This window comes from Schistocerca gregaria, chromosome 4 (genome assembly GCF_023897955.1).
Source record: "Schistocerca gregaria isolate iqSchGreg1 chromosome 4, iqSchGreg1.2, whole genome shotgun sequence".
Taxonomy (NCBI): Eukaryota; Metazoa; Arthropoda; class Insecta; order Orthoptera; family Acrididae; genus Schistocerca; species Schistocerca gregaria.
In genome coordinates, this window is record NC_064923.1 from 567,471,288 (window position 1) to 567,603,447 (window position 132,160).

The window sequence follows — 132,160 nt, forward strand, 5'->3', positions numbered from 1 at the left end:
TAGTTCTTCAATAAGTGGCTTCTTATGATTATTCTTACAGTTAATTGGTTCATTAACCTCCACTTGACTTAAAGCTACTATCTCTGTCTGTTTTACGTTATCCTCCCTAAATTTTGTAGCAACAACATTTATGTTAGGTGGTCGTTCAGGCTGCTTTCTTATGAATGGTTTTGCCAGCGGATTTAACTTTAAACGCTGTTGCCTACGATCGCCAGCACACTCGTAGACAATTAATGGTTTTCCGAGCGCGGTGCGTCATCACTATGCCTCCAGCTGACCGCCTCACCTACTGACATCTGTCGGCCGCTGTCATACTGCTCGCGTTCATTGAACCTGTTAACATATGTTCTTCCTCTACCACGTGAACTGCCACGGTATCCGCCGCCTCTCTGAACACCCATCCTATTAATGTTTACATCCGCGCGATTGTCATTCTGCCTAGCAGGCGGGCGATGCTCCCTCCTCATGTTTTCTTCTTCTTTTTGGACGGATTCAACCCTTTCTAAATACTGTACGAACTTGTCAATGTTATCTCGGGGCGCAGATATGATCTTAGTTTTCCAGTTCCACGGTAGCTTATTTTCTACCCCTAATATGATCTGTTCTGTTTCTAACTTATTACTAAGGTAGGACAGAGTTGTTACCCACCTTTGAACAAATCGTTTGATGCCCTCTCTCTTGGGGTCATACTTCTCTCCCGACCAGAACCGATTAAGAACATCCATCTGCTTTCTCTTTCCCCAGTATTCCTCAAAGAACGCTAATTTAAATTCTGACAATTTCGCGTATTTTTCAGAGGCTAAATTCCCCCATACTCTGGCCTCTCCCATCAAATTTGAAGTGATAAAGCCTATCTTTTGTTTATCGCTCCATACTTTCGGCAAAACGTCTTCAAAATCGTTCCAAAATTCTCTGGGGTGCATGTTCTTACTTGGGTCAAATTTTAAAAACTGTCTGTGGGTAACATACGCAACCTCGGTAGATTCAATTATTCCACTGGAAATTATACTACCACTATGGTTAGAAACACACTGTTCTACTTTGGTTAGTCTGCATTCATGCCCACAAAGTTGCTCATTCACACTTTCACTGAAATGGCTTATGTGAGTCTCTAAATTATTGACCTTATTTACAACTTGCTCTCCAAGTTTCTCACACCGAATTTTGGTATCATTTACTTTACATTCTAAGGCGGCATGATTAATTTCATTGGAATTCTCTACCACTTTTATGTGCTCACATACTTTATCTAATTCTGCATCAACATGGGATTTAAATTGCTGTTGATCCTCAGTAACCTGTTCGATTCGTGTCGTCAATTCACTTTGCACTTGAACAATATTTTCTGTACATTCTAGTTTAACCTGCTGTATTTCAACATTTACTTTACTACTGAGCACTGCTAAATCTTGCTTCCAACAGTCTCTGAGATCGGATATTTTGGAATCTAAATCAGCGCCCATTTTAGTCATCTCATTACTTAAATCAGATCCTAATTTAGACATTTTTGAATCCATTTTACTTGACATATTAGTTTCCAATTTTGACATACTGGAATCCATCTTACTTGACATATTGGAATCCAACACGTTCATCTTAGTTAATAGATTCATCAGCATACTGGCGACATTATCCTTCGCCCCCTCATTTGCTGATACAATGTCCCTATTAACATTAACTACCGGCATGGGTAACTGTAACTCACTGGGCACTGACATATTTGGATCTGACTCCAAACTATAATTAACATAGGATGAATCAGTCAAACTACTACTGAAATTGGGTTGAGACACGTCTAAACTAAAATTCATGGGGTCATTTTCCCCTGTCTCCATCCCACTATCACAACTTAGTTCCGCCTTTTTGTCACTTGGTTGAAACTCAGCCATTTTTCTCAGTTTGACTCCACAAACACACAAAGTTTTCAAAAGCACTGTACTTAACTTTGCGCTTCGGCGTGCTGCGTTGCTGCTAGATGAAACTGCGGGTCCGTTCACCATACACTGCAATGCTGTACCAGTTTCCGGGCCCCCGCTCGAATCAGCGCTGCCAACTGCCACTGCTGTCGTCGCCTCTGCGTAGTCTCCGTAGCTCGTCGTCTGCCAGACGCCGTCGTAGACTGCTATTCCAATCGGCGCGTAGTCACCGAAAAATTCTTCCGTTCCGTACAACACATTACAGTTCACGGACACTTTCACTGTCCTTCCTATTCACGTGGCGATATCAATTTGTACGCTACACAGTTCCTACACATAGCGAGCACTTCTGTATTGTCCGGTAATTGTCACTACTGCTTTTTTTGAAATTCACTGGAATTTACTATTTTTATTTCCCGGCCGATGCACCACTTGCGACGGGTCAGGCTCTTATCGCGCAGTTTCCTTTCCCTGAAAGAAAATCCACCTACCTCGTTTCTTAGGTAGTTGCTGCACTCGCCTCTCCTGATAGCAGCTACTGGAAAAATTGCAGAAAAGCAGTGTTGAAGAAACTGCAATTTAATAGCCGCTCACCGGAGGCCGCGATACATGTTTGCTGAAATACAATCTATGAGCAATCTTCCTAAATAAATTGAGTTATTGGAATGGTAGTAATTGTTTACTCAAACGAGAACGCGAAGTTGGTAATTCTATTTAAGCTCTTTATTGTCTTTAAACCTGATCATCAGCCCGCTAATCTACGTTTGAAGAAAGTTCAGTTCACAATTCTATCCACACTCAAACCCCGCCAGAATTAGCTTTCAAAGTTACGGAATTTACTTAACTGCAACACAGACGATTTTCTAACATACACGTTTGCAGTCGATGTTCAATAATAGTTCGTTTTTTAACGTTAATGCTCGCCATAAGCACTTAGTAAAAGTTTACGAAGTACCGCCACGCTTTTAATTATTAAAGTTACTCGCGTCTTTCGCGGAACGAAAAGTCACAACTCGCTCAAACTCACACTACGCGTTACTGGACTCTTCCAGTCTCAAATCGCACAGTACCGAACCGATGAAGCCGTTTTATGACTTCATTTTACACATTATTCGCGAGGACACATCAAGCATGTCTCTTCTCGATCACAGTTCCTTCGCGACTCCTCCTCCACTCGCGACTCACTCTCCTAGTCTGCTAACCGTCCTCGCATCTCATTGGCTCACACATCACACAGCCAATCAGAATTAACTCTTTGGGTGCGCCTCGCGCCAAAATCTAGCACGCACCAGTCATGACTTCTGAATCATTTACGTCATGATTTCTTGTTACACAAAATTTACTGTATAATTTAACAAACCGAAAGGAAAACTAGACTTTACTTTATTTCCAGAAATTATTTAAATACTCGCGAACGTTCTGGCTGCTTGTACAATACCATACACTCTTGGACATCCGACATTCACTAAGATGGGGAACCACTGGCGACTCTGTTCCCACGGTTACATCGTCTGAACACTTGCGAGTTCCAACCTAGATTTTATACACTTGCAAAGAATGGCGAATGTCCCTCTTTCATTCACTCAGGCACACTCATTCACTCTCACCTACTCATATAAAATAACTGTTCACAAAAATTCAAAACATTTATGGTTTTAACAAAGTTATAGGTGAATTTCTAAAAGTAAAATTCTCAAAATAAATACAAAAGCACGGAAGGTGATTTTGTTTCATAGTTGGATGGTCACTGAAGGTGATCTATACATAATGGTATTTATTTAGACTCGAAAATTGTAGAAATTTGCGTTTTCTGTAAGATTTTTCTAATTTCCAAAATATGCAGGTTTCAAAGCTCAAATTTGGATGACTTATTTTTATTCATAACAGAAACTAGTATATTAACTTTTAATTTCCTCAGGTTCCTCAGTTAGAAGTTATTAAAGATGAAAGTTCCACGTTATACACGCGGCTAGTTAGCGCACAGGTCTTACATTCTCACGGTACAGACATGCCATATGGTCGTGACGTCAGACGAACGGACACCGGTAATCTGCCCGCTACAGCACATATGCTAATCTGATGGCTACTTTACAGTCTGTCTACATTTCACAGTAAATATTTGATAGAAAACTGTGCGCTCGCACTAGTTGCGACGCCACACCGTGAATTCATTGTCCCAGGAAGGGGAAACTTTATTGACACATTCCTGGGGTCAAATACATCACATAATCACACTGACAGAATCACAGGCACATAGACACAGGCAACAGAGCATGCACAATGTCGGCACTAGTACAGTGTATATCCACCTTTCGCAGCAATGCAGGCTGCCATTCTCCCATGGAGACGATCGTAGAGATGCTGTATGTAGTCCTGTGGAACGGCTTGCCATGCCATTTCCACCTGGCGCCTCAGTTGGACCAGCGTTCGTGCTGAGCGTGCAGACCGCGTGAGACGACGCTTCATCCAGTCCCAAACATGATCAATGGGGGACAGATCAGGAGATCTTGCTGGCCAGGGTAGTTGACTTACACCTTCTAGAGCACGTTGGGTGGCACGGGATACATGCGGAAGTGCATTGTCCTGTTGGAACAACAAGTTCCCTTGCCGGTCTAGGAATGGTAGAACGATGGGTTCGATGACGGTTTGGATGTACCGTGCACTATTCAGTGTCCCCTCCACGATCACCAGAGGTGTACGGCCAGTGTAGGAGATCGCTCCCCACACCATGATGCCCGTGTGCCTCGGTCGTATGCAGTACTGATTGTGGCGCTCACCTGCACGGCGCCAAACACGCATACGACCATCATTGGCACCAAGGCAGAAGCGACTCTCATCGCTGAAGACGACACGTCTCCATTCGTCCCTCCATTCACGCCAGTCGCGACACCACTGGAGGCGGGCTGCACGATGTTGGGGCGTGAGCGGAAGACGGCCTAACGGTGTGCGGGACCGTAGCCCAGCTTCATGTAGACGGTTGCGAATGGTCCTCGCCGATACCCCAGGAGCAACAGTGTCCCTAATTTGCTGGGAAGTGGCGGTGCGGTCCCCTACGGCACTGCGTAGGATCCTACGGTCTTGGCGTGCATCCGTGCGTCGCTGCGGTCCGGCCCCAGGTCGACGGGCACGTGCACCTTCCGCCGACCACTGGCGACAACATCGATGTACTGTGGAGACCTCACGCCCCACGTGTTGAGCAATTCGGCGGTACGTCCACCCGGCCTCCTGCATGCCCACTATCCGCCCTAGCTCAAAGTCCGTCAACTGCACATAAGGTTCACGTCTACGCTGTCGCGGCATGCTACCAGTGTTAAAGATTGCGATGGAGCTCCGTATGCCACGGCAAACTGGCTGAACTGACGGTGGCGGTGCACAAATGCTGCGCAGCTAGCGCCATTCGACGGCCAACACCGCGGTTCCTGGTGTGTCCGCTGTGCCGTGCGTGTGATCATTGCTTGTACAGCCCTCTCGCAGTGTCCGGAGCAAGTGTGGTGGATCTGACAGATCGCTGTCAATGTGTTCTTTTTTCCATTTCCAGGAGTGTATGTTTAGAACTCTTATGCTCATTAATTAAGATCCATAGTGATAGTGAAGGGTGATGATACTTTAATACTCATGGGTGACTGGAATTCGGTAGTAGGAAAAGGCAGAGAAGGAAACGTAGTAGGTAAATATGGATTGTGGAAAAGAAATGAAAGAGGAAGCTGCCTGGTAGAATTTTGCACAGAGCACAACTTAATCATAGCTAACACTTGGTTCAAGAATAATAAAAGAAGGCTGTATACATGGAAGAAGTCTGCAGATATTGACAGGTTTCAGATAGATTATATAATGATAAGACAGAGATTTAGGAACCAGGCTTTAAATTGTAAGTCATTTCCAGGGGCAGATGTGGACTCTGACCACAATCTATTGGTTATGACCTGTAGATTAAAACTAAAGAAACTGCAAAAAGGTGGGAATTTAAGGAGATGGGACCTGGATAAACTGAAAGAACCAGAGGTTGTACAGAGTTTCAGGGAGAGCATAAGGGAACAATTAACAGGAATGGGGGAAAGAAATACAGTAGAAGAAGAATGGTAGCTTCGAGGGATTAAGTAGTGAAGGAAGCAGAGGATCAAGTAGGTAAAAAGACGAGGGCTAGTAGCAATCCTTGGGTAACAGAAGAAATATTGAATTTAATTGATGAAAGGAGAAAATATAAAAATGCAGTAAATGAAGCAGGCAAAAGGGAATACACACGTATCAAAAATGAGATCGACAGGAAGTGCAAAATGGCTAAGGAGGGATGGCTAGAGGACAAATGTAAGGATGTAGAGGCTTATCTCACTAGGGGTAAGATAGATACTGCCTACAGGTAAATTAAAGAGACCTTTGGAGATAAGAGAACCACTTCAATGAACATCAAGAGCTCAGATGGAAACCCAGTTCTAAGCAAAGAAGGGAAAGCAGAAAGGTGGAAGGAGTATATAGAGGTTCTATACAAGGGCGATGTACTTGAGGAGAATATTATGGAAATGGAAGAGGATGTAGGTGAAGATGAAATGGGATATACGATACTGCGTGAAGAGTTTGACAGAGCACTGAGAGACCTGAGTCGAAACAAAGCCCCGGGAGTAGACAACATTCCATTGGAACTACTGACAGCCTTGGGAGAGCCAGTTCTGAGAAAACTCTACCTCCTGGTGAGCAAGATGTATGAGACAGGCGAAATTCCCTCAGACTTCAAGAAGAATATAATAATTCCAAACCCACAGAAAACAGGTGTTGACAGATGTGAAAATTACCGAACTATCAGTTTAATAAGTCACAGCTGCAATATACTAACGCGAATTCTTTACAGACGAATGGAAAAACTAGTAGAAGCCGACCTTGGGGAAGATCAGTTTGGATTCTGTAGAAATGTTGGAACACGTGAGGCAATACTGACAATAAGACTTATCTTAGAAGCTAGATTAAGGAAGGGCAAACATACGTTTCTAGCATTTGTAGACTTAGAGTAAGCTTTTGACAACGTTGACTGGAATACTCTCTTTCAAACTCTAAAGATGGCAGAGGTAAAATACAGAGAGCGAAAAGCTATTTACAATTTGTACAGAAACCAGATGGCAGTTGTAAGAGTCGAGGGAGATGAAAGGGAAGCAGTGGTTGGGAAGGGAGTGAGACAGGGTTGTAGTCTCTCCCCGATTTTATTCAATCTGTATAATGAGCAAGCAGTGAAGGAAACAAAAGATAAGTTCGGAGTAGGTATTAAAATCCATGGAGAAGAAATAAAAACTTTAAGGTTTGCCACTGACATGTTAATTCTGTCAGAGACAGCAAAGGACTTGGAAGAGCAGTTGAACGGAATGGATAGTGTCTTGAAAGGAGGGTATAAGATGAACATCAACAAAAGGAAACGATGATAATGGAATGTAGACGAATTAAGTCTAGTGATGCTGAGGGAATTAGATTAGGAAATGAGACACTTAAAGTAGTAAAGGACTTTTGCTATTTGGGGAGCAAAATAACTGATGGTGCTCGAAGTAGAGAGGATATAAAATGTAGACTGACAATGGCAAGGAAAGCGTTTCTGAAGAAGAGAAATTTGTTAACATCGAGCATATTTTTAAGTGTCAGGAAGTCGTTTCTGAAAGTATTTGTATGGAGTGTAGCCACGTATGGAAGTGAAACTTGGACGATAAATAGCTTGGACAAGAAGAGAATAGAAGCTTTCGAAATGTGGTGGCACAGAAGAATGCTGAAGATTAGTTGGGTGGATCACATAACTAATGAGGAAGTATTGAATAGGATTGTGGAGAGGAGAAGTTTGTGGCACAACGTGACCAGAAGAAGGGATCGGTTGGTAGGACATGATCTGAGGCATCAAGGGATCACCAATTTTGCATTGGAGGGCAGCGTGAAGGGTAAAAATCGTAGAGGGAGACCAAGAGACGAATACACTAAGCAGATTCAGAAGGATGTAGGTTGCAGTAGGTACTGGGAGATGAAGAAGCTTGCACAGGATAGAGTAGCATGGAGAGCTACATCAAACCAGTCTCAGGACTGAAGACCACAACATCAACAACAGTAAAAACATTATTACTGAAATAGAGTGCCATGTAAAAGCAAAGTAACGAGTTTCATTTAAGAGAAAGTATTACTTTATTTGAAAGTCCTTGTCAAAATTAAGCTCCCTCATGATTCAGTGACACAGAAATGTAAATATTCAATTTTAATTTATGAAAATCCAGTAAACAACAATAGATAACCACAGTTTTAGTTACTCTGAACTTACAAACTTTTTGGAAGCTATCGACTTTCATTTTGTGGAAAATTATGAAATGTACGAGATCTATGTTTGCCACTGTGGGGAAAGGTATTGCAGAGTAGTTAGTACAAGATAAAACTCAAAAAATCAAGCGAGTTTCGTTTAAATTTCGCGTACTGGAGCGTAATTTGAGATTCAGCTACTGACTTTTAGTGAATAACTGTATACTTGTAATTAGTATCATGAATTATGTCAAAATTTAATGATGATCATCATCAACTTTGACAATAGAGCTAGGTCATGATCATAGCTCTGCTTATTATTGATAATTACTGTGCAAACTTAATTCTTTCTGATATTAATTGTTTGGAAGAACAGTGTGATGAGTAACTAGTACTGAGTTAATTAATTACTTGCCACACATTGCTAATTGTGCTTAATCAGTCATTGTCAGGTTACTGTACTCAAACGATATTACAGGACATCAGTGCGATATGTAGCTATCCACGATATTGATGATGACCAGTTACAACAAAGCATGTCTCAGGAGAGAATACAGCGGCGCTATGACGTCCTGCCCAACCGAACCAGTGCTTGCATTCACACCAGAATGGTGCAATGTCATACTAATAAGTGAGATCATACTGCCAAGATCTTTATAAATTTGACTTGACTTTGCAAACATTGTAATAACGTCGCATACGTCTGTAGCCGCAAAGTTTCATTTATTTCCTTTTCTCCTTTTGAGCATCCTACCTTCCCTTGCCTGGCCATATACATACGAAAATATTTGCACAAGCAAGAATAAGTACATGTGGACCAACTCAGTAATATTTATGGTAAAAATTAAATGTATTAGTGAAAATAGAGTAATGTTTAGACACAGCTACATTTACATGTTTATACTGAATTATCGTCGTCTAATAGCATCCCCATACAAAAGGAAAAACCTTAGATTGTTCGTAAATGGACACAAATTTCTTAATTATAAAAGTAAAAGCAATGAATACCATGTATATGTAGATAAACCCACACACGATGTGTTTAGAGGAAGAAGCCTCTAAAAGTAGACTATGAGATGAGGACGACGAACCCACATCACACGTAATCTTCTAATGTGGAGCTTTGCATGGCAAAAGGTACAGAATACTCAGGTCATCAAGTCTTACAGAAATCGTGTCAAATAAGGAGCTAGCATAGGGTCTCCCACTTAAGGTCACGGGTTGGATTTACTAGAATTGTAGGGAGCGAAACCGCGGTAGTGGGCTAAGACATCTGTTGTTTTGTCTCCTTGTGTTAATCAGGTCAAATCAAATCAACGTAGAGGAAATGTAAATACGTCAGATACCGGTTGGTCAAACGTATATCTGATGACGTTTTTTTTTAATGAATGATCACTAAAAAAACTGCTAAGCATACTTACCTCAATATACAGAGCGGTCAAACGCTTATAAGGGTGTTGCAGTGGAAGTGGTGCTTGTTAAGAACAAAATTCGATAGGTTACGCCATTTACGAATTACTTAACATTGGATTTATCCAGTCTGGTCGTTCCATGCTCAAATTCAAGCACCTGCACACGCTAAAATGCGGTAATGCACAGACATCTGTGAGTATGTAAGTTACCACTTGTTAAAATGTTAATTACCAGTTACACTGTGCGTTTTTAGAAATTTAAGCTAGGTGACAAAAAGCTACGTTTTTCTGGACTGAGGAAATCAAGGGAAGAATACGTTTGGTAACAATGCCTCTGCCAGGCTGCTTGAGTTTTCATGTTTGACACCCTTCAATACTAAATAACTAGGAAACGACGCCACGTACCAATTTTTTTTTTCTTAACAATTATTTCTCAGCACAGTCTCCCGTGCAACACCCTTACAAGCTTCTCAAACTATCTCTAGCCACCCAGTAGATCTTGTATTCTAAAATAATATTATAGTAACACACACAGTTTAACGATTGTTTGAAAACTATTACGTGAGAAAAAAGTTAACAAATGTGCAACATATAACGTCCGTCTAAAAATTTCCGAGACTGATTTTATTCCTGGCGTGTATGCTACGTCAGCACGATAACTATGGTGGCAGTTTGAACTAAAAAACAACAAAAGGGCACTAGTGCAGCCAGTTTTGAGCAGGCTATGCTGCGTAGTGACGTACATTGATAGAGAGTCAAGTTTGTTATGTCAGAAATCACAACGGAGCAACATCTTTAAATTAAGTGTTCAAGATATGCTCTATATACTTTTGAAGGATAAAGACGTGTATGCAAAGTTAGTCCTGCCACCTTGACTCGTTGACGCGCGGTCACCTGCCATGTTGATTTAATGACTAAATACGGAGAATTCTTTTCTAGAAAAAATCGTCACAGGGGAGGAGATTTCGTGTTATTAATATGGACCTACCATAAAACGACGAAGTATAGAAATTCACACTAAGGGCCACAGTTTCACATAGTTGCATGAGTATTTTGCGTATTTTACTTAAGTGTGGGAAACTATTTAAAACACCTGAAGCATCAAAATAATATTAGAATAAGCCTCGAAAAATTTATGAATGACAGTAGTTTACCTTCTACTTACACAATAACATACAGATCTGCATAACTTGATTGGTCTATTCACGAATATGTGACTGAAGTAATAATAGCAACATATCTTGAAACACTGGTGGAAGACGCACTACACTGTACAGTCCTAAAGTTCTCTACCTTTAACAATCTGCATATATGTTCAGCCTCACTCTACACGCAATTACACAGTTTCTTGAAGCAGTGGGCTGTGACTTCGATACCGCTGGGGACAAAGGACATTACTGTTAGGTAGCGGGAGCGTGAGGCGCATGACAGCCTACGAGGTCTGGAAATATAGTAGCGTCGTATTGCTCTACCAACACATACAGTCGCCACATTCTGGTAAATTTGTTATAAGCTGCGACAGCAGCGCGCCAAGCGGCCAGTGAGTCATTTAATTTTTCAGTCCAGTTTCTTGTCCTTTTTCCCGCTGTGAGGACAGAATAGACTTCCCAACTCACGCATTAATCTGATTAGTTTGATGATGCCCTAAAAGTAGATGTGAATACGAATTTCCTGTTAATATCAGTCGCTGATAAGCAACCCCCCCCCCTCCCACCCCACCGGCCATGTAGGGAGAGGGGGATAAAACGGCACTAAAAAAATGTAGCTGAAATGCTTTTATAAATATATTAAAGAATGTTGGCGGAATGACGGGCAGCTATTTCACCCCGGTACTGGAGAGACGCCACCTCTGTGTTGCCGTCTTCTGGAGACGGCTTCCCGCTGTGTCGGACAGCGCCGGCTGCCGCTCCGGCCTGGGACGCGCAATCACGGCTACGCCCCAGTTTGCCGTCCACTCGTTTCGGCGCCACCCCGTGCCTCACCCCTTAGCTGGGCCGGAACAGAAACGCGGGGGGAGGGGGGGGGGGGAGGGGCTCGACTCCGCGCGATCGCACAGTGGAGAGGCGGAAATGAAGAAGCTGGCAGCGAGCTGTCCAATTCTGAAGCTACAAACGACATGGAACCAACAGCAATAGAATATCTGACTGAGAACCACAGACAACTCTTTATTCGAAAGTACCTTGCAAGTCACCGAATGGAAGGTGGCGAAGGGTGCGTAGGGTAAAATTTAAAGCTGCTTCTGGCAAGTGTGTTGGAAGGAAGATTGCCATTACACTCCATATGAGCCGAATTCCTTTCATTTTATCCCGCTTGTCATTACTTGAGAAGTGTCCTGGAGAAGGCAGTGTTACTTGACTTTTACTTACGTTTGATTAAGGTATTTAAAATTACGCAGAGAAATTTAAATAATCCCATTACAAGGAACAATGTTCCGTAGTTGCGTCTACCATAGACCATCTCCACGTCCTAATCAAAATGACCTGGAAATAGTCAGTTTATAGGCTATCTATATATGATTTGTTGATTTGTTGGTGTATGTGACTATATGCTGCAAATTTGCACGATGTTAAACAGTACACTTGTTTTACTTTAGTAAAATTATATTACTTTTTATTACTTACTCATACTACCAGATTTCAGTTCTAAATTCGTCTATGGGAGACAACAAGTATTCCACAAGAAATTATTTAATGCTTGCTTTACACTACTGTTTGCTACCTATATTATGTGATAAAAAGTATCCGGAAAGGTATACGGACACTCCCAAAAACATACGTTTCTCATATTAAGTGCGTTGCACTGCCACCTACTGCCAGGTACTCCATATCAGCGACCTCTGTAGTCATTAGAGATCGAGAGAGAGAAATCACGGACTTCTTTCGTGATCAGGTGATTGGGTATCACTTGTGTCACACGTCCGTAGGTGGGATTTCCACACTCCGAAACATCCGTAGGTCCACTGTTTCCGAAGTTATAGTGAAGAGGAAACATGAAAGGACACGTACAGCACAGAAGAAGTACAGGTCGACCTCGTCTGTTGGCTGACAAGACCACCGACCTCATCTGTTGACTGACAAGACCACCGACAGTTGAAAAGGGTCGTAATGTGTAATAGTCAGACATCTATCTAGGCCATCACACAGGAATTCCAAACTGCATCAGGATCCACTGCAAGTACTATGACAGTTAGGCGGGAGGTGAGAAAACTTGGATTTCATGTTGGAGCGGCTGGTCATAAGCCACACATCACGCCGGTAGATACCAAACGACGCCCTGCTTGTTGTAAGGAGAGTAAACGTTGGACGATTGAACAGTGGAAAAACGTTGTGTGGAGTGACGAATCACGGTACACAATGTGGCGATCCGATTTCAGGGTGTGGGTACGGCGAGTGCCCGGTGATCGTCATCTGGCAGCGTGTGTAGTGCCAAAAGTAAAATTCCCCCTTGTGGTTTTGCGTGGCACTATCACAGCACAGGCCTCCATTGAAGTTTTTAAGCACCTTCTTGCTTCCCACTGTTGAAGAGCTGTTCGGAGACGGCTATTGCATCTTTCAATACGATCGAGCACCTGTTCATAATGCACGGCCTGTGACGGAGTGGTTACACGACTATAAAACCCTTGTAATGGGCTGGCCTGCACAGAGTTCTGACCTGAATCTTACAGAACACCTCTTGCATGTTTTGGAACGCCGACTTAGTCCCAGGCCTCACCGACCGACATCGATACCTCTCCTCAGTGCAGCACTCCGTGAAGAATGGGCAGCCATTCCCCAAGAAACCTCCCAGCACCTGATTGAACGTATGCCTATGAAAGTGGAAGCTGTCATCAAGGCTAAGGGTGGGCCAACACCATACTGAATTCCAGCATTACCGACGGAGGGCGCCACGAACTTGTAAGTCATTTTCAGCCAGGTGTCCATATACTTCGGATCACATAGTGTACCAGACATTTTATTTCACTGTGTAACTGAACAAATCCGAGCCAGCCATAGCTTTAGTGTTCCTCTAACTCGTGATACACATTTTCTCTGATGTGTTTTCAGATACGCACAGTTTCGTTTTTGCGTTGTGCAGCTGGAGTTATGCGTAACAAATACTGTTAATCAAAATGGTTTCAAGCCCTTCTGAACAGTATAGGACCCAACTTCTGAGGTCATCAGTCCCCTAGAACTAAGAACTACTTAAACCTAACTAACCTAAGGACATCACACACATCCATGCCCGAGGCAGGATTTGACCCTGCGACCGTAGCGGTCTTGCGGTTCCAGACTGTAGCGCCTAGAACCGCAAGGCCACTCCAGCCGGCCCTGTTAATCATGTCTTTCATTTGACACCCAGTGTTGACGGAAAGCATAGGTTTCTTTCCCTAACGAACAAAATTGGTTTTAAAGCGGAATTTTAGAGGTCCATTCAAGAGTGGTTCCAGAATACACTCCTGGAAATTGAAATAAGAACACCGTGAATTCATTGTCCCAGGAAGGGGAAACTTTATTGACACATTCCTGGGGTCAGATACATCACATGATCACACTGACAGAACCACAGGCACATAGACAGAGGCAACAGAGCATGCACAATGTCGGCACTAGTACAGTGTATATCCACCTTTCGCAGCAATGCAGGCTGTTATTCTCCCATGGAGACGATCGTAGATATGCTGGATGTAGTCCTGTGGAACGGCTTGCAATGCCATTTCCACCTGGCGCCTCAGTTGGACCAGCGTTCGTGCTGGACGTGCAGACCGCGTGAGACGACGATTCATCCAGTCCCAAACATGCTCAATGGGGGACAGATCCGGAGATCTTGCTGGCCAGGGTAGTTGACTTACACCTTCTAGAGCACGTTGGGTGGCACGGGATACATGCGGACGTGGATTGTCCTGTTGGAACAGCAAGTTTCCTTGCCGGTCTAGGAATGGTAGAACGATGGGTTCGATGACGGTTTGGATGTACCGTGCACTATTCAGTGTCCCCTCGACGATCACCAGAGGTGTCCGGCCAGTGTAGGAGATCGTCCCCACACCATGATGCCGGGTGTTGGCCCTGTGTGCCTCGGTCGTATGCAGTCCTGATTGTGGCGCTCACCTGCACGGCGCCAAACACGCATACGACCATCATTGGCACCAAGGCAGAAGCGACTCTCATCGCTGAAGACGACACGTCTCCATTCGTCCCTCCATTCACGCCTGTCGCGACACCACTGGAGGCGGGCTGCACGATGTTGGGGCGTGAGCGGAAGACGGCCTAACGGTGTGCGGGTCCTTAGCCCAGCTTCATGGAGACGGTTGCGAATGGTCCTCGCCGATACCCCAGGAGGAATAGTGTCCCTAATTTGCTGGGAAGTGGCGGTGCGGTCCCCTACGGCACTGCGTAGGATCCTACGGTCTTGGCGTACATCCGTGCGTCGCTGCGGTCCGGTCCCAGGTCGACGGGCACGTGCACCTTCCGCCGACCACTGGCGACAACATCGATGTACTGTGGAGACCTCACGCCCCACGTGTTGAGCAATTTGGCGGTTCGTCCACCCGGCCTCCCGCATGCCCACTATACGCCCTCGCCCAAAGTCCGTCAACTGCACATACGATTCACGTCCACGCAGTCGCGGCATGCTACCAGTGTTAAAGACTGCGATGGAGCTCCGTATGCCACGGCAAACTGGCTGACACTGACGGTGGCGGTGCACAAATGCTGCGCAGCTAGCGCCATTCGACGGCCAACACCGCGGTTCCTTGTGTGTCCGCTGTGCCGTGCGTGTGATCATTGCTTGTACAGCCCTCTCGCAGTGTCCGGAGCAAGTATGGTGGGTCTGACACACCGGTGTCAATGTGTTCTTTTTTCCATTTCCAGGAGTGTAGTACGATATTGGTTTTATCGACATAGGTACCACGGACAGCAAATACGAAGACTAACCAGTACTGTACTCCAGTGACGACAGCATGGCCCTGGCCCCCACTGGCTGTTGTCACCATGCGGCAGCGCTCTTCAGTCGCTGATGGAGTACTGGTTATTCTTTGTGTTTTAATACCCGAGATAACACTTGTCTATACATCAAATATCGCACTAGACTAATTTAGGACCGGTTTGCAGAAGAGTAACGTAAAATTACTATTTAAAAATCATTGTTCGTAACGGGAAACAAACAACACTTTACGGTGGCATTAGGCGTCTCATTAAAGCCGTGAAGAGTATTACTCGTTTGGGGGCACTCCAGGTGCGCATCACAAGAATTAAAATGCAAATATCTACCGGAACGCCAAAGAAAAAGCGCCTGACGACCCTTATGATGGATGATCGGTATGTAAGTGTGATATTAAAAAAGTATTTCATATTTTTGGATGTGACACTATGGACCAGAACCAGAAAAAAGTCTAGTAAACATGGCCTCTGAAACGCAAACCTTAAAATCGATTAAGACTTTCCCATTTTCGCTATTGTGAACATATCTGTTATACTGCAAGCTCTTTGATATCGCGAACGACTTACAGACTGCAGCAAATAAACGAGAACACATTAATATATTGCGGATATTTTAATGTAATTTGCTTGCTATTACCTACGACCTGCACTTACTTGCCAGGCCATAACAAAAGACGAAAAATGTTTTAATATCATCGGTCCCTAGATTTACACACTACTTAAACTAACTGATACTAAGAACAACACACACACCCATGCCCGAGGGAGGACTCGAACCTCCGGAGGGAGGGACCGCACAGTCCGTGACATGACGTCTCAAACCGCGCGGCAACAAAAGATCCAGTCTGCCTTTTCCCATGTAGTATAATAAGCTTCCATTATTCTGGCAGAGATGTGTTTCACAGTGAAGTTGAACAAGTGATCAAAGCTCTTAAATTATGTACTCTAGAGCCCTTGTAGACTGGACGTATTTTCTTGTCTTGGTGAGTACGTCCAAGTCTCAAAATACGGAGTACTTTTTTTAACATCTTGCATATTTTAACCCCATGTGCAGTACACTGGTTGTCCAGCAGTAGCTGTTATGTTTGTACAGACACGAGTGTTTCAGTGGTCGCCTTCACATCATGGTGAGCCCTGGCTCATATTCTGTCTTTTTCGCATCAATATAGATTTCGAGGGGCAGAAATTCGAGATTGTTCCATAACGTCATCGAATATTGTCGAATGTTTACGAATATTTCCGAATGTTCTAGAATACTTCTTGGAAACGGCACACATCCCACTGATCCGCACTCGGGAAAAATTGTGTTAACCGAAGTACACCTTATCGGAAAAAGTATCCGATTGTAGAGAGAAGCTACGTAAATAAAGAATTTTTATGTGAGTGAACAGTTAGAGCAATAAAGAAGGACATAGTCCAGCAAAAAATCGGCAAATACAGAATATATTAGCAGAGACAGAAAAATATTTAAATACGGAAGTGTAATCTTCCGCAACAGAAATCTTACTTTCACCTAATGTTCCTGTTATGATGATGATGATGACGATGATGATGAAGATGATGATGATGAGTCCCGTACTCCGAGGAGCGAAGGGCACGATGCGGGAGAACCGCAGCGCCGACTAGGCAAGGTTTGCCGTTGCCTTCCTCCGACCGCAATGGTATAAGGAGGCACAAAAGCTTCTAAGCAACATCATATATGGGGAAATAGTAAATGGAAAAGAAGAACTGAAGTCAATATTAAAACCACGAATAACATTCAACTGAATTACCTTACAATTTAGCTTTAAATGCTCCATTTCTGTTAAGATTAGCGTACAGTGTAATTGTCCATAAGGCACAAGGGCAAACATTCGAATGTTTCGGATGGATTTAAAAAATAAAATAAAATAAAATCGTATTTCTCGCATGAACAATTAAGCCAAACGTGTCCGCGGTTTGGACAACCGCAGATCTTATTCGTCTTTGCAACGAAAAGTAAGACACGAAATATGGCTCATACGATTATAATGTACTTTGATTAAGTTAGATGCCACATAAATAATATGATTAATTGTACATATTTTTCCACTTCAGAAAACAAATGAAACTTGATCAAATAAAGCAGATACTTTTCACCTAGAGAGTAATAAAGATTGAGTTTTCTCATAGTGTTGCAGTTGTTGACATCATTATTATTCCGGATTACACTGAAGGAGCGCCTAAAACTTCTGACTTCTTGAAGAAGTGTCCATAAGATGATTTTAGTTTAACACAAAATATCAGTCTCACTACTCGGTATTTTGCAAATAATACTTAATTTTCAATCTGGATTTATGTTGTTGTTCCACTTCAAATAGGTCCGTGCAGAACTGGCATTTGCTGGCGATTGCTGCCACGCAATCAAATTATATCGTGTCATTTCGTGATTTATGCACACCATATTACATTTCCTCGCACATACCTTCGCCTTTAAGTGCCTGAGAAGGGCCGTTGGTCATAAACCGATGCGTGACTGAGGTGGTTAGTGTTTAACGTTCCGTCGACAACGAGGGCGTTAGAGACGGAGCGCAAGCTCGGGTTAGGGAAGGATTGGGAAGGAAATCGGCCGTGCCCTGTCAAAGGAACCATCCCGGCATTTGCCTGAAACGATTTAGGGAAATCACGGAAAACCTAAATCAGGATGGCTGAAGACGGGATTGAACCGTCGTCCTCCCGAATGCGAGTCCAGTGTGCTAACCACTGCGCCACATCACTCGGTGATCCGTGACTGAGGGGAAGATTCTTTCGCCTGATAGCAAACGTCTTTATTCCCCTGGCGTACAGTTTGGCCTTTGCCTCACCAAATATGAGTTATGTGTTAGGTGTTTCTCTTTATTGTTGGTAACTGTAGTGGATGTGTTTGTGTGTGTAGTGTTGTGTCATGTTTGTATTGAATGATGATGAGAAAATGGAGAGGGTGAAAACAGGTACCGGCACACCGTCTTCTCCTCTCGATTATCACCTAGAAGCTTAACATCACCGTTCGAAGCGCGATCTATATTAAGAGCGTCTCATCCCCTCACTCCATGAGGCACACTAAACAGGTCTGCTATTTAATTTAGGACATTGGCGCAAAATATGATGATGAGCAACTTCAAGTGTCATCGTTCCTCCCCCTTGCCGACTAAGTAGTGGCTATAAAAAAAAGTAGTTGCTATTAAAATTTCTGCCACCACCGGTATTTGAATCGGCTTCTCTCCTTGTCGAATGCCAGGCGTACGTTAGCGATCTGCTGTGTAGGTGGTAATATTCAGAGGAAACATCAACACCCGTACCCAAGAGATACACATAAAGTCATGTGAACAGTTAACCACTTCGGGTTCAAATTATTGCAGTTTCTTTATACAGAGAAAACGACTGCTTCGAAGATCAATCTGCAATACAAAGGCATTGTAAGCGTTGCTTGGGAACCAATAGAAGGGAAAGATTAGATCTGCTTTTCATTCAATTATATCCATAGTGGGAATATCTCCCAGCATGTAGAACGTGTCAAAAAACAAAAATACACAATAAAACATATACAAATAACAACACATAAGCTAATATACATTCCAAAGGCCTAAAGTGAAATCGTTCTGATGGATGTGAAATAGTCAAAAAATCTTAAACATATTTTCATGTAAAAGGTAACAACAAATTTGTCACAAAAGATGTAAATGTTCAACTCATTGTGGTGTACATGAGTATTCTTGGGCTACTGTAGTCAAACATCATCAGATAAAAAAATTATATTACAGCGCTTATTTACACTTATCCCATTACTGAAGTTAATTTATACAGAAGTCAGATTGTACATATTACTCGCGCTTTATGATGTTATTAGTAACATATACACATCAGTTGGTTCTACCAAGAAATTCAGCGGTTGACCGCCAATAAATCCTTTAGGTTCCTATTAAACTGAACTTTATTAGGAGTTCAACTTTTTATGACTGCTGGCATGTTATTGCTCCCGAATAGTGGACGCTTTTCTAGGCCAAAGAAAGTGATATTAATTCTTTAAGAAGATTAGTATTATGTTTAGTATTGGTCACATGAACTAAACCGTTGGTTTGCAAAAGAAGTTTTATCTTACTGACAAAGTTCATAAATGGAAGCAGCTGTTAATATTCCTGGTTCACTAAACAGATAATTGTTATTACATGTTTTTGGGCGCGGAAAACTTTAGCTTGGTTTGATGAGTTAGCACAAAAAATTGATCGCATATCACATCATAGAACGAAAGCATCCGTACCACACTGGCTTCTTAATTTTATATCGGGTCTGTTTGATAACTTTCGCATTGCAAATAACTCCAAGTTGAGACAATTATCAAGCTGTAATCCCAAGAACTTAACACTGTGAACTTGTTCATTCTTAGTGTGTTCATATCTTAGGCACACTGTGGCGGAAATGTTTTTTGAAGTTTAGTGACAAATAATTGGCTAGGAATAACTTATTAATGTCCACGAGATGTTCATTAATCGATCTTCTTAAGACTAAACTTGATTTGATATTTATTGCAACGCTTGTATCAACTTCGATCTCTGCATGACACTCCGACTCCTTTGCTTGGACAGCTGAGAATAAACTGGAAGAATTGTGCCCGGCCTTTGAAATAGAAAAATCGTTGCGCTATTTAGCACTGCAGGACCACGAGGATACTATCAAGAAAAGCACCTCGTTACACGGTCGTAGAAGCGAAGGTTATGTGTGCTGTTGCAGCGTTATTACTTATTAGATAGCAGAAAAAGAGTTGAACTGCTCGTGAGAGGTAGCAGTCGGTACTACACAGTAGCTCCGTGCACTGGATTCACACATCGTCTGGAGTCTTGGTCCGAGGATAGTCTTGAAGACCGAAACCGGTCATCAGAAATAAAAAATTATTACTAATTGGACAGCTTTTTTTAAATAAGTAATTAGGAGTATTGCGGTTTATATCGTGTTTACGATGAGGTCATTACAGATGTAGCACAAGCTCAGATTCTGCAAGGATAGGGAAGAACACCGTCTGAGCCCTTTCTATGTAGTCATCCCGTATTTGCCTTAGGTGATTTAAGGAGATCACGAAAACCAAAATCTGGAGAGTGACAGTGAGAGAGAGAGAGAGAGAGAGAGAGAGAGAGAGAGAGAGAGAGAGAGAGGGAGAGAAAGGTACGGGGAGATTGCTAAGGCTCAAATCGACATGAAAAGAATTAAAGATAACTTAAGAGTAATGTTAAATATGTCATGTAAGTGATCAACATGACATTACTTTAAAAAATCATTTATAACAGTCTCATTTGCAATTAACCACACTTGATAAGTAGTTTCGATCACATTTAATTATCATCTTCACATCTAGAAATAAAATTAAATAAAACATTAATAAGTAAGTATCTATGTTTAATTTTAAATTATTTAGAGTTTAAAAATTTCTTAAAATTTTACCTAAATAAGCAGATAATATAGATGGCCAATATTTAAAATTTAAGATTCTTAAAATTGTACGTGATTAATCGCGAATTGTGAGAAGACAGAATCCATTACAAAAGAAGATAGTCATAAGATGTTACATAAGAGGAACAGAACTACAGTACATTAGTGTTAACATTCCGTAACATTAAGCATTTTACAAAATTCACTTTGCGTCATACAAAGCCACTCATTATGGATGATGCTGCATGGAGCCGTTAAGGAAAGCCGACGTCGGAATATGTGAAAAATACAGGATGTATAAAGGAAAGAATCATCCGAATTGGCACGTCTATATTTCTGAAACCAGTAAACATATTCAATAAATTTTGTTTTTTCATGAATGGAAGTCTGCACTCGTGGTCTTCCGGTAGCGTTTTCGCGGCTGGCCTTGGAAATTATCAGAAAAATCGGTGCGCTATTTAGTACTGCAGGAGCACGAGGATACTACAAGGTAAAGCACGTCGTAACACGGTCATAGAAGCGAAATTTATGTGTGCTGTTGCAGTGTTCTGCATGAAATATCCGTAGGGTTTTTTTGTTACTTATTAGATAGCTGAAAAAGAGTTGAACTATTCGTGAGAGGTAGCAGTCGGTACTACACAGTAGCTCCGTGCACTGGATTGTCACATCTTCTGGAGTCTAGGTCTGAGGATAGTCTTGAAGACCGAAACCGGTTATCAGAAATAAAAATTTATTACTAATTGGACAGCTTTTTGTCAAAATAAAATCGCATGAATGGGACGTTTCAGTCCGAGGTTTACCTTTTCAGCGGGTACTTACTAATAGAGATTTTGCCTCCCGCGCCGAAGTGCGGTTGTGCCACGTCAGCAGATACGTCAGCGCGTAGGGCAGGAGCCGGTGGCTGGTGCTGTAATTGGTCCAACGCGCTGCAGTGGCACCACTAATGCGGTTGCCGGCGCTCTGCTGCCTACCGTGAGAGCAGAGCGGTCCAGAGCCTGGTAGTTGGGAGCGGCCAGCGGCGGATCAAAGGCGGCAGTCGCCCCACAGAGAGCGCGCCGCCGCCGCCGCCAGCTTTACATATAACTAATTAGTCGCACTCCGTCTGCGCGGCCAGTGGACTACCGCCTCTCTGTGTTAGTCTGCGCCCTCTGTAGCCACCACAATAGCTCGCTTGTGTCAGCTCTGACGACAATGCCACGCCTGACCTCTCTCTCCAGATTTAATAACTGGGCAGATTCCCAAAACTCTGTAATAGCATTGAGGGATCCCTATCAAATACCGCACGCTGCTCTTAACGGAGAGAAATCTCCAGATATAAAAGTAACTTCGGGTGTACCCCAAGGAAGTGTTGTTCAAATGGTTCAAATGGCTCTGAGCACTATGGGACTTAACATCAGAGGTCATCAGTCCCCTAGAACTTAGAACTACTTAAACCTAACTAACCTACGGACATCACAAACATCCATGCCCAAGGCAGGATTCGAACCTGCGACCGTAGCAGTCGCGTGGTTCCGGACTGAAGCGCCTAGAACCGCTCGGCCACCGCGGCCGGCAGGAAGTGTTGTGGAGCCAGCACTGTTAACAATGACGTACGGTATAATGTCGGAATCTCCATGTGACCGTGTAAGGGGTCCGTGATCCCACGAACATAGATGCTAGTATCCGGCGCCCAGGTCGACAGTAGACAGGTGTCGATTGTCAAGCGCTGCAGGAGGCAGTGAGACGAGTGTTGAGAGAGGAGTAGTACTGGAGAGTGTCGAGTGAGCAGTTGTGCGGGGAAGAATGGTGGTCGAGTGAGTTGTAAACGGTAAAATTCACCGGAGTATGACGAGTGCGCACGTCCCCCTGATCGTCGTGGGGTTGACCCTCGCTAATATCGATTCGCGAGTGATGTGAAACCAGAAAGTGACAAATGACGGATTACGTGTTTCGCGTCAACCGCGTCGGCCAGGAACAATCATGGATTGCAGTAAGGACTGTTGTGAATGTTAACCATCATCATTCCGTGTGACGAAGTAATTAAAGCCAGCAACAAATAAAAGATATAACTGCGACTAGATGTGTAAGGCGAAGGTCTGCCTCAGAATTTTTGTGTTAGTAGGAAATATATATCAATTTGTACATCGCAACCTTTATGGTCCTTAATAATAGACAAACTTCCAATCATTCCACTATTCAGTCTCAGAACAGCCGCACTCGGTTGAAATATCCCCGAAACCACAGCAGAAAAACCGATAGCCTTTCATCCATTAAGCACACGGTCATATAATAATTAACTGATTGGCGGCTTCGGAAAGTTACACAAAACCCAACAAAGGAAAATTAAACGGGGGATGTTTCAACCGCTACGGTCGCAGGTTCGTATCCTGCCTCGGGCATGGATGTGTGTCAGGTCCTTAGGTTTAAGTAGTTCTAAGTTATAGGGGACTGATGATCTCAGATGTTAAGTCCCATAGTGCTCAGAGCCAGTTTGAACGTCCATGTGACTGTACGTGAATGACACTGTTGCATACAGGATAAACGGTGGTAAGACACTACTGACCGGGGTAGCCCGACATCTACATCTAAATCTACATGACTACTCTGCAATTCACACTTAAGTGCTTGGGAGAGGGTTCATCGAACCATTTTCATACTACTTCTCTACCATTCCACTCTCGAATGGCTCGTGGGAAAAAGGAACACCTAAATCTTTCCATTCAAGCTCTTATTTCTCTAATTTTATTATGACGATCATTTCTCCCTACGTAAGTGGGTGTCAACAAAATATTTTCGCATTCGGAAGAGAAAGCTGGTGATTGAAATTTCCTAAATACATCTCGTCGCAAAGAAAACCGCCTTTTTTCAGTGACTGCCACCCCAACTCGCTTATCATATCAGTGACACTCTCACCCCAATTGCACGATGACACGAAACGAGCTGCCCTTCTTTGCAGTTTTTCGATGTCCTCCGTCAATCCTACCTGGTAAGGATCCCATACCACGCGGCAATATTCCAGCAGAGGATGGACAAGTGTGATGTAGGCTGTCTCTTTAGTGGGTTTGTCGCATCTTCTAAGTGTTCCGCCAGCAAAGCACATTCACCTTTCCCACAACATTATCTATGTGGTCTTTCCAATTTAAGTAGCCCGTAATTGTAATTCGTAGGTATTTAGTCTAATTGACAGCCCTTGGATTTGTGAGATTTATGGTCCACCCAAAATTTATCCTACTTCTTTTAGTACCCATGTGGATGACCTCGCACTTTTCTTTGTTTAGTACCAATTGCACAATACAGAAATTCTGTCTAGATCATTTTGTAACTGAAATTGATCGTCTGATGATCTTACAAGACGATAAATTACAGCCTCATCTCCAAAAAAATTAAAGGGTGCTGCTCAGATTATCACCTAGATCATTTACGTAAATCAGGAACAGCAGAGGGCCTATGACACTACCTTGCGGAATGCCAAATAGCACTTCTGTTCTCCTCGATGATTTACCGTCTATCACTGCGAACTGTGGCCTCTCTGAGAGGAAATCACGAATCCAGTCACACAACTGAGACGATACTCCATATGCACACAGTTTGATTAATAGTCGATTGTGAGGAACGGTATCAAAAGCCTTCTGGGTATCTAGGAATATGGAATCGATCTGTGATCCCTTGTCGACAGCACTCATTACTTCATGGGAATAAAGGGGTAGCTGTGTTGCACAAGAACGATATTTTCTCAATCCGTATTGGTTATGTATCAATAAGTCATTTTCTTCAAGGTGGTTCACAATGTTCGAGTACAGTATATGCTCCAAAATCTTACTGCAAATTGAGATCAATGATATGGATCTGTAATTCAATGGGTTACTCTTATTTCCTTTCTTGAATATGGGAGTGACCTGTGCTACTTTCCAGTCTTTAGGAACAGACCTTTCGTGAAGTGAGCGGTTGCATATGATTGCTAAGAAAGGCGCTATTGTGTCTGCATACTCTGATAGGAACCTGATTGGTATATTATCTGGACCGGGTGACTTGCCTTTTTTCAGTGATTTGAGTTGTTTCGCACAACACCTAAGATATCCACTATTATGTCACTCATGCTACGAGCTGTTCTGGTTTCGAATTCTGGAATATTTAGTTCGTCTTGTTTCGTGAAGGAATTACGGTAAACTGTATTTAGGAACACCGCTTTAGTGACACCATCATCGGTAACATTTCCATCGCTATCGCGCGGTGACGGTAGTGACTGGTTTTTGCCTCTGGTGCACTTTACATACGACCAGTATCTCTCTGGGTTATCTACCATATTTTGAGACAATGTTTCATTGTGGAAACTATTAAAAGCATATCGCATTGACGTTCGCACTAAATTTTTAACTTCCGTGAAGCTTAACTAGTCTTGAAGATTTGCGTTCTTTTGCCTCTGGCATGCTTTTTTTTTCGTTGCTTCTGGAACAGTGTTCTGACGTGTTTTGCGTACCATTAAGGATCAGTCCCGTCTCTTATTAACTTATGCGGTATGAATCTATCTATTGCTGTCGATACTGTATCTTTGAATCTGAGCCATACCTGGTCTACACTTACACAATTAGCTTCGAAGGATTGGAGACTCTCTCTTAGGAAGGAATCAAGAGAATTTTTCAAATAATTCAAATGGCTTTAAGCGCCATGGGACTTAACATCTTGGCCGAGCGGTTCTAGGCGCTTTAGTCCGGAACCACGCGGCTGCTATGGTCGCAGGTTCGAATCCTGCCTCGGGCACTGATGTGTGTGATGTGCTTAGATTAGTTAGATTTACGTAGTACTAAGTCTAGGGGACTGATGACCTCAGATGTTAAGTCCCATAGTGCTTAGATCCATTTGAACTTCTGAGGTATTCAGTCCCCTCTAGTTAGAACTGCTTAAATCTAACTAACCTAAGCACATCATACACATCCATGACCGAGGTAGGATTCGAACCTCCGACCGTTGCAGCAGCGCGGTTTCGGACTGGCGCCTAGAACCGCTCGGCCACAGCGGCCGGCGCGAATTTTTATCTGCTGTTTTAAGTAGATATAATTTGCGACTGGGGAATGCTCGGCAACCTGGTGGAAGTCTTTCCATTTGACGCCTCTTCGGCGATTTGCATTTCTAATGGAATGTGATGAATGATGAGAACAACACACACGCCTTGTGTCATTCGGGGAAAATCCACAAGGCTGGGAATCGAAACGAGGGACTCGTGACCTAGAGACAGCCACGCAAATATTAGACCACGAGATGTTGACGTCCTTGTCCACCGAGGTGACAAAAGTCATAGGATACCCCCTAAAATGGTGTCGGACATCCTTTTGCCCGGCGTGATGCTGTAACCCGACGTGCCTCGGACTCAAGTCGTTAGAAGTCCCCTGCACAAATATTGAGCCATACTGCCTCTATAGTCATCTTTAATTACGAAAGTATAGCTCGTGCAGAATTTTCTGCACTAATTGACCTCTAGGTTATGTCCCATAAATGTTCGATGGGAGTGATGTCGGATGATGTGGGTGGCCTAATCATTCGCTTGGACTGTCCAGAATGTTCTTCAAAGCAATCGGGAACAACTGTAAGGTGATACATGGTGCATTTTCGTCCATAAAAATTCCATCGTTGTTTGGCAACTTGAAGTCTATGAATGGCTGCAAATGGTCCCCAAGTAGCCTAACATAACCATTTCCAGTCAATGATCGATTCAGTTGGACCAGAGGACCCTCTCCGTTCCTAGTAATCGCAGCCTACACCATTATGGAGCCACAACCAGCTTGCACAGTGCCTTGTTGACAACTTGTGTTCCTAGCTCCGTAGGGTCTGTGCCACACTCGAACTCTGCTATCACCTCCTGTCAACAGAATTCGAGGCTCATCGGAAACCTTTTCACATGAATCACCTGAGTACAAACGACAGCTCCACGAATGCACTGTCCATTAATCGTTTGTGTACGCGATACTACCGCCATTTGTAAATGTGCATATCGCTATCCCCGCCTTTTTTTCACCTCAGACTATACAGAGAAATCGCAAGGCTAGAAGCTTATGGAAGACCTGCGAAAGGTCGACATCTGGACCTGAGATTTATAGTTTACCCTTTACGCAAACAAACGGAACGTATTGCGTAGAGCCGAGCGGGATTAAACGAGCGGTCTGAGGCGCAGCAGTCATGGACTGTGCGGCTGGTCCCGGTGGAGGTTCGAGTCCTCCCTCGGGCATGGGTGTGTGTGTTTGTCCTTAGGATAATTTAGGTTAAGTAGTGTGTAAGCCTAGGGACTGATGACCTTAGCAGTTAAGTCCCATAAGATTTCACACATATTTGAACATTTTATTGCGTAGAAGTAGGCGAATAGGTCCGTTGCTGTCTGATCACATAATTTCCATTCATTGGCAGCATTCACATCCATTAAATATCTGATAGTATTTTCTCGGTGCGATTTAAAGTGCAACAATCACACGAAACTAATCCTAAGAAAGATAGTCGTGTAGTCAGCTGAAAAAGACGGTAGTTTACATCGAAACTAATTCGACTGGAACTTCAGTGTTGGTCCTCAGTCTGGGATCCGTACCAGGTAGGAATAACAAAGGAAACAGAGGAGACTAAATGACGAACCAGTGCGTTTAATCACGATTTCGTTCAGCAAGCGTGAAAACGTCAAGGGGCAGGCATTCAGCACCACTGACAGAAGCTACAAAGAGATGCCGTGCGTCATTTTAAGATATACTTTTGAATTCCTAGATTTTGTCTACCTAGAAGAGACAACCAATATGCAGGGTGTAACCGAAAACTGTTTATAACTTCCACAGTGGTGTATGTGAATCTAACACACTTGCGGACTATCAACTCAGGAAATCCCCTCTATTGACCCATAAAAGCTACTTAAACAATAGCGCATGCTTGTCGTGCGACATTTTGACTGAAATCGTTCCCCAAATATGAAAAACCCCTTTTTATTGCACTTAGGAAATATAAAAATGACGTTTGTGTACATGTTACATGAAAATATTGTGAACTTTAACGGCATAAAATTAACAACTGAATCGTTTTATTTTTCTGGCCTTTTTAATATTAAATTGCTGTGGATGTCAGGAATGAGTTTAAATCGAACAGCAAACGTAAATAGTTTTTGCGTAAGATTTAGAAAAGCGTTTTTTATTTTAATTCCTTCTCGGGCAAGTTTAAATCAATTGCCTGAAGAAATAACGGACTAAACGAGAGAGAGGATGTGGAAAATCTCGCATGGCAAGCGCGCGCTGTAGTTTATGTGCCTTTTGTAGGCCAGTTTGACCTTATTTCCCAGTCTGATAAACCGCAAGGGTCCTATATGAAATTGTTCATTCCAACTTCCCCTACACCACTGTTGTATATTGTGAACTGTTATCGTTTACGTGCAACGGAAGTTCATCCCACACGCATCATCCGTTCAAAACGCTCCGAGGTTGATTTTATTTCTGGTGTGTAAGGGACGTCAGTACAGTTGCTATGTACACGGCTTGAACTGACAACCGTAAACAAAAGATGTGCATCCAACCTGTCAGTTGGGACCAGCCTGTGTTAAGACGTGAGCATGTGATCGCAGTGTTTTAAAACTATTGGGTCACTAATCGCACTGGAGCAAGATATCTAAATTGAGTATTCAAGATATTCTCCAGAAAAATCTGAAAAATAGAACAGTGTGTGCCGAGTCTGAGACGCACACTTTGACTATAAGGAAAAGCTATCGCATAGACGCATTATCGGCTTTGACAGAAATGCAAAATTCTGACAGTTTGTAACGTTCTTTAATCCAAGTGTGACGGTCTTTCATGAAAAGAAAAAGAAAGATTACGATTACATTGAATAAATGTCTGAATTGTGGAATGGATACAAAAATCAAATTATTGTGTAGCGTGTTGGAATTGCAAGTGGTGTACTTACAATGTGTTATTGCTACCAAAACTTTGCGAATCGATTGGGCAATGCAACTCCCAGTACCAATAAACTAATAACTTTCGTCCCTGTGCACATAACAAATAAATTAAATTGCCTTACCTCTCATAAAAGGGGGTTGTATACATGGAAGAATCCTGGAGATACTAAAAGGTATCAGATAGATTATATAATGGTAAGACAGAGATTTAGGAACCAGGTTTTAAATTGTAAGACATTTCCAGTGGCAGATGTGAACTCTGACCACAATCTATTGGTTCTGACCTGTAGGTTAAAACTGAAGAAACTGCAAAAAGGTGGGAATTTAAGGACATGGGATCTGGATAAGCTGAAAGAACCAGAGATTGTACAGGGTTTCAAGGAGAGTATAAGGGAACAATTAACAGGAATGGGGGAAAGAAACACAGTAGAAGAAGAATGGGTAGCTCTGAGGGATGAAGTAGTGAAGCCAGCAGAGGATCAATTAGGTTAAAAGACGAGCGCTGCTAGAAATCCTTGGGTGACAGAAGAAATATTGAATTTAATTGATGAAACGAGAAAATATAAAAATGCAGTAAATGAAGCAGGCAAAAAGGAATACAAACGTCTCAAAAATGAGATCGACAGGAATTGCAAAATGGCTAAGCAGGAATGGCTAGAAGCCAAATGTAAGGATGTAGAAGCTTATCTCACTGGGGGTAAGATAGATACTGCCTACAGGAAAATTAAAGAGACCTTTGGAGAGAAGAGAACCACGTGTATGAATATCAAGAGCTCAGATGGAAACCCAGTTCTAAGCAAAGAAGGGAAGGCAGAAAGGTGGAAGGAGTATGTAGAAGGTTTATACAAGGGCGATGTACTTGAGGACAATATTATGGAAATGGAAGAGGATGTAGATGAAGACGAAATGGGAGATAAGATACTGAGTGAAGAGTTTGACAGAGCACTGAAAGACCTGAGTCGAAACAAGGCCCCCGGAGTAGACAACATTCCATTAGAACTACTGACGGCCTTGGGAGAGCCAGTCATAACAAAACTCTACCAGCTGGTGAGCAAGATGTACGAGACAGGCGAAATACCCTCAGACTTCAAGAAGAATATAATAATTCCAATCCCAAAGAAAGCAGGTGCTGACAGATGTGAAAATTACCGAACTATCAGTTTAATAAGTCACAGCTGCAAAATATTAACGGGAATTCTTTACAGACGAATGGAAAAACTGGTAGATGCGGACCTCGGGGAGGATCAGTTTGGATTCCGTAGAAATGTTGGAACACGTGAGGCAATACTGACCTTACGACTTATTTTAGAAGAAAGATTAAGAAAAGGCAAACCTACGTTTCTAGCATTTGTGGGCTTAGAGAAAGCTTTTGACAATGTTGACTGGAATACTCTCTTTCAAATTCTGAAGGTGGCAAGGGTAAATTACAGGGAGCGAAAGGCTATTTACAATTTGTACAGAAACCAGATGGCAGTCATAAGAGTCGAGGGGAGTGGTTGGGAAAGGAGTGAGACAGGGTTGTAGCCTCTCCCCGATGTTATTCAATCTGTATATTGAGCAAGCGGTAAAGGAAACAAAAGAAAAATTCGGAGTAGGTATTAAAATTCATGGAGAAGAAGTAAAAACTTTGAGGTTCGCCGATGACATAGTAATTCTGTCAGAGACGGCAAACGACTTAGAAGAGCAGTTGAACGGAATGGACAGTGTCTTGAAAGGAGGATATAAGATGAACATCAACAAAAGCAAAACGAGGATAATGGAATGTAGTCGAATTAAATCGGGTGATGCTGAGGGAATTAGATTAGGAAATGAGACACTTAAAGTAGTAAAGGAGTTTTGCTATTTAGGAAGTAAAATAACTGATGATAGTCGAAGTAGAGAGGATATAAAATGTAGACTGGCAATGGCAAGGAAAGCGTTTCTGAAGAAGAGAAATTTGTTAACATCGAATATAGATTTATGTATCAGGAAGTCGTTTCTGAAAGTATTTGTTTGGAGTGTAGCCATGTATGGAAGTGAAACATGGACGATAACTAGTTCGGACAAGAAGAGAATAGAAGCTTTCGAAATGTGGTGCTACTGAAGAATGCTGAAGATAAGGTGGATAGATCACGTAACTAATGAGGAGGTATTGAATAGGATTGGGGAAAAGAGAAGTTTGTGGCACAACTTGACTAAAAGAAGGGATCGGTTGGTATGACATATTTTGAAGCATCAAAGGAATAACAAATTTAGCATTTGAGGGCAGCGTGGAGGGTAAAAATCGTAGAGGGAGACCAAGAGATGACTACACTAAGCAGATTCAGAAGGATGTAGGTTGCAGTAGGTACTGAGAGATGAAGAAGCTTGCACAGGCTAGAGTAGCATGGAGAGCTGCATCAAACCAGTCTCAGGACTGAAGACAACAACAACATCAACAACCTCTAAAGCAGCAACGATGGAATGCGATGTATTCTGGTATCTCATTAAAAATATAAATATGGTAACTACAGGCTAAGCAATGTGCAATGCTGGCTATAATACTCTCCGAGATGGATCGGAAACGTTCTGCTGAAGTTTTTCTTTGAACGAGATGGTCCCCTTCTGATTCACTTCCTGCAGCACGGGACAACAGCGTTACTCACAAACCTTGACCACCCTTCGCCAAGCGATCAAAGCAAAACGACCAGACAATTCCACCTGTGGGGTCATTCTGCTCCACGTCAACTCAAAGCCTCATACGGCCAACACAGTCGCGGCTTTCCTCCAGAAATTCAAACGGGAGGTTCTCGACCGCCCTCCATACAGTCCGGACCTCTCCCCCTGTGACTACGCAATTTTTGATCCCCTTAAAAAGGCTCTGAGGGGCAAACGATTCACCTTGGACAACGACGTCCAGTTGTATATGCGGGACTGGTTAACATCGCAGCCCCGGGAATTTTATGGGACAACCATTCTCCGCCCTGTGTCACAGTGGGACGTCTCAACAGCCAGGCTCAATACTTCTTACATACAGGAACTGGTTTTTGTAACCATGCCTCCGACTTGTTTGTTTTTGAACGCTCCTTATACATTGATTTCTTAAATCTACATAGGTGAAAGCAAATATACCAATCATCAAGTAAATGATATGTACAGGAAATTAGAGCACAAGACTGGGCGTAAATGAAACATGGCAACATTATGAAGTACGAAGAGTGACTAAACTAACAAACAAATGTGATAATAATTCTTCAGACAATAGCATATGTGTGTATAATAATACTGTCTTGCCTATGGTGTGCAATAATGGCAAAGTAGAGTAGCATAGCATCAAAAAAATGTAAAATTTCATGGTATCAGTAAAGACAAAATAGCATCAGAAATAAATGAACATACAATATACAGGGTGTTACAAAAAGGTACGGCCAAACTTTCAGGAGACATTCCTCACACACAAATAAAGAAAAGATGTTATGTGGACATGTGTCCGGAAACGCGTAATTTCCATGTTAGAGCTCATTTTAGTTTCGTTCACCTACGCTCAATGGAGCACGTTATCACGAATTCATACGGGATACTGTACCTGTGGTGCTAGAACAAATGCCTTTAGATGTACGACACAACATGTGGTTCATGCACGATGGAGCTCCTGCACATTTCAGTCGAAGTGTTCGTACGCTTCTCAACAACGGATTCGGTGACCGATGGATTGGTAGAGGCGGACCAACTCCATGGCCTCCACGCCCTCTTGACCTCAACCCTCTTGACTTTCATTTATGGGGGCATTTGAAAGCTCTTGTCTACGCAACCCCGATACCAAATGTAGAGACTCTTCGTGTTCGTATTGTGGACGGCTGTGATACAATACGCCATTCTCCAAGGCTGCATCAGCGCATCAGGGTTTCCATGCGACGGAGGGTGGATGCATGTATCCTCGCTAACGGAGGACATTTTGAACATTTCCTGTAACATAGTGTTTGAAGTCATGCTGGTACGTTCTGTTGCTGTGTGTTTCCATTCCATGATTAATATGACTTGAAGAGAAGTAATAAAATGAGCCCTAACATGGAAAGTAAGCGTTTCCGGACACATGTCCACAGAACATATTTTCTTTCTTTGTGTGTGAGGAATGTTTCCTGAAAGTTTGGTCGCACCTTTTTGTAACACCCTGTATAGAGGCTATATACAAAAAGGACACAAACTCGTATTATATAAAAAAATGTTTTAGTTACAGTTTCCAGCGGTCAGACCACCCAAGGGACGTGATCCACTGTACACATGTCAAAATAAATGGTGTCTCCTCCTGTTGTTGTTTTCATGAACATGCATATGAAATCAGAAAAAAATGCAACGCCTATGTTTACGGTAGAACAGACCTGCAAGATTCTCCCTGCCGGGCACGTCACCACCTAATGAAATTCTGAATAATCAAGGAAACGTGAAAACCAGGTACCAATAAAATTTGTATTAGCATAGGAAATACATCAGGTAAATGGAATCTGTCTTGTGTCATATTATTATGTACACTCTTACGTAAATAAGAATAAGCATATATGAAAGCTGGCAACATAAATACGAATATCTAGGAAAAAAAATTCTGGCAATTAGCATAGTTCCTGAAAAGTAACAAAACCCAAGCTGAACGGCGAAAACATATATTAATGGCAGAATGTAACAGGGCTTCACAATGCAGAACATCGAAGTAAAAAAATTATTTATATCGTCAAAATTTGTGCATGTCAGTAGTGGAAATAAAGCAGCTGATTACATAGAAATTTCGTAGAATAACTGCCATAAATATTTCTTCTGAAATTGTTGCTGCTGAAAGAAGTGTACGTATATTTTCGTTCATAATATCTGCCGTATTCTTGGGGCTAAAACTCTCATTATTGCTAAACGATGGAAATTGAAATTCCGTACGTATTCAGGTGTTCAGAGTATTTGTGTCAAAATCGTGTGTAACGTAGCAGTCAGGGATAGCAAAATCGTAAAAAAGTAATTTATGCGATGGCAGAATCTGCCATGTTTTATTTACATAGCGCAATATAAGGTCCAGCTCTGTGTTTGGCTTGGCATGATATTTATGAAGTGAATGTAGGTGTGATTAGTTTTGGAAATCGATATTTTCAAATAAATCTGCTTGACAGTTTGCTGCTGGCGGTATTCAGCTCAGGTTATTTTATATTGTGCTGATTTGCTGTTGATGATCTCGCAAGGACGGCACGACACTTACCTGTCGCAGATATTACTTTGTCTGTTCGTGGCCTCGTTTGCTTCGAATAGGTTATACTGGAGTAACATTGGAGTGATCTCAGTGTTATCAGAGCTGCTTTCAGCTTGTGTAGGATAACTGTGCGGCTACGGTATATCGTAGTCTGTAAGATTTTGCTTGTGACAATAAACGGCGAGGTGAATATAAAATATCCTCCTCTTGCATAGTCTGTTGCGAAAACAATTTCGAACCGTTTTTGGCATTATCCGGACGGGCTGTCTCGTGAGACAGAACTGATTGATCGTAGATAATAAAACCCTGTTCACATAAAATGACATGTGCGTATATACTGGTCTTCTGGATATGCTTCCCACGACGTTACTTTCGTGGCTTAGGCTTTTCTGTACTGGTGCTGAAAGTATTACTCGGAGCGGTTTCACTAGTTTTATCTGGAATATCAGAAATGTTGCCCGACAGTCTAAGGTGCCAGAGGATTATTTTTTTATGAAAGCTGCTGTTAATTGCAATTCCCTAATGTAATCGGAGTGAATATGCTGTTCGTTAGAATTAGAAGTGGGCTGTTGACATAAGTTCGAACTGTTGTGACCATCATTATTACTGGCTGTGAAATCGGATTGGGCTGACTTATCGTCGATTGTAAAACTCTGTGTGCCCAAAATAACATTTGCATCCATGCTTAAATTCTGACTGTGACTTCCACGAAGTTGCTTGTAATGGACAGTGTCTTCTTTTAGCTGTTAATTTTGCGTTCTGACTGTAGGTTGTCATGTTTATACGTAGCTGCTTTGCAAGAGATAAACGGAATAGTGATATACTGCATGGTTTCACAGGAATCCGTAGCAATAGTAGATCGAACAGAAGTTTTGTTAGAAAAAATTCGCGTCTCAGAATGGGCTGCTATGTATGTCAGTGGGCTGTGAGGGGTATACGTAGTTTGCTTTTGCGCAGTATTAGTTGCACAATTCAAAGATTCAGTGTAAGGGAAATCATGTTGTTCTTCAAAAAATTTAGCGTTGTGACGCAGAGACAATATAATATTACTGGTATGCGTCACGGAAGGAAACAAACTGCTCTTTGTTGGGACTGAATGTGGCGTCTGATGTTTCATTGTTTGCAGCCTTAATCTGAGGGAAATTAAACTTATTTGTTGAGTATCGATTTTGCCGTATGAATCTCGTCTGCAAATCGATCGGTGGGGAATACCATTTATCAGCACAAAGGTTGGCTGAAGAGAAATGTTTACCCACGATGAAGCGGAAAGCTGTAGTTTGAACGGATGGTTTTCACGACAAAAGGCGGCGTTGTGTGTACCATTTTTGTGTTGAAGGAAAATCTCTTTACCGTTACTGTCATCATGCTTAATGTGGGGATTGATAACTTCACTATTAACGCTAACAGACTGCGTGGGTGGTTCAACAGAGCGGTCATGTTCGTCACTCCCGACAGCATTGTCGTCAGTATCAATGGAATGGAATGAAATGTCTGAAATCGGAAACTTAACTTTGTTATCGGATTCTGTAGGCACAATTGGTTCATTAATGTCTTCCGAGGTTACCGAACTGCTGTTGCTGACGGTAGCGTTAGAGCAAAAATGACAATGTCATGCTGCTTAATAGAGGTCATGGATAATTTCTCAGTAAAATTTTGATAGATTTCACTACATTGATGTCTTATAGCATTAATGTCATCTCTCAAAGGTTTGGTGCTTTCTGCACATTGCCTGGCTATGGCTTCAATTCCGTCGCAAAGACGGTTAGATTGGCCTTAATGTCTGTATCTACCTGTTTGAGGCGGTAATCAGTCGCTTCTGTATACGGTTCAAGCTCGTCACGTATGATGGAAAATTGTTCAATGGACTGAACAATGGTGTCAAATTTCATTTCTCGTACGATGGAAAATTTTTATTCATTTTTATTAAATCGTTCATTCAACTGAATGGTGGTGTTAACTTGTATTTCTCGTATGATGGAAAACTATTCATTGAACGTGTGTATGAGATTTAGAAACATCGCTTCCGTATTGCTTTGAATTGATGCGACGGGTGTCGCCTGTGTTGTTGTTTGTGGTGTGGAGACATTATCTACAACCATGGACGTCACGTTTGTTGTATTATCTGCACGGTTACGGTTAACGAAATGTGACGGATGTTTAAGAACTGAGTGCTTTGCACTATTGTGTCCTCTGACATACTGTTGGCAATCTGATTAATTGTGTCAATCGTAGGTAAATCACTGACCTCATTCGGTAAACAGACAAGCTTTGAGTTGTGCACATCAGCCATGTGAAGATCAGTGGCGTCCGCAATAACGGAATCTACCGTCTCATTACTAGTCAAATTGGTGCGTGAAGTTATAGTGACAGGAAACAGTACATTATTTTTGGAAACGAAACTCAAGCTTTCTGTGGTGCTTTGCAATGTTGCGCCGCAAAATGGCCACTATCATTCTCAACATTGTTGTCAATAATAGGAAAATCGTGTATTTCGGTATCCCTGATCGTAAGTGCCGTAACCTTAAAACTTATACACGACATCGTAAATCAGACTACAAATCCAAAGCCAGAATTTCAACACTCAATGGAAAAAAAATACGAGGTGGAGCATAAGCATGCCGATGAACGGTGGAAAAATTTTGCACATGTTAGTAAACGGCTTTGTGCAAAAAAATAAAATAAAATAAAAGCCCTACTATCATCGCTACAGAAGGGTTGAGAGAACAGAATATCTATACGTCTGGCAAGGCTGTGTAATCTTCTTTAATAAAAAGAAAGAGAGAGATTACGGTTATGTTGAATGAATGTCTGAACTGTGGAATGGATACAGAACTCGAATTATCGTGCAGCGTGTTCGAACTGCAAGTGGTGTACTCACACGGTGTTATTGTAATCCAAACTTTACGAATCGATTGGGCAATGCAACTCCCAATCCAATAAAGAAATACAGTCGCTGCCAAATACACTCAGCCCCTTAGGCACTGAATCATAAGGCCCTGTTCAAAAGAAATAACTTTGGTCCCTGTTCACATAACAAAGAAATTAAATTGTCTTACCTCCAAAGCAGCAACGGTGGAACGCGATTTATTCTCGTCTGTAAAATACAACATAAATGTAAAACATCAAATTGCACATAGCTCTGTTAACAAATCTTAAAAGCATTATAAAAATGAAATATCTAAATAGCTTTTTTAAAAAAACCGTTTACGCACATTCTGGGGCTACTCAACAATTACAAATTATCAGGCAACTCATCTACAGTAACGCGCTGGCAAAAACCAATATCATAATTATTGAACACCTTTACTTTATTTGCATGAAGACTTCTGCTTCCATGTCCAACAATACTGACATACCTACATTAATTTAACTCTTGATGGCTTCACAAAGCACACCACAGAAACTTGCTACTCCATCGTCTTTCCCTCTCAGACAGCTACCTACAACTGTGCGCCAAGCGCTGTCTTACTCCAACACTATCAGTATATTTGGCTCTGCGGTCACGCACTTCAGTGATCCGCGTTATCGACCCTATCGTTTAAAGTATACTAGTTTCAATTTAATTTATTAACGTTCTTATCTTATTCTGGTGCCACATACGAATGCGCCCCAGTATTCAAGTTATTTTCTCGAAAACATTATCATGGTTAACGAGACTTGGTGTTACCATACGAACGTACTACAAAACGATTATCGCAGATTCATAGGAAGGATAAACGTTGTGACGACATAACGGACAATCAAACCAATGTGATGCACGGGAAGAACAATGTCCCAAAGATCTTTCCTGGCAGTTCCACCTTGTGCGTTGTACTCAACTGGGGAAAGACTATGAAGAGAATCTGAAGCATTAAAACCAATCATAACCTTCTCTACTTTTTGCATATCCAGTCCCGAAACGTTCTGGACTGACAGAGTATGTCCACTGGAAAGAATCAAGAAGGTTGAATTAGACGGTACGGCTCATGCGGAGGTTTGTCAACGATCGCTATACCCGCACACCATTCTCAACTGGAACAGGAAAGGCAAGAGTTTCTTCAGTGGCAAGTACCAACTGCCACACAACGTAATGTGGGTTACGGAATATAGATGTAGGTGTAGAGGTAGAAATTAGTACGCCAGAGAAATGATCTAACATGATTTCTCCACTTGGGTGTGCAGCTCGCTCCCTGGTGGTTTGAACCTCTCTCTCCTTTAAGCCCGGAGATAGACGTTTTCCGCGAGGAATGGAGCAGCAGCGCACCGATTGTCCACCGAGAGGACGGCGTCGCGGCCGCCTTAATGAGGTGTCACACCAGCTGCTCCGAGCACAGGCCAGACAACTGCAGGGGAGCTCTGCTTCTGACAGCCGGTACCTCGTTATCTCCTGGCTTACACCGCCTGCAGACAGACAGTTACAACGCTGACTACAAGGGGATGCTTCTTTCGCTTCATGTTGCGGGAACACCATCAGTTAGGTACGGCTCTCTGTATATGGTTGTAACCAAACTTCCCGCTGCATTTCCAGAGCAGAACACTTGTTCACACACACCAATAGTTGGTTCCATTATTGGTTCAGAGATCATTTACACAAATTTTTGTCAGATGTCATCCATAAACGAGGTGATAAACAATAAAAAAATTAATTACCTCATGCATGCAACAATATTATTGTAGGGGGTATCGCAAACTAATTAATTAAGCATTGTGTACATTGCCTTTTTTGTAGACGCAGGGTGATTCTTATTAACGTTTTGAAATCTCCGAAACGACGTAGATGACGCTGAGACAAGTAATTTAATATGGGACACATGGGGCAGCAAATGTCGGGAAATACAGCAAATGCTGATGACAAATGCCGGCCGTTGTGGCGGAGCAGTTCTAGCCGCTTCAGTCCGGAACCGGGCTGCTGCTACGGTCGCAGGTTCGAATCCTGCCTCGGCCATGGATGTGTGTGATGTCCTTAGGTTAGTTAGGTTTAAGTAGTTCTAAGTCTAGGGGACTGATGACCTCAGATGTTAAGCCCCATAGTGCTCAGAGCTATTTGAATTTGGTGATGAATGTCGAATATGTGACGTCACAAGGTGACGCACGCGCATCAGATGAATCTTTCGGACTGTCGCACCTCATCGCACCAACCCAAACTAAGTATTCACGTCGTAGTGGCTCTAGGCGTGCGCCCGCGACTTTAGAGCTTGTGGTTTAGGGTTCCAGTCTTGAGTGTGGTAGGCTGTGTTTTTTAGCCTCGTATTAGACAGCTGCCTGTGTATACTGAGGTAAGGTTAATTATTTGATTTATCTGTCTCACGGTCTCCACTGGTTTACTGCAAAGTACAGTACAACAAAACCTAGAGCATTGCGTCACAAGAAAATGAGTATCAGCTTCCGAACTGCTTTGCTACCTGTAGGTTATCTACGTTTTCTTTACTATAAAAACTGCATAAACAAAAAAAAGGGCAAAAGGAAAGGAACACAAACCGCAGGAGGACAACAATTTTATATTTTCTACGTTTACAAAAGATCACATTTACAGAAAGTTTTCGAAAAAAGAGTATCTTTGCGGGGCACTACTTCCTACTGGCCAGGGTAGGATCGACAAGCCCTACAGCTGCATGTGTGCTGACGTCATGCACTTCTGTGGCATTTCATGACGTTTTTGAACCCATATATGTTTCCTTAAATTATTTGTTTCAGAGTTGGGTTTTAACGTTAATAAGAATCACCCTGTACATATGTCTAAACGAAGTAACAATTAATCCCAAAAAAATGCTGCTAGGCTGTTATGTTCGTATTGCTTTACAGGTCACTCCTTAGTCACTGCTTACACTTAACGCTTACACTTAACACACACACACACACACACACACACTCGTATATATATATATATATATATATATATATATATATATATATATATATATATTTCTGGAAATGGAAAAAAGAATACATTGACACCGGTGTGTCAGACCCACCATACTTGCTCCGGACACTGCGAGAGGGCTGTACAAGCAATGATCACACGCACGGCACAGCGGACACACCAGGAACCGCGGTGTTGGCCATCGAATGGCGCTAGCTGCGCAGCATTTGTGCACCGCTGCCGTTAGTGTCAGCCAGTTTGCCATGGCATACGGAGCTCCATCGCAGTCTTTAACACTGGTAGAATGCCGCGACAGCGTGGACGTGAACCGTATGTGCAGTTGACGGACTTTGAGCGAGGGCGTATAGTGGGCATGCGGGAGACCGGGTGGACGTACCGCCGAATTGCTCAACACGTGGGGCGTGAGGTCTCCACAGTACATCGATGTTGTCGCCAGTGGACGGCGGAAGGTGCACGTGACCGTCGACCTGGGACCGGACGGTAGCGACGCACGGATGCTCGCCAAGACCGTAGGATCCTACGCAGTGCCGTAGGGGACCGCACCACCACTTCCCAGCAAATTAGGGACACTGTTGCTCCTGGGGTATCGGCGAGGACCATTCGCAACCGTCTCCATGAAGCTGGGCTACGGTCCCGCACACCGGTAGGCCGTCTTCCGCTCACGCCCCAACATCGTGCAGCCCGCCTCCAGTGGTGTCGCGACAGGCGTGAATGGAGGGACGAATGGAGACGTGTCGTCTTCAGCGATGAGAGTCGATTCTGCCTTGGTGCCAATGATGGTCGTATGCGTGTTTGGCGCCGTGCAGGTGAGCGCCACAATCAGGACTGCATACGACCGAGGCACACAGGGCCAACACCCGGCATCATGGTGTGGGGAGCGATCTCCTACACTGGCCGTACACCTCTGGTGATCGCCGAGGGGACACTGAATAGTGCACGGTACATCCAAACCGTCATCGAACCCATCGTTCTACAATTCCTAGACCGGCAAGGGAACTTGCTGTTCCAACAGGACAATGCACGTCCGCATGTATCCCGTGCCACCCAACGTGCTCTAGAAGGTGTAAGTTAACTACCCTGGCCAGCAAGATCTCCGGATCTGTCCCCCATTGAGCATGTTTGGGACTGGATGAAGCGTCGTGTCACGCGGTCTGCACGTCCAGCACGAACGCTGGTCCAACTGAGGCGCCAGGTGGAAATGGCATGGCAAGCCGTTCCACAGGACTACATCCAGCATCTCTACGATCGTCTCCATGGGAGAATAGCAGCCTGCATTGCTGCGAAAGGTGGATATATACTGTACTAGTACAGACATTGTGCATGCTCTGTTGCCTGTGTCTATGTGCCTGTGGTTCTGTCAGTGTGATCATGTGATGTATCTGAACCCAGGAATGTGTCAATAAAGTTTCCCCTTCCTGGGACAATGAATTCACGGTGTTCTTATTTCAATTTCCAGGAGTGTATATATAGGGTGGTCCATTGATTGTGACCGGGCCAAACATCTCACGAAAGAAGCGTCAAACGAAAAAACTACAAAGAAAGAAACTTGTCTAGCTTGAAGGCGGAAACCAGATGGCGCTATGTTTGGCCCGCTAGATGGCGCTGCCATAGGCCAAACGGATACCAACTGCGTTTTTTTAAATAGGGACCCCCATTTTTTATGACATATTCGTGTAGTACGGAAAGGAATATGAATGTTTCAGTTGGACCATTTCTTTCGCTTTGTGATAGATGGCGCTGTTATAGTCATAAATATATGGCTCACAATTTTAGACGAACAGTTGGTAACAGGTAGGTTTTTTAAATTAAAATACAGAACGTAGGTACGTTGGAATATTTTATTTCGGTAGTTCCATTGTGATACATGTACCTTTGTGAAATTATCATTTCTGAGAACGCATGCTGTTACAGCATTATTATCTGAAAATACCTCATTAATGCAATAATGCTCACAATGATGTCCGTCAACCTCAACGCATTTGGCAATATGTGTAACGATACTCCTCTGATCAGCGAGTAGTTCGCCTTCCATAATGTTCGCACATGCATTGACAACGCGCTGACGCATGTTGTCAGGCGTTGTCGGTGGATCACAAAAGCAAATATCTTTCAACTTTCCCCACAGAAAGAATTCCGAGGACGTCAGATCCGGTGAACGCGCGGGCCATGGTACGGTGCTTCGACGACCAATCCACCTGTCGTGAAACATGCTATTCAATATCGCTTCAACGGCATGCCACGCTATGTGTCGGACATCCATCGTATTGGAAGTACGTCGCCATTCTGTCATGCAGTGAAAAATCTTGTAGTACCATCAGTAGAACATTACGTACGAAATCAGCATACATTGCACCATTTAGATTGCCATCGATAAAATGGGGGCCAATTATCCTTCCTCCCATAATGCCGTACCGTACATTAACCCACCAAGGCCGCTGATGTTCCACTTGTCGCAACCATCGTGGAATTTCCGTTGCCCAATAGCGCATATTATGCTGGTTTACGTAACCGCTGTTGGTGAATGACGCTTCGTTGCTAAATAGAATGCATGCAAAAAATCTGTCCTCGTCCCGTAATTTCTCTTGTGCCCAGTGGCAGAACAGTACACGACGTTCAAAGTCGTCGCCATGCAATTTCTGGTACAAAGAAATATGGTACGGATGCAACCAATGTTGATTTAGCATTCTCAACACCGACGTTTTTGAGATTCCCGATTCACGCCCAATTTGTCTGCTACTGATCTGTGGATTAGCCACGACAGCAGCTAAAACACCTACTTAGGCATCATCATTTGTTGCAGGTCGTGGTTGACGTTTCACATGTGGCTGAACACTTCCTGTTTCCTTAAATAACGTAACTATCTGACGAACGGTCCGGTCATTTGGATGATGTCGTCCAGGATACCAAACAGCATACATAGCATACGCCCGTTGGGTATTTTTATCACAATAGCCATACATCAAAACGATACCGACCTTTTCCGCAATTGGTAAACGGTCTATTTCGACACGGGTAATGTATCACGAAGTAAATACCGTCCACACTGACGGAATGTTATGTGATACCACGTACTTATACGTTTGTGACTATTGAAGCGCCATCTATCACAAAGCGAAACAAGTGGTCCAACTAAAACATTCACATTTCTTTACGTGCTACACGAATATGTAATAAAAAATGGGGGTTCCTATTTAAGAAAACGCAGTTGATATCCACTTGACCTATGGCAGCGCCTTCTAGCGGGCCAACCATAGCGCCATCTGGTTTCCCCCTTCAAGCTAGACGAGTTTCGTTCTAGGTAGTTTTTTCCGTGTGATGCTTATTTCGTAAGATATTTGGCCTGGTTACTATCAATGGACCACCCTGTATAAAGACTCTCTCTGCCTACCAGATTCAGGGTTGTGGGGTTGGGTTGGGTTGGGTTGTTTGGGGAAGGAGAACCAGACAGCGAGGTCACCGGTCTCATCAGATTAGGGAAGGACGGGGAAGGAAGTCGGCCGTGCCCTTTCAGAGGAACCATCCCGGCATTTGCCTGGAGTGATTTAGGGAAATCACGGAAAACCTAATCAGGATGGCCGGAAGCGGGGCTGCAACGTCGTCCTCCCGAATTTCAGGGTTGTGACCTCACAGACCGAAATATATACATACGTTTAATAATACGTAGAACTCAGCAGCTTGAAGGTTGGCGCTATTTTAACTTATTTTAGTGTAAACTTAAAACAGTATTTCTGTTGCATATTGTATTTCTTTGAAAGTATATTAATGTGGTAGAGTCCTCTAATATTTATACAAACCGGTCTGCCATCTAATTAACCAAACCAAAAATTTCATTTTAAGAAATTTGAAACACTTAAGAACTGATTTGTCAAGCGTCTGATCTTAATGAATTTTCGTGCTGATTCCTAAACTGCTCTTCGATTTTTGTGAATCTGTAATACTTTCGAAGTTATGGAGAATTGGGAAGGACGGGGAAGGAAGTCGGCCATGCCCTTTCAGAGGAACCATCCCGGCATTTGCCTGGAGTGATTCAGGGAAATCACGGAAAATCTAATCAGGATGGCCGGAAGCGGGGCTGCAACGTCGTCCTCCCGAATTTCAGGGTTGTGACCTCACAGACCGAAATATATACATACGTTTAATAATACGTAGAACTCAGCAGCTTGAAGGTTGGCGCTATTTTAACTTATTTTAGTGTAAACTTAAAACAGTATTTCTGTTGCATATTGTATTTCTTTGAAAGTATATTAAGGTGGTAGAGTCCTCTAATATTTATACAAACCGGTCTGCCATCTAATTAACCAAACCAAAAATTTCATTTTAAGAAATTTGAAACACTTAAGAACTGATTTGTCAAGCGTCTGATCTTAATGAATTTTCGTGCTGATTCCTAAACTGCTCTTCGATTTTTGTGAATCTGTAATACTTTCGAAGTTATGGAGAATTGGGAAGGACGGGGAAGGAAGTCGGCCGTGCCCTTTCAGAGGAACCATCCCGGCATTTGCCTGGAGTGATTTAGGGAAATCACGGAAAACCTAATCAGGATGGCCGGAAGCGGGGCTGCACCGTCGTCCTCCCGAATTTCAGGGTTGTGACCTCACAGACCGAAATATATACATACGTTTAATACACCTAGAACTCAGCAGTTTGAAGGTTGGCGCTATTTTAACTTATTTTAGTGTAAACTTAAAACAGTATTTCTGTTGCATATTGTATTTCTTTGAAAGTATATTAATGTGGTAGAGTCCTCTAATATTTATACAAACCGGTCTGCCATCTAATTAACCAAACCAAAAATTTCATTTTAAGAAATTTGAAACACTTAAGAACTGATTTGTCAAGTGTCTGATCTTAATGAATTTTCGTGCTGATTCCTAAACTGCTCTTCGATTTTTGTGAATCTGTAATACTTTCGAAGTTATGGAGAATTTGATACAATGATTTATGTTTTAGTAACATCATATCAACTGAAGATTTTGCGTTACAGGTGTATATGTAAAATAAGATCTGTCCTTCATCATCTGTTAAATAAATATTACTTTTCGGAACAGCTGTTTATTTGAATTTTTTTGCTCCATAATTCTTTCTGTTGTTAATACGTGATACAGTTTTGGCGTAATGTTGTGCTGTTCCCACAAATTTTTGTTAACTGTAAGAAAAATATGGAAGTCGCTTGATGTAAACCTTGACTGGACTTGTACAGTTTGTTGGTAAGTGTCGCGATCGACTATGATTGGGTAAACGATAATTGACTATGAAATTGTACCAAATATGATAAGTGGGTTTTTAATCGATATTAATAAATTGCAGGTTTTTTTAAATTCTACCTTTGGTGAAGTATTTTGCTTACAAGCTTTGATTGTCTTCTGCCAGCACCCACTACAATCCTCTATGCTTTCCAGTCCAGGTGATTGAATATGTTCAAATGTGTGTGAATTTCTAAGGGACCAAACTGCTGAGGTCATCGGTCTCTAGACTTACGCAGCACTTAAACTGACTTACAGCGGAACCCCTCTAATCCTACCTTGGATGGTCCGTCACTCCGGTTAGTCCGACCATGCTCAGGCTTGCGAACCTGTGCCCAATTGTCACTGACTGGACGCCTGTTGGGCCATTGTTGCGGTGTCTATCGTTGTGCATATTGTTATACTGTACGTTATTGTGCAGTTTTATCCTTTGTTGGGATTAAAAAACTTTGCTGTTTGCTTTATTCCGTGTTCTCTACCGTACTTATTACTGTAGATTCACTGCGCGTACAGTTGTCTGTTTTTCAGCATGTCTGGATTCGAACGTAAACTCTTTCACTAAATGAAAAATTAGCAGTGCTACAAAGACTGGACGAAGGAGATTCGCTCCAAAAAAATTGCAAAGAAACTGAATGTAGGCGTTACGACAATTAAGGGTTGGAGGAAAAATCGGAAAGACGTTGACTCCTATACAGTTACGATTATGGTGATAACATTCTGAAGAGTCGCAAAACATTAAAAAAGCCTTAACTTGAACTGCTTGATAACGCATTGTGGATGTGGTTTTGTCAAGAAAGAAGGAAAGGAACTCCAATATCTGGGCCCATTCTCAAAGAAAAAGCAATATTTTGCACAAAAAACTGGAAGCCGAAAGTAAATTTGCTCCCAGTGAAGGCTGGATTGATCCTTGGAAAACTCGTCAAAAATGTATCCCTGACTCTTTTTCGAAAAAAAAATTGTTTTCGTTTTTACTGTAAAACAATGCATACAGTATAATCATTTCTTAGTTTATACATACAGTAGTTTATTTCTTTGTAAAAAATTTCTTTTTATATACAGTGCTATAAACATTTTTTTAGTTTACAGTATATATCGTTTGTACGTTATTATGTACAGTACGGTACTGTAATTTGTTTTCGTTTTTTCTTTTAAAACCAATACATATTATGGTGTATGTAGACGTTTTTTAGTTAATATACTGTTTAATACTGAGTAAAAAGCATCTTTTTACATTACTGTAGACATCTTTTAGTTCTTAAATAGTTTAATTTTTTGTACTAAATGTCTTTTTATATTTTTTGCAATAAATATTAGATTTTTCGCATAATCCGACCTTTTTCTCGTTCCGATCACGGTCCTGGTCCCGAAGGCGACGGATAAGAGGGGTGCTACTGTATACTGAAAAAACACAAACACTCATGCCCGAGGGAGGACTCGAACCTCCGGCGGGAGGGGCCGCGCAATCTGTGACATGGCGCCGCAAACCGAGCGGCCACTTCGCGCGGCCGGTGATTGTATAATTGATCCATATTATGATCTTCTAGCTGATCTGAAAAATGTTGTCTACAAGGACTTTATTCAGAGCACAGATTTCACACGGTAGTACATCTGAAATGCCATGCTGCTGCTTCCTCAGACGGCTTTGCTCAGTCCATGTCAGACTGTTCTACCATCCGTGTTTAATGACCTAATTGTTGGCGGGTCATTAATCTTCCTTTTTATTTTGTTCTACCAGTGCGGAATAGCAAACACGGCGGTGCCGCGATCCAACCATAATGTCACAATGTCACAGCACTCTTTCAGACTTGCTGTGGCAAGTGCATCCGTGAACATGCTGAAACGCCCAGCTATGCATTTAAACTCAGCTCGCGTTATTACATGTTAACTGTTACGGCAAGAAAAAGGAATAAAAGTGAGACAGAGTTAATACTTTCATCCTTCTTTACCTCCTCTGCATTACTGCAGATGACGTGTCACTGAGCACATTTTTACTGTGCATGCAGTACACGTGAGGTGCCTAGTTGTTTCCACTGCCCTGTGTGGAATACATAAGTTCTTGTGCACTTCACTAACCTGCTGTCTTCATGATTATGATGTCCCCAGCGCAGAAAACAGCATGCAGGACGTGGATTCTTTTTCTTGAGGCTGAAATTAACTTCGCAAGGAACTGCTGCTACGAATAAACTATAACTCATTTGGGATGCCACTCGCGTTTTTATTAATATAGACACGAGAAACTATTCTTGATTACAACGTATTGAACTTATCTTTCCACAGTCATTATATCTGGCTAAATTAACATGAAATACATCCTGCCACAAACAACATGTCTGTCTACTGGAACCGTCAGAACTGGAGAATAAAATTACATGAATCAAATACTAATATTATAGACAACATGTCTGTACCTAGCGACGGTCGGAACTGCAGGAAATAAAATTGCATGAAACAGATACTGCTATAACAGACAGCATGTCTGTCTACTGGAACGGTTCAGAACTGGAGAGCCGGGCTGCCCTAGACACTTCGCGCGCCAAGCCAGCAAGGCGTGACCCGAACGCCACCGAAGTGCATCGGCAGTAATATCGTCAGTCTTTTGTTTTAGTAATACTTATATTTTAATAATTTTGAAATGACTGATTGATAGCTGGCTGTTGAGAGATATTTATTTTAAAAAATGAAGTAATTTGGATGACAGGTTTAATTAATAATAGCAACTAAAGTTTAACGTTTTGGCGCCCTACCGCCGAACACAGCAGCCAATCACAGAGCAGCAGCATTATGCAGGCGGTCTTTCTCACGGGAATGGTACCGAATCTAACATCTGTTACCGGTACCTCATCCCACATTGCGTCATCTCTATGCTTCTTGCATCTCCACTGCACTGGGAAAAGTTTCCTGGAACCTAATATGATGGCTGAATAAACCAGAAATTGATCACGTTCCACGCTGCAAGTAGCATTAACATTCTGAATGGAACTCATTCGTTTTAGGGCACAAGAAAAGAACAGTGAACGTGAAGTGTATAGTTTACATTTAAAAAAGATTCAGAGTCCCTTCGATCAAAAAATAGGTCGCCCTCATTTCGTTCACTTCATTATTTCCTCCACACATCCATTTCCTACGGGACATGGTGTAAAGCTAAAAGCATACTCTTCAAGTTACTGTACAGCGCAAGGCGGAGGATACTTCGTATATTATAGGTTAACGGAATATACTACGGTTGTTGTTGTTGTTGTTGTTGTTGTCTTCAGTTCTGAGACTGGTTTGATGCAGCTGTCCATGCTACTCTATCATGTGCAAGCTTCTTCATCTCCCAGTACCTACTGCAACCTACATCCTTCCGAATCTGCTTAGTGTATTCATCTCTTGGTCTCCCTCTACGATTTTTACCCTCCACGCTGCCCTCAAATGCTAAATTTGTGATCCCTTGATGCCTCAAAACATGTCCTACCAACCGATCCCTTCTTCTAGTCAAGTTATGCCACAAACTTCTCTTCTCCTCAATCCTATTCCATACCTCCTCATTAGTTACGTGATCTATCCACCTTATCTTCAGCATTCTTCTGTAGCACCACATTTCGAAAGCTTCTATTCTCTTCTTGTCCGAACTAGTTACCGTCCATGTTTCACTTCCATACATGGCTACACTCCATACAAATACTTTCAGAAACGACTTCCTGATACATAAAACTATATTCGATGTTAACAAATTTCTCTTCTTCAGAAACGCTCTCCTTGCCATTGCCAGTCTACATTTTATATCCTCTCTACTTCGACCATCATCAGTTATTTTACTTCCTAAATAGCAAAACTCCTTTGCTACTTTAAGTCCCTCATTTCCTAATCCAATTCCCTCAGCGTCACCCAATTTAATTTGACTACATTCCATTATCCTCGTTTTGCTTTTGTTGATGTTCATCTTATATCCTCCTTTCAAGACACTGTCCATTCCGATCAACTGCTGGAAAAGTCCTTTGCCGTCTCTGACAGAATTACAATGTCATCGGCGAACCTCAAAGTTTTTACTTCTTCTCCATGAATTTTAATACCTACTCCAAATTTTTCTTTTGTTTTCTTTATTGCTTGCTCAATATACAGATTGAATAACATCGGGGAGAGGCTACAACCCTGTCTCACTCCCTTCCCAACCAATGCTTCCCCTTCATGCCCCTCGTCTCTTATGACTGCCATCTGGTTTAAGTACAAATTGTAAATAGCCTTTCGCTCCCTGTATTTTAGCCCTGCCACCTTTAGAATTTGAAGGAGAGTATTCCAGTCAACATTGTCAAAAGCTTTCTCTAAGTCTACAAATGCTAGAAACGTAGGTTTGCCTTTTGTTAGTCTTTCTTCTAAGATATGTCGTAAGGTCAGTATTGCCTCACGTGTTCCAACATTTCTACGGAATCCAAACTGATCCTCCCCGAGGTCCCCATCTACCAGTTTTTCCATTCGTCTCAAAAGAATTCGCGTTAGTATTTTGCAGCTGTGACTTATTAAACTGATAGTTCGGTAATTTTGACATCTGTCAACACCTGCTTTCTTTGGGATTGGAATTGTTATATTCTTCTTGAAGTCTGAGGGAATTTCACCTGTCTCATACATCTTGCTCACCAGCTCGTATCTCCCCTTTCGTCTTCATCTACATCCTCTTCCATTTCCATAATATTGTCCTTAAGTACATCGCCCTTGTATAAACCTTCTATATACTCCTTCCACCTTTCTGCCTTCCCTTCTTTGCTTAGAACTGGGTTGCCATCTGAGCTCTTGATATTCATACACGTGGTTCTCTTCTCTCCAAAGGTCTCTAATTTTCCTGTAGGCAGTATCTATCTTACCCCTAGTGAGATAAGCTTCTACATCCTTACATTTGTCCTCTAGCCATCCCTGTTTAGCCATTTTGCACTTCCTGTCGATCTCATTTTTGAGACGTTTGTATTCCTTTTTGCCTGCTTCATTTACTGCATTTTTATATTTTCTCCTTTCATCAATTAAATTCAATATTTCTTCTGTTACCCAAGGATTTCTAGCAGCCCTCGTCTTTTTACCTACTTTATCCTCTGCTGCCTTCACAACTTCATCCCTCAGAGCAAACCATTCTTCTTCTACTGTATTTCTTTCCCCTATTCCTGTCAATTGTTCCCTTGTGCTCTCCCTGAAACTCTGTACAACCTCTGGTTCTTTCAGTTTATCCAGGTCCCATTTCCTTAATTTCCCACATTTTTGCATTTTTCTTCAGTTTTAATCTACAGGTCATAACCAATAGATTGTGGTCAGTTTCCACATCTGCCCCTGGAAATGTCTTACAATTTAAAACCTGGTTCCTAAATCTCTGTCTTACCATTATATAATCTATCTGAAACCTGTCAGTATCTCCAGGGTTCTTCCATGTATACAACCTTCTTTCATGATTCTTAAACCAAGTGTTAGCTATGATTAAGTTATGCTCTGTGCAAAATTCTACCAGGCGGCTTCCTCTTTCATTTCTTAGCCCCAATCCATAATCACCTACTATGTTTCCTTCTCTCCCTTTTCCTACTGACGCATTCCAGTCACCCATGACTATTAAATTTTCGTCTCCCTTCACTAATTGAATAATTTCTTCTATCTCATCATACATTTCATCAATTTCTTCGTCATCTGTAGAGCTAGTTGGCATATAAACTTGTACTACTGTAGTAGGTGTGGGCTTCGTATCTATCTTGGCCACAATAATGCGTTCACTTAGCTGTTTGTAGTAGCTCACCCGCATTCCTATTTTCCTATTCATTATTAAACCTACTCCTGCACTACCCCTAGTTGATTTTGTGGTGGTGGTGGCGGTTACTGTTTAACGTCCCGTCGACAGCGAGGTCATTAGAGACGGAGCACAAGCTCGGGCAAGGGAAGGATGTGAAAGGAAATCGGCCGTGCCCTTTCAAAGGAACCATCCCGGCATTTGCCTGAAACGATTTAGGGAAATCACGGAAAACCTAAATCAGGATGGCTGGAGACGGGATTGAACCGTCGTCCTCCCGAATGCGAGTCCAGTGTGCTAACCACTGCGCCACCTCGCTCGGTGATTTTGTGTTTATAACCCTGCAGTCACCTGACCAGAGGTCTTGTTCCTGCTGCTACCGAAATTCACTAATTCGCACTATATCTAACTTTAACCTATCCATTTCCCTTTTTAAATTTTCTAACCTACCTGCCCGATTAAGGGATCTGACATTCCACGCTCCGACCTGTAGAACGCCAGTTTTCTTTCTCCTGATAACGACATCCTCCTGAGTACTCCCCGCCCGAAGATCCGAATGGGGGACTATTTTACCTCCGGAATATTTTACCCAAGAGGACGCCATCATCATTTAATCATACAGTAAAGCTGCATGTCCTCGGGAAAAATTACGGCTGTAGTTTCCCCTTGCTTTCAGCCGTTCGCAGTACCAGCACAGCAAGGCCGTTTTGCTTAATGTTGCAAGGCCAGATCAGTCAATCATCCAGACTGTTGCCTCTGCAACTACTGAAAAGGCTGCTGCCCCTCTTCAGGAACCACATGTTTGTCTGGCCTCTCAACAGATACCCCTCCGTTGTGGTTGCACCTACGGTACGGCCATCTGTATCGCTGAGGCACGCAAGCCTCCCCACCAGCGGCAAGGTGCGTGGTTCATGGGGGGATATACTTTGGTGGCAGCAGAATAACCGTGCAGTCAGTTGTCCTGTTCCTCTTCAGTCTTATACTTACCATAGAATACTCACTAGCGTACAACGAAATATGCGAGCAGATTTTTTTTTAAAAGCATGTCTAAAGAAATATTGCCTTACGTCGCAACAGCGGTGAGTAATTTGTGTAAATCGCCGTTAATATAAAACACAATCCCTCATGTATCAGCGTTTTGAGATTGTCAGCTATTCATGAGGCGTGATGGTTCTTGCCTCATTGTTGTCTTTATCACTACCTCCTTTTCCCAAAAGTTTACACTATAGTTAACGATTACGGGTCCTATCATTGGTTACATGCTCTTGAATACACATACACAGACCGAAAAAAAAAAAATGCAACACTAAGAAGGAGTTGTCGACGCAAACGGAAGTTGGTAGGGGTTTTCCCTACCTGAAAGGTGATATCTATTCCGACTTCACGCCAGCTGCATAAGAGTACGGTCACTATGAGGATGCAATCACTTTTGCTTTAAATAAACGCTGTAACGCTCGTAAGCGTTAGTTACCTTAGAGAATATTGAAATGTGTATGAAATTCCTAAGGGAACAAACTGCTGAGGTCGTCAGCCTCTAGACTTAGACACTACTTAAACTAACTTAAGCTAAGAACAACACACACACCCAGGCCTGAGGGAGGACTCGAACCTCCGGCGGGAGCGGCTGCGCAGTCGGTGATACGGCGCCCCATACCACGCGGCCGCTCCCCGTGGCCCTTACGTTAGAGATTGGACGTGGTGAGTTAGGCGCCAATGTAAAATGTAAACTTTCACGACCGGACTTGTCATAATTAATAACGTATCCCGGGCTGTTATGCCGTGATCGAAGGGATCTCACTTTAAAGCCTGATGTTTCGTCCTCATCTGCGTAGGACATTTTAAACGGGGATCGTAGCTTTGTTGAATGTCCGATTCATACCCTGGCTCGCTATTGGCTGCAGCAAAATTCCGCTTCCTTCCGCGAGCTTCCGTCCACTGTTACCGTCATCCTGTGGTGAAGGACTGGTACACATCTTCTTCAGCACCGGAATCCAAATTTCATTCAATTTCACGCCCTCCAACTTCCTATTACAATTCCTGGGCTGTTTCACAATATCTACGGCCTCTCTGTAGAGCCTTTCCTGGTATCCGTTTGTGGCTGCCAGTACTTGAGTCCGGCCAAAGTGAATGTGGTTGGCTCCTGGTTGAAAGGCAAGTTCCACAAGAGCTGATCTGTCAGTCAGTCCTCTTCTGCAATTGCCCTTGTGCTCTTCTAGTCATATTTTAACAGTTCGTTTTGTAGTACCCACGTACACCTTCCTACAACTACACGGAACCCTATAAATTCCAGCTTTTTTCCAGCGGTTGGCGAGCATCCTTGACCGATTTTGGGTGATCTTGTAAGTATCGTTTGTCTGTGTAAATTACCGCGATATTCAGCTTTCTCAAGATTATTCCTATGCGGTCAATCACGTCCTTAATGAATGGCAAGGAAACCTTCGATTTAACCGGCGCTTGAGCATCACTGTGATTTCTACGCGGAGGTTTTAACGCTCTTTTCAGCTCAGCGAACAAATAACCATTCGTGAACAATGCAGCAGTTTTAATTCTGCGTCAAATAGCTCTGGTTGGCAGATTTTGCTTGTTCTATCCGCCAACGTTTTTATGACGTCTCGCTTCCCAGATGGGGTTTTAATGTCGAATCCCTTCGACTACGGCATAACAACCGGGAATATTTTATTAACTGTGATAATTCTTGCCATGAAGGTTTACTTTTGTCAATGAGACGCTTCTACCGGGAGGAGAAGTCAAGAAATGTGCGACGCATGGAAGGCCCACAGAAGAATAGAGTGCACCTCCTGTGTTCCTTCACATTTCTGTCTCGTTGCAGAGCGGTCGGTGTTATTCTGAAGTTCTTGGGGGTTAAGTAACTATGCAACTCGGCCAAGGCGCAGCGGATGTTCAAACGGAGTGAAAAGGGTTTACTACGAGAGCGGATTCAACAGATCCGCCGGGACCTAGTAAGCACAGACTGTGAGTTAATGTCTCTCCATATCACTGTCAGCAATAAATTGTGCGGTGTGACTGGGATAGAACTGACAGCCTGTTGCACGATTGTATTAGAATCTGGACGCTGACAACGTCTAATAGACGGAAAAAGAAGTGTGATAACTTGCAACCTAATAAGAGGATCCACCATTTAGACGCTTCCCACACCGTTATCAATTTATCCGGACGTTCGTTACCGCCGGCCAGAGTGGCCGTGCGGTTCTAGGCGCTACAGTCTGAAGCCGAGCGAGCGCTACGGTCGCAGGTTCGAATCCTGCCTCGGGCATAGATGTGTGTGATGTCCGTAAGTTAGTTAGGTTTAATTACTCCTAAGTTCTAGGCGACTGATGACCTCAGAAGTTAAGTCGCATAGTGCTCAGAGCCATCTGAACCATTTTCGTTCGTTACCTGACGACGAGAGATCTGTGCTTTGCCATTAGCCTGCGAGTTGTGCCCACGGAAGAAATAATAGCCAGTTAGAAGCAGGCATCCGTAGTGTGGACAAGGTTACAGCTGAAGAAATCTGTATAGAAGCTGTAAGAGTATTGTCTCGCGCAAAGTCTCCAAAAAGTAATTTAACTGTGGGTGAGAGGAATGCCTTAAAACACCTGAATGAGGACGATAGGGTTATCATTCTCCTCGCTGACAAGGGAAATGCAACGGTTGTTTTGAATGTGACCGACTATTATAATAAGATTAACGACTTATTAAATCCGCGAACACAAAGGAAACTAAGCAAAGACCCCACTGACAAAGTTCTTAGAACAGTTACACAGTTGATAAAGAAGTCTTCTGTCAAACAGAGCGTTCAGAAAAGTCTGTTCAATTCAGTTGCGATGGCACCAAGACTTTACAGATTGCCGAAGGTTCACAAAGAACATGTTCCTGAAAGGCCTATAGTGAGTGCTGCTAGTTCGCCCACTTATTAGATTGTCAAGTTCTTGACGGCATTATTACAACCGTATGTGGGCCGATCGGATTCGCATATCAAGAATTCGGCACATTTTATCAGTAAATTAAGTGGCGTAGTGGTACAGCCAGACGAAATATTAGTCTTGATGTGGTGCCGCTATTCATTATGGTTCTACTCAATGAGTGTTGCAATAGCTGAATCTTATTTTTCCTCCCGATGTTGCAGAACTGTTTAAATATTGCCTCACAGATACGTACTTCAAATGGAACGAAGATTTCTACACTCCTGGAAATTGAAATAAGAACACAGTGAATTCATTGTCCCAGGAAGGGGAAACTTTATTGGCACATTCCTGGTGTCAGATACATCACATGATCACACTGACAGAACCACAGGCACATAGACACAGGCAACAGAGCATGCACAATGTTGGCACTAGTACAGTGTATATCCACCTTTCGCAGCAATGCAGGCTGCTATTCTCCCATGGAGACGATCGTAGAGCTGCTGGATGTAGGCCAGTGGAACGGCTTGCCATGCCATTTCCACCTGGAGCCTCAGTTGGACCAGCGTTCGTGCTGGACGTGCAGACCGCGTGAGACGACGCTTCATCCAGCCCCAAACATGCTCAATGAGGGACAGATCCGCAGATCTTGCTGGCCAGGGTAGTTGACTTACAGCTTCTAGAGCACGTTGGGTGTCACGGGATACATGCGGACGTGCATTGTCCTGTTGGAACAGCAAGTTCCCTTGACGGTCTAGGAATGGTAGAACGATGGGTTCGATGACGGTTTGGATGTACCGTGCACTATTCAGTGTCCCCTCGACGATCACCAGAGGTGTACGGCCAGTGTAGGAGATCGCTCCCCACACCATGATGCCGGGTGTTGGCCCTGTGTGCCTCGGTAGTATGCAGTCCTGATTGTGGCGCTCACCTGCACGGTGCCAAACACACATACGACCATCATTGACACCAAGGCAGAAGCGACTCTCATCGCTGAAGACGACACGTCTCCATTCGTCCCTCCATTCACGCCTGTCGCGACACTACTGGAGGCGGGCTGCACGATGTTGGGGCGTGAGCGGAAGACGGCCTAACGGTGTGCGGGACCGTAGCCCAGCTTCATGGAGACGGTTGCGAATGGTCCTCGCTGATACCCCAGGAGCAACAGTGTCCCAATTTGCTGGGAAGTGGCGGTGCGGTCCCCTACGGCACTGCGTAGGATCCTACGGTCTTGGCGTGCATCCGTGCGTCGCTGCGGTCCGGTCCCAGGTCGACGGGCACGTTCGCCTTCCGCCGACCACTGGCGACAACATCGATGTACTGTGGAGACCTCACGCCCCACGTGTTGAGCAATTCGGCGGTACGTCCACCCGGCCTCCCGCATGCCCACTATACGCCCTCGCTCAAAGTCCGTCAACTGCACATACTGTTTGCGTCCACGCTGTCGCGGCATGTTACCAGTGTTAAAGAGTGCGATGGAGCTCCGTATGCCACGGCAAACTGGCTGACACTGACGGCGGCGGTGCACAAATGCTGCGCAGCTAGCGCCAGGTTCCTGGTGTGTCCACTGTGCCGTGCGTGTGATCATTGCTTGTACAGCCCTCTCGCAGTGTCCGGAGCAAGTATGGTGAGTCTGACACACCGGTCTCAATGTGTTCTTTTTTCCATTTCCAGGAGTGTATTAACAGGCGGATGGTTTCGCTATGGGGAGCCCCTTAATACCGGTTAAGCGAACTTCTTTATGGAAAAATGGAGAAAAAGGCATTGGAAACTGCGAACAAGACACCCAATATTTGGTTCCATTACTTAGATGATACGTTTGTTCTGTGGCGGCATGGCTGGGAGGAAGTGGATCGTTTTCACCAACATCTGAATGGGATCAATCCGAAGATTCAGTTTACTAAGGAGGAGGAGGCAGCCGGAAGATTAAATTTTCTTGGTGTACTAGTTTTAAAGAAAGAAGATGGTAGTTTGGGCCACACTGTTTACCGAAAACCCACGCACACAGGCCGTTATCTCCACCTAGATTCGAACCACCACACACAACAAATGTGAAGCGTCATAAAAACGTTGGTGAGTAGGAAAGTCTGTGAACCAGAGATGTTAAACGCAGAATTAAACATGTCACCACTAGGTTGCTCAAGAATGGTTATTCGTTCGCTGAGGTTAAATCAGCGTTAAGACCGCCGCGTAGAAATCGTAGCAATGCTCAAGCGCCGGTGAAATGGAAAGTTTTCCTGCCAATAATTAAGGTCGTGACTGAACGGATAGGAAAAATCTTGAGAAAGTGGAATATCACGATAATTTAGATTCCAACATGGAAGATACAAGATCACCTAAAATCGGCTCGCCAACTGCTGGAAGAAAGCTGGAATTTATAGGATTCCGAGCAGTTGTGGGGAGGCGTACGTAGGTACTACCAAAAAAAAAACTGTCAAATAAAGATTCGAAGAGCACAAGGGCAACTGCAGAAGAGGGCAGATTGAGAGATCAGCTGTTGCGAAACATGCTTTACAGCCAGGAGGCCACCATACGCAATTCGGCTTGGACTCAATTACTGGCAGCCACAAACGGATACCGGAAGAAGGAGGGCGTGAAATTGAATCAAATTTGGATTCCGGTGCTGAAGAATATGTGTACCAGTCCTCCACCACAGGATGAAGGTAACAGTGGATGACGGCAATCGACAACGGCCGGTTGCTCTTGCGTACTTAGAACATGTGGCGTCACGGCACTGCGCGGAAGCTCGCGGAAGCGGAATTTTTCTGTAGGTAATAGAGAGCCAGGGTGTGAATCGGACATTCAACAAAGCTACGATCCCCCTGAAAATATCCTCAGCAGATGGGGTCGAAACTTCAAGTTTTAAAGTGTAATCCCTTCTGTCACGACATAAAAGCCCGGAATATTTTATTAATTGTAAGGACACCATTATCAGCACCTCACTGAATTTGAAGCAGGTCGTGTAATAGGGCTACGAGAAGCTGGATGGTCCTTCTGTGATACTGCAGGAATGTAGCCACTGTATGTGATTGCCGGCAGTGGTGGTGGTCATGGGAATATATGGTCGCAAGACGACGGAACTTCGGATGGCCGCGTGGCACTGACGAGAGAGAAGACCATCGTCTTCGGTGTAAGGCTCTGGCGCATCGTACTTCGTCTGCAGCAGCAATTTCACTAGGAGTTGGCACCACAGCAACACAACGAACTGCCAAAAATCGGTTACTTCAAGGACAATTCCGAGACAGACATCCTATAGCGTGCATTCCACTGACTCCAGGCCACCAACACTTGCGATTTTAGTGGCGTGAAGCGAGAGTTCATTGGAGGGCAAGGTAGAGGTCTGTTGTCTTTCCAGATGAAAGATGGTTCTGCCTCGGTGCCAGTGATTACCATGCGTTAGTTAGAGGGTTCCAGGTTGAGGGCCTCCAACAGAACTGTCTGCGTGCTAGGCAGGAGTTATAGTCTGGGGGTGCAATTTCGTATGAATGCAGGAGCACTCTCATAGTTACCCCACGAGCCCTGACCGCAATTTTGTACATCAATCTGGTGATTCATCTGTTGTGCTGCCTTTCATGAACAGCATTCCATGGGGTGTTTTCCGACAGGATAACGCTGGCCCACATACTGCTGTTGTAACCCAACAAACTCTGCGAAATGTCGACATATTGCCATACCTGTTCGATCACCAGATACAATCCGAAAAAGTGCACCAAGTATGGAACTCCATCCCAAAAGCTGACATCTGGTATATACACAACACAATGCATGCACGTTTCCATGCCTGTATTCAATTTTCTCTCGGTTACACCAATTACTAATATACCAGCATTTCACATTTGCAAGGGCTTATCTCCGCTTTCATTAACCTGTAATCTTGCAATGTTAATCACTTAAAAACGTTACCTATACAATTTTATTCCCGAAATTTCAGTGATCTACTTTATTTTGTGGGGTTTTATTCCCATCAGTGAATTTTTGCATGACTAGATCACCAAGACAATACAAGTGCTCTTACCTTTGTTTCGTGTTGCCTTCTGAAATTGGACTTTGTTCCCAAATATGTTCATTGTGGTAAGATAAGTGTGTAGTTCATCCACTGATGTCTCACTACGGTGTCATTTGAACTGTAGATAAAGATGTGGTACTGTTGTCGATATGGGGAGCTTCTGTGTGTCGCTGATGACATTGATGTCAAATAGCTCCATATCTGGGTAAGTCGCTTCGTGGAATATGAGAGGGTGTAAGGGTACGAAGATCTCGTCTTGGACGTCGATGCTGGAAGCTACAGGAGTGTCATAAAGCAGCAGTGTGGATATGTAGTCGGCGTAACGCCACGTAGCTACGGCGAAATGACGCGATAACACGTAGCTACAACTTGTATGAGGGACTGTAGACCTCGATCTGGAAGAAGGAGCAGCCACTGCGTCAAATTTGTAGGACTATCTTCCAAACGCGGCTGAAAATGGAACAATCTTCAAATTTTCCTTTTTAAGATAGCTGTAATAATTGACGTGACTCCTGGGAGGTTTCAGTCAATTTTAAGTTTTCTGCTTGTGTATGAAGGTACTTCAAGGCTGGGTGAAGACCAGGTAATACGCATCTGATGTTGCTTGGTTCTTGATAACTACCTCTGTGAAAGAGATTTAGTGAACATCTTTTTCGTCGAACTACCTCTTCTTCGGTCGCGATAGACCACGTGAAACTCAGTCAGCTACGTAGAAAAATATTTAGGCCCTGCAAATTAACATGCAACTCAAAACTATAACGTAACTGGATTCTCCCTTGTGGGAATCATCCGCGTAATGGACCTGCGAGTGCAATCCGTGCAAGGTGAAACACCCGTACGAATTGATCGAAAAGCGCGCGAGAGAGAAGATTAGCCACCGACTATAAGATACGAGCGTAATAATTCAGCATAAAGTGAGGAGTGTCGTTGATACTAATTCAAAGAAATATACACGTGTTAGCGTATGCACTGCTCGTCAACTTGACTCTTGAGGCTGAAAATTACAGCTGATCAACAGCTTTAGTAATGCAGCTACTGTTGAAAGAGATATGGAGAGGAAAATAGCATTAACTGTAACACCGTTTGTTGCAGGCTTGTGAAGGCTTGGAATAGGTGGAAACTTGGGACGACAGAAGAAAATCGCGGGAAAATCGCTAACCTCTGTACGCCTGGTATAGCTGTCCTGTATTTAAATGATAACATTCCACAAAAAAAAAAAAAAAAAAAAAAAAAAAAAAAAAAAAAAAACCTTTCATACGAAATCACAAGAAGAATATGGAAGTCCACTAACAAAGTATATATTAAGATGTAACAGCCTATATAATGCACAAAAAATCAAAGCTAGACGGAAGAAAACAACTGTATTCCTTATCCATACTGTAGTCCCTGATCTTCAGCTTCACAAAGAAAAGCAACTATCAGTTAACTATGACTCATACTACTTGAAGATGATGCACAATAGAAAACCTAGGAGATAACTAACTTGCTTCCAGCTGAGAGGGGCTACATACCCATTATACAGGAACGGATGATGAGTCAGTAGATGGGGGCGGGCTGGCAGCATCTTAGTACGCTGCTCTTCAGCCTACAGAATTTTTAAAACATAAGAAGCAAAGAAACAATAAAAGCAGGCGATAAAAGGGTGACGTAAATTCTAAAGCAGCGGAAAATTGTGGAAAGTTAAAACATTAAACAAATGGTGGGCGATGATAATAAAATACACAGTGACCAGACAGGGAAAATAGTAGACAGACAATTAAAAAACACGGCGACAGTCTGGTTTCTGTTCGCAAGAGATACAAAAATCACACCCTGCGACAGTATGACGTCCGTTCGCAACACCGCGGAAAAGACGCACAACACTTAACAATGACTGGAAACACTGCACTAAAAAGTCGGCACGAAGGTGACACACCCCAGGCAAGTGCTGATTGGGGGGGGGGGGGGGCACCTGGAAAGATGAGGGGGAAAAAAGGGGGAGGAGAGGAAAAAATATAGGTAGGGGTGGAGTAGATATCCCTGCCCACATTCTTAACAACAATCTCCTCCTCTTTCTTCTTACGAGTTCAGTGGCATCTATAAGTAAATCGAACTCTAAAAAAATTACGAAGATACTGATAATCTCGATAAACCTATATTTTGCCGGACTAGCACAACCGATTCAAGCCCAAAATGTAGACACGACAGTGAAAATGCAAAATTCGATTTTCGTCTCTCGCAAGACGTGCCACATGTAATAGGAGTGAGAAGGTTTGAGTCCCATACGTTTTCTGCAAACCAGGCGGCGCTGTTGGCTCTCCCGGGTGGTGAAGCACACGCCTGCAGTCACGTGGCCAACCGCCTGCCAGTCCGAAAGTCAGTGCGTTCTCGTGGTATCTCGCAGCGTACACAAAGCACAGTCAGCTGTGGCTCCTAGACAACAACGGCGCGGTAAGCGTAGTTGTGTAAGCAGTGTGAAACCAGATGAGTCACTAGACAGAGAGAAGTCAGAAGAAAGTGTTTTTGTTTTTTGATTTTCAAGTCCTTTGCTTTATCTTCCGTTAGTGTAATGCGGTTTAAAAGCCAGACAAAATATTTTGAAATTAAACAAAATCAGTTTTTTCTACTCTTTTCTTTGATTACTTGACTTCTCGGCCGGGGACCGACAGATGTTTTCGGATACGATATGTTCTTCCTGCTGGTGTTGTAACATTTGGGAGGATATGGGAGCCGACATAAAAAGGAAAAACGCAATAACAGAAAGTAGCAATAATATTAAATTCGCTGATAGATAATAAATGGCCAGGACCGTACATTCATTCTAAGAAACTACAAAATACTATATAACCTTATGTCATAAGGTAAGTTTTTTTTCTGAATAGTGTATTTTGTATTGTTATTTATTTAGCTTCTCTCTGCCTTAAACCCCCATTTCTCTGATAGTTTCATTTTATTAGTGGAGTGAGACGTTCGCGTGTTTTCATTGTATGTTTTCATTGTTTGTGTGTGATATGTATATAACGTGGGTGCTTTTGGCGTTTAGAATTGTACAGGCCAACAGAAATGTCCAATTCCGCTTTTCGGAGTCGTAAGTGTTTGTTTTTTGGTGTGGGGGGGCTTCGTTTGACCTATATAGGTAAAGGGAAATGTCAGATTCCGCATTTCAGAATAGCGGAGATTGGTTTTGTGTTACCATGGGCTTTGTTCGTGCTATATAATTCGAGTGAAGTGTAAGAGTCCTGTTGGCTTTGTCGCTGTAGCGTTATGTCGTTCGTAAGTTGAGTTTTTTGGATAGTATTTGTTTTAGGATGATGCAGTGTTCTGTATTATTTAGCTTGTACCCGCCATAAACCCCTATTTCCCGCTGTTGTCCTGTTAGTTTCATTTTATTATTGGAGTGAGACGTTCCTGTGTTTATATTTTTGTTCTTTTTGTTGCAATCTGTATGTAGTGACGACACAGTCGCCATTTTGTAATGCTGGAAGTAGGATTATCCACCATATTGATGACGTTATGAGTCAAAGGAGACGGCTTCCCTAACGCCTATTACAATAGGGACTAACTACCCAGCTAAAGATTACACTTGCTCTTCCATGTAATCTGCTCATACAGTTACAAAGGAAATGAAAATATAGGTCATCACAATTTAACGATGTGAAACTCGTGTTCTTCCAAATGTAACTGACACTAGCAACTCCTTGCTATCTGTGAAATAATAGCTTTAAAGAATATCGCCACGTATTGTCGCTCATAAGGTTTTGCGAGTAACCTGGGCGATAAAACTAAATGCTCTAGTGAATAAATACAGTTGACACAGTCGAGAAGTGTCATGTTAACTAGTAGCAATTTCGTTTCCTTAAAGTCCGTTCCGATCGTGTTTGCCTTCCACAACATTAATCATACAATTCAGGACAAGTGTAGTTTCACCCGAATTTAATAAGAAACGACTGCTGAAAATTTTTCCAACCGTAGCTTCTAAATGGAAAAGTGCGTCTGATCTGGGGTTTTACAACAGCTATGTCAATTATGCTCCTGTTCCTTGTTCATTCCTATTAGATGATATCAGGTAAGATACATACTGCATTAGTATCTAGGTTCCTGTGTAAGAGTGACTGCACTTTTGGCATATTTACATGTGCCCTATCGGTAGCAGCTTTGTTTTCGATGCATAGTTCAAACAGTAAATATTGTGTTGCAGAGTCTTCCTCACCCATGGTGAGATGAGTTTGTTTATTCATCAAGAGATCAGCTGACATAGTAATACATTGAAAATAAATTGCTCAAAATACTGTCTCGTACATAATTCCAAGCACAGGGTAGGTGGCTTTGCTGAACAAACCGTATCGAGATTTGTCTGAAATGATATTGTAAAATCCAAATCATTTCTTCTTCGAGGGTAGAAATATCCTGCTATGACCTCTTCACTCCCTCCCGTCTCTTAGGAAAGCTGACTCCAGGTTTGTAAACACTCATCTACGCCCCACGCACACCGCATAACTCGTTATAGTTGTATGATGTATAATATTCTTTCTTATTTTCAATAGGTTTTTGGAAAACTCGCTAGTTAGTCATAACTGTTTTCATAAGTACCTTACTCGCTACAATAATTCGCAGGTCAGTAGTAGGTCTATAGCGAGGTCATAGAAGAAATCAACAGACGTAACACGAAAGTACATATTCAGATTGACGCGTCTGATACAGCGTAATTAACATGAACCTTACCATTGCATTTCATTTGAAACATCGATTTTGCATATTACTAGTTTGGACCCAATGGCAGTCTATAACAATATATGCAGGAAGCTTCATTTATAGTTAAATACCTCTGCCCTTTAAGCGATTTGGAAGAAACTATTGAATTTTCGGAAACCAATAGTGCTACAACCAGAGTCAAAATGCATGATTGTCTGAAGCTTTGTGTAGCTACACAGAATGCTACTGATCTGCGGAAGAAATATCTTTCAAGAAGAATGTGGAATTTTTATCTTTAAAAGCGGCCAAGGCGATAGCGATTTCACTTAGGTCATAAATCAAAATGTAAATCTCGCTCTTAACTTTTATGTACGATGTTCATATTTTTTTGGTGTCTGATAATTTGATAAGCACCAGATCGACTTATCTCATATTATTTACTTTTTCAGCACGTTCTAGCAGACATGGAATACTTCCCTTTGCAGTACAATGCGCCAACTGTGGTAAGATATGTGCAATTTTAATCGATACATTAGTTGTTTACGAAACAATTTAATCTCATATTGTCTAAGATCGGGGACATCAGTAGGAGCCAGTGGAAGAGCAATCGGTTTATGCTTTGTCGAGACCATCGCTAAAGAGGGGGCGCAGCGCTTACTTCCCACGATGTGACAGTGCCGTCTCCGGCGGGGAACGAATAACTATTTCAGATGGGTTCAACAATCCTTAACTATGCGTTTAAATGTAAGCAATCTCTCGAGAGCACACGGCAAAGTTACGATCTTTATTGGGTACTTTTTCATTGACAGTGATATCCTATGGGTCCTGCACGGAGCCGAAAATTTACGAAGTGTGGAGGATAAGGCGACTAGCATATAATTACAAATTCGTTGTAGAGCCTATATTTCTTCTTTGAAGTGTAAAGTACATTACATAGGCGATGCCTCTGATTCTGCTTGCATGTCACAGTTTGACATCTTAAGAGTATTTTGTGTCCAAAAGAAGTTTGTTGTTGATGGTAGCTTTGATGCTGTTACTATTACATTTAAATAGTTGAATGGGTATCTACTTTGACCTGTGACTTCACCGTTAGAACTATATTTTATTTTCACCTGCAGTGCTGTGACATTGGTCTGTAACGTACCGCGAAGTCGGCTAAAGGTCGGAAGGTGATGACCTGATTGTGGTACGGCGAAGCCAAAGAATGTGTCAAAATAATGTTCGTGCTTTGCACGTTTGTCATATTTGCGTCCCCAAATGTAACAACCATTTTATCATTGTGCTATGATACTTCAAAGTTCTTGATATTTTAAGGCGTTGCGAGAAATCCGCCCAAAAACACTTAACGTCGAGGCCCCATAAATGTCAGTTTGTTTTGATACTTTTTTGTGTTATTATTGACATTCTGAAGTTGTCGGGGCTACAATACAGGTAGCGGAAGGCTATTTACAATTTGTACAGAAACCAGATGGTAGCTATAAGTTGAGGGACACGAAAGGGAAGCAGTGATTGGGAAGGGAGTGAAACAAGTTGTAGCCTCTCTCTCCGATGTTATTCAATCTGTATACTGAAGAAGCAGTGAGGGGAAAAAAAGGAAAAATTCGGAGTAGGTATTAAAATCCATGGAGAAGAAATAAAAACTTTGAGGTTCGACGATGACACTCTAATTCTGTTAGACAGCAAAAGACCTGGAAGAGTAGTTGAACGGAGTGGACAGTGTCTCGAAAGGAGGATATAAGATGAACATCAACAAAAGCAAAACGAGGATAATGGAATGTAGTCGAATTAAGTCGGGTGATGCTGAAGGAATTAGATTAGGAAGTGACACTTAAAGTAGTAAAGGAGTTTTGCTATTTGGGGAGCAAAATAACTGATGACGGTCGAAGTAGAGAGGATATAAAATGTAGACTGGCAATGGCAAGAAAAGCGTTTCTGAAGAGAAATTTGTTAACATCGAGTATAGATTTGTGTCAGGAAGTCGTTTCTGAAAGTATTTGTATGGAAGTGAAACATTAACGATAACTAGTTTGTACAAGAAGAGAATAGAAGCTTTCGAAATGTGGTGCTACAGAAGAAAGACGATTAGATGGGTAGATCATATAACTAATGAGGTGGTATTGAATAGGATTGGGAGAAGAGAAATTTGTGGCACAACTTGACTAGAAGAAGGGATCGGTTGGTAGGACATGTTCTGAGGCATCAAGAGATCACCAATTTAGTATTGGAGGGCTGCGTGGAGGGTAAAAATCGTAGAGGGAGACAAAGAGATGAATACACTGAGATTCAGAAGGATGTAGGTTGCAGTAGGTACTGGGAGATGAAGCTTGCACAGGGTAGAGTAGCATATAGAGCTGCATCGAACCAGTCACAGGACTGAAAACAACATTGTCATCCACTGGTCCTTTCGCGAGGCTCATAACTCCTGAGCAGATGACCTTAAATCAGTGCCTCAATGCCGTGTAGCGTAATTTACAAATCTCTTGCCAAGTTCCGGCTGTTACTCTTTGTTACAGTATTTATGTACGTATGAAGAGAAGCGGAAAACAACATACCTCTACATTGTAGTTGATTCAGTGCTTTTTAAAATGCAAACTTCGCTATTGCTGCAACTATAAGCAAGTGTACTGACAATCAGTAGCATTTGTCATAACTTCAATGAACCAAACAAGGATGTGGAAACAAACCTGTTCAGAAAGAGAAAACAAGAGTGCTGCATGAATATGATTTACATATTTCAGCCGTGTACCATAGATTTGCCCTTGGGTGAAAACTTAAAATGGCTACTACTACCATGTCACTCTCTAGGTTTTTTCACTTGTGACAGAGTTTAGGACATTTACTTGCGAGAGGCAATTACATTTCTCACAGCTGTGATAGCTTAGTTTCCTCGTTTCAACTGTTTTCAGAACCGTTCCTCAGTTCTTATCGTCTTAAGCTGTCAGTAGTTCCCGAAAGTTAACGCGACCTCTTAGACAGCTAAGCAGCTCTATATGAACGCCGACCCTGCCTCCTGGTTTGTCTGAACACCGCCACAGGCGCAAGTGGCCATGGACGCTGTTGAAAGGACTCATAAATCATCGCCTAGCTGCTATCACTTTCCCTGAGTGAAGCGACAACGGTCACTCCGAAGTGATGGTCAGACTTGCGGAACTGCGACGACGATAGAACTGTGGAGGCTTTCTTGACGGGTTGCACCTTTCATCGAAGCGCAAGTCGCTGAAGTGGCGCCAAATACAGAATTGCACCAGGTTCCCGAACAGCTGTCAATAATGCCGTACCACGTGTCATTTAGTGTCCACTGTTCCTTCCGATATGGGTTCAACCATGTCAGCCGAGTGCACTAGTCTGCATCTACAGCATACTGAGCGAGACAAGTAACGGTGTGTGGCGGAGGGTACATTTTGTGCCCTCCAAGTTTGTTCCATTCACGAGTAGCGCTTGGGAAGGATTGTCGGTAAGCCTCTGTACTTGCTCTAGTCTCTCGAATTATCTCCTAATGGTCACTACGCGAGAAGTATGCATGGGAAGCAACATTTTATCCGACTATTCCCGGAAGTGCTCTCTAAATCTCAATAGTAGATCGCTCCGTGATGCACAGCGCTTCTTGTAAAATCTGTCAATAGTGTTTGTTGACCATCTCCGAAACGCTTTCTAACCGATACCGTGACGAAACGCACCTCTCTTCGTTGGATCTTCTCTCTCTTCCATCAGTCCTACGTGGCAGGGATCCTACATAGATGAACAGTAGTGAAGAATGGGTCCTACAAGCGCCTTATAAGCCTCTTCCTTCGTGGATGAGATACATTCCTTAAGATTCTTCCTTTGAATTGATGTTTGGCATTTGATTTTCCCGCTATTTGTTCTTTGTGGTTATTCCACATAACGTCGCTCCGGATAGTTATTAGATATTTTACAACAGATACGATTTCCCGCGGTTTATCATAAATAGTGTAGCTATACTGTAGTTTCTTCTCCTATGCATGCGCAGTATGTTACATTTATTTACGTTCAGTGTCAACTGTCAGTCTGCACCGTTCATCAATCTCTGGAGGTCATTCTGCCGATTGTTACTCTACTTTCTGACTTTGCTACTTTGTTATAGACAACAGCATCATATGCGAACAGCCTTAGAGAGCATCCGACGCTTTCTACTTGATTAGTCCTATCACACTTCGTTGCGGTACTCCAGACATTCTTTACATCTGTCGATTTTGTTCCGTTATGAGCAGTGTGTTTAATTCTGCCTACAAGGAAGTCTTGAATCCAGTCGCAAGGGTGCACCAATACTCGATAAGCTTGTATTTTTTCCACTCACTGGTAGTGTGGGACGGTGTAAAACTCCTTCCTGAAGTCAAGGAACACGGCATCAGCTTGAGCGCCATTGTGTACGAGATTGGATCTCATGGAGGAACAGAGCAAGCTGAGTTCGCAGGATCTCAGTTTTCCGAATCCATGTTGATTTATATAGAGGAGACTTTCCTCCTCCAAGAAAGTCATTCTTTAACATAAAACACATTCCGTAATTCTGAAACACATTGACCTCAACGATATAGGTCTCTAGTATTTTGCACCTGTGCTACGGCCCTTTCTTCCAGTCGCTAGGTACCCTTAGTTGCTCAAGCGATCTACGATAAATTACTGCTAGAACGGGAGCAAGTACTTTCGCATAATCTTCGTAGAATCGCATAGATATCTCATCTGGTCGCGGTACCTTTCCAGTATTAAGCGAGAGTAGTTGTTGTTCTATTCCGATATCGTTTCTCAATATCTGCCATACTGACGTGACCCACTTACTGATTTTACATACGACCAAAATCTCTCGGGGTTTTTATTCAGATCGGTTGACAAAGTTATACTTTCAAAGTCTTTGAACAGTTCTCTCATTGCTCTCCTTACGCCCATTTTTGCTTCGTTCAGCTTTAGTTGGTCAGCTAAGTTTTTACTTCTCTTGAATCTGAGGTGAAGTTCTCTTTTTTTAAGTAACGGTTTTCTAATGGGGCTATTATACCATGGTGGATCTTTCCCATCCCTTAAGACCTGCCTCGGAACACAAGTGTCTAGGAAATATTGCACGTCTCCTCTGAAGTTTTTCAATTTGTTTTCCACATCTTCGTCCTTATCACCGAATAGTTGATGCTGATTGCTCCGATACTTGGAAATTTGTGGCCTGTCACTCTTGATAAGCAAATTAAGTTTCCTACTTTTCTTAACATTCTTTGCCAGACCCGTTGTCATAGATGCAGAAAACATTCTTATGCTCACTAATATCTACCTCTACGTTAACTGATTTGATAAATGCATGCCTGTTTGTGGCCTGGAGGCCTAAGACGTTAACCTCACTAGTTGGTTCTCTATCTGCTGTAAGCAATTTTCGGACGAGACATAGAGAACAATTTCACATGAATCCTTGTCTCTGGCACCAGTTTTCATAGCATGACACTCTCAATCTACGCCTGTCAAGTTGAAGTCACTTCCCCCCAATTACGTCATGGTCAGGAAAATTACTAACGACATTCTGCACGTTCTGTCTGTGGCGCTCTACCACTAGAGCTCCCGACCCGGTGGTCTATTAAAGCATCCGATTACCTTTTTTATCGGTCTTTGATTTTTAATGTCATCCAGATTAATTCTGTGAAAACCTCGCTAGATTTTTATCGAATTCTTTACTGCAATAAACACACCGCCACTTATGGCGTCTAATCTATCCTTACGATAAATATTCCAATCTGAACTTAGGCTTTCGTTGTCGTTAATGTCCGGTTTCAACCAACTTTCTGTTGATATTACTATCTGTTCTTTATTACCGCTTACGGAAGGTTATAATTCTGGGATCTTTCTTCAGATGCTCCTGCAGTTTACTAAAATCATATTAATCTCTTCTGTATCTGATCTGTGACGACAAACGTTTTCAGAGGACGTTGTGGCTAATTTACCAGGCAAATCGTCTTTAATTCCGAGGGAGGGTTTTTCTGACCTTGACAAATTTCGTCACTAGGGCTAGAGTTGGGAAGATTATTGATGACCGTTTGTTGGGTATACTGTGAGACCGTTATCCGTGGCGTTAAGTGACTAAACTAGGGAGTGCTGGTGGCAGGGAGGGAACAAGAGGTGAGGTGTCAGCAGTTTAGCTGCCCACCGAGAGAGCAATAATCAGACTTCTCTCTTGCCAATAATAATTGTGCCATGTACGGCGCGAATAAAACCGTAAAATATCCAAAATGCCATCGTAATCTGAGATTCCCAAGACAATCACGAGAATAATTTTGTCAAATGAATTGGACAGTAACTGTGGCAGATGTTGCATTCGCGCCACGTCCGTTGGCTTCGCTGTCGCACAACACTGGACTCTCAGACCTCACAAAAATTTGAGAATGCACACTAGTTTCGAAAATAGTAGAAAAAATGGGAAAACTGTGCCATCAGCTGTGTAAGGCAGATTTTCACTAAATCTATCAAGGAAATCTTGTTTCAATTTTTGCGCTCAACACGTCGGTACTTTTCTTGCTCCCATCCTTCTATACCGAAATCTGTCCTCTCATTAGCTGCACGAAACAGAACGCCAGCCTCTATATCAAACAAGGAAAGCTCCCTAGCTGACATTCACGTTGTTGTGGACTTCTATGAACCATGTCGCTCGATCAGGAAAGTACCCACATTTGTACTCCAGAAACCATCTTTGTTTGTGACGGAGGATACTTCTCGTACTACCGTCGTGTCCATCTTCCTTGTTTCATTTGTGCTTGATGCCTGGGAAGAACGATGGTCTGCAAGGCTTCATATGACATCTAATTGCTCTGATTTTCTAGTTATTTAGCGGGATTCGCGCCGGAGGAGTTAATGTTTCCTGACTCAACGGCGGCGTCCATACACTCTCGTAATTTCAACAGCAAACCTGTCCGTAATGGGAAGCGTCCATTTTGTAGCGTCTGCGATTGCACTTTGCTGAGCATGTCTGTAATAGCCTGGCATTGCCTTCAACTACTAGTTTGGTTGCTGTACTTCAGATCAGCGTGACCGGTTACTCCTCGGTACTTTACGATAAGTATTTTCAGTGTTATATCGCTAGTAGAGTAATCGAACAATAAAGGACGTCTCGGCGCTATACTTTTTTTGCACTTACTGCTGATTCTCTGCAAGTCTTCCACTATTCGCTACAGTCTTCCGGCGTTTCAACATTCCTTTGTACCACATCCGAGAATATCTTCAAAGCTCCAACGTAATACAGTAGCTCCTTTCGTCCCTTCCTCTCTCCCTCCCTGGTTTATCTCGATACTGCGAAGAAAAATCAGACCTCAACCCTATTGTTGAACTCCGCAGTTGTTAAATTGCCATTGCCCCAGTGGAAGTGGCGTACCGGTGTGGTGCCACGAATTTTGAGCAGATTTGATCAGCCAGTTGCAGTGGACGTACAGCTTAACCTAGGTTCCGAAGCACATTGCAGCTTATCATGTACATACACAAATCATTGGCAGAAGTAAACGTAGTGGTGTTATAATTTCCACACAATGGGCGAAAATCCTGCATATGTAGACTCACTCTCGCTATCGTCGATCTATACTGTATTTTGCTCTTAAGAGATCAGATTTTGAAAGTTAAATTCTGTAAACTAATCTAAAAATCCTAAGAAATTGTGGACCTATGAAAAGTCAGTAAGCAGATCTAAATAATCTCAATCCCGACGCAGAAACGGAACATCAGAGACAAGGCCACATAAGACTCCGTCACCCAAAATTGTTTCACCGCGGAAGATTGAAATAAGTTTTCTCCATTCAATCACTGCATAAATGGCGAGTAGATACTGATAGTGAAAGATAAAATCGCCTAACAGAGACAAATTATTTGTAACGAATGAGATACGTTAAATTCTACAAATATTATGTGAATAAAGTCCCTCTCTGTTTTTAGTAACATTTGCTGTAAGCTGCTGGAGCAAGGAACGTCAGCAAGCGGTTGGAAAAAATGGCACATCATACTCGTTTTCGAGATGGGTTATGAGACGCGCACAATTATTGGTCTATATCGGTGCTGTTAGTTTGCTGTAGAATCAAACATTTCTGCTCATGCAGATGACTTTTTTCCTGGAAAGAAAAACTGTTGTGTAATAATGAAAAATGGTTTCTGCAAACAGCGATCTTGCGAAACTCAGCTCGCACTGTTCGTTCATCTTATCAAGAGAGTCACAAAGACGCCAACTTCGATGCCGTGTTCCTTGACTTTGGAAAGACATTTGACAGTTCCACATCGCTTTTAGTGACCAAACGCCAATTTTACCGGATCTGAGTATATTTGCTACTGGATACGGGAATCCATAGGAGCGAAAACACGTCCTTCTCTGCGAAACGAAAGCGACAATTTCAGTAATACCCCAAGGGAGTGTAAAAGAGCCGTTATTATTTAAAATATATATTAATGACAAGCTGCAGTGCCAGACATTTCCAAGATATGTAACATCTGTCACAGTAATTGGTCCTGTGTCTCGTTGATACAGCGAATGCAACCCAAATGGGAAACTGCAATCGCTTTAAATCGCAGGGCATATTTGAGTCACGGTGTCAGCGTTAAGCAGATACTCGAAAAACTCCAGGGCAGTCGTTACCAGAAAGGCTTTGTACGGTGTATCAAAGAGAAGATTGTTTAAATTCAGAGTGTGTGTTGGAAGACGTCTAGCAACTTATTACTTCATGTGTCCCGCAAAACGAGCACGACGATAAAATCATAGAAATTACTATTCGTTTGGAGGCTTAAAGAAAACCATTCAACCCTATACTATTTATAAATGAAATAAGGAAGGAGGGTACGATACTGGTGTGAAAAGTAACCTCCAGGAGACAACGTGAGATGGTTTGTGGAGTACAGATGTAGATGAAAAACAATAGCAGCAGCTAGTTTTTTATCCATTATGGTCAGTTCTAACTACGAACATAGGTATGTGGTGACATATCGACACGTAACATCGCATATTGCTTTGTCAGAAGACTAGTTCGTTTGTGGCCTAGAGTAACGCGCTGTCACTGCCTCAGCACTCCATATTCGTGCCACAAAAATTGTACAGCATGGTCATAAAAGGACTGCTCACTATTATTCATTGGAACGTCGTATAATTTTACATATTATCTTGTAGTGTCCTATGTCGTCTTCCATAATATCTTTCCCATGTTTCCCCAGTTGCTTTATGGCAGACAACGAATATACTAGGTCTACAACTTTGCTTCCACCGCTTTTTCTCGATGTTCGGGGCTTTATTGTGAAACACTTTAAAAAAAATTATGATTCATAGTATTTCCCATCGCTGGCCACTAGTCTCCCATATTTCGGAGAGCATACGAATCCCGTGGCGGAAGAACTGGGTGTCTTTTGTGGGATCTATGAATTGATTCAATTTTGCACTTGTTCATATGATCGGAAGTGCTGGTCAGCCAGACTGTATGCCACTGATCGAAAAAGGTGGTAGTCAGAGACAGCAACGTATGGAGAATATGGTGGGAGGGATAGGACTTCTAATTTCAAAGTTTCCATGTATATTTTGACGGGTTTCACGACATGGGTTCGAGCACTGACCTGCTGAAAATTACCTTTACGTGTCTCGCTGTGTTGTGGCCGTTTGTGTTTCAGTGCTGGGCTCTAACGCATGAATTGCTTTCGATAATGTCCTGTGACTGTCTTCGTCTGATTCAGCAGCTACTAAAACGTCTTCCACCGTTGCTAGTCTTAGACAGCAAAATCACCGTTCTTAATGCTTTGAAAGCATTCTGTGCACGTTCTTCCACTAATAGTTCGCTCACCATTTGTCTTATCCAGCATTTTAAAAGACACAGCCACAGATTTGTTAATGTTAAAGCACAAAATTAAAACTTCATGCAAATAGCGAGAAATGTGTACGTAAGTTGACGTACTGAATCGAGAATAACCTTACGAAGCAATCACAAATCGACTATTTTTATGGCATTATGTCTACAGATGCCTAAAACTATCTATGACTGCCTATGACCGACCACCCGAACCCTGCTTGCCGCTACTGCCGTCTATTGCAAAACAGGGGAAGAAAAGTTGTAGACCTAATAATTGATGGATTAATGTTAGCTTCAGGCCATCCTTCACTTCGAGTTATTCAAAACGTTCCGAATGACGATGTTGCATCTTTTAAAACAGTAACACAGGTTGCCAACATAACTTAAAATAATTGTATTATATGCAGACACAGAAAAGACATCACTGTGATTAAGCGCAATTTTTTGAAATTTTTCAGCTTCCACCAAGTGCATCCCCACGGGTGGAGCACTCAGCTCTACTCAACGGTCATGGAGAAATGGATAAAATCGAGGTAAAAACTTCATCAGCATGGACATTTTTCTGGAACATTATTAAATAGGCTTGACATACACACAGGCTCGTATATTCACGAAAAATTACGAAACACTTCGATCATTGGTACTAAAGACAACGATGTAGCCAATGTACACTCAGCTGCCTTCATAGACACTTTTCCTCATACCACGTCTTCCGCAGTTCTTTTTTTTTCGTGAATTATCTGAATTGCTTAATGCCGGGATGGCTGATTTGGAAAGATCGAGATCAGTTTCTTTCTCTATCATTTCGCTGTCCGAGCTTGTAGCGCCTCCGATAACCTGGCGTCGACGTGACTAGAAATCCGTCCTTCTTTTGTCATCTGGACGCATCAATCTCAGAACCCACGACCAAACTGTAAAATAATCAGTTTATTGAACCGTTTCTACGGTTACACGTTGTTTCTTTTTTCAAAGCTGTAACAGCATCTGTGTTCGTAGAACAATTTTTGATCCGGATTCAGAATGTCTTGAAATAAAATATTCCTCTTATTTTACTGTTCTCACAAAAACACGTATCTGCATATTTATACCATCATAAATGGGCAACTTTTCATTTGAATCTGAAAAACACCTTCAATAACAAATTTGATAGAGAAAAAGACCTAAAACATTAGTTGGAATCTGCTGCATTCTGTAATAATTGCTTATGCGCTGTAGACCGCTCATTACCTGGATGTGTAAGTTGCCATCTGCAACATCTTGGCGCTTCAAGAAGGCAGCAAAGAAAATAAGTTCTCGTTGTAATTTCAATGAGTGAAAACATTTCGTGAATATTCAGAATCTTGAGCATGGCTGGAAGCAGTAACTGTAATGTTCTCTAAGTGTAGCAAAAGGTGGAAAAACAGCCAAATCACATGCAGCAGTAAGAGTTTTATTGAAAACCTTTGACGGAGGTTTCGACGTCTTTAAAGATGTCTTACTAAGAAGGATCAATGATTAACAGCTAGAATAGTTATCATTGATTACATACATGTTAAAATATAAGTTCAAGGCAAAGTAAAATAAATTACTGACTTCCAAAGGATTTTTACATTTTCTGGTTAGGTAATGTTATGGAGGTTCGTCAAACGTGTACCTAAAAGGCACAAATGAAGGTGTGATTCACCTCTATAATAACAAAACCACAAAATACTGCGCTGACTGTCACTAGTAAGTTTTTCACAAAATCAACTAAACTAACGTCGTGACGATGTCTCTTGAATTGAGAGAAGTTAGGACGCGAGAGGGCAATACAGACATGCGCGGAATAAGTGCGGAAAACAATAGTACTGACGTAGGAACAAAACAACTTAATTAAAATATCGAAATAGAAGTCTTGGTATACGATACTATAGAACAGAAACATACGGTGTTTAATTTAGTTATCGCCCAAAAATCGTTAATAGGAGCCACTGAATCAAGTGAAATATAACTTGCAATGAAGCATTTGTAAATGTAAATAAGGGGGAAGGAGGTAGTACGTGAAATGTCGGGAAACTGTGGAAAATAATGGGGATGGGAAGGAAAGGGAGAAATTCAATGAGCATATAAGTCATAATTACAATACAAAGGTATGCACGAATATTGGGTGCTACATAATGTGCTCTCTGTAGAGAAAACGGATATATCTCATACAAATAAGTGAATGTCTGAACAAAAACATCTGTACTAACATCTCTTTGCAACTGGCAATAATACTACGAAAATGTGTAAAGAGAAAATGACGCCTTGATTACAGCGTACATAACTACACTCCCGTTTTCACTTAGACGTGCTTAGTTATTTTATATTTAAATTAATTCTTTATTTCTATAAATTTTTTCAGCGGTAGCTAAATAAAAGCCGTAGGTTTGTCTTCTATACTATCATACAGTCTATTTTCCATTTCAGTATTTTAATAACTTAGCCGTTTTCTAGTTACTCCACTGTTGTTCTTTCCTGCAATTTTCCACCCTTACTGCGCGGATAAATATACTGTCACCTTTTGTTACAAATTTAGCTTAACTCAAGAGACATTGGCGCGACAGCAATTCACTAGTTGCATGTGTGAAAATTTCCTCATTATTCAGCACTATATATTGTTGTTGTTTTATCATGGAGGTGAATTTGAGTCATTTGTGCTTTATGGCTACATATTTAACTCACTTCCACAAAATCATGTAACCAGAAAGTACAAAAAGTTTTCGCAAGTCGGTAGTTTGTTGTACCAAAATTTTAACATGTGTGCTATGTTAACCATTTTAGGCATTAATCATTAATCCTTGTGAACACGTTTTTAATGACGTCTAAACTTAGATAATTGGTTTTCAATAAACCTTGTTGTACTTGCGACGGGGCGGTAAAATAATAAAGTAGTGCGGTTTCAAAGTGTTCCCACGAATGTGCATATACAACTGTTGGCTAAAAAATGTTGTTGCAAATTTGGCTCTCACGTAAGTCTCAGGGGATTATTTCCACACTTGGTGCATTAGTACACTGATCCACACCCGCGCATTAGTTAGTTTTTGAATTAATTATTCACTCAGACATGAGTACAGTTTATACTGGGGAACAAAAATTAGGCGATTATTATAGCAAAATCAGTTTTTTCACGACACAGTTCAATCACTATCCATTTCCGTTGTCCTTCCTTTCACACAATGAACTTAGTACTGGTTAGATGGTTTACAGTTTTACTTCAATAATAGACATCGAGCACCCAATAGCAGTAATGTAGGTTGCTATAAACGAATCAATTCGAACAGAACCACAAGTCCCACTGTCTTCTTTGTTCTAAAAGTTTTGACGCGAAATCACAGTTCGCAACATGTTCACTTACGAAGATGTATACCACGTAAATCGTACTCACACAAATAATCGTAACACTTCCAGTTCACCAAATACATGCTTGCACACGTGCACTATTAAACAACACTCTTTGTGGAAATAAATCGGCGCGAAAAATTCTTACTTAAACGACCTCATGCCCGCCCCCCCCCCCCCCTCCGAACCGACTTACCCTGGCCTTTTTTTTTTTATAGAGGTGGAGCACCTCCACGCCCACACCAGCATTAAGGCCAACTCAATAGGTCTACTGCCATCTCTGCATGAAGGTTAGTTTTCACTAAAGTGAGGTGTCGCGGGATGTGGGGACTGCGATGTTCTAGTTAAGGTTAACCATAAATACGCACTCGTCTGGAGATAGATTGAGTCGAAGTCGAACAAAGTGTAAAGGTTTGAAGGGCAGACGAAGAACGTGCCAAGGCAAGAGCCAAGGGAAAAAACCTCTGCGATAGTTACGTCGGCTGGTAAGAGCAATAGCGGTTGTCTTGCTGCCTACGATAGGTCGTGCAAGGATAGGCTTTGTTAGTAGTGGGTATCATGCTTGTCGATCCAGAATGAGATTTTCACTCTGCAGCGGAGTGTGCGCTGTGAGTACCGGGCGTGAGTCGTGCTTCGGTAGCTCAGATGGTAGAGCACTTGCCCGCGAAAGGCAAAGGTCCCGAGTTCGAGTCTCGGTCGGACACACAGTTTTAATCTGCCAGGAAGTTTCATGCTTGTCGATACCTTGACGTTGTGCGTTTGTGCTGCTCGGCGGCTGGCGCTGGGTGCTGGTACAGAGTCCTCGTTCAGCGTCAGCAACCTGCAACAGTTAGGTTTGTTATCGATCTTCTGTCCGATAGGTCATATACCGGAAGCACAGTGTGAGGGAATGTTGGCAGCTTGTTTGTGCGCCTTTGGGCGAGCTGGTCGGTGTCCCTGCTGTGGCCCGTTGATCGGCTCTAGTAGCAGCTGGTAATTACCAGTCAGTGTTGCTGATATGTAGAGGATTGCCGACGTTTGTCGCTTGATAGTGTTTGTTAGTTTACCATAGGTGGCTATGCCCTAGCTAGTAGTGTCTTTGGCCGCTTGTGCTTCCACCTATGGTTGTGATCGTAGTTTCCCAGAGTGAGGATCAAAGGATTGTTCGCGTGTCTCGAGTCCCTGTATAGCCGAGTGTCGTGTTTTTTGAATACTTCCTTGAGGGTATCAAGGCGATATTCTTGAAGATCCACGGTGCGTGTGTAGCGTGGAGCATTGCACCTTGTTCTGTATGATCTGCAGGCGGCGCAGTCGTGTAGGAGCTGCATATCCCCAGACGGGAGCTGCGTACGTCATCAGAGGTCTAATCAGTGTCATGTAGATGGACCTCGACACCCTCCTATTCAGTGTGCTTTCCCTGTTGAGCATTGGGTAGAGCTGTTTGAGCCTCGCGTGCGCTCTGTTGTCAACGCACTTAGTGTGGTACCCCCATGTAAGTTTCCGGTCCAGCCAGACACCTAGATATCTGACTTTCTCTCGGAAACGTATTGGGTGTGTAGGTAGTGTTATCGGTGTAGTGTGCTGTTTGCGCAGTAGTTTCGATCTACGTGTGAACAGAACTGCTTCGCACTTGTCGACGTTTACTTTAATACGCCATCTCTCCAACCAAGGCTCAGCTCTTCTGAGTGCTGTCTGTATTCGTGAATTAATGTTCGACCTTTTCCAATCTTGCGCAAGGATGGCGGTGTCATTCGTGTAGATGGCTAGTGTCGTGTTTTGTATTGCTGGGAAGTCGTTAATGTACCGGTTGAACAAGATGGGGCCCTAGGATGCTTCCTTGGGGTCTCCATCTTGGATACCATGTTGTGTTGATTATCCTGCATGTTAGTGTTGAAACATCTGTTCGTGAGATATGAGTGTATGAGACGTAAGAGTCCGTCCAGGAAACCAGCTTCGCTTAGCTTGTCTGAGGCTGTTGTGCCAGAGACGGTCGAAAGCCTTTTCGATGTCCAGGAACATGGCCCCTGTGCCTTTATCCATGTTGTAGCCGTGTGTTATATATTTTACTACGCGGAGTTGTGATGTCGAGTGGTGATTCATAAAGCCGAACTGCTCCGGTCTTCGGGTGTCATTGGCACTGCACTGCCTAGTGATACGTTTTAATATTACCTCCTCAACAATATTGCTGAGTGATCACAGCAGACTGATGGGTCGGTAATTTTGTGGGAGGGAGTGGTCTTCCTGGCTTCCTGAACATCAGGACCTTGGCCGCCTTCTAAAAGTCAGGGAAGTGTTGGTGTTTCAGGATGGCATTCGTTACGTGTGTGAGGTATTCCACGGCTTTATCCGTGAACTCCTAGAGGACACGGTTTTGAATGCCATCAGGCCCAGGGGCTTTCCTAGAGTTGGTGTGCTTGATACCCCACGTGATTTCATCTGTGCTAGTGCGTCTAAATTCGTTGCGCGAGGGCTGGGCTAAAAGTCGTGTAATCTCCTGGTACGTTTCAAGTGTGAATACTGGGTCTGAAGGAACCAGATTCGGCATGAAAGAAGCTGAAAGCGTTGTGGCCATAAGCTCTGCCTTCTCTGTAGCGGAGTATGCTGGGTCGTCTGATCCTTGTAGCGTGGGAATGTAATGGTTTCTCCCTGGTGAAGCGTCGGGCTAGCTGCCACAAGCCAGGACGTGTGGTATCTAGCCCAGCGAGTTTCTGTCCCTATTGTCTGTCTTTGAATGTTTGTATTTTATCCCATATTATACCTTGGAGTCTGACGTGCAGTTTATAGAACGGGTGCCTGGTACGCTGCCAGGATCTCCTGGGGCAGGGCCGTCGAGTGTTGTCTTAGTGTTGTATATCGAATGGCGTCAGTCATTGCGTCTTGGACGGCAGTTGTGATAGCCTCCACAGCCTCACCGATTTGCTGCGTGTTAATTTCGTGGTTATCAGGAATACGACCCCGGGGCAAGACGGCCGCTCACTTACATAGGCTCAGATGTCCAACCCCCTGCTTATTTAAGTACCAGTCTCACCAATTAAGGTTACGAATTTTGATACATACATCCCTCGACGAAATAAGTATACCATCGGAACCGCGCTAAAAAGTACATCTTAGTTAGTATGTGTCATTAATTTCTAGGCTTATTTTATCGCCCGTAAATCAAGTTTGTTTTTGCAAAATTTCGCCACTTAGTGCATATTTGTTTGTTGACATCCGCGCTGCAATGTTTGAACATAGATCTGCATATAGCACCGTTTTTAGATGTAATCTATAGCGATCTACACATTTCGCAGCTCAAAATCTTCATATATATTATGGACGATAATTGTTAATAATAATAATTCGCAAATAATGAAAACTATTGCAAGTTAAGTGTATAGTATAACTTAACTAGTTCAAAATACGTGTGATGTCATCCAAAATATTATATAGTGCCTTTCTTTACGTCACGAATTTTCTATTGAATGTTATAGACAATCTACCATCAAACTTCGTTTTTTGCTCTTTACGGGCTTAATTTTTTTCACCTTTTGCTACATGTAGTATTTAATTACGGCCTTCATATCATGTACATTCCTTGCGAAGAGAACGAGTAAAAACTGGACAGGGGATCATAGCATTAAAGCTTCTTAAACACGAAACCTGAAACAAAATATTTATTAGCGTGCTCTATATGTGACTAGAGCTAATAATAATCGAACTTTCTGGAAACTTACCTGGCGCGTCAATTGAACTGTTACAGGTTTACGCGATGATGTTACAGTGAAAAAAAATTCTCTGCATAATGTTGTTGCAAATGACACGGTATTCAACCAGTTGAAGATCCTGCAAATCGTGACAGAGAGAAATGGAGGTGAATGCCGTAATAGCTTGTCTGAGGCTTTACTTTCATTGGTAAACACGAAATGAGTTTCCACATTTCAGTGCAGAAATATAGCCACCCATGATTACACAGATGTCCTGAAGCTTATATGGACGATAAAAATAACTTCAGAGAAATTTAAACACACTTTAACGAACATTTAGCGCGCTAGTAAACCGACGATATACATAAGTGCATAGTAGCTGTCAAATAACCGTATTATTTGTTACAGCAAAAAGTGGTGTTGACCACTTCATGAACAGTATCCAGAAGCTTTCAGGGTATTTATATTGGGAGCTAGGTCTCTCCACTTATTTAATATGTATATTACAATACCTTCGCAATATGTGAATGGGTATAGTGACACTTCACTCAAGTGAACAAATTTACCATGAGCCCACCGTTGTTTTATGTACGAGATTTCTGTGTACATTACAGTGCTACACTAGTAGTAGCTACTAAACACAAAATCAAAGAAACCAGATTAGAAAGAGATTTGCCTTTTGAAGCACGGATCCCATTCTCACGTTCTGTATCTGCCGTAACTCGTATTTCGAACCATAACGCAGGCATGGTTCGCGTGGGTAATCTAGCAAGTCAACTACACGTTAAAGCTAAATGTCAAGTGTCTGAGTTATCCCTTGGGAAGCAGGCTACAAAGTCCGCTTTAGGACGAGGTGGTTTGAGTGGTGGGTGATGGGAAGAAAAGGGCAGGAGGATGTAGCGTGGCGTCTGAAACGTAGATTCCAGACCGCAGCGAGTATTCCTCGAGCGTATCCTTCTCGGTAAATATTGAGACAGTGATCGCTCTGCTTGACAATATTTGTCGACGTCTATAGCATAGAGGCTATCTGTTGTGGACAGATTTGCTGAGTACATGAGGTTCTTCGTGAAAACAGATAGGGAGTTTTTAGTTGTTACCATTTAACTAAAGTCGTTACCATCATATATTCTGACGAACTTCTAAAACCAACGCTTGTTAAAGTACTTTGAGACAGGTTATTAAACGAAATTTACGACTGCATTCGGGATTTTTTTTGGTAGAGAGGATGTTAGGTGTTACCTTGGACAAAGTCACAAACAAGAAGTTATAAGATGTCACGTGGAATGTTTTTAAGTTTAATTATGGGCCTAATCACATCAAAAATAGCGAGCGACGGCGTCTATGTATACTCCATGTACTCGTCGGCATTAACCGACCTGAGAATAGGAGGGAACACTGTCTAGTTTCTCCACAAGACGGGTACGAAGTTAATAACACGTTCATTCAAAGGATTCACACAGACAATGCGGAGAATCTAAAATTACGCGTCACTCATTCTGTTTTATTTACAACTAATAGTTGTTAGAAGATTGGAAATGTAAAAGGGACATGATCAAACATACGGCAAACACATAGAGAAGCGACTGCTCTAATGCCAAGCAACATACAGCAGTCTTCCTTGTTCCAAGTGGGTTATTTTAGAAAGGAAACTAGTTAATTAGAAATTGCCCACAAAAAGAATGGGACAAAGTTAGACCTCGGTCTTCATTTTAATTGATTTGAGAACACCATATAGAAATGTGAACGACGTAGGATACTGTTTAATGCCACGTGCAGCCACTCACAAAGATGAAACAGTTAATTATGAAACAATACCACCGCGACTCATTAAAAAGTTGAGCTAAATTGGATGATTAATATGGATGAGGTGGATTGATTTTGAGCCAGGAGCCGCACGAAACGCAGATTAGCACCACGTGGAAACAAGCAACAATAAAATGTTGGTTAAAAGTTCAAATGCAGGGGACAGGCAAAATGTTAACAGTGGTAGTAATGAGATGGTTGTTTGACGGTCAACAACGCAGGCAAGGCACGTTTCACGCTGCATTGCGCGTGTTCATTACGGACTAGGCATCAGTGCAGGTTGTTTGCGAGTACTGCACACTTCGTATTTGCATTCAGAGGCCGAGGTTAGCGTGAAATGAGATACCTAACAGAGTTCCATAGAGGGCAGATTGTGGGGCTCCGATTAGCTGGAGCAAGACAGCCTACTTATTGAATATTTCAAGAACAACTGTTTCAAATGTCATGGCTACCTACATAAAATATGGAAAGACATCATCGTGTAAACATTATAACGAGCGCAAATCAAAACTAAATGACCGAGATCGGCGTACACTAAAACGAATTGTCAAAATAACACAAAACTACGGCGGCTAAAGTGACTGCAGAGATAAATACCCATCTTAGTCCTCGTATCTATCGATACTGTCCTCTGAGAACTCCTTACGTTAATATTCATGGCCGAGCTGCTATACCGAAACAATTAGTGATAGCAACCTACGTAAAGAAGCGTAAAACATGATGTCAGGAGCATAAATCCTGGACGTCATACGGTCCGACGCGTCAACGTTTTCGCTATTTCCAACATAGGGTCGGGTTTACGTAAAGAGAACGCCAAAAGAAGCCTACAATCCTGATTGCTTGATTCCAACGGTTAAACGTGGAGGTGGAAGTGTGATGGTGTGGGCAGTCATACAATTGTATTCTGTTGGTCCCATCATAACTCTCAAAGGCTGTGTTACAGCCAACGATTATGAGAACATTTTAGGTGATTAGGTGCAGCCCATGATTCAAATATTTTACCCCAACAATACCATATTTCAGGACGGTAATGCACCCGTTCACACAGCCAGGACAGTAAAATTGTGGTATGAGGAGCATTCGACTGAACTGTAGCGTCTTCACTGGCCAGCACTCTCTCGGACTCGAACTCTTGTCAGCGCTATTGGAGCGCAGACTCCGGACCAGATTTTACGCCTCCCTCGTCACCACAGCAGCTAGAAAAGGTTCTGATCGTAGGGTGGCATGACTTTCCACTGGAGATTGTTGTTGAGGTTTTCAGTCCTGAGACTGGTTTAATGCAGCTCTCCATGCTACTCTATCCTGTGCAAGCTTCATCTTCCAGTACCTACTGCAACCTACGTCCTTCTGGATCTGCTTAGTGTATTCATCTCTTGGTCTCCCTCTACGATTTTTACCCTCCACGGTGCTCTCCAATACTAAATTGGTGAACCCTTGATGCCTCAGAACATGACCTACCAACCGATCCCTTCTTCTGGTCAAGTTGTGCCACAAACTTCTCTTCTCCCCAATCCTATTCAATACTTCCTCATTAGTTATGTGATCTACCCATTTAATCTACATCTACATGACTACTCTGCAATTCACATTTAAGTGCTTGGCAGAGGGTTCATCGAACCACAATCATACTATCTCTCTACTATTCCACTCCCGAACAGCGAGCGGGAAAAACGAACATCTAAACCTTTCTGTTAGAGCTCTGATTTCTCTTATTTTATTTTGATGATCATTCCTACCTATGTAGGTTGGGCTCAACAAAATATTTTCGCATTCGGAAGAGAAAGTTGGTGACTGAAATTTCGTAAAAAGCTCTCGCCGCGACGAAAAACGTCTATGCTGTAATGACTTCCATCCCAACTCGTGTATCATATCTGCCACACTCTCTCCCCTATAACGCGATAATACAAAACGAGCTGCCTTTTTTTTGCACCCTTTCGATGTCCTCCGTCAATCCCACCTGGTAAGGATCCCACACCGCGCAGCAATATTCTAACAGAGGACGAACGAGTGTAGTGTAAGCCGTCTCTTTAGTGGACTTGTTGCATCTTCTAAGTGTCCTGCCAATGAAACGCAACCTTTGGCTTGCCTTCCCGACAATATTATCTATGTGGTGCTTCCAACTGAAGTTGTTCGTAATTTTTACATTCAGGTACTTGGTTGAATTGGCAGCCTTGAGAATTGTACTATTTGTCGAGTAATCGAATTCCAACGGATTTCTTTTGGAACTCATGTGGATCATCTCACACTTTTCGTTATTTAGCGTCAACTGCCACCTGACACACCATACAGCAATCTTTTCTAAATCGCTTTGCAGCTGATACTGGTCTTCGGATGACCTTACTAGACGCTAAATTACAGCATCATCTGCGAACAGTCTAAGAGAACTGCTCAGATTGTCACCCAGGTCATTTATATATATCAGGAACAGTAGAGGTCCCAGGACGCTTCAGCATTCTTCTGTAGCACCACATTTCGAAAGCTTCTATTCTCTTCTTGTCCAAACTATTTATCGTCCATGTTTCACTTCCATACATGCCTACACTCCATACAAATACTTTCAGAAACGACTTCCTGACACTTAAATATATGCTCGATGTTAACAAATTTCTCTTTTTCAGAAACGCTTTCCTTGCCATTGCCAGTCTACATTTTATATCATCTCTACTTCGACCATCATCAGTTATTTTGCTCCCCAAATAGCAAAACTCCTTTACTGCTTTGTGTCTCATTTCCTAATCTAATACACTCAACATCACCCGACTTAATTCGACTACATTCCATTTTCCTCGTTATGCTTTTGTTGATGTTCATCTTATATACTCCTCTCAAGAAACTATCCATTCCATTCAACTGCTCTTCCAAGTCCTTTGCTGTCTCTGACAGAATTACAATGTCATCGGCGAACCTCAAAGTTTTTAATTCGTCTCCATGAATTTTAATACCTACTCCAAATTTTTCTTTTGTTTCCTTTACTGCTTGCTCAATATACAGATTGAATAACATTGGTGAGAGACTACAACCCTGTCTCACTCCCTTCCCAACCACTGCTTCCCTTTCATGCCCCTCGACTCTTATAACTGCCATCTGGTTTCTGTAAAAATTGTAAATAGCCTTTCGCTCCCTGTATTTTACCCCTATCACCTTCAGAATTTGAAGGAGAGTATTCCAGTCAACATTGTCAAAGGCTTTCTCTAAGCCTACAGATGCTAGAAACGTAGGTTTGCCTTTCCTTAATCTGTCTTCTAAGATATGTCGTAGGGTCAGTATTGCCTCACGTGTTCCAACATTTCTACGGAAGCCAAACTGATCTTCCCCGAGGTCAACTTCTACTAGTTTTTCCATTCGTCTGTGAAGAATTCGTGTTAGTATTTTGCAGCTGTGACTTATTAAACTGATAGTTCGGTAATTTTCACATCTGTCAACACCTGATTTCTTTGGGATTGGAATTATTATATTCTTCTTGAAGTCTGAGGGTATTTCGCCTGTCTGATACATCTTGCTCACCAGATGGTAGAGTTTTGTCAGGACTGGCTCTCCCGAGGCCGTCAGTAGTTCCAATGGAATGTTGTCTACTCCGGGGGCCTTGTTTCGACTCAGGTCTTTCAGTGCTCTGTCAAACTCTACACTCAGTATCGTATCTCCCATTTTGTCTTCATCTACATCCTCTTCCTTTTCCATAATATATTCCGTAAGTACATCACCCTTGTATAGACCCTCTATATACTCCTTCCACCTTCCTGCTTTATCTTCTTTGCTTAGAACTGGGTTTCCACCCGAGCTCTTGATGTTCATACAAGTGGTTCTCTTCTCTCCAAAGGTCTCTTTAATTTTCCTGTAGGCAGTATCTATCTTACCCCTAGTGAGATAAGCCTCTACATCCTTACATTTGTCCTCTAGCCATCCCTGCTTAGCCATTTTGCACTTCCTGTCGATCTCATTTTTGAGACGTCGGTATTCCTTTTTGCCTGCTTCATTTACTGCATTTTTATATTTCCTCCTTTCGTCAATTAAATTCAATATTTCTTCCGTCACCCAAGGATTTCTACTAGCCCTCGTCTTTTTACCTACTTGATCATCTGCTGCCTTCACTACTTCATCCCTCAAAGCTACCCATTCTTCTTCTACTGTATTTCTTTCCCCCATTCCTGTCAATTACTCCCTTATGCTCTCCCTGAAACTCTGTACCACCTCTGGTTTAGTCAGTTTATCCAGGTCCCATCTCCTTAAATTCCCACCTTTATGCAGTTTCTTCAGTTTTAATCTACAGGTCATAACCAATAGATTGTGGTCAGAGTCCACATCTGCCCCTGGAAATGTCCTACAATTTAAAACCTGGTTCCTAAATCTGTCTTACCATTATATAATCTGATAACTTTTAGTATCTCCAGGGTTCTTCCATGTATACAGCCTTTTATGATTCTTCAACCAAGTGTTACCTATGATTAAATTGTGCACTGTGCAAAATTCTACCAGGCGGCTTCCTCTTTCATTTCTTTGCCCCAGTCCATATTCACCTACTACGTTTCCTTCTCTCCCTTTCTGTACTACCGAATTCCAGTCACCCATGATTATTAAATTTTCATCTCCCTTCACTATCTGAATAATTTCTTTTATTTGATCATACATTTCTTCAATTTCTTCGTCATCTGGAGAGCTAGTTGGCTTATAAACTTGTACTTCTGTAGTAGGTGTGGGCTTCGTATCTATCTTTGCCACAATAATGCGTTCATTATGCTGTTTGTAGTAGCTTACCCGCATTCCTATTTTCCTATTCATTATTAAAGCTATTCCTGCATTACCCCTATTTGATTTTGTGTTTATAACCCTGTAGTCACCTGGCCAGAAGTCTTGTTTTTCCTGCCACCGAACTTAATTAATTCCCACTATATCTAACTTTAACCTATCCATTTCCCTTTTTAAATTTTCTAACCTACCTGCCCGATTAAGGGATCTGACATTCCACGCTCCGATCCGTAGAACACCAGTTTTCTGTCTCCTGATAACGACATCCTCTTGAGTAGTCCCCTCCCGGAGATCCGAATGGGGGTCTATTTTACCTCCGGAATATTTTACCCAAGAGGACGCCATCATCATTTAATCATACAGTAAAGCTGCACGCCCTCGGGAAAGATTACGGCCGTAGTTTCCCCTTGCTTTCAGCCGTTCGCAGTACCAGCACAGCAAGGCCTTTTTGGTTAGTGTTACAAGGCCAGATCAGTCAATCATCCAGACTGTTGCCCCTGCAACTACTGAAAAGGCTGCTGCCCCTCTTCAGGAACCACACGCTTGTCTGGCCTCTCAACAGATACCCCTCCGTTGTGGTTGCACCTACGGTACGGCCATCTGTATCGCTGAGGCACGCAAGCCTCCTCACCAACGGCAAGGTCCGTGGTTCATGGGGGAGGCGCTGGAGATTATACACTGATTATATTACAGGACTCCAAGAAGAATCGCAGTTGTATTATGAGCTAATGGAGATCAAACCCCTTATTAATAAACCATTTCCAAGTAAATACAGCTGTTCACATTGTTTTGCCCATCCCTTGTACCCAGATCGCGAATGTTTCCCTAAGGACCCGGGTTCGATTCCCAGCTGAGTCGGAGATTTTCTCCGTTCAGGGACTGGGTGTTGTGTTGTCGTAACCATCATTTCATCCCCATCGACGCGCAAGTCGCCGAAGTGGCGTCAAATAGAAAGACTTGCACCAGGCGAGCGGTCTATCCGACGTGAGGCCCTCGTCACACGCCATATAATTTTCATGATCATCCAGACTAATATATAGGAAGGACAGCCACAGTACAAATTTGGTTCATATTGCAAGGAATCACAAATGCCCACCTAACCACAAGCACCTGTTAACAATCACAAAACCCATCTTATAATTCAACGAATTAAACAGCGCGAAACGAAGAATATGACAGTGTCGGAACAACGTTACACCGGAAAAGACAAGAAATCATTCACGGTAACTATCTAAATTTAAACGCTAACACACTGAATTCACAGCGCGACGTGGAACGCAAAGCGGTCAAACTCATACAAGGACTTCCGATAACACGGCCTTACTTTGCTGCCAGGCAAATTGGAGACCTGCAAGTTTATCAATCGTCGGCAATCTTCTTTCCTTACAGGGTAGATATACCTTTGAAGAAAGCATTGCGTTCGGCGCATATTGCCAGCATAAATCTGAAGTTGTCACATGATCTCGGACGACGTTAGTTGCTTAGGGCCAGTTCCCACTGACAGTCATGTCATGTCTAGTATCGCCAATTTACGTCCTGCGCAACGAGAAAACCCTCAAGCTCATGGTTCTAGCTTCAATTTCTAATAATTAAGAGCAAAAAATACTGAAAAAGCTGTTAGTTAAGTATTCGTAGCTATTCTACATCTACATTTATACTCGGCAAGCCACCCAACGGTGTGTGGCAGAGGGCACTTTACGTGCCACTGTCATTACCTCCCTTCTCTGTTCCAGTCGCGGGAAGTACGACTGCCGGAAAGCCTCCGTGCTCGCTCGAATCTCTGTAATTTTACATTCATGATCTCCTCCGGGCGGTATAAGTAGGGGGAAGTAATATATTCGATACCTCATCCACAAACGCACCCTCTCGAAACCTGGCGAGCAAGCTACACCGTGATGCAGAGCGCCCCTCTTGCAGAGTCTGCCACTTGAGTTTGCTAAACATCTCCGTAACGCTATCACGCTTACGAAATAACCCTGTGAGGAAACGCGCCGTTCTTCTTTGGATCTTCTCTCCCCCCTCCGTCAACCCGATTTGGTACGGATCCCACATCGATGAGCAATACTCAAGTATAGGTCGAACGAGTGTTTTGTAAGCCACCTCTTTTGTTGATGGATTAAATTTTCTAAGGGCTCTCCTAATGAATCTCAACCTGGTACCGGCCTTACCAACAATTAATTTTATGATCATTCCACCTCAAATCGTTCCGCACGCATACTTCCAGATATTTTACAGAAGTAACTGCTACCAGTGTTTGTTCCGCTGTCATAATCATACAATAAAGAATCCTCCTTTCAATGTATTCGCAATACATTACATTTGTCTATGTTAAGGGTCAATTGCCACTCCCTGCACGAAGTGCCTATCCGCTGCAGATCTTCCTGCATTTCGCTACAATTTTCTAATGCTGCAATTTCTATGTATACTACAGCATCATCCGCGAAAAGCCGCGTGGAACTTCCGACACTATCTACTAGGTCATTTATATATATTGTGAAAAGCAATGGTCCCATAACACTGCCCTGTGGCAGGCCAGAGGTTACTTTGTCTGTACACGTCTCTCCATTGAGAACAACATGCTGTGTTCTGTTAGCTAAAAACTCAATCCAGCCACACAGTTGGTCTGATATTCCGTAGGCTCTTACTTATCAGGCGACAGTGCGGAACTGTATCGAACGCCTTCCGGAAGTCGAGGAAAATAGCATTTACCTGGGAGCCTGTATCTAATATTTTCTGTGTCTCATAAACAAATAAATCTAGTTGGGTCTCTCTCGATCGCTGTTTCCGGAATCCGTTGACTCCTATAGAGTAGATTCTGGGTTTCCAAAGACGACATGATACTCGAGCAAAACCATGTTCTAAAATTCTACAACAGATCGACGTCAGAGAAATAGGTCTATAGTTTTACGCATCTGCTCGACGACCCTTCTTGAAGACTGGGACTACCTATGCTCTTTTCCAATCATTTGGAACCTTCCGTTCCTCTAGACTTGGGGTACACGGCTGTTAGAAGGGGGGCTAGATCTTTCGCGTACTCTGTGTAGAATCGAATTGGTATCCCGTCAGGTCCAGTGGACTTTCCTCTGTTGACTGCTTCCAGTTGCTTTCCTGTTCCTTGGACACTTATTTGGATGTCAGCCATTTTTTCGTTTGTGCGAGGATTTAGAGAAGGAACTGCAGTGCGGTCTTCCTCTGTGAAACAGCTTTGGAAAAAAGTGTCTAGTATTTCAGCTTTACGCGTGTCATCCTTTGTTTCAATGCCAAATCATCCCGGAGTATCTGGATATGCTGTTTCGAGCCACTTACTGATCTAACGTAAGACCAAAACTTTCTTAGGATTATCTGTCAAGTCGGTACATATAATTTTACTTTAGAGTTCACTCAACGCATCATGCATAGCCCTCCTTCCGCTAACTTTGACATCGTTCAGCTTCTGTTTGAGAGGTTTTGGTTGCGTTTTAACTTGGAGTGAAGCTCTTTACTTTCGCAGTAGTTTCCTAAATTTGTTGTTGAAGCACGGTTGGTTTTTCCCGTCCCTCACAGTTTTACTCAGCACGTGCCTGTCTAAAACGCATTTTACAATTGCCTTAAACTTTTTCCATAAACACTCAACATTGTCAGTGCCGGAACAGAAATTTTCGTTTTGATTCGTTAGGTAGTCTGAAATCTGCCTTCTATTACTCTTGCTAAACAGATAAACCTTCCTCTCTTTTTTATATTCCTATTAACTTCCATATTCAGGGATGCTGCAATGGCCTTATGGTCATTGATTCCCTGTTCTGCACTTAGTCGAAAAGTTCGGGTCTGTATGTTATGAGTATGTCCAAGATATCTCCACGAGTCGGTTCTCTGTGTAATTGCTTGAGGTAATTTTCGGATAGTGCACTCAGTATGTCACTCGATGCTCTGTCCCTACCACCCGTCCTAAACATAAGTGTCCCAGTCTATATCTGGTAAATTGAAATCTCCACCTAATACTATAATATGCTGAGAAAATTTGTGAAATGTATTCCAGATTTTCTCTCAGCTGTTCTGCCAGTAACGCTGCTGAGTCAGGAGGTCGGTAAAAGGAGCCAATTATTAACCTAGCTCGGTTGTTAAGTGTAACCTCAACCCATAATAATTCACAGGAACTATCCGCTTCTACTTCGCTACAGGCTAAACTACTTCTAACAGCGACAAACACGCCACCACCGGTTGCATGCAACCTATTCTTTCTAAACACCGTCTGTGCCTTTGTAAAAATTTCGGCAGAATTTATCTCTGGTTTGAGCCTGCTTTCTGTACTTATAACGATTTCAGCTTCGGTGCTTTCTATCAGCGCTTGAAGTTCCGGTACTTTACCAACGCAGCTTCGACAGTTTACAATTGCTACCGATTGCTGCTTGGTCCCCGCATGTCCTGACTTTGCCCTGCGCCGTTTGAGGCTGTTGCCCTTTCTGTATTTGCCCGAGGATATCTAACCTAAAAAACCGCCCAGTCCACGCCACACAGCCGCTGCTACCAGTGTAGCCGCTTGCTGTGTGTAGTGGACTCCTGACCTATCCAGCGGAACTCGAACCCCCACCACCCAACGGCGTAAGTCGAGGAATCTGCAGCCCACAAGGTCACAGAACCGTCTCAGCCTCTGATTCAGAGATTACACGTATGGAACGTTCATTATCTTTCTACTTGAAGATTTCCTTTCCTGAAAGACTTGCCACGGAAGTCTGATTTTGTGGCATGCAAATATTGCTTAATGGATTTGTTAAAAGGTAGAAGAGTAAAACGCTTCGAATGATTTCCTCATTTGAGAAGGGAAAGTTCTGACATTCTTGTCATGTGAAGGTCCTTAAAGCGAGGTTCGCGATTTTACTGCTACTATGGTATAAGATTAGAAAAGCCGTTCTGCTTTTTATTCCCCACAGGTTCCTTGTAACTATCGACGACTTTGAAAAACGTCACAAAATTTAATAAGATCGTTTAGTATAAAATTCAATTTACTGTAACAATATAATAATAATAATAATAATAATAATAATAATAATAATAATAATAATAATAATAATAATAATAATAATAATACATTACAGGCTGGGAATTTCAAATTACGAATAATGGTTAAACTTTGGGGAAGGTAGTGGCCCTTTCACGGTTTTACAAGCTAACTCGGCCTGAGAAAGAGGAAGAACGCCAAATCAATATGACTGATGTTACTTTATAAGAACAGTAACCCAGTGTCATTCCATGGACTTTGATATGTTATAGTACGAAGCAGCACAGTCATGTGGAAATCATTTCTGTAGTAGTTGTCTGATTGGACTTCGAGCATGTGTGTGCACATACACGAGCCGCTTTCTACTCTTTCGGAAAAAAGTTCGTAAGTATTGTGACACGCCACTGATGGCGTATTGTTCATCTCCAGGTGAAGCGGTCTCCGCTCGCAGTACACCTTGGAGAAGAGGAAGTGGAGGTGGAGGTTTACTACTGTGGCGTCAACTTCACGGACAACTACTTACGTTTGGGCATCATTAGGAACAGCGACTTCCCAGTCATTATGGGCAGCGAGTGTTCTGGGATCATAATGAGAGTGGGTGCTGGCGTCACAGACATAAAGGTAGGCCAAACCGAGGAACACCTTTGTCTCGTGTTAGTAACGGGGAAAAATACAAAGATTTCTGTTCCAGATAGGACAAGGAGTCCTGGTTTTAAAGATGCACGGCGGTTTGTTTCGTCGTGCGGTCAACGTGCCGAGGAAAAACTGCTTCGTGCTTCCGGATAACATCAGCTTGAGAAGCGCAGTTGCTTTGGGTCTTAACTCGTTGATGGCACACCTGTGTCTGTTCGAACTAGGTGGTCTCAGAGAGGGGCAAACTGTGTTCATGCAGTCCATAGCAGGTATGTTCACATTCTAATTCCGCTGCCACGATATGTGCAAGTAAAAAAAAGAATAATTTCTATGGTAAAAACATCACTGAAAATTGGTTAACGAATATACCTCGTGATGTTGTTTGCGATAAAATGTCTAGTTTTTAGGGCCCTGTTCCACACCACAGTAGCAGGAACCTCACTTTACAAACAATAGTAATAATGAAACTTACTGGCAGATTAAAACTGTGTGCCGGACCGTGACTCTAACTCGGGACCTCTGCCTTTTGGGGGCAAGTGCTCTGCCAACTGAGCTACCCAAGCACGACTCACGCCCCGTCCTCACAGCTTTACTTCTGCCAGTACCTCGTCTCTTACCTTACAAACTTCACAGGAGCTCTACTGCGAAGGTAGGAGACAAGGTACTGGCAGAAGTAAAGCTGTGAGAACGGAGCGCGAGTCGTGCTTGGGTAGCTCAGTTGGTAGAGCACTTGCCCGCGAAAGGCAAAGGTCCCGAGTCCGAGTCTCGGTCTGGCACACAGTTTTAATCTGCCAGGAAGTTTTATATCAGCGCACACTACGCTGCAGAGTGAAAATCTCATAATAGTAATATTTTTGTTATTTATTCAGATTTGCCTCTACACAAAGGTTTTCTCCAACATAAATACTTGTAAAATGTTACACCTGTCACTTAGTCTCTTCAGGAAATCGCTGCAGGTGTTTCGATCTTGTATATCTCCTTCCTCTGCTCCAGTCTTTTCTTTGTTAATAGTATATTTTGGAGCCCGGTTGTCATAGGACGTCTTCTTCTCTTGTTTCCTTCCTGTTCCCATTTCAGGATCATTTTCGGAAGTCTGGCTTCCTCAATTCTTCTCAATGCCCTACTACAACTTCCTTTCATCCATCACGTGATGTATTCTTTCTCTTACATCCATCCCCTTCATTGTTTCGTCGTTTATTTCTTTCCTCGAGATCCTTGCTGATCGCTCCCAGAAATAAATTTTTACTGCTTGCAGTTGTGTTTTTCATATAAGTAGTCAAATTCGCCACTCCATAGGTAACTGTGTTCTCTAGTATCAATTTATATATGATTATTTTTGGTTTGTTTTATTGCATTTCTGCTCCGTGAGATTGAGTCCAGCATCCCAATGACGTTCCGTCCACTGCTAATTCTTCTATTCATTTCTACCCCTGATTTTCCATCCATTTCTAAAATGGATCACAAATATTGACCTCAATTTCCTCTCCCTCTATGTATGCCATCTGGATCATTATTGAGGTATTCCGTTTTGTTAATTTTAATAATAATAATAGTAGTTGTTGTTTGCATAACATTGTTAGTACTGAATCACAGGGCCGTCGTTCGCCCTGGCGAAGTAAAAGAACACAAGGAAGGGTAAGATACAAGCTACTGAAATTTTGATCAATGACAGAAACACAGAACTTCAGAATGGATATCAGATATCTTGTAACGAAAATGGATTGTTGCGTGGAAAAACGCGTTAAGAGTACGTAATCTGCAGAATTACTTAAATTTTGAACTCAAAACTAAATGCAAGAAACACGTGTAGCAACATGTAACTCAGACAGCTGCATTGCTAGCTTAAACTTTTCACTTGATTAACGGGACAAAAACATATATCAAAGAAACACACAGAACACTGGGAATTATACGATATATGGCATCCATTACTCTAATATCTCCTTAGTCACAGAAATTTTAATAGAGACGTTAAAAATTTTAGTGCCTTTTGGATGTATATGTAAAAAGTTTCACTACTTTGTTACATAGGAATTTGCAGGCTTCTGCGGCCGAGATCGCTAACGCACGTTTGTGCGTGGCGCTCGACCTTGCGGTAAGCGTGTTCGAATTCTGGTGGTAGAAAATTTCTCACTGTCAGTATTTGGCCGGCAAGGGGAGGGAGACGTGGAAGTACTGATCACCAGACTTCGCGTCATTGTCATGAGGCATGGACATGTGACACTGTTGATGGTAGCCAGCCGAAGTGGCCGAGCGGTTCTAGGCGCTACAGTCTGGAACAGCGCGACCGCTACGGTCGCAGGTTCGAATCCTGCCTCGGGCTTGGATGTGTGTGTTGTCCTTAGGTTAGTTAGGTTTAAGTAGTTCTAAGTTCTAGGGGCCTGATGACCTCGGCGGTTAAGTCTGGTAGTGCTCAGCCATTTTTGAACTGTTGGTGATTTGTCCGTCGAATGTGAACGTGAAGTTAGGCTACCTTCTTGGTGCTATTCGCGTAGAGTAGGCTATGTGCCAGCATAGTTACCACCTTCTCTCTTCCAACACAACCACCACCGCGCGACAACTTCGTATTACAAAAAGTTACAATGGAGTATGTTTAAATAAAAAAACACAGAAGTTTGTAAGTTGAATGGATACAACGTAGAGAAATAATTTAATTAGTTACGCGACTGGCTCACCGCGACCAATCCAGCTACCACGAAAGGTTGCTTGCAGATGTCATCACCTGTCCGCTGAATCGCTCGGGGAGTCCGTCGTGCTGGAATCGAATGCGGTGACGAATAGGCACGGGAAAATCTTTCAGCATGTCTGGCAGAATCTCTCGCAGGACAGGAAATATCAGCGACCACCAGGTCGTTCCGGGAGAATGTAAGTCACAATTAAACATTATCCGACAATGCCAACCCGCCTGTTGCGGGTAAATTTGCGTTGTGAGGCGTGCGTACGTGTAGATGTGGCCTCACATCCGCCCACAAACGCAGCCCGTGAACGTTCTTTACACCGTCTGGTGAGAACGCAGCCTCATTGGTGAAGAGAACACTCGCTTTGAACTTTCCTGCAGAAACCGCCGCCCAGATCACATGCGCTTGCTGTAGTATCCCGTCTGAAGTGCCTGGACGCGTTGTAAATGAAACGGATGCAGTCCTTGGTCGTGCACAATGTGACAGACGGAGGGTTGGTGGATATTAGTAGCGCGAGATACATCGGGTACTTGGTGATAGTGCTCTGCATCCTTTAGAGATCGCTTTCATCCGTCGCAACTGTTCGTGTTGTTCGTTGGCTTCTGCACATGGACGAGCTGGTTTCGTATAAGCGGCGATACGGGCTGGCGAATAATGGGAGGCACGGCTCCTTTCTGTAGGGATATTTTGCATGGTTTCTCGTCCATAGAAGTTGGCCCCGCCGTAAGACATGTACATCTCAGCCATTTCGCGGTAAGTATAGCCAGCCATGTTACTCCCAAAGCTTCAGTGGCGTGAATGGCGATGGTTTCCGTGTGCTTCGCACGTGAACAGCAGCGGCCCCCGGGTCGTGTGTGGTTACTGATCCTTGTCATGCGCAATGTCCCATTTCAGTTATATGTATACGTACCTTCAACAGCCGTGTTCCGCAAGTCTCTGGAGGAACGGAAGGTTCCAAATGATTGGGAAAGAGCACAGGTAGCCCCAGTCTTTCACAAGGGTCGTCGAGCAGATGTGCAAAGCTATAGACCTGTATCTCTGACGTCGATCTGTTGTAGAATTTTAGAACATGTTTTTTGCTCGGGTGTCATGTCGTTTCTTGAAACCCAGAATCTACTCTGTAGGAATCAACATAGATTCCGGAAATTCATCGTGTGAGACCCAACTCGCTTTCAGAATGAGATTTTCACTCTGCAGCGGAGTGTGCGCTGATATGAAACTTCCTGGCAGATTAAAACTGTGTGCCCGACCGAGACTCGAACTCGGGACCTTTGCCTTTCGCGGGCAAGTGCTTTACCAACTGAGCTACCGAAGCACGACTCACGCCCGGTACTCACAGCTTTACTTCTGCCAGAATCTCGTCTCATTCTCGTCTCATTCTGGAAACATCCCCCAGGCTGTGGCTAAGCCATGTCTCCGCTATATCCTTTCTTTCAGGAGTGCTAGTTGTGCAAGGTTCGCAGAAGAGCTTCTGTAAAGTTTGGAAGGTAGGAGACGAGATACTGGCAGAAGTTAAGCTGTGAGTACCGGACGTGAGTCGTGCTTCGGTAGCTCAGTTGGTAGAGCACTTGCCCGCGAAAGGCAAAGGTCCCGAGTTCGAGTCTCGGTCGGGCACACAGTTTCAATCTGCTAGGAAGTTCCAACTCGCTTTATTTGTTCACGAGACCCAGAATATATTAGACAGGCTACCAGGTAGATGCCATTTTCCTTGACTTCCGGAAGGCGTTCGATACAGTCCGCACTGCCGCCTGATAAACAAAGTAAGAGCCTACGGATTATCAGACCAGCTGTGTGGCTGGATTGAGTTTTTAGTTAACAGAACACAGCATGTTGTTCTCAATGGAGAGACGTGTACAAAGTAACCTCTGACGTGCCACAGGGGAGTGTTATGGGACCATTACTTTTCACAGTACATATAAATGACCTAGTAGATAGTGTCGGAAGTTCCATGCGGCTTTTCGCGGATGATGCTATAGTATACAGAGAAGTTGTAGCATTAGAAAATTACAGCGAAATGCAGGAAGATCTGCAGCGGACAGGCACTTGGTGCAGGGAGTGGCAACTGACCCTTATTATAGACAAATGTAACGTATTGCGAATACATAGAAAGATGGATCCTTTATTGTATGATTATATGATAGCGGGACAAACACTGGTAGCAGTTACTTCTGTAAAATATCTGGAAGTATGCGTCTGGAACGATTTGAAGTGGAATGATAATATAAAATTGTTGGTAAGGCGGGTACCAGGTTGAGATTCATTGGGAGAGTCCTTAGAAAATGTAGTCCACCAACAAGGGAGGTGGCTTACAGGGCACTCGTTCGACCTATACTTGAGTATTGCTCATCAGTGAGGTATCCGTACCAGGTCGGGTTGACGGGCGCGTTTCGTGACAGGGTTATTTGGTAAGCGTGATAGCGTTACGGAGATGTTAAACAAACTCAAGTGGTAGACTCTGCAAGAGAGGCGCTCTGCATCGCGGTGTTGCTTGCTGTCCAGGTTACGAGAGGGTGCGTTTCTGAATGAGGTATCGAATATATTGCTTCCCCCTACTTATACCTCCCTAGGAGATCATGAGTGTAAAATTAGAGAGATTCGAGAGCGCACGGAGGCTTTCCGGCAGTCGTACTTCCCGCGAACCACACGCGACTGGAACAGGAACCGTTGGGTGTAGATTTACCTTAATCACTCTCTTGGTCTGCAATGACTGCTATGTAAGCTGTTTGGTTTTAAATTTATTTAGCGGAAAAACTAACTCCTTTACTAAACAGCGACATTTTGAGCAGCAGAATGAGGAACAAATACTACTACCTCTAAAGTCTCTAAAATGTATGCTACATCACATCTGTAAGTGCCCAGTTATCAGCAGTGCAAATCATAACACCGTGCTTGCGTCACAGTCTGCTGCACAAAATCACCAGTGCTTTTCACTAAAGCCAACAGCGTAGGTGTCGTCTTGCTGATGGTGGTGGTAATGGTTAACCAGCGAAATATGTAGTGGACAAAACAAATTTTCGAGGATGACTTAGAATTATATATTTATAACTATTAAACTGTTTGCATCGTAAAACTAACTAGTTAAGTAACACAAGTCAAAACTGTAGTTTTCAAGATACCACAGACATTATTGCGGACCGCCAGCTTCATTTCATGCAAGGTATTTTTTCCGATGGTGATGGCATTTTCCAGTATGGAAACTGTCCTTGTCGCCAGGTCAGAATCCTGATTAACTGCCTTGAACAGCATGATACTGAACCCACGTGAACGTCTTGGGTACCAAATTTTCCAGATCTTTACTTGAACAAACTCATCTGCGACCTGTTTCGCACCCGCAAACCACTAGCCTGTAATTCATGGTAATAGTGTGACCTGTGAGTAATCACCTGGTGTAATGGTGCCACATACCTCCAGAACTCTACCAAAGAACTATCGATTCCATAATATGCAAAATCGCTACTTTCCTAGGTTGCAAAGATGGAGAAATACTGCCTTAATCAATTCGGTACAAGGTTTTTCGAGCCTCAGGGTATGTAATTCTTTCACTGCCATGCCAAAGACAGTAAATTATTTTTATACTTAGCCGGAGCAAACACAAGTACAGGTGAACTTACGACGCCGACTTTGATCCGATGGCGGCACATGCCACGTGGGGATTGTAGATGTACTGACAATGATTTCATGTCGTCCGCCAATAGATACCGTAGTGACGCAGCTATCAGAGCGGCATCTGTGTCTACGTTTCAATAGTGAATCCTCATAGGAAGAAGGCTAATTATGGTACGGACGTGTGAAGCAAGCAACCAGACAACCATGCGACTCGCGCTCCCCACAGCCAACTGAGCGAGTTTGACAGAGTTCAACTTGTTGCCTTCCCAGTGGAGGAAAAGATCTTTTCGGAGAATTACCACCCAACTTGGACGCGCTGCGGCAGTTGTGCAACGACACTGGTATTGAAACGTCCACTCAGAAAAATTATGAACGACATAGCTGGACAAAAATCTTACATTATTTGATACAGAAACAGCTGACTAAAACTAAACATACTGTTTTGTTTACTTATTCTGATCATCACTTAACTGACACACAAAATTTTTTAGGGCAACGCAATTTGAATTTCAGTAATCCCTACAAAAGAATGGCCCTGACTAACAATAACCTACACCTTTCGTGAATCACTTACCTCAAAAAACTCGTGGTTACTCGAACTACTGCAATACAGCGAGCGCCATTACTGCCAGCTAAATAAAAGATTCTAATTACTGAGGGCACTAACTACTGATAGGCATAGTTACCAAATGAGATTTTGATACAGAACGAGCAATGTATTTACGTTAATAGCGTCGAAAAGTCCATAATTTTCTGATATCCAGTCAAACAAATTTCCTTTTTCTGATGGACACACGTCCAGATCGTCCGCTTACAGTAACCTCTCAGAATCCTGGCATCTGTGTCTCTCCACATCAACCACTGCTGGCGGCTCACCTCCAACTGCACAACGCTACGCGCTGTTATCATCCAACTGCCCAACACTACACTAGCGAATATTCCAACAATGAGTCCGACCAGCCACTGACTGCACACAGCGCAGTCAGCGATTTTCATACAGAGCACTACGTGGCGCTACCAACATAAGAACCTAAACGGCCTACTTACGATGACATGGACATCCTCACACCTGAGGACGGCTAGACTGGCGCCGTCGGAGTATCAAATGGAAGGCGGAATAGCGCGCCGTGGTCTTGAGCGATGAAAACTTCCAACAGGATAATGCTCACCCGCACACCGTTAAAATCAACGGTCTCTGTAAGACGTGCTGCAGCTTCCCTGGCCACCACGATCTCCCAACTTGTCTCCACTCGAGCACGTGTGGGATGTGATAGGACGAGAAGTGACTGGTGCGATTTGTCAAACTACTCTCACAGAACTACGTGGACGGGTCGAGCGAGGGTGGCATGATGCATCCGAGGACAGTGTTCATCATCTGTACGGTCGACTGTGTGCTGGAGTCAGCGCCTACATTGCCGCCCTTGGACGCTTCACCACGTTTTAATGTGGGTGTTTCAACATGGATCTGTTCGCAGTACTCAGAACTGCTTGCACCATTGCTCTGCAAATGTAATCACACCAGGTGTTCCAAATGCACTGTTGCAATAATAAATCTTGACTGAATTGAAAACATGTTAAGGTGATTACAAATTTTTTCCAGATGTGTATTTTCGTGAGAAATACAGAGTGCAAGAATGAAATTTAAAACTGGTACAATCTAAATGGGAAGTACTTCCTAGAATGTGAAAACTGAGTACGCCAATAACACGTGGCACTTAATACACTCCTGGAAATTGAAATAAGAACACCGTGAATTCATTGTCCCAGGAAGGGGAAACTTTGACACATTCCTGGGGTCAGATACATCACATGATCACACTGACAGAACCACAGGCACATAGGCACATAGATACAGGCAACAGAGCATGCACAATGTCAGCACTAGTACAGTGTATATCCACCTTTCGCAGCAATGCAGGCTGCTATTCTCCCATGGAGACGATCGTAGAGATGCTGGATGTAGTCCTGTGGAACGGCTTGCCATGCCATTTCCACCTGGCGCCTCAGTTGGACCAGCGTTCGTGCTGGACGTGCAGACCGCGATGCTTCATCCAGTCCCAAACATGCTCAATGGGGGACAGATCCGGAGATCTTGCTGGCCAGGGTAGTTGACTTACACCTTCTAGAGCACGTTGGGTGGCACGGGATACATGCGGACGTGCTTTGTCCTGTTGGAACAGCAAGTTCTCTTGCCGGTCAAGGAATGGTAGAACGATGGGTTCGATGACGGTTTGGATGTACCGTGCACTATTCAGTGTCCCCTCGACGATCACCAGAGGTGTACGGCCAGTGTAGGAGATCGCTCCCCACACCACGATGCCGGGTGTTGGCCCTGTGTGCTTCGGTCGTATGCAGTCCTGATTGTCGCGCTCACCTGCACGGCGCCAAACACGCATACGACCATCATTGGCACCAAGGCAGAAGCGACTCTCATCGCTGAACACGACGCGTCTCCATTCGTCCCTCCATCCACGCCTGTCGCGACACCATTGGAGGCGGGCTGCACGATGTTGCGACGTGAGCGGAAGACGGCCTAACGGTGTGCGGGACCGTAGCCCAGCTTCATGGAGACGGTTGCGAATGGTCCTCGCCGATACCCCAGGAGCAACAGTGTCCCTAATTTGCTGGGAAGTGGCGGTGCGGTCCCCTACGGCACTGCGTAGGATCCTACGGTCTTGGCGTGCATCCGTGCGTCGCTGAGGTCCGGTCCCAGGTCGATGGGCACGTGCACCTTCCGCCGACCACTGGCGACAACATCGATGTACTGTGGAGACCTCACGCCCCACGTGTTGAGCAATTCGGCGGTACGTCCACCCGGCCTCCCGCATGCCCACTATACGCCCTCGCTCAAAGTCCGTCAACTGCACATACGGTTCACGTCCACGCTGTCGCGGCATGCTACCAGTGTTAGACTGCGATGGAGCTCCGTATGCCACGGCAAACTGGCTGACACTGACGGCGGCGGTGCACAAATGCTGCGCAGCTAGCGCCATTCGACGGCCAACACCGCGGTTCCTGGTGTGTCCGCTGTGCCGTGCGTGTGATCATTGCTTGTACAGCCCTCTCGCAGTGTCCGGAGCAAGTATGGTGGGTCTGACACACCGGTGTCAATGTGTTCTTTTTCCCATTTCCAGGAGTGTAGTATACAATGTTAAAAGAATCTGTGACTATGGATACGCCCACTTATCACTGCATCAAATTTTATGAAGAATACTCTATTGATGTAATTGCACGCAATGATTTGATCAGCTTCTGTTAGTTTAAATCGTCAGATGTACAGTATGAAAGTAAGCACAAGTTTAAGAGTTTACTTCTAGCTCGGAGAGCTTGTTTCTTTATGGCAAAACGCTTATTGTTTGCTAAATATGTCACGAATGAAGAGAATAGTGACTGGCTGAAATGTGTTTTCTTGTGCACCACGGCTAGCTCTTTGTTCACATGAAATATTGAGCGCTACTGACAAGGGATTTCAGATCGATTCCGTATTTCTGGATTTCCGGAAGGCTCTTGACACCGTACCACACAAGCGGCTTGAAGTGAAATTTGCCTGCGTGTGGAACATCGTGTGTTATGTGACTGAATTTGTGACCTCGTGTCACAGGACACAGCTCGTAATAACTGAAGGAAAGTCAACGAGTAAACAGAGGTGATTTCTGGCGTTTCCCAAGGTAGTGTTACAGGTCCTTTGCTGTTTCTTATCTATATAAAGGATTTGGGGGACAATCTGAGGAGATGTCGTAGGTTGTTTGTAGATGACGCTGTCGTTTATCGACTAATAAAGTCATTAGAAGATCAAAAGAAATTGTAAAACGATTTAGAAAAGATACCTAAATGGTGCGAAAAATTGTTAGTTATACCTAAATAACGAAAAGTGTCAGATCATCCATATGAGTGCTACAAGGAATTCGTTAAACTTCGGTTACACGATAAGTCAAATCTAAAGGCCGTAAATTCATTAAATATCTAGGAATTACAATTACGAACAACTTAAATTGGAAGGAACACATGGAAAATGTTCTGGGGGGAAGACTAACCAAAGACTGTGTTTTGTTGGCAGAACAGTTAGAAAATATAACAGATCTACTAAGGAGACTGCCTACACGACACTTGTCCGTCCCCTTTCGGGACAGTGCTGCGCTGGCTGTGTGGGATCCTTACCAGGTAGGACTGACGGAGTACATCGAAAAAGTTCAAGGAAGGGCAGCACCACGTTTTGTATTATCGCGAAATATGAGGGAGTCGCTGAAATGATACAGGAATTGGGCTGGATATCATTAAAAGAAAGACGTTTTTCGTTGCAACGGAATCTTCTCACGAATTTCCAATCACCAACTTTATCCACTCAATACGAAAACATTTTGTTGACACCGTCCTACACAAAGAAACGATCGCCACTATAAAATAATGGAAATCAGAGTTCGTACGGAAAGATACAGGTGTTCGTTCTTGCCGCGCCGTATACGAGTTTGGAATAATAGAAAATTGTGAAGATGGTTCGATGAACCCTCTTCCAAGCACTTAAATGTCGTTTGCAGAGTATCGTAGATGCAGATAGCGCGCGATCTGCAATATCTGTAACCGTCATTTGCATTAAAACTTCACGATCGTCTCGTAGCTATCAAACATTTAGCACGTCTTCTGAAATACAGGAAGGTGGGAAACCATGATTTCCAGCCGCTCACAGGGCTTTCCGGTATTGCTATGGCGGAAGATGGTTTTTGCAGGACTGGGACTCCAACCTTTATGCTCAAACACTCTACATCGATTACGTTAAGCCTCTCGGCCATCCGGACAGGCTTCCTGTCTGACTCATATTCTTAACATATAAATGCGTTCGTCGCCCGTTACACCTCCTACTTGAAAATTGATTCTCAAAGGGATTCGAATGATATTTGTGCATGCGCAGCGAAACATGTCTTAGAACCGTTGGCTATATTATATTAATGTAATAGTGTTTCGTATTTTCGATCGGACACTCACATTACTTCAGCATGTCTCACATGGACTCCATAGATTCCAAAAAGAAAACTTTCATATTTCTTACCGCGGATTATATGAAATATTGTATTCTGAGTAAGACGCACAATATATTTGTAAATGGTGCAGCTAATAATCAACGATCTATTTTCGAAAGTGTACAGTTTTGTTTTACAACTTACTCAGCTAATGGTGAATCATTCGGTATCTCTTTCCTGCCGTTAGTGTGGGTCATCCATCGTATTTTGAAATTTGTGCTGTTTGTTGAAATTACTGTTTTTTATACCCTTGGTATCCTAACATAGGTATACCTGTTCGTCTGGTTCGTTATTGTTCAGATTGTTGTCTGGTATTCCTACAGAATGTTAATTGCAGGTGGCGTCGGCACATCTGTTATCCAGTTAGCCCGGACTGTTCCAAATGTCACAGTCTTAGGGACAGCTTCAGAGTCCAAACATAAAAGAGCATTAGCTCTCGGAGTGAATCGAATTTTCCACCACAAGGAAAAGTATTTTGACAAGATCTCCAAAGAATATCCTGATGGCGCCGATATTATCATAAACAGTAACGGCGGAAGAGACATGGAAAAGTGTTTGAAATTCCTAAAACCTTGTGGAAGATTAATAAACATAGGTAAGTAAAGTACCTGAATAGCTGTAATCCCCACTTCAGAATTAGAAATCAGATAATTCTAAATTCAGATAATTAATTATACCTCTTGTTAAAATTTTTGCAAATATGATAAATGAATTTGACACCATTGACTTCGTAGTTTTCATTCCCAACACTTATTTCATTTAGCTTTCTATGTTAGTTATCCCTGTGCAAGCTCTTCGCCTCGGCATTATGACTACAACCAGCATCGGTTTGTCTGATTACTTTAGACAATCACTGATCTCCCTCTATTATTTTTACATTATCGCTATACTTAGCTTCATTGCGGAAATAATTGCTTATTGATGCCTCAAGATTTGTCCCATCAGCTACTCCCTGTTACTGACAAAACTGTAACAACGTATATTTTTCCAAAATTCGGCACATTTACTGATCTGATCCACCCATCCAAATCTCAACTCTTGTAGTTGATTCCCAAAGCTATTAACTTCTTTTATGTACTTTCTAATAAGACTTCCAAATACTTAAAATTAAGACTGTTCGCTACAAAATAAACAGACCGATAAGTAAACAGATAAACCTTTCCTTGCTGTCACAGGTTTGCATATTATGTGGGGGTTCAGTAAGTAATGACATTTTTTTCTGAAAGAAATTTTTTTATGATTCTAATACACCATATTACTCCCCACCCTTTTGGCTACCAAATCCTGTTCCGGAATATAATCTCTGTTAAATGCGAAAGTCTTACACATTATTACTGGGAGGGCTCGTGCGCCCGTATGGACTGGTCTGATCGACGTCGGGGCTAACGTTTTGCTTCTTCAATAACCTCATGCTGCTTCCCGCGGAGTGCATCCTTCATTGGGCCAAACTAATGAAAAGAGTAATATCGGAGCTGTAAGGTGTTTGAGGGACAGTCCAATGAAGTTTTGCGAGCTGGTCCCAGCTGCACAGACTTGTTAGGCCTTAGGTTTCCATGAAGTTCGTACGCATTTTTGAAGCGACGAACACGCTGAAATTCAGTGGCTCTGAACTACTTGTTCGGAGGAAGGCAGTATTGTTGCCTATTCGAAGTAACGGACCCATACTTCATCGCCTGTTACGATGTTTGACAAAAAATTGTCATGATAAGCCTCGTAATGCTCCAGCAGTTCCACACAGATGGTCCTTAAATCCTCTTCGTCTTCAGTTAGGTGACCAGGAACCCAGTGTGCATACTCCTTTGAGCACATAAAGTGGTGAACGAACGTGTCAGCACTACCAACAGATACGTGCAGTTGAGCAGCGATATGTTTGATTCCGATTCGTCAATCGAATGAGTTTGTCCGAACCTTCCAGCATCACAGCAGTCAGCTGTGTGCGGCCGGCCGGCCGCCACGCGGGCGATAGAACAGGTTTACACAGCCTTGTTGAGATTATGACCGACGCCTCGCCTTGCGACCTACAGTGCTTTTGTTCGCTGCCAAGTCTTCGTAGATATTTTGCAAGATCATACGAATGACTGCGTTGCTGTGGTTCACGCCAAAAGAAATTCAATGGCAGCTCTTTGTTTGGAACGCACCTCTGTTACAGACACCATTTTGAAGGCTACGAATGGCGCAGTCACTTCTCAGAACTTCATGAAGCTATAGGGGCTGAAGCGGGAAGATCTTCACAATGTCCCAGAAATTCCGCATCTTTCAGTCGAAATTGGCTGAGGATAAAATTGCGTTGCATTACTTGTTGAACACCCCCTCGTACAACACTGGTGCAAGACATTGTCAAACCTCCCCTAAAACTTTCAGCGTGTAATTTCCTAATTTGTTTCCGTCAGAAATGTTTGCTGTCATTAAACTACTCTCCATTATCATTTTACCGAGGGACCCGTATTGTGGAGGAGGCTGGTTGAAATCCCCATGGGCTAAGAGCAGAGCATCTTCTTCAGAGGATTGACGAAGAAATTAACATCAGGAATATTCTGACAAGAACAGACACGTTAATAGCGCATATTTTAAAACGCCAACGAATAGCTTTAATAATAATAATAATAATAATAATAATAATAATAATAATAAATAATAATAATAATAATAATAATAGGGGCGTGTGACGAGTGCCTCCCGTCTGGTAGAAAGCTTGCCTGGTGCAAGTGTTTCGTTTTGACGCCACTTCGGCAATTTACGCGTCGATGGGATGATGATGATGATGATGATGATGATGATGATGATGATGATGATGATGATGATGATGATGATGATGATGATTGTCTTCATCGCCACCAAAACCCAGTCCATGAGCGGAGAAAATCTCCGACCCAACCGGGAATCGAACCCGGGCGCTTAGGATTAAGTCTGTCGCGCTGACCACTCAGCTACTGGGGACGGACAAAAGCTTCCGTGATACTGGAGGATCCTATGGGCAGAAAATAAAACTGTAAGGGAATACAGAGAATGGAGTACATACAATAAATACTAATGGCGTAGGCTGCAAATTCTACTGAGAGATGTAGTTCGTATTGTAGAAGAGTCCTTGGCGGATTGCATCGAATTTTGGCGTTACGCCGTCTCTTTGTTGTTCCATCTTACCGCATTAAACAGCCTACCTGTTGTCCCTGGCGCTTCACCTAAATTTTTATTCCAATGTACTGAAAGCCCAAATAATTAAATTCATAAATCTGCTGTAGGCGTTTCCTTTAAACGGTGATAAGTCTTTACTTTTCTTCATGATGATAGTTCTCTCTCTCTCTCTCCATGAAATTTTATTTAGATATCGAATTATATAAATTTCGGTGCAGGGAAAAAGGCTTACATTTAATTTAGAACAGAAATATTTGGAGCTCAGCTACACGAAACAAAATTACAGATTAGCCGGCACATCAAACAATTCGTCTGTGAGAAAGCAATCCCTGTTTTTCGTTGTCCTTTTTTCTTTCTTTGTCTTTTTTCTTTCTTTGTCTTTTTTCTTTCTTTGTCTTTTTTCTTTCTTTGTCTTTTTTCTTTCTTTATCTTTTTTCTTTCTTTGTCTTTTTTCTTTCTTTGTCTTTTTTCTTTCTTTGTCTTTTTTCTTTCTTTCTTTGTCTTTTTTCTTTCTTTCTTTGTCTTTTTTCTTTCTTTCTTTGTCTTTTTTCTTTCTTTCTTTGTCTTTTTTCTTTCTTTCTTTGTCTTTTTTCTTTCTTTCTTTGTCTTTTTTCTTTCTTTCTTTGTCTTTTTTCTTTCTTTGTCTTTTTTCTTTCTTTGTCTTTTTTCTTTCTTTGTCTTTTTTCTTTCTTTGTCTTTTTTCTTTCTTTGTCTTTTTTCTTTCTTTGTCTTTTTTCTTTCTTTGTCTTTTTTCTTTCTTTGTCTTTTTTCTTTCTTTGTCTTTTTTCTTTCTTTGTCTTTTTTCTTTCTTTGTCTTTTTTCTTTCTTTGTCTTTTTTCTTTCTTTGTCTTTTTTCTTTCTTTGTCTTTTTTCTTTCTTTGTCTTTTTTCTTTCTTTGTCTTTTTTCTTTCTTTGTCTTTTTTCTTTCTTTGTCTTTTTTCTTTCTTTGTCTTTTTTCTTTCTTTGTCTTTTTTCTTTCTTTGTCTTTTTTCTTTCTTTGTCTTTTTTCTTTCTTTGTCTTTTTTCTTTCTTTGTCTTTTTTCTTTCTTTGTCTTTTTCCTTTCTTTGTCTTTTTTCTTTCTTTGTCTTTTTTCTTTCTTTGTCTTTTTTCTTTCTTTGTCTTTTTTCTTTCTTTGTCTTTTTTCTTTCTTTGTCTTTTTTCTTTCTTTGTCTTTTTTCTTTCTTTGTCTTTTTTCTTTCTTTGTCTTTTTTTCTTTTTGTCCTTTTTTTCTTTCTTTGTCCTTTTTTTCTTTTTGTCCTTTTTTTCTTTTTGTCCTTTTTTTCTTTTTGTCCTTTTTTTCTTTTTGTCCTTTTTTTCTTTTTGTCCTTTTTTTTCTTTTTGTCCTTTTTTTTCTTTTTGTCCTTTTTTTTCTTTTTGTCCTTTTTTTTCTTTTTGTCCTTTTTTTTCTTTTTGTCCTTTTTTTTCTTTTTGTCCTTTTTTTTCTTTTTGTCCTTTTTTTCTTTTTGTCCTTTTTTTCTTTCTTTGTCTTTTTCTTTTTGTCCTTTTTTTCTTTTTTGTCCTTTTTTTCTTTTTTGTCCTTTTTTTCTTTTTTGTCCTTTTTTTCTTTTTTGTCCTTTTTTTCTTTTTTGTCCTTTTTTTCTTTTATTGCCCTTTTTTTCTTTTTTTGCCCTTTTTTTCTTTTTTTGCCCTTTTTTTCTTTTTTTTGCCCTTTTTTCTTTTTTTTGCCCTTTTTTTCTTTTTTTTGCCCTTTTTTTCTTTTTTTGCCCTTTTTTCTTTCTTTGTCCTTTTTTTCTTTCTTTGTCCTTTTTTTCTTTCTTTGTCCTCTTTTCTCTCTTACCTTTGTTTGTCCTCTTTTCTCTCTTACCTTTGTTTGTCCTCTTTTCTCTCTTACCTTTGTTTGTCCTCTTTTCTCTCTTACCTTTGTTTGTCCTCTTTTCTTTCTTGTCCTCTCTCTCTCTCTCTCTCTCTCTCTCTCTCTCTCTCTCCCCCCCCTCTCGTTTCCTTCTCCCCCTCTCGTTTCCTTCTCCCCCCCCTCGTTTCCTTCTTATTTTTTTCTGCTCACCTTTGAAATGTATATAGGCCTATGTCGTCTGACGGCAAAACAAGGTAACTCGGATTACAGTGTTGGCCTTGCATATAATCACTGTATCAGAACTATTACTGTAATTACACAGAAAATTAACATAAAAATTAACGCTTCTGTCTTTGATAAAACTACTTGAAAATTCACAAGGCAGTACTTCACTGAAATCTACTGGTATAAGTCCCTCGATAAACACTGACAATCACTGTGCCCTACATGGAGTTCATTAGTAATAAAATTTATTGGTCTACCTTTGTGCACGGAAGGCTTGTCTGCTCTGCAACTTGTTGCTATTAGGAATAACGACACACCTGTCAAAAATCAAATTTCATTTGACATACTTGCAATATGCAATGCACGATGGTATCTTACCAGTTTTCATAAATGTTTCTCAATACACAACTCGCCATGTGCAGTGGGAGTGTGCACACAGTCATGAAAGTAAAAATGAAAAATGGGAACTAATGTTAACGACTGATATATCGGAACAGACTTTAACTACGCTTCATTGCGCTATGACAACAATACAGCATTTCATCTTCTCACGCCTAGACAAGTTAGCAAATTTTTTTATTAATAACTGCCGTCCTTGACAATTCTTTAAACTAAAAGACCATCTGTTGGATTATAAAATTTCTACAGCAGACTTCAGTCATATTCATTGTTCTAACAATAAGAAGCTACACGGCAAGAAATAAAAGAAATTGGATTACCTTAAAAGTTTAATTTTACCATTATTCCTTTAACATATAATATCAGTTGCTCAATACATTTCCTCAAAACATATTATTACTAAACATTTTTTAAACAAAGTACATTTCCGGACTGTCCAACACACACTGCCGCCGCTACTATCTGACTGAGGAAGGTGGGTAGAGCGTTAACATATGGATTTGTTACTTATCCGGGTGTGCAAACTGTTGTTTGACCTGTTCACGATCGTTTGTCACCGCTTCTGACCAGTGTACTACGGAAGCAAGCAGAATTCAGATTTTGTGTGTAGTGAAGAAAGCTTGTTTCCATGTATGTGAAGTAAATGTTTGTCTTTACATATTTTGTTTGTAATGGGAAGCAATTCCTACAATTCTGAGTAATAATTCCACAGTCATTCAGTTATGTGTAATATCACATATCGAAAATATTATGTTTGCCGTTTTTTCAAAACTTCATGTAGTTTCTTAAGTAACAACGTTACAATGTATCCCATTACGTCGTACTCTGTTTAAAATTTTTCTTACAAATACAAATAGAACACAAACCAGCGGTCTTACATTAGGATATTCGATTATAGATTGTAAACATGCTTCGTAAAAGCATAAAAACAAACATTTCTCTCTACGAAGAATGATGAGGGATGATAATGTACTACTGTTTCCTGGAACTAGTATTAGCACAATAGCTGCTATTAACTATTTTAACTACGGAACTCTTTCCAGCTAAAACGGCTATTAAGCAATTAGCACTTCACGGGGAAAACATAGCAAATAAATCTGATGCAAGCAATTTACATTTCAATATATTGCAGGTACCTTAAGAGTATGGAAAGAACAAAAACAGTCATGTATGTCGAAAACATTGCCGGCGAAGTTTGTGATGAACAGGAACAGTCTTTGATATGCTACTTCGTGAAGTGTTATGAAATGTCTCACGTTGTATAAGTAAGGCGTTTGACATTCCAAATGTCTCAGCATAATAAGCTAGCAGTCGCAAGAATCTGGGAAGAGAGAAACACGGTTGGCATAGATCAGCTCTACGCTTTGAGGACACCATCCAAGGCTTAGCCAGAAGCTTGCAGTTCATCAAGGGCCACATGCTTCAAGAAAACTGATGTGGTAATATACGTGAGTAATCTGAAAAATATTTTGAACCGCACTTCAGCGTTCAGTGATGGAACAAGAACTTCCAATTCGGATGAGGCCGGTACCTTAACAGTACAACCACCAAAAGAAGTATTTGCTGCTAAAGGAATTAAGCAGTTGAACAAGGTTACCGATCGGGAAAAAGGTGCACTTGCGACCACAGTATGCGTAATAGGTGTTTCCGGTATTGCTCTTCCTCCAGCAATGATATTCCCCAGAGTCAATTTAAAGGGTCACATACTTACATGAGCTCCTCCTGGGACACAAGTACTTAAAGCTGCCTCACGCGGATGATCAGTGAGTTATTTCCACGTGTTATGAAGCATTTTGTGAAGCAAATATTGGTTCCGACAGCCTCCCCATTGTGTTGCACGTCCACGGTGGCGTCGGACACAATTATTCGGAAATTTTGTGCCAAATTGTTAATAGCAGTCCACACGTGAATGGCGCCGGACACAGTTATTCGGAAATTTTGTGCAAAATTGTTAACAGCAGTCCACACGTGAATGGAACAGTGTTAAGAAGTCCACCACACTGCAGCAATCGAATGCAACCTGTATATGATAGTGTGTTCAGTTCATTTCAGGCTCATTACGGTTCTGGAGCTGATGCATGGCTAATACATCATCCCTGAAAGCAACTGTCTGAGGTTGCTGGGTGTACTGGCGAAGCCTTCACTTGGTCAATGACACCACCCAACATCCTGACAAGTTTCAAGAAAACGAGCATTATTTCGTATGACTGATGTTTCCACGGATACTTCTTTATGTTTATCCCTGTGACAGTGTTTTAATCAAAGAAAACTTACCTTCAGGAGCTTCTGATAATGTACTAACATTTTCTCAAGTCTCATCAAATAAAAGTTTAGTTGTTCTTCCTGCAACAGATAGTGATGCGAACAGTGCAGTCCCTACTGTAGGAGCTATTGAGGGTCAAAGGGAGAGTCTGCTAATATACTACCAGAGGAAGATCCATTATTGCAGAGTAGGCCTGTTATTGGTTCTGATATTTTTCAGAGGTTGTCCTAAGGCCGATGGAAGACGAAGCAACAGAAGAAATAGAAAGAGGGGAATGAGTTACATCGCAACAGATAATCTAATCAAAGAGGTATCTGAAGAAAGTTTAAGATTGCGGAGGCTGAAAGGGGAAAGGAAATTTAAATACCACAAGAGATGTTCGTTTTCAAGACTGTCTGATTTCACTGGGACAGTTGAAGGTAAAATGTGTGAACCTTACGATCATTCGAACAATGGAGAATCAAAAGTCAACGGAGGACAAAGAAGAAAAAAACTGCCCAGCTGTTCAAGATGATTAAATTTGAGTTTCCTGGAAAGAAACCAGCTCACTACATTGAAAGAAGGTGGTGTCTATGAAGTAACATTTCTTATGGCTCATCACATGTCAGACAAAAGTGCAGTAATGTTCTTAATAAAATCTACTCGCTTGGGAAAAACAAAAAGACAGCAGCATTGCCTCACATTTAACATCAATTTAAAAATAACAAACTTCAGTGAATATTGTCAGAAACCTTGCAATTATTTTCAAAGATTCCATACAATAATTTTGTCTGAGATTTAAATGTAGCCTGTGTTCCGAATGTGTTGAAAAATTAGTTGGGCCAACATGAATGATCTTTTGGATGCTTATTACACTGTACCCCAGTATGTCTTCAACTCTGCTTCACACTGGGTTAAGCTGTAACATTCAGCAGTCATACATTTATAAATACACCAATTTCATAGCCAAACTGAGTCTGCGAGGTTCAAATGATTAAGGTTCCCTAAACAAAGACGCTGAAAAGAACACCACTTTTACATCACTTTTAAAAATTTCAAAAATTACTCTGTTACACTGTGTGTCCCTTCTCTCACTCTGACCAACATCTCTGGTCTCTCAGTCTTACAAAGAATATGATCATATCGATATTACAGTGGTTGAGAACATTCATTAAATTCGTAACTTCATTCGTATTTTTGGCCAAAACTTGCTGAAAATCGTAAAGGCAAATAGAGCGGCTGTGTCTCAGGGACAGCCCCCATTCAACCTTGTCATTTAAGCAGCTTTTTCATGTCATTGATATGTTGGTTAACCTACAGACCGGAATCAAGAAACAGAAAATACTTGTGACAACACGAGATAAATTGCAGATGACTGTTAGTGAAAGCACCGGTTCTACTGCAAAAGTACCACTTATGTTCTAGGCGCGTTTCTCTCACATTTACGTGACGATGAAAATTACCACTCTGCTTGTTCAAAGAGGAGACAATTTACTGCATTAATAACCAACCTTACCCAGTCAAACAACTGCTAAGAGCTGTTTACGCCAGCAGACTCAATCTGAGAGCGATATTCACCAACACTTCACGAATTCTTGAAATGTTAACTGATCGATATAAGCTTAATGGGATTCATGTGCTTTTATCAGTATTACTGGAGCGGAAGTAATTATTACATTCCAATACAAACAAATCTTACAAAACATCCAAATCGCTAAAATCTGAAAGTCCAAGAGTTCTATCAAGGAACTTCGTAGTCTAAATCAGTAGAGATCAATATTCCCGGAAAGGTATATGTAATTTCAAATACTAAGCACATTTGTTAATTTAAGATTTTTCGGCAGGACTAACTGCATCACATCAGAATGAACTGCCTAATTAAGAGCTTAAACATTTCCCATAAGTATTTTGTTCTTTAACAGATATAGTCAACGACTAAATTGGTGGTAAAAAGAAACTTACTTTCGGTGTAATGGTGGATCAAGTAGAGATGCTCCACTATGGTACATGATTAATCTTGAAAGTCCACTCACTTGGGGTTGAGGAAAGTGGCGGTTCCACGCTTATGTGATGATGTTCCAGGTACAAATAGCACAGTTGTATACCCAAAAGCAGTTACATGGCGAGGGAAAATGCCTACATGGGATTGCAGATCCATATGTACCACTCCTTTAATCCAAAAGAGCCAGAAGGTAGTCGGTGTAAACATTGGATACTTTCTGGAACGTTACCCACAGAAGGTGCAGTCAATACTGAATCGCATATTTGAACTGCGTGCACTGTGGAAGATCAGGCCTTGCATCCACTCCAAAATCGAAATCGAACAGGTGAGTCCTTCCTTGCGGCTTGTGACAGAAACATTTTATAAGAAGTATTTTTTCGGACTAATTACCGTCGTATTTCTTTCAGGTGACAACCGCGATAGAGCTGCTGTGCAACAGGGAAAACTATGGCAAAGTGATACTCGTTGCTCAAGACGAACCTTTCCTACTAAACGAACCTGGACATAGAATCTCAAGCCCTACGGAAACTGTTCCAGGAAGTTCTCCGCACGCGAAACAAGAGCATAACTCGGCGATGTCTGCGGAGAAGGAAGGTGCTGTAGCTACGAAACAAACGGAAACCACCGAATCCCTACGTAAGGATGTTGATGAAAACATTGCTGAACATACGGTCAACGAACACAGCTGACAGTACGCTACAAACGGTCACATTCTCCAGATTTTGTACGGTTTTTAGCCTTCTGACGTCCTGAAACTTAACTGTCCTATAAATGTTTTCTTTTAAAACCTCAGTGTTGTCCTGATTCTCGTGAAGACAAAACTGCCTTGCAAATGTTAGTCCTCCGGTAGTGTACAAAGCAAGCGTCAAATTTTAAATGTTTTAAACTATTTATAGAAAAAAGAATCGTCTCTTGTGTATGTAATAAGATATTTCAATAAAGTCAATAATTTTGGAAAGTGCTCAGTCTCTGTTCGCACGTAATTTTATAATGAAATTAAGGAGCAAAAATCCGTGATGATGGTACAAGTCAGTACATGAAGTTAACATCAGAATTGTTGAAACGTCTACAAAAGAAATTACAAACCCTATGCAGACAATTTGCTAAGTATTGTTATCTCATTGAACAATATAAAACAGGAAGTAGCTTAATTATTTCTCCATGGACTCCACAATAGAATGGTGAACCGTGAGGAGTTTTCAGTTTCGACTTGGTAATGCGTGGACTACTGCTAAAATGTGTTCTCTCACGGTTTGCGATTTGATAGAGCAGAAAATACCGCACACCTTTCTGCGCATGAGTAGAATTAATTTCTGCCTGGTATGAACTGAGTGAAAGCTGCTAATTCTTGGGAATAAGCTCATACTCTTCACAAACAACTTCTGGGAAAATACATATTGAGAGGAAAATGTAATAATTCGAAGTCTCCTGAAGAGGGACCGACAAGAGTTTCGCGAAGTTACCCCTCACATCGTTCGAATTGCCCGTTTCTTTGACAAAATCCCATTTTGTGAATAAGAGCTATCCCAGAATATGTCGAGCGTCATAAGCGACTGAAAATAATCAAAGTAGACTAATTTTCGTGCCTACCACTTCTTGCAGATACTGTTGTAGTGGTAAATATAGCAGCATTAAGTTTCAGCCGAAATACTGAACTGAGTGTTCAAACTCACTGTCTGTCTGTTCTGTGTATAATCAAAACTTCAGTCTGTTTGTTTTTTAGAAACTGTAAAAATCGAGTGTTACTGTGCTTAAACACACATTTATTTTCTAGAATCCATGAAGTTACCTCTTGAACTGCACTATTTGTTACATGGCCTATGATACACTAACACCATTCACTACGAAGCTGGTAGTATGGTTCTCCAGCCCCGTATATTGAACAGAAGGGAAGGAGATTTCATTTTTATCACGAACTAGTGACACACCCCGTAGGACTTGCATCCTGGGGATAATTCCTGACCGTAATAGCACTGGCATGTCCTCTTCGGCATAGCGGAGTCGTAGAGTAGTTTTGGAATCTCAGGGTCTGTTAGGCAATTCAAATAAACAAGCTGCTTTCAAAAATCTGTTGGCTACTAAGGGAAGGTCGGGTTGTATCGGAGAAGTAAGCTTTTCTAAATGTTTCTGAAGGTTGCATTGGATCATTCTTCACGTCAAACGATACTATTATACGTTAATTATTACAGTAAAAAAAAAATCTGTCATACGAAAGCTTTCGTTGATTTTTGATATGTTGATTACAGAGCAAGTCATACAATACCTTAAAAATGAATATACCGCCATTTGACTGTGTTTCGTTTATTTAATTACAACATTGGTTTCAGTCTCTTATGCCTTTTCAAATGATTGCGTTTCCTTGTCAGGTCATATCATGCAATAAATGTTAATGAAATAAACTCAGTCACTTGGAAAATGGCATAAAAGGTCGAAACAGGTGTAGTAATTAGACAGTAGTACAGTCAAATAGAGGTGTGTTCATTTAAAAAGATTCCGGAATAATTTCCTTTCGTTAGTAATTCCATCTTTTTCTCCTGTTAATGAAAAAAACACGGAATAACTAACGAAAGGATACCTTTCTATGAGTTCGGCGTGTGGAATGTCAGAAGCTTGAACGTCATAGGAAAGCCTATAACATCAGAAAGCGGAAATGCAAAGGCTCAATCTAGAAATAGTAGGGTCAATGAAGTGAAATGGAAAGAAGACAGATTTCTGTTGAGACGGGTGTAGTGTAATATCAACAACAGCGTGTTACTGTGAACACGTCAGAATCGACAGCAAGCCAACACCGACAACGATAATTCAGGGATACATGCCAACGTCACAAGCTGAAAATGAGGAGATTCAGTATACGATGATACTGAAAGGGCACTACAGCATATAAAGGGAGATGAAAGTCTAATAGTCACGGGAGACTGTAATGCAGTTGTATGGGAAGGAGTAGAAGGAACGTTTACAGGACAATGTGGGTTTGGGACAAGGATTGAAAGAGGAGAAAGACCTACTAGTTCTGTAATAAATTTCAGCTAGTAGTAGCGAATATTCTGCTAAAGAATCACAAGAGCAGGAGGTATACTTGTGAAAGGCAGAGTGATACGGGAAGATACCAGTTATTACTTCATGGGCAGACTGAGATTTCGAATTCGGATACTGGATTGTAAGGCGTACCCACGAGCCGATACAGAATCAGATCACAATTTAGGAACGAAAAGCAGGCTGAAGTTTGAGGTTAGTCAGGAAGGAATAATATGCAAATAAGTAGGATACGGAAGGACTAAGAGAAGACAAGATACGTTTGAAGTTTCTAAGGCTGTAGATAAAGCATAAGGAATAGCTCAGGAGCGGTATAATTGAAGATAAATGGACATCTCTAAAAAGGGCAATCACAGAAGTTGGAAAGAAAAACATAGGCAGAAAGAAGGTAACGGCGAAGAAATCATAGGTAGCAGAAGAAATACTCCAGATGATCGATGAAAGGAGAAAGTACAAAGATGTTCCGGGGAAGTCAGGACTACAGAAATAAGTCATTGAGGAATGAAATAAATAGGGATTGCAGGGAAACGAATACGAAATGACTACATGAAAAATGTGAAGAAACCGAGAAAGAAATGACTGTCGGAAGGACTGCCTGAGCATACAGGAAAGCCAAAGTAACCTTCTGTGAAATTGAAAGCAATGATGGTAACATTAAGAGTGTAACTGGAATTCCATTGCTAAATGCAGAGGAGAGTGGATAGGTGGAGAGAGTACATTTGAAGGCCTCTGAGGGATAAAGTCTGTCTGATGTGATAGAACAATAAACAGGAGTCGATTTAGAACAGATCGATGATTCATTATTAGAATCAGAATTTAAGAGCTTTGGAGGGCTTAAGATCAAATAAGGCAGAAGGGATAGTATCAGAGTTTCTAAAATTAATGGGGGATGTGGAAGCAAAACAATTATTAATGTTGGTGTGTAGGAGTATGGCGACATACCAACTGACATTCGGAAAACATATCATCCACACAATTCCGAAGACTCCTAGAACTGACAAGTGGGAGAATGACCGCACAATCAGCTTTACAACTCATGCATCCAAGTTGCTGACAAGAATAACACACAAAAGAACGGGAAATAAAACCCAGGACGTTACATGACTGTCAGTGCGGCTTTAGGATAGGTAAAGACAACATTATGGAATTCTGATGTTGTGGCTGATAATGGAAGCAAACATAAGACAGGTTCATAGATTGTGTCGACCTGGGAAAAGCGTTGTACAAGATGCTCCAAATTTTCAGAAAAATAGTGGTAAGCTATAGAGAGAGGCCTATAATATACAGTATGTTACAGCCAAGAGGGAGTAATAATAAGAGTGGGAAACAAAGAGCGACGTCCTCGCATTAAAAAGGGTATGAGGCAAAATGTAGTCTTTCGCACCTACTGTTAAATCTGTACATCGAAGAAACAATGATGGAAATAAAAGAAAGATTCAGCAGTGGAATTAAAATTAAATGTGAAAACATATCAAAGATAAGATTCGCTGATGACATTGCTGTCCTGAGTGAAAGTGAATTAAAATACAGGAGATACTGAGTGAAATGAAGTCTGAGTACAGAATATGGATTGAGAGCATATTGAAGAAAGATGGAAGTAATGAGAAGTAGCAGAGAAACTTAATATCAGGATTGGTGGTCATGAAGTAGATGAAGTTAAGTTCTGCTATCTAGGCAGTAAAATGGCCAGCGACGGACGGAGCAAGGAAGATGTCAAAAGCAGACGAACACTGGCATAAACAGCAATCTTTGGCAAGAAAAGTCTACTGGTATCAAACGTAGGCCTTAATTTGAGGAAGAAATTTCTGAGAACGTACGTTAGCACAGCTTTTTACGGTAGTCAAATATGGACTGTGGAAAAACCGGAACAGGACAGAATAGAAGCATTTAAGACGTGATGCCACAGACGAATATTGAAAGTTAGGTAAATTGATGAGGTAAGGAATGGGGAGGTCCTAAGCAAAATCGGAGTGGAAAGGAATTTGTGGAGAACACAAATGAATAGGATGATACAGTGGAGAATGGATAGTTTGATAGAACGTATGTTGAGACATCAGGGAACGACTTCCGTGGTACTGGAGGAAGCTGTACAGAGCAAAAATTGTAGAGGAAGACAGAGATGAAAAGGTTGGCGCAGGTGAGAAATACGGGCGGGCCGCATCAAACCAGTCAGAATAACAGTGACTCAAAAGAAATGGTGTTTAAACTCGAGATCGTCTTTCAGCTCACCTGGTTTGCCTAAGACTCTCTCAACCTGTTCCTTGCTGAAGTCTCTCCAGCCCACGCATCGAGGACCAAAAACAGGTGGAATACGGGAAAAGATGGTAGTCAAATTTTGATGCAGGGGTAGGACGGAGCGTCATGCACAACATAATAAAAATTCTTATCGATGATATGTGAGCTTTGGGGTGGATGTGCTGTTAAAGATAATGTCCTCAGGTTTTTCTTGAATAACTCGAAAATCGGGACTGATAGCAAAAGTATTTCCCAGGACAGAACTAAACATTAAATATCTAACAATAAACGTCCTACTCATTTTTTCTCGAGAACTAATAGTTTCCGCTTTTCATTGGTTGAAAAATCACATTTAAAATTAGATTTCCACGGAATAAAATGAATATTCACTGTTAATGATGTGGTTAAGAACAAAAATTAGAAGTGTGCATTATAGCCATATTAAGGGAATAAAATGTTTTTCTGTGGGTAGAGCAAGGAGAGCGAGGGCGCGGACGGTAGAAGAGAGGGAAGGTAGGCTGCAAGTTCACGGTCATGCACTTCCCTCCTTCGTAGGTCTGCAAACTGAAGAGCGAGGAGGTGATTCCCCACTTCATCTAGCCTTCTGCTGTCACAAGAAGCAACTACAGCGTGTTCCACATTTACACACTCTCTCCGCAGCGCCCATTATGTGAAACTTGTTACTTAGGGAAAGACAGATTTCGGTGTGGACAGGGCCTTACTCAGTTACCGTTGGTTGCTTTATTTGGAACCAATTGCATATAAGGTTGACAATAAGGACCAATTATCAAATTTGGCTGTTAAGACAATATTTAATTAAAAATTCTTTAGATAAATTGCATTCATGGCTGAAGGCCTTATTGAGTCATCCCAATCTGACCAAATCAAGAGAGAAGTTGGCCTAAGAGTGGGATAGTCGCTCAAATTCGTAATGGATGAGACAGGCAGCCAAGAGTTGAATCCACTTAACCGGATGGCAACTCAGACTAGTGACAGTTTAAACGCCGGCCAACACTCTTGCAGCATTTACTTAACGTCTGATAACCAACACGACGATGGAATAACCCAGGCAAGGTGGAACCGTCAGACAGCACTGCGTCTTCTGAATCCGGTGTTTAGAACATCCAGTAGCAGGAGGACCCACTATGACCAAAGTAGCCCAAAAGAGACATGCATCCGAACTACAATTAGGAAGCTGTGAAACTACACGCCTTACCAGACAGCAGCGGCAAGGCGAGGAAAGGTACACTGCCACGAAAATACACTAACCTCTGGGCAGGTAACTGGAACCTTAGCGGCCGCTAGGCAGAAAAATACTGCAGGTTGAAATTCATCTATAAACACAAGGAATTCGAGGATCAGTAATAAAAGGAGTAGGACAACTAATTTCGCAAACTCCAAACACTCCACTCGTCGCTCTTATTCTGAGCAACCCTGCACGCAGCAAAGCGCGAACAAACGGCGTGATCCCAAGATAGTGGAGGTTTCACTACTGGGTTAATGTTCACTCAACTCAAACGTGCTGGGTCCGGTGTAGAACGAGATTGTCGCCCTCGCAACTACAGCCTCTCGATCCGGCAGTGCCTGTGTGCCGCCAGACGTCCCGGCATGTCTTCGCGCTCTCGGACCTCACCGCTGCTGTTCCAACCGAACTACTCGACACACACTCTTCCTGGATAACACTTCACCTTTCTCCAAAGATAGTACCACTGCGCTAGATATCGATAACCGCTGCTGCTGCTGCCGCCACTTGCAGATAGACAACGCTAGCCAACGTAGTGGCGCCAGTAAACATGAGAAAACGAGACGCCACTATCCCTATTACACGATGCTAACCTAGCAACGGCCCCAACGCGAGATGCAATAATAATCCCAGTGGAAGGGACACGTATGGATAGAATCTACGCGAGTCCATGCACTCTGTTCTAGACTGCTAGAAGAGAAACTGAGAAACTTAGACTTAATGATGTACCGCAGCTGTAGCATTTTCTGTGGAAAGGCAGTTTCCCCCACCACGAGCGCTTCTTGCTTTTCACCTTGCTGACACTCTACCTTCCCAGCATTTTCTGTCCAGGTCTCTCATGTGAGCACACAAAATAACCCCTCTAACCTCGTGTTTATGTAGTGGAACTACTCTTCATTAAATGGACACTTGTTTGCGGTTATTAAGCGAACTGTTATATAAAAAATGTTGAATAGTTGGAGCTGTAAGCTGTCTGCCACACCTAAGGGCCTGTCAAGTGCAAAATACTGCCAACAGTAGTCGATTTTATTTTCGCTACTGTCACTGCCTGGATTACTTCCCACACCGCGAGCCACATCAATTTATCTCTTCCTGTCCTCAAATGCACCTGCACCCAGAATTTAATTCAAAGGTGGCGTGTAACTAACTTGGTGCTGCTCTTAGGACAAGCAAGAGAGATGCTGCTAGCCACAAATAACATACTTTACATTGAATTCCTGAAACAATTCCAGTTAACTCAATGTATCGCATGGCATAGTTAGGTGAAATTGAACGAATATTATTAATACACATATGTAAGAAATAAGTGTGCTGAGACGATTGCGAGAGTCATTATGTGAACACTTGTTCACAGGCTGGTCTTAACTCGTAAGAAGGTAAGCTGCAAAGTCTCCTGGTACCAAGAATTGCAAGGATCACTGACAGTTAACGCTTGCGAGCGATTTGAGGGCTACAACGTACTCATTATTCCAGTCACTGTTGTACGATGCCAATTAGCTACGGAACGACTAGGAGTCCCAGCTTCATCAAAGACGTAGGAAATATATCTGACTCGTGTTTCAACAATCGAGAGAGATTTAGAATTGATTCTCAGGTTCACAGCGCGCTCCGACAGCCACCACTGCCACCGCCGACGCAAGGTTGAAACGTCCCCTTCGAAAATTAAGAATGACAGAGCTGGTAAACTTCTACATTATTTGATACAGAAACAACTGAGTAAAACTCAACGTACTCGGTTTTATCTTCACTTGTTCTGGTCATCATTAAACTGACACACACTATTTCAGCGCAACGCAGTCAGACTTCCAATAATCCCTACCAACGAATAGCCCTGACTAACAATAACCTATCCCTTTCACGAATCACTTACCTCACAAAAATCTTCGTTACTCTAACTACTGCAATACAGCGTGCGCCAATTCTGCCAGCTAAATAGTTTCTAACTACTGGAGGCACTAATTGACAGGCATATAGTAAGCAAATGAAAGATTTTGATAGAGGACAAACAATGAATTTACCTTAATAGTGTTCAAAAGTATAATCAGCCAGTTCGTGACGTCCACTTTCACAAATTTCCTTTTTCTGACGGGCACACGTCCAGATCGTCCGCTCATAGTAACCTCTCAAAACTCTGGCATCTCTCTCCCCACATCCACCACTGCTGGCGGCTCACCTACTGTCCAACGCTACACTACCGAATATTCAAACAATGAGTCCAACCAGTCACAGACGGCACACAGCGCAGTCAGCGATTTTCATACAGAGCACTACGTGGCGTTACCAACATAAAAACCTCAACAGCCTACTTACGAGGTAAATACGCTCACTCACGCCACGCCAGCAAATGATATTCATTTGACACTAGAACTTCGATTGTCTCCATCTGTCCTAAATTTCTTACATTCAACCATAACCTGCAGTTAAACACATTCACGATTGTCGGGCCTGATTGAAGCAGAAACGGAAGATGTCGGATCTAACGACAAGGACTGATCAGCCACTATAGAAATATGAATTATTTTAGTTGTGTAATTCTTTTTGATTGCTCTTTACCGACCCCCATTCAATACTGGGTATTTCCAGTGTGAATTTCATTGTACTTGATATCTCTGGCCCCATCTGTATTTAAGTTTTTTGTGATGCTTATCGATCCCAGACATGGTCATCAACCACTTTATCATTAACGAACCTTATAATAGATAGGAATTTCGCTTCACAGTTGTGAGAGATATCTTCCCAGCTTGCAGGCTGTACGTTCAACACTTAATTACTAAAACACTCAGTGTCACTGCACATCTGTGGAAACACTCTAACAACATATGAGCATCTGATAAGTATTGTATACAAACATAAGTTGTTATTGTAGAAACACTTTCGGTGTAAATTAATGTTTCTTTGTTCATTGACAACTGGAGACAATTACCACGAAATTTCGGTTGAGGATGGTATCAGAACAATGTCATAATGTTCCACGTCGTTAGCTGCAGCTTCAACCCATTCCTCCCTCTCAATAATCCCATCGAAACTCCATAGAAAAAAGAAATCTGATAAGTATTCAAGCTTATATTATTATTAGCACTTTTTATGAGAAACGTTTACATATTCGTTAACCAGCAATTGGAGCCATTCACTACGAATTTTGGGTCGAGAATGACATGTCATGCTCATTTTCAGTGATAAAGGTATCAGCCTGCTTACACGACTATAACTAAATTCATTGGAAACGTAAACTGTATTCCATCAGTGTACGCAGGCGTAAATTATTATTGCAGAAACATTTCTTTTAAATGTGAATTAACATATACAGATTCATTCGTTGACAGCTGGCATCGAGAATGATGTTGGTACTATGCTACCATCTCACTCCCCGCGAAGTGACTGGCAGCAGTATCAAATCCCTTCTACATATCAATAATTTCATCAAAGAATGCTATAAAACAAAAAACGTAAGTGTTGAATGTAAACTATTGTCGCTATCATTTATTTATTAAAACTGAAGAAACTGCAAGAATGTAGGAATTTAAGGACATGGGACCTGGATAACCTGTAAGAACTACACTCCCGAAAATGGAAAAAAGAACACATTGACACCGGTGTGTCCGACACACCATACTTGCTCCGGACACTGAGAGAGGGCTGTACAAGCAATGATCACACGCACGGCACAGCGGACACACCAGGAACCGCGGTGTTGGCCGTCGAATGGCGCTAGCTGCGCAGCATTTGTGTACCGCCGCCGTCAGTGTCAGCCAGTTTGCCGTGGCATACGGAGCTCCATCGCAGTCTTTAACACTGGTAGCATGCCGCGACAGCGTGGACGTGAACCGTATGTGCAGTTGACGGACTTTGAGCGAGGGCGTATAGTGGGCAAGCGGGAGGCCGGGTGGACGTACCGCCGAATTGCTCAACACGTGGGGCGTGAAGTCTCCACAGTACATCGATGTTGTCGCCAGTGGTCGGCGGAAGGTGCACGTGCCCGTCGACCTGGGACCGGACCGCAGCGACGCACGGATGCACGCCAAGACCGTAGGATCCTACGCAGTGCCGTAGGGGACCGCACCGCCACTTCCCAGCAAATTAGGGACACTGTTGCTCCTGGGGTATCGGCGAGGACCATTCGCAACCGTCTCCATGAAGCTGGGCTACGGTCCCGCACACCGTTAGGCCGTCTTCCGCTCACGTCGCAACATCGTGCAGCCCGTCTCCAATGGTGTCGCGACAGGCGTGGATGGAGGGACGAATGGAGACGCGTCGTGTTCAGCAATGATAGTCGCTTATGCCTTGGTGCCAATGATGGTCGTATGCGTGTTTGGCGCCGTGCAGGTGAGCGCCACAATCAGGACTGCATATGACCGAAGCACACAGGGCCAACACCCGGCATCATGGTGGGGGGAGCGATCTCCTACACTGGCCGTACACCTCTGGTGATGGTCGAGGGGACACTGAATAGTGCACGGTACATCCAAACCGTCATCGAACCCATCGTTCTACCATTCCTAGACTGGCAAGGGAACTTGCTGTTCCAACAGGACAATGCAGGTCCGCATGTATCCCTTGCCACCCAACGTGCTCTAGAAGGTGTAAGTCAACTACCCTGGCTAGCAAGATCTCCGGATGTGTCCCCCATTGAGCATGTTCGGGACTGGATGAAGCGTCGTCTCACGCGGTCTGCATGTCCAGCACGAACGCTGGTCCAACTGAGGCGCCAGGTGGAAATGGCATGGCAAGCCGTTCCACAGGACTACATCCAGCATCTCTACGATCGTCTCCATGGGAGAATAGCAGCCTGCATTGCTGCGAAAGGTGGATATACACTGTACTAGTGCCGACATTGTGCATGCTCTGTTGCCTGTGTCTATGTGCCTGTGGTTCTGTCAATGTGATCATGTGATGTATCTGACCCCTGGAATGTGTCAAAGTTTCCCCTTCCTGGGACAATGAATTCACGGTGTTCTTATTTCAATTTCCAGGAGTGTAGATGTTGTAGAGTTTCAGAGAGCATTAGGGATCAATCGACAAGAAAAGGGAAAGAAATACAGTAGACGAAAAATGGGTAGCTTTGAGAGACGAAATAGTGCAGGCAGCAGCGGACCAAATAGGTGAAAAGAGATCTAGAAGAAATCGTTGGGTAACAGAAGAGATATTGTATGTTATTGATGAAAGGAGAAAATTTAAAAATGCCAGAAATGAAGCAGGCAAAATGGAATACAAACGTCTCAAAAATAAGATCGACAGGAAGTACAAAATCGCTAAACAGAAATGGCTAGAGTGCAAATGTAAGGATGTCGAAGCATGTATCAGTAGAGGTAGGATAGTTACTACCTACAGGAATACTATAGAGACCTTTGGAGAAAAGGTATGAATGACAAGATCTCAGGTGGAAAACCAGTCCCAAGCAAAGAGGGCAAAGCAGAAAGGTGGAAAGAGTGTCTAGAATAATCTATTATATCTCTGGAGCTAGGCAGACGCGTGTATAAAAGTTCTCGCTAAGTTATGTGGATAATATTTAAGTAAAAGCTAATTTAGTTAATATTACGTTTTAGACCAGTGTATATACTTCTTCTCTAGGCTATCTATTGAAGGTTTCGATTTTATGACCGTATTTAGGTCGAAAAAAAGTATTTCGCAAAAGGCCGGTAGTCACTAGTTTTGTTTACGTTTTTTAGACGTAAATTTCGCGCGAGTGTAGATTTTCGTTTTTGTCTAGAGTTATCGCTTCAAAGTCAAATTAATTCGTGTCGGTCATACAGAGTTTAGGTAGTTAAGACTTTCGGAAATAAGTTTAAAAGTTCGTTTACATTAGTGTTTATTTACGGATTAGTAGGCTACAGGTTACGAAGCTGCTATGGTCTTGTGTCAACTTATTCTCTGCTTTTGTGTTAAGTTTGTATATCAAACTGTGTGTGACAAATGTGGTGTTTGCCGTAAAAATTTGAAAGAGGGAGTGTTCTGTGTAAACTGTCAGTTATGGTAACATTGGGACAAATGTAGTGGCGAGGAAACGAGGGTAGAAAATGAGGATCTTCCATGGCAGTGTAGGTAATGTAGAAAGGACAGAAGAATCGCTGAACAGGAGGCAAAAATTTGTGCCCTTAAGGTTGAATTTGAAAACGCGAACTTGGAATTATGCAGGTTATGGCAGGAAAAACAGACTGGGAACTGGGAAAAGGTAGCAAGAAAAGGGCGAAGAAGGGAAACATTTGAAGAAACTTAATAATTGAATTTAAGTCAGTTTGGCTTGCTATCTGAAGTGGAGGAAGAACCTCATCCAGATGTAGTTGAAAATAGGTTGAAGCAGAATATTAGCTTCAACAAAAAAGACAGGTCAGGATCAAACCAGACTAGGACAAGAATTCTGCTTAAGGAAGCAGTCCTGGGAGGGGTGTGGGCCAGCAGCTTCAGGGGAAATTAGGTGCAGGTGACAAGTTTTATGAAACAAAGTGCTGCCCTTAGCCAGGTGACAGAAACCTTAGGTCAGTGATGTATGGACTTCGAGAAGGAAGATCAGGTAATTATAGTTGGGGAGCAGGAAACCGCCTGACTATGAATCCAAGATACAGTATTAGGAGTGACCTGGATAAATTAGGAGCAGAAAGTAAGCACACAAATGTGGGGTTTGTGGAGGTCTTTCAGCACCATGATCAGCTCTGTGTAAACATTTGTGTAAGGCATGTTAACACGGAGCTGAATAGGATGCTTCACACACACTGCAAAAAAAAAAATCACGTAAGAGTTGTTCCAGTAAATACTATTGGTAGGTGGAGATATACTCCACATGGCTTGCACCTGAATATTAGGGGGAAAATAAGTTAGCTTCTCTGTTAGCAGAAACTGTAAGGGGGTCCAGTCCCACAAGGGGTGATCCCTACTCCTATTGTTAATGGGTCCAGGCAGACAGGTTCTTTTAGGTTAAACAGAATGAAAGAAACTTCATGTACAGTAAGTAGGGGTAAAGCTAAGGGCAGTATCAACTTACTTGATCAGAATATCAGGGGAATAAAAAATAAAGTAGATGAGCTGCTAGTGTGTTTAGATGATCTCAAAAAGAAGAATGATATTGATACACTCTCTGTCGGAACTCCATGTAACTGGGGGCATGGATAGTGTTAGTATAAGTGGCTATAATTTAGCATCTTACATTTGCAGATCAAGGATGGATAAAGGAGTTGCCATTTTCATAAAACAAGGGTACAAATGCAAAACTGTAGAATTAAGAAAATGTAGTGTTGATCAGCTCTTTGAGGTTTGTGTATGTGAATTTCAGCTAGATAATATAGTATTAATATTTGCAACAGCGTACAGGTCCCCATTAGGAGACTAGGAGCTGTTCATAAAAAAGCGTGACTCGCTATTATGCTCTCTGTCACAAAGTTTACATTGAAATCACCACATATTAGTAACTTCTTTTTGTCTAAGTAATTCTGATAGGAAAAGTGAACTAGAAGTGTTACAAACAACTTAAAACTTAGAACCCATGATCAATTTCCCTACACGTATAGCTCAGGACAGTAGCATGCTAACAGATAAAGTATTTGGACAGAAAGAGCATGTGAAACGAACATATGCTTTCCCTGTGTAAACGGATTGTCAGACCATGATGCACAACTGATTAACTTACAAAACATAGCAGAGTGTACGGCTTGGAAACCAAGTAAAAGTGTGTGGTCGCTCAACCTGGAATCTATAGAGCACTTCAGAGAAAGCTTAAGAAATGGTAATTGGGGAGATGTATATAATGAGCCAAATGCTAATGATAAACGCGACATATTTCTTGATAAATTTACATCACTTTTTGAACATTGTTTCCCAAAGAAAATTACTAGTAAATGTAACACCACATACTGAAACGTCCCTTAGAACAATTTATACACGACTGGTCTATGTGAAACGTCCTCTTTGAACAATTATACACGAATGTGCTTAAACTGACACACAATATTTTTAGCGCAACGCAATCTGACTTTCAATAATCCCTACAAAAGAATGGCCCTGACTAACATTAACCTATACCTTTCACAAATCACTTACCTCACAAAAAATCTTCGTTACTCGAACTACTGCAATACAGCGAGCACCACTACTGCCAGCTAAATAAAAGATTCTAACTACGGAAGGCACTAACTACTGATAGGTATAGTTAGCAAATGAAAGATTTTAATAGAGAACAAACAGTGTATTTACCTTAATAGTCAAAATATATATGATAGTTCATGACATCCAGTCTTACAAATTACAAAACTCCGCCATCTCTCTCCCCACGTCCACCACTGCTGGCGGCTCACCTCCAACTGCGCAACACTACGCGCTGTTAGCATCCAGCTGCAGCTGCCCAACACTACAATGGCAGACAACAATGCAAACCAGTCACAGACTGCACACGGCACAGCCAGTGATTTTCATACAGAGCGCTATGTGGCGGCGGCGTTACCAATAAAAAAACCTAAACAGCCTACTTACATAGCCCCCATGCTCCCCACAAAAAAATTTACAAATTGTTTTGGGCAGTGGCCAATACAGATTTGAAAATTTTTTTCAATATTACAATGACAAAGAAATGAATTGCACACACTTATCGATACAATGTTGGTCAAAAGCTGAAATTTTCTCACAGTCCATAAAGACAGTCCTGATCGTTCATCACAGTAAAATTGCAGAGTTTTTCTCAAAGTCTAAGCAATAAAAGAAATTGCACTTGGAAGTGGTGGATTTCTAAACAGTCTTGAAGTAGTAGTGTTGTCCTTCCAACGGAAAGACAGTGTTGACTCTTGACATGCAGACAGGTAATGGGCCACAACAGAGCAAACCCAAAGCAGAATCAGTCGAAATTGAAGACTATTGGTACTTAGGTCATCACAGAGCAGACCCATTGTAGTCCTGGTAGAGATTACGGTATTGGTCGGCCACTAGAGGTGCAGACCCATTGCAGTCCTTGTAGAAATAATGGTATTGGTGGGTCATCAAAGGTGTAGACCCACTGTAGTCCTTATAGAGATGGCCAGCAGCCATTTGTTTGACTGTGCAGGTACACAATCACCATTGAAGAGTCTTGCGGACAATATAGCAAGTCCATAACCACCACTTGTGCACTCACAAAAATTGTTTTTGAAATGTCCTTAGAACCAGCAATGCTGTTATCCAGTCCCTTACTGAATTATTAACACACGTGCAAACACTATCAGTCCCTACTTCTCACATATTGTCCATATACTATGACCAACAGAAACGTGTGCAGTGAAATGTAATTTACAAGTTACTTAATTTGATGAACTGGTGTCAATTACAATTTTATAACATAAGAATACAATAACAAAGGTACAAAATACATCATTAAAGAACATAACAGTACAGATAACTTTTGCAGTAATACAGGCTGTACAAAAGAATCGAAATAACAAATACATCAGTGTTACAAAAATTATGACATAAGTACATACATAAAAGATCAGAATAACTTTTGAAACATCAACTTCACACATGAGCATTAAAACAGAACAGAATAAATAATTTCTAAACATATTTACAAAGAAAACGACATATTATTAATGCAAATTATATTTGAGGATAACAGTATTCCTCATCATAGTGAATGTAGATGAATATTAGAAAATTCTACAACATAAGTCTTATCAGATGAACATATAAAGACAGGAAGAACATAAATACACAAGGGTACACAAACACATAGTGGGATACACAAAGAAAGGGCAGGGTTTGTTTTACTGCAGTATTTTGCAAAGAAAACTTTCTTTTCTTCTCGGAGATCTCCCTTCGTTCTTCATGATTTCCAAAAAGTCCTATCTATACCTGCTTTCTGTACTTTTCTCATATAACCTCTCAGTACATTTCTTCAAATTCATCGCAACTCATTCTCTTATATAGGTTACCCCTCTTAAGCTAACTTAAATCTACTGAGCTCAGATGCTTAACTAAGGGACGAGGCAATGCAGCGGCACAAAGCAATTAATAAAAACAGCAATGACAAAAAAAAATGCAAGTAAGCATAGCGAGCAGCAATAAATGTAATAATTTATATCTAAACATGACAAAGCTGAAGCAGAAAAAATATTACAGTAAAAATGTGTAATATCTATGTCACATCTTAACACTAGAGTGATGCATCACTAGAACATACGCTAGCAGATAAGTTACCAAATCGTTAAAAAAATTATTTTTGTAAGTCCTGTGAAGGGAAATGTCTATTTGTGCCCTCTTTTCTAAGGAAGTACATTATAAAATGATTCTTTACTGGGTCTATAGACAGAAAGTAGTTATATTAGTACATGTATTAAATTTTAATTTGAACAATGCTGTGCTGCAACAAGAAACTAGATATTAAACAAAATAGGCAAAGCAAGACGTGAAACGTCATTTGCTAGCCATAAGGCATTTCATGATGCAGTAAACAATCTTCCAGCTAGCAAGACAATAGACATGAAACATTTCTCATCATTTCATTTCAGTAAATATCATAAATTAAGAACTCTACAGTGTAATCATGTTTTCAAGTTTGATGGTGTCGTATTTACGATGCTTTCTACAAAGGAATGTCAACAGCGAGGATAATGGCCTCTTTTTTTTATTTTATTTTTTTTTTTTACCTGTGCCTCTGACAGGCACACACTAATGGCTTTTTTTCCAGGCGCCTGTCGCGCAGCTGGGTGCCCACGACGCATTACGTTCAGGTGGTCACTTACCTTTCTTACTGAAAAATTTACATCAGTTTCTGCTACAGTGACAGTCACATATAAAAATTCACAGTTCAAGAATTTGCGTTACACATCAGTAGAAACAAAATCCTATTGATATAACAGTGTCCAAAAATTTTCATCGGCATTGTAATACATTCACGCATTTACATACATTTCATAACTCTTAAAGTACGATTCTTGGTTTCCAACAACCTTTTCCACAAACCAGAGTTCCTAACCACTACCCATTATTTCTTACCTTATTCGTCGACACTTCTTCAATATTCCATCATAACAGATAAGTAGCATAATCAAATAGCTCAGCTTATTGATCATAAACATACCACAATAGCGTAATACACATCGTCATCATAACATCATAAAACCTCGGCCAAATCTCAAAATCGTCATAGCTTCTTCCAATAATTTCAAAACCTAAAAAAAATTCTCTGGTCATGTCAAAAGTGTCATCTGCCTCAAACGTACTTTAAAAATCATGATCCCATACCAAATACATCATTCAAAGCTCTCATAGTATCACAATGGTTCCGAAAAAATGTGAACATTTCACAAAGTACAGACAAATACAATTTCGTAAGTGTGAAGTTATCCAACTGTGTAATTACGTAAACATCTGTCACTGATGTAGTAAAAAAAAAAGTTTGTCTCTCAGTTAAATTATCAGATAGCTGTGTAATTTATGTGTTAGAGAAATATGGTACCGATGTGTAAAGTTGTATAAGTAAATACCATATTAGCTAGGGCTCCTTGTGCTTGCCAAACACATGGTACACAAAGTAAGCGTGTACCCCCCTGAGGATTAATGTAATTATATCCTCAGGTGTTACAGATTACAGCAATGGAATGAAATGTATCACAGAAAACTTTCTTTGTAATTCAAATATGTTGAAAAATAAATGGTTTAAGTACAAACTTAATCACTCAAATGCGTGTCCTCTAGCGCTAAATGTGCGTCTTGCTGTAAGACAATCTCTGTGGAAGTGTCGTAGTTATTGTCCTCCGAAAGCTAAGTTCTGCAGAAGTCAATGTACTTACCTCATCATAAACGACAGTGAAATGCTTTCCGTATAGATATCGTAGTTATTACGTACCTTACTGTGATCAAGAAAGTACTATACAGTAATGTATTGTTGTGCTACAGAAAAGGCTGTCTCATTGTAGCTATACCATAAAGTTACTACTAAAACATGTTTTCCTTTCCAGAAGAATTCAGAAAAACTGTGCAGATATAAAACAGATAAACTGCAAAAGCAACATTGTAAATTGTCACTCATTAGTAGCGTCGTGATAAAATCGTGTAGCTGTCACATAAACTAACCACTGTATCATCTGGTATCTCACAGAAAGTATTTTAAATCCAGAATGTATTTTCAAGTAAACCAAAATGTTGCATTAAAATCTCATTAGCAATACTGGTAAATGTTCTAAGTATGTGAGCCTTATAGTCATTACGTAATCGTGCAACAAACAAGC

The 132,160-nt window shown here is 42.2% G+C and overlaps 1 protein-coding gene and 1 non-coding gene across 5 annotated transcripts; both read left to right on the forward strand.

Annotated features, from left to right (window-relative positions):
- The first annotated feature begins 60,998 nt into the window (after positions 1 to 60,998).
- LOC126266695 (synaptic vesicle membrane protein VAT-1 homolog) lies at positions 60,999 to 114,432 on the forward strand. 4 transcript variants are annotated; one of them, XM_049971133.1, is made up of 8 exons: positions 61,002 to 61,170; positions 63,861 to 63,914; positions 73,658 to 73,732; positions 92,151 to 92,342; positions 92,413 to 92,623; positions 103,991 to 104,248; positions 113,548 to 113,792; positions 113,875 to 114,432. In XM_049971133.1, the coding sequence occupies exons 2-8, from the start codon at positions 63,876 to 63,878 to the stop codon at positions 114,154 to 114,156; spliced, it is 1,302 nt and encodes a 433-aa protein (XP_049827090.1). In that variant the 5' UTR covers positions 61,002 to 61,170; positions 63,861 to 63,875; the 3' UTR covers positions 114,157 to 114,432. The 4 variants fall into 4 exon arrangements, with proteins under 4 accessions (XP_049827092.1, XP_049827090.1, XP_049827091.1 ...); XM_049971134.1 differs by lacking the exon at positions 61,002 to 61,170 and adding an exon at positions 61,190 to 61,580; XM_049971135.1 differs by lacking the exon at positions 73,658 to 73,732 and having other exon boundaries at positions 60,999 to 61,170.
- Positions 96,573 to 96,647, forward strand: Trnas-cga (transfer RNA serine (anticodon CGA)). Its single transcript has one exon. It is a non-coding gene; the product is annotated as a tRNA-Ser (tRNA).
- Positions 114,433 to 132,160: the final 17,728 nt, after the last annotated feature.

Excerpts from the sequence above, each read along its gene's own strand:
- LOC126266695 (XM_049971133.1), top strand. The coding sequence starts at position 63,876 with ATGGAATACTTCCCTTTGCAGTACAATGCGCCAACTGTG. Across the intron at positions 92,343-92,412 it reads CTGGCGTCACAGACATAAAG|ATAGGACAAGGAGTCCTGGT; the intron begins GTAGGCCAAACC and ends TTTCTGTTCCAG. Across the intron at positions 104,249-113,547 it reads TGGAAGATTAATAAACATAG|GTACAAATAGCACAGTTGTA; the intron begins GTAAGTAAAGTA and ends ATGATGTTCCAG.